Raw genomic sequence first — 144,179 nt, forward strand, 5'->3', positions numbered from 1 at the left:
ACAGGATTTTTACGTTATTCATGTCATGACCCGACAGTCATAATCGCCAAATCCTCTTACCTTCCCATGCCAATTTTGGTCTACACCAAGTTATGGAGGCGATCATGAGAGCACCCAGACGTAGGCGGCTAGATAGATAGATAGATAGATAGACAGACAGACAGACAGACAGACAGACAGACAGACAGACAGACAGACAGACAGACAGACAGACAGACAGACAGATAGACAGACAGACAGATAGATAGATAGATAGATAGATAGATAGATAGATAGATAGATAGATAGATAGATAGATAGATAGATAGATAGATAGATAGATAGATAGATAGATAGATAGACAGACAGACAGACAGACAGACAGACAGACAGACAGACAGACAGACAGATAGATAGATAGATAGATAGATAGATAGATAGATAGATAGATAGATAGATAGATAGATAGATAGATAGATAGATAGATAGATAGATAGATAGATAGATAGATAGATAGATAGATAGATAGATAGATAGATACGCTAAAAGAGGGAGAAGTTCGCAAAGAAATGCTTCGCATTTAATAACTTGTGGAAAAATCTTGGACAACAAATGGAGGACATGCTTCCACATCAGCGTCGGCTCCCGTCTGTTTGCCAGCGTCTCAGCAGCACTGCCATGGTGAGTCAGCGCGCCACGTGCGTGCGCTATTTGACAGAAGAAGAGATTCAGGAGCGCTTGATGAATTCGGACTCCGAATAAAATGGATGATTAGTGTCATAGCGACTCTGAATTAATGAGTAATTTAACTTTTCGTGTGTTAATCAATTGCTTGAAACGAGTGCTACTTTTAATTTCATGAGATTATCACCAATAAAAATGTTTACATGTCTTGAAGAACATCCTACTTCATTTCTTTAATATCTGGGGTTTAACGTCCCGAAACCACGATATGATTATGACAGACGCCGTAGTGGAGGGCTCCGGAAATTTCGACCGCCTGGGGTTCTTTAACGTGCACCTAAATCTAAGTACACGGGCGTCAAACATTTTCGCCTCCATCGAAAATGCAGCCGCCGCGGCCTGCATTCGATCCCGCGACCTTCGGGTCAGCAGTCGAGCGCCATAACCACTAGACCAACGTGGCGGGGCGATCCTGCTGCATTGCTAACAGAAAATTTTCACATAATGTTCGCGAAAAAAATTCGGTAGATCCCACGCCTTGTGGGAATCGGTTTCATGTGAAGCAATCAGCGAGTAGTTGTCTATGCTGCATTTTTTGTTTTGAACCAAGCGTTGCGAGGTGGATCGACGTGTTTTTGTAAGCGTAGTAGTTGTGTGCACATCGTGGCCTTACCAGGCACGTCGACTACGCTGGCGTTTAAAGGGTAACTTGTGGTCTGACATGACGTCCGCAGTCTCGTTAGAACACAGACGCAAGTATTATAGAAACGAAGTGCAATATAAAGTGCGATGATGTGAATATCGTATGTAACTGTCGTTAGCGTATTCCTCCGGGTTCGAGCAACGCTTGAATATAGCTCGCGGAACCATAGGAATACAAATGTAATGTTTGTTAGACTGCTACAAAAGCGGAGCCAACACTGCAACCACAATTGACGTTAACCCGACAAGACGCCTGAATCATAAGAGTACCATATTGCTTTCTCGTAAAATTATATACCCAGCACTGCAACCACAATTGATGTTGAACCGTCATTCCGCCTGCATAGGGTCTTTTTCCAAAGCAGTTTTCAGGCGTGGTGTAGCTCAGCGGTAGAATACCTGACTGCCACGCAGAGTGCTTGGATTCGATTCCTGGTGGGATCCTGATTTTTTATTCTTTGCCGTGCCAACGCTGTCCATGTCGGTATTTCTTTACGCTGTCGCCTTTAAATTAACGTCTGTTCTCGCCGTTCCTGGGAAGATACGAACTGTAGCGCATACCCGCTTACCGTGGCCCGTTGTATACGGGTATGCGCCACACGTTTCTGGAAGAACAGGTTTGATGACGTACGCGATAGTATTTCCATGTTATTCATGTCACGACCGGAAAGTCACATTCGTCAAACCCTCTTATCCTTCGATGCCAATTTTCGTCTACACCAAGCTACGGAGGCGGTCACGAGATCATTCAGACGTAGGCGCTCGATAGATAGATAGATAGATAGATAGATAGATAGATAGATAGATAGATAGATAGATAGATAGATAGATAGATAGATAGATAGATAGATAGATAGATAGATAGATAGATAGATAGATAGATAGATAGATAGATAGATAGATAGATAGATAGATAGATAGATAGATACTCAAAGTGCCTTAGTTCGCTAAGAAATGCTTCGCGTTTAAAAAATACCGACAGGGATTGTGCAGTGGAGCCAAGAAAAAAGGTAATGTGAAGGCGAAAGCCTTGTCTCGTTGCGCGGCACCTTGCGCAATAGAAGGCAAGCAAATGAAATGGCAAAACAAATTGTGGTGTCCTGACTTCTTTCTTATGTCCGTGTTTGCACGCCCTGTCTTTTTAAAATGAATGCGTGCCAACTAGCTCAGCTCTGTTATTCTAAGGCAAAAGAAACCCGCGTGGTCTACGTCACTAATGACAAGTTGTGATGTCGCCCTGTGACGCCATTCTTAGCATTTCAGCGTCACCACATGACGTCACATGATGACATTGTCATTTGACGTCATCAGTTGACAACGCCGCTTGGTCAAAAGTTGGCCGAGGAAGTGAAACATCAAATCAGACGCAGAAAGCTCCGGGCGACTTGGCATTTTTCTGAGAACGTCAAGTTAATTTATGCGTCTCGTTATACCTTGCAAGAACTATGGTACCCGATTGTATAGCTTAATGAATGCCAAGTGTTACTAGGGTTTAACATGCTACAAAGCTGTTGGGCACAAACGCCAAGAAATATTTTCTTACTCCACACCTTTCGTACAGGTGGCGCCGACATCTAGGAGCGATCTGGGAGCGATGCAGTCAAGTGCTCATCGTGCAGCGATATTGTAAATCGAATCACTTCGCAAAATGGTGCTTTCATATGCTGGACACAGCAATTATTAGTGATCTCTAACAACTGAGAGAAAGAGTCACGAACGTTGTACTTACAGAGTGCGGTACAAGCACGCCGGCTTTGCGGGTAATCACATCGCCGACGTCTAGAAGGTCATGCACACCAAGAGTCACGACGACCTCAGAGGCCCTGCGTCTGGAGATAAATTTTAGAAAACGTATTTGAGGTGGCACGAGGATATTCAAAGTATGTAAAAATAATTCCTAAGTGTCATCCTAATCCGAACAATATCCTAAATAACACGGGTGTCACACGACCACTACTGATCGTGATTAGGGCTGATTCGGATTATCTTCGGAAACAGCGCGAGCACACGGGACAAGAAAGACAGACAGGACTTTGCGCTGGCTAACAACATGAGCGTTTATTTCGTGCGAGCACATATATACGCTTCCTTGGAAATAGATAAACAAGAGAGGATGAGGGAAAGGGAAAGGGGAAGCCCTACGCCTGCGCCGTGACTAATGCATGAAAAAGCAAAGATCAATCACGGAGGTAATTAATCTCCTTGTTGGTTAGTGCGATGGACGGTGCGCTTACACATGATGGCCCGATGGAATGAATCGCGAACGCTTCATATATTTCCCGGGTGTGGCAGTCACGATATCTGCGTAAGATACGCGTCTGATCGAAACTCTGAGTGCAACCGCACTCGGCACAGTGGATTGCCAGATTGCTTCCAGTCTTGTCCTTGAGATTGTTCTTGTGCTCTCGCAGCCGATCATTAACGCAACGCCCTGTTTGCCCAACGTAGCGGCCACCGCAGGACGTTGGTATCTCATAGACGACCTCAGTCCTGCAGGGCACAAACCGCGTCGCATGTTGCTTCTTGCAGATGGAAGGATTTGGGAGAGGGGCGTTCACTTTTCTGCACAATGATCCTAGTTTGATTGGCGCGGAGAACACCACCCTCACGCTGGCACGTGCGGCAGCCTTCTTGATTTTGTGCGAAACACCGTGCAGATAGGGTATGACCGCCACTCTTGCCCTGTCATCTACAGCCCGAGGTTTCGCCGGCTTACGGTGCTCCTTGAGGATGACTTCGGCCAACCCCGACAGGAATTGGTCAGAGAAGCCAGCCTTCTTCAACCTGCACACTTGATTGGTGAAGCTTGAGGCGATTTGATGCTGACATGACCTAACAAGAGCATTCTTCATAGCGGAGAGCGCGATGGCCCTTTTGACAAGCTTAGAATGATGAGATGAAAATGGAAGCAAGTCTTTCTTTGAACGAGGTGAATACTCCCAACACGTGTGCTCTGCACTAAACTTCATCTTGAGGTCCAGGAAGCGTAGTTGACCGTCCTGCGGAAGCTCCCTCGTAAACGAAAGTCCAGGAAAGTTAGCACCAAAGCACTCGAAGATCTCTTCAACCTTGCTACGGCTTTCTGCCGAGTTCTCACGATAAAAAATCAAGAAGTCGTCGACATACCGAAAGACTTTCACCCAACTGGTCGCGCCGACTGAATTTTGTAGTTGTCTGTCATAACGGGCCAGAAGCAGGTCGCTCAGAATCGGGGCGATACACGACCCGATGCAGACGCCTTCTTTCTGCACATACCTCTCATCCTCTCTTGTTTATCTATTTCCAAGGAAGCGTATATATGTGCTCGCACGAAATAAACGCTCATGTTGTTAGCCAGCGCAAAGTCCTGTCTGTCTTTCTTGTCCCGTGTGCTCGCGCTGTTTCCGAAGATGAAGCCATGCCAACAAGCTCAAGTTGACACCCTCCTAAAGTAGATTCGGATTAGGCTCGATCAGAATCAGGTGCTGCGACAGGGCACAATTTAATCGCGATCTGTATCAAGACGATTGCGATCGATTTGGCTGACGCCTGCGCAAGACTCGATACGGATTAGTTTGGACCGGGTAGCAGCGACCATTGTTGACCGCGACGAGGAAATCTGATCCGGATAAGCCCTGATCGCGATCACAAGTGCATCGACACAATTGTCGGGATCGAATCAACCTTCTCTGCAAACGCTGTTACAACTGCACAATGCTCGACCCCACGAATGGTTGCAGCACCCGCTACGGGTTCAGTTAATTATAGATTATAGAGCTATGGTTATTGTAAGCCACTACACATTTATTCCACGTGCATGGTTAAGACTTGAATCGGTGAGTTCCATATCTACTTGAGTGCGGATGAGAGCGAGTGTCGGCGGGATTGTGGCACTCGCGCACCTTAGCTAGCAAGGGGTGGAGTGAACGCACTTTGAGCCAGGGAAACCGTCTGTGAAGCGGAGTTTTCGTGTGCAGTAAAGCCAGCTTATTCATTTTTGTAAAGTGTCCACTGCCCCCGTTCGCGGCAGTAGCGGTACCGGCCGTGAAGGGGGAAGATGTAGCACTCTGAAGCACGGTTCAGGAAAATAGAGCGGTTGGTTCATACTACTACGCCATTCTTCGAACTACTTTTCCTCCCTTAGGCAGACTCCTCACTATCAGTTTATGTCCCAAGTGGCTAAGCGCCCGAAGAAGAAAAACAGTCTGCCCCCCCCCGCAGACAAGTGGCCGTGGGCACTTGAAGAGGTGGTCGAACGGAGCGGATGGTAGTGGGTGCCAGCTTGATCCTTTCGATTGTGACTGTCTTCACGTGTGTTGCGCGGGATTTTAAAATGATGTTCTGAGCATTTGAAGACTGGGAAGGGGCCGTCATAGCGGGGCTGAAGACCACGGCGAGGCGCGTCAACACGAACAAAAAGTCAGTTTCGCCGCAACGGCGAAGCAATGAATGCGATAGCAAAATTGGAATCTAACGCGAAGAACGGAAAGCAGCTCGAAATTGCCAGCGCGTTGCTCGAGCCCAAAGGACGCACGAAAAGAACTCACACAGGACGAGCGCGAACTATCATGCGTCACAGCTCGATACTTGAAACGTAGTGCTAAAACATAAAGCAGGACGCACGAAACGAACGAACAAGCACACACGGGACGAGCGCGAACTAAATGTCGCAGTTGTTACTTATTTCTGTTTGAACAGCGCGCTCCTTTCGCAAACGCGGCCGCTGCAGCGAGCGAAAGACCTTCGTTACTTCGTTTAGAGTCACTGGAAAATATCAGAGTACCGCAAAGGTAGGCTGCACGCGGGCAACATTGGGCGGCGGCAGCCATTTCCGTTCTGGACCGTCCGGCTCGTTGGTAGCGTATGTTGAGAAGTGACCGATCTTTTCGCCTCGATGCCGCATTACGCTCGGCGTAACTGCAATATGTGTGTGTGTGTTTCTTCAAAAGGATATCAGAAGTGATTTCGACTCATGTTGCCATGTGCTCGCGAACACTCTTCGTGCTTTATCGGTCTCTTTTTAGATGCGAAGTATCTTAAAGGGACCCTCTAACACTTTTCCTGACCTCATTGTTTTACAGTTTTTACTTTCGGGTTGCGTAGACTGGGGGCTGAAGAGATTAGTGCAGCAAGAACGGCAGCGGTAGGGGCACGCAGTCCGAAGTTATTCAGCCTAGAACACTCAAAATACAATAAAATGGAGGCCTACCCTCAACTCGATTTTCGCGGGGTCACCTGACCCCGTTTCACTCACCCTGTGACGTCTGATGGCGCCCCAATGAAATGAACTGAAAGATCCTACGTACGGGAAGCTTGCATAAAATGTTGGCCGTTCTTTCCAACGTATTGATGACGCCGTTGCGATAGTAACAAACAATGTGGTGCATTAAGAGTGAACTGCGCGTGCAAAACGAGGCAGATCGTGAACGCCTCTACATTTTTTCTAGTTTTAGTCGTGTTTCTTGTTGCGACGGCGTCTATATCGACGCTCTTACAATTTTTTCCCTTCAGTTTCTACAAACAACGGCGCCTGGAGCGTCCCGAGCGCGTTTCCCTCCAGCGCCGTGGCATTCGGCGCATTCTTTGCCGGGCGCTGCAGTTTTAATTAAAGGGGTACTGACACCTTTTTTCGAATGTGCGTTTACTCCGCTATACAAATCCCCTGTATTCAGAGACGGCTCTGAGCAAGTGTGAAGCTCAGCAAATGCTTCTGAGATATTTTAATTTGATATTGAAGTCAATTTTTCCATGGCGCATCTACTGACATCGACACTAGCTTGACGTCAGGCTACAGTACAAATTCTGATGACTTCACGCAGCAGTCTGGCTAGTTATGATGACGTTAGGTACCAAAAATTCCAAGATGGCCGCTTGTGCGTCATCAAAACTTTCAAAATGGCCGCTTGTACGTCACCAACGGAGCCACGGTGCGGAGCGGCCGTGGAAACGTCACTTTATATTGTGCGAGCACGTGACGAGAAGCTCATACCGTGTTGTGACGTCAGGGTACAGTAGGAACCGAAACTAGCTTCTAAAAACATACTGTAATTACTTTTCTAGGGCGCACTCGCGCTTCGCACTACCTTTTCTAGGCTCTTGAGGGCTTGACCTTTCATTTGACGCAAAAAAAACAACTGAAAATATTCGTGTCAGTATCTCTTTAAAGCTGAAATGTCTAAGATCGTCTGTCTAGTTGGTGTTCAGTGAAAAAAGCATGCTCAAGAAAAACTAAACCCAATAATAACCCCTTTTGTGATGCAACGCCGCTATTACTTCTAACGTTACATTTATTCAATCATAGGCCAGCGCTCATCTTTGTCATTTCCGCCCGCAATAGTTCTGGCGAGCGCCACTACGCGTTGATGCGGTCAGCAGCGATGTAGGCGCTTCAAAAAAAGTGTTGGAGGGCCCCTTTAAGGCCGAGCTCAATCCGGTGGTGTGCGGCGTGACCATCCTTACTGCGCATGCGCATACCCTCTCCACACGCCTCCTCTCCACTCACCCTCTTTCCTTCCCCTCTCCCCTTTCCCTCTTTCCACCTTCCCTCTTTCCACTTTCCCTCTCCCCTCCCCCTCCTCCATACCCCTCTCCCCTCCCCCTTTCCACTCTTCCTCTGAAACGCGGGCTAGACATGCCGAAATTCTCTCCTGCGCAACGCCGCGATGAGCTCGAGCGCATGCGCGTCCCCTCCCCTTCTCTCTCCTCTCCTACGCTGCCCCCCTCTCGCCCGCCTGTCGACCGCGTTCCCCGCTCGCCCTTTGAGAATTAACGGCCAGGCTAGATGGAAGATACGACGCGCGTAGCGTCCCTCTTCGCGTTCCACGACGCGAGGTCGGTAGCATGCCCAACGAACGCCAACGGAACGCGATCGTGCAAGTGCTCCGGCTTCGCATCGCCTCATGGTCCCCTTTAGCGGGAGATGGTGTAATTTTTGTTTCACGGCCGGGTGTGTTCGCAAGGTCCGGAGCTGTAGACATAGTTGCATTAGCGTAATGACCGTGCGAAATGCCATTTACTTTGCAGTCGGTGTTCGGGTTCACTTCATAGCGCATTCGAGAACATTATCGAACATCGAGAACATTCAGCATTGCGTCCTTCGACTGATCGCTGACGCATACCTTACTTGCGCGCCATGCTTGCTGTTCAGCTGGGTGTTATCTGTAATAGAAGTGGTGTGTGTACGGTAAGTTGAAGTTGTGCGTGAAGTATTTGTCTCGGTTCGGAATGCCAGCAGCCGAACGCACGGGCGAATTGGCGTGCGGTAGGTAAGGTGCATCTTATTTTGCGAATGCGTTGTCATTTCCTAGCAGATACATAGAAAATAGGCCATCAAAAATGATTGACGTCACTACTCAGTTGTTTCATTTCCTATGTTTTGTCTCCTTAATATTCCCAACGTTGCAGTGAATTTGCAAATATTTTGCTGTGCTCCGACAAAAAAAATTTTTTTTGGCGTTGCCAGCGCGTAAACAGCTGGGGTTTGGTTTCTGCATTGCTTTTAATTTCAACTTCTTTTTTTCGTAATGCACTCTTGTTAAAACTTCCTCGGCGCAGTGCGTTATGTTATTTTGATCAAAAATAGCACATCCCGAAAATTTTTAACGCGCATGCTACTTCAACACAGTATGTATATAGATGTGGGGCTCGCATGAAATCGATTCCCTCAATGCGTGGGAGGATAAGCCGGTTTGTTTTTTTTTTTTTTTTCTGTGACCGTTTCTCACCCACTAAACAGTATTGTAAGGGTACGCTCGGTGCAATGCAGCATTAGCAACATTTTTTGAAATGCGAAGCATTTCTTAGCGAACCTCAGGCACTTTGGCCGTTTCTATCTACGAATCTATCTATCTAGCCGCCTACGTCTGGGCGCTCTCCTGGTCGTCTCCATAACTTGTAATGTACCAAAACTGGCACAGCAGGGGATCAGTGTATGACGAACCCCATTTACTGGTCATGACATGACTAACGCAAAATACATGTCGCGTACGTCATGAAACCCTTTCTCTCAGTCATGTGTGGCACATACCACCATACCAGAGTTCATGTTATGCGGGTATGTGCCACGAGTGATGCAAAGTGTCAACCAACGCAGTAACCGCGAACACAAATATTGATACGCAAGGAAAGTGATAATAATAATAATTGTTGGGTTTTGTGTCCCAAAACCACGATATGATTATGAGAGACGCCGTAGCAAAGGGCTCAGGAAATTTGGCCATCTGGTATTCTATAACGCGCACCGAGGTCGCACAGTACACGGGCATCTAGCATATTGCCTCTATCGAAATGTGACCGCCGCGGCTGGGATCGAACCCACGACCTTCGTGTCAGCAGCCGAGCACCGTAACCACTACACCACCGCGATGGACGCAAGCAAAGTGAGGAAGCTGAAGACATAACACACCTGGAAGACGCGCAACTACCATTCACTCGTTCACGTGGTCCGCAACGTGGACCACGTTCATTACGCAAAAACCGGGGTTAATGCTTGCTACAATACGTCAGCTGAGAGAACCAGGCCGCTCATCATTACAGTGACTTCAACATTGATATATCAAGACCCAACAACGCCTGGTCTTTATAGTGCGTGAAAGACGGCTTGAATGTGGACAGGGCATCAAGAAACCTCGCTGCCACGTCCAGGACAGGAGACATAGATCATTTCGTCGTAAGAGGCATCCAGGATTTCCACCACTTGTGCTATACCTCGCACTTCACTACACTTAGATCCATCGTAGCCGCGATCACAAACGGATCCGATTAACATCACGGTGATGATGAGCATGTTGAAGAACTGACCAGAACCCCTTCTACACATGCACATGGGTTCGTGAAACGTACGTGCGTGTCCTTCATAACGGACAAGTATAAGCATAACAACTGAAACTGTGACTGTAACGTACCCGCAGTGCGCCTGCGCGTGCCACTCGGCTGTGTGCATATCTAGGGAAACTTTCCTGAATGAATCTTAGTTGCGAGTAACGGATGTCCTGTGAATCTCTGGTCCTTCTTTCTCAGCTTACCGCGTCTGGTGTTGGTAATACCCATGTTGGCATCGTTACGCAACAGTAAACGTCTGCTTATATAATGCATATACTCTTCAACATATGAGTGTGCGTATACCACTTCCACATTTGTCAAGCGTCATTCCGTAACGTTTTGTTCAATGTGAAATATTACGCCAGTCACCATCACGCGCATGCTTCGCATAGCATCGATTCCCGCGGTACGTGGGATCTGCCAAATTTTTTAAGAAATAAAATGCGCATAATAACATTGCCTTATACCAAGTTTATCAACAGAGTTCCACGCTTCAGTTTTGCGCAGTGGCAAATGATCATGCGACAATTGCCTTCAAGGTATACAGTAAACAGTTATTATTTTAATAAGTCTTCGATTTCGCCCTCATGCCTGACCCGCTTATAACTCGAAATGCATGCACAGTCTGTTCAACAGATCGAGATATAAACAGCCGAGCAAATAGAAAGGTGTGTAGTATGTAGTTTACAATATCGTTGAACATAGCAGACCGAAAAGGTGAAGTATCCTGTTGCATGAGAGCTTTTCCAGCAAAGTTTGTGTAGTTCACTGCAGAAAGGAGTGTTCTTCGAGGGGGGCCAATTCATTCCGCGGCCAACTATGCAGCCACGTACAACGACGCTCTTTGACGTTAATGTTTCCCCCACGGAATGCAACAATATACGAAATTCCCGGAGTACCTCACGAGCAACGTTCGGTTACTGGTGAGCTATTCTCTGGCATCTGCATGACTCGTTTAAAAGAGCGACGAAGTACTTCTAGGGACCGTGGTACTGCTTAATGTCCGGCCGCGCTCTGCATTCAACGCGCCTGCACCCAAAGCGCTTGGAAGGGATATGGCGGCGAGAGGTCACGTGATGCGAGTAAGCCAATGGCGGCGGCGGCGGCGCGCGGAAAACAAATGCGGTACTCTGAATTGTTTTTAGTGACCCTAGGCTGGATCGATGGATGGATGCTATGAGCGTCCCCTTTATAACGGGGCGATCACATGTCTGCCACCAGGCTAGAAGAAGAAGTAAAAAAAAAGACAAAAAAAACCCCTTCCTTGTTTCATGTTGGCCTAATACCTTACCTCCATTGATTAAATCGATGTTATTATACCAAAAAATTATAAATTCACGGTCCATCTCTCTGCTTCTTAAGGCATAATGACCTTATTTTTCCCCATTATTTATTTTTGTACTTTATCTCTACTTTTCTGCCACCAATACTCTAACCGTCTCTTACTTATTTCTATCGCGGACGTGTTCAGCTTTTCATTGTTGTCCCTAAAACCCAAGGCTTCCTGTAGACTCGTGCCCACAAGTATACCTGGGTGAATATCGCCACATTCAATCAGTACATGTTCCATCGTTTCCTCAGTTCCCCCGCAGCATGTACATTGTTCTTCTTCGTTACTGGATCTCGCTTTATAACTACGCGTTCTAAGGCAGCCCGACCAAGCTTCAAACCGTAAAGCCCTTCCCCTTGAAGTGTCATATAACCTTTCCCTCCTTATTTCGTTTTTTCCCTTTCGGTAGTTACTCAGAGCCGGCTTCTTTTCCATCGATGTCATCCAATAAGTCCTCTCCGCCTCTCTGACCTTCCGCTTAATGCTCCTTGTTGCCATATCGCCCGCACTGCTAGCCGTATATTTACTGGTGAGCCTCCTAGTTCTTTTTCTCCACTGCGTATCAACGCTTTTTCTATACAAATACCTGAAAACCTTCTCTGCCCATCTACTGTTCTTCATTTTCCTCAGCCTCTCTTCAAATCTATTTGTGCTCTGAGCTTCCCTCACTTCAAAGCCTGTCCATCCCATATCACCCTGTACAGCCTCATTTGTCGTCTTCCCGTGAGCGCCCAACGCGAGGCGGCCCACCGTCCTTTGATTTAAATCCATTCCTGATTGTACCTCTGACTTCATGCACACCACTGAGTTCCCAAATGTAAGCCCCGGGACCATCACACCCTTCCACAGCCCTCGAAGCACCTCGCACCTATTGTATCCCCATAAAGCTATGTGCTTCATAATTGCAGCATTCCTCTTTCCCTTTGCTACCGATGTTTTCTCTTGTACCTCCATATATCTATCGCCCTCATTTACCCATACTCCGAGGTACTTATACTCGCTTACCCTCGGTATTTTTTGGCCCTGTATTAAGACCGCATGGCCTTCGTGATCATTGAATACCATCAATCCACATTTTGTTGAACTAAATCCTAGTCCTAGAGCCTCACATTGGCTTCCGCATATATCTGCCAGTCGCTGTATATCACCTTGACTGTCCGCAAATAAGACAATATCATCAGCATAAAATAGACCTGGAAGCTTCTGCTCAACCATCGTGCGACCTGTTTGTGTGACAAATTAAATCCAATGTTGCTACCTTCTAGCGCTTTTTCCATCCTCCCCATGTACAGCATGAATAACCAGCGGGGACAAAGAACTTCCCATCTCAGCCCCTTGCTAATTTCAACGCTGTCCTTGCTACTTATTCCTTCCCATTCTATACAAACTGTATTTTCTCGATATATTTCCCTCAAAAGCTGTATACAGTCGTCACCTATGCCCACTTCTTTCAATATGTCCCAGAATATCTCCTGATTAACGTTGTCATACGCCCCGGTGACATCTAGATAAGCTACGTATAAAGGCCTGTTTTCTATTTTCGATAATTCTATACACTGGGTAAGAACAAACAGATTGTCGTCTAACCGCCTGTCGATTCGAAATCCATTCTGAAGTACTCCCAAAATATCATTTTGTTCTACCCACGCTTCTATTTTTAATTTTACTGCCTGCATCGCCAACCTGCATAGCCCGATGCAATGGTTAGCGGTCTATATGAGCGAATGTTATCCTTTTCTCCCCTGCCTTTATAGATTAAGTTCATTCTACTTTTTCGCCAACTGTCTGGTATTTCCCTCTCCTGTAAGCACTTTTCTACAGCTTTCAGCAGTGCTTCTTTAGTGTTGTGTCCGAGTTCGTTAATGAGGCTGACGGGAACCCCATCTAAGCCCGGAGTAGTGCGCTTAGGAATTTTTCCTTCGGCCTTCTTCCAATTGAAATTCTCTAGTACTACATCTGCGTCGGTTGCACTCCTATGCGTACTTTTACTCACCGGGGGAATCCCCTGGGCGACCTTTTGAAACGAATCGGCTGTTATCTTTCGGATGTAACCTAGCGCTTCATACCCTTCCAATTGATTTCCTCCTTCATCTGCCATATGTTGTTGCATTGTGACAGACTTCCTACCCAGCGCTTTTAGGTGGCTCCAAAATATCCTAGGCGCGGCCTTCTTCTTTTCGCGAACCTCTGTCATCCAGCGTTCACTTTCACCTTTAATTTTTGGCCTCGACTAATTTCTGCACAATGGATTTTTGCTCTAAATATATTTCCCATATTTGCTTGACTTCGTCCTGTGGCCGCTTCTCCTGTTTTGCCTGTCTGTGCCCCCGTGATGCCTCACGTCGCTTCTCGATCGCCTCCCGGATTTCTTTGTTCCACCAACTTTTTGGCTTTCTCTTTCCTTTCCAACCAATAGTTGTCTTCTCTTTTTGCATTTCTTTCGTGATTACATGTAGCAGCTCACTATACTTCCAGTCTTTGCCTGGTAGTTCTTCTACTTTTTCCTCGACTCTTGCGGCTATATTTGTTATTTGTTTGTCATTTAGATACAAGCTGCAAACTTTGATTCTATGTTCTTATTTTCAGTTTTATATCCCATTTGTAATATTATGCGTTTATGATCACTAGCCAAGCTGTTAATGCCTTCCTTGTCTATTCTCATCTCTCTAAGTTTGTCATATATACCTTCTCTCATGAAACAATAATCAATGCTCGATTGCCTGTTTCCTACTTCCTACGTGATCTGCCCCTTACACTTAGGCCCCACGTTAACTATCTCAAGACTATGTTGCTCGCAGAGATCTAACAATAACTTGCCATTGGTGTCTGTATGTCCGTCAAGGTCATGAATGTGAGCGTTCATGTTCCCTAGGAGGAATATTTCGGCATCATGACCAAATTCTTTAATATCGGTGCTTATGCATTTCACTATCTCCAGATTCTTTTCTCTGCCCCGTCCACAAGTAAGCTACACCTAGCCACGTTTTCTTTCCACCTACTGTGCCCGAAACCCATATGTGCTATGAACACGTTTCACTCTATCCCATTTTGTTCTGCTAGGAATTAGCATTCCAACACCCCCACCTCTCCTTTCTGATGTGATCCTGTTACAACGTTCCCAAATATAATTGTCAATATGTGGTGGCTCTTCCAAGTCTCTAAGGTGTGTTTCTGTAACCGCATAAACACCTATCTGTTCCTTGTTTAACTGTCCCTCAATCTCTAACCATTTTGCCTTTTTTTCTGCCACCCTGCATGTTTATGTAAATAATTGCAACACGCGCTTTCTCCCTTCTTTTACCTTTTCTCTGGTTTTTCACTATACTGCCTGTCAAAGAGTCCCCCTGGTTGTTTTCCTCATTACAAGCTACCCTGGGCACCAAAGGGCCCGCATGGCCCCCAAAACAGCTACTGCGCGTCCTGCTAGTCGCCAACCCACCTCATGACCAAGCCTCCTATCGAAGTGTATTCCGTCTCTTCGAAAACCACCCCACCTGTGCACCTCTCTGTTTATTTCCACTACCTCGATGCCTTTCTCTCGACTCATCTGCCATATCTTTTTGTTAGCGTCGACAACCGCTCTTTGCAGGTTTCAGTCACGCACCGGTACCTCCGGTATTGTGCATACCACTATCTGCACCTGAGGGGAAATTGCGCGCATTTCATTGACCCCTTTCCCCAATGTGGTCGCTAGTTCGGCTCATTCTTTATTCAAGACGTCGTTTAGGCCTCCCGCGATTATCACGAGGTTACGTCCATTAGCCTTAGTTGCGAGTTTTGCGCTAGCTTGTCTCATCACTGATCCCAGCCTATGTCCCGGGAACTTCCCTATTAAAACTCGTTTGTCGCCTCTCACCCTTTCCTTGACTGCTTCTGCGCATCTAACTAAATTCGAGTCCCCGGCGATTATCACGTGCTGCGACTTTTCTGCTGGACTGTCCCGCACCTGGCCACTTCCTCGGTTACTAGCGCGTGCCACTGCTGCTGTTTTGTCCCCTCCCCTTCCCAAAACTACTTCGCGGAAGCTGGGCCCTGTGACCCTTGCATCTGTCTTTCCCAAACCTGTTTCCCCCTTCGCGTCTACCACTGTGGGGGTCGATGCCCCGCTGTTCCCCCTGTCGCTTGCTTCCTTGTTCACCATGACTACCTTTGCTAACCCCTCCTCCGCTGACTTAAGCCTTTCTCCCATAGCCATCGTTTTTTCCCGCTCTGTCGCCAACGCATTCTCCAGCTCGGCGGTTCTTACCACGAGCTCATTCTAGGCAGCCATCATTATTTCCATTTTCGCCTCTAACTCGCATTGCTTACACTTGGCATCAGCTCCCTTTGTCTTCTCATCCGTACAAACTTCTATTTCCCATCCCATTCCGCACCCTGAACACTTTACGGTCTTTTTGACCACGGCTAGATCGTTCACACGGCGGATTAGATACACTTAAAGTCAAATGGTATCACAAAACTTCGCAAGTATGTTACACTTCAAAGCACATGTGTACCTTACAGCCACGTGGTGGCCGAACAAACAAATAATAAAAAAACACAGGCGGCTGTAACACAGGAAACAGTACAAAGTTGGAAGCCCTATTAAGCTTCAATCTAGTGGCTTATGTACTCATATAACTAAAAAAAACAAGCTCGAATCATGCAAAAAAAAACTTATCTGACGCTGTTATTCCGTAGCCCACGAAAAACACGTCCGTCCTAGCAAGCGCTACGAGGCAACTCCTGCGTGGGGTAGCGCCACCTCACGAGAGGAGACGGCAGAGAGTCACATTAACGCGCCGCTCCCAGGCGCAGTTTGACAACTGACAGGATCTAGTAACGTTGCCTGTTCCTGCGCTTGCTGCAGCTTGAATGGAAAGATGGAGAATTACGCTGTCAGCTTACAAATATAAACTAAAATAATGAAAAGGAAGAAATGTTTAAGTGGCTGACGCTTTGTCTCCGCTTCCACGGCCTATTGTAGCGGCCGACGAAGCTTCCGAGTGTCTGTTGTTATGTGACAGTATGCCCCTAAAATTGTATGACGCGGCTAGAACCTCAAGACGTGATCCCACCTTGTCTCGCGTGACGCACTTCATTCTAAATGGATGGCCTTCAGAGTGCTCTGAAGCGTATAGACCATTTTATTCAAGGTGCGACGAGCTATTGGTAGAGCAAGAATGCATAACTTGGGAATGAAGGGTGATCATACCTGATAAGCTTCAGCTACAGATTTTGCAGCATTTGCACGAGGACCACCCGGGATTTAGGTGCATGAAAGCGTTAGCAAGAAGCTTTGTATGGGGGCCTGGCCTCGACCTTTCGGTTGAGAGCTACGTTCGGCAATGCCGGATGTGTCAGGCCATCCAAAAAGCTGCTTCACCGGTTCCCTTGCAACCATGAAATTATCCCGCAAATCCCTGGCAACGCGTGCACGTCGACTATGCTGTAAAGGGCTCTCAGGCGTTCTTAGTCGTCGTCGAGGCGTCCTCTAAATAGATCGAGGTCTGACCGGTGTCATTCACTACTGCTGACAAAACCATTGAACAGCTACGTAGGGTTATTGCCGCGTAAGGTCAGCCAGAGGTTCTAGTGAGTGATAATGGACCGCAATTTTTTTCCGAAGAGTTCGCGGCGTTCCTGAGTGTGAATGGTATAGGGCACGTCAACACGCCACGGTATCACGCGGCTTCTAACGGAGCGGCCGAGCGTTTGGTGCAGACTTCCAAACCAACCCTGTCGAAGCATGTCTTGCAGGACAAAGCTAGCTACCAGAAACACTCGTTTCTGGATTGTTTGGACAACTATCCAATGAGTTATCGGAATCCTCGACGCACTGCCACTGGCCAGACCACGGCAAAATTATTATCTGCTAAAACCAGATTTTTGCTAAAATCAGATTTCGAGGTCTCCATGGGGGAGCAGCAGCAACGTACCAAAGTGCAAAAGGACGTGTCGCGCGGGGTTTCTCGATGTTTTGCTGTGGGGGACGCTGTGTGGTGGAAGACTATCCAAGGTGAAACATTGTCCTGGGACGATTGTGTCGTGACACAGGTTGTCAGTCCCGTGACTTTTGGGGGAAAGTGTCGCAGGTGGTGGGGTTCACGCATGTGGACCACATCAGAGCCCGTACGCAAGCCCGGCTTCCGCAAGTACAACCTGCTCCTCCGACGGTTACGATGTCGTGCGGGCCAATCGCCGGGTTGCCTCTCGCAGTTCCACGCGCGACCGATTCTGCGACGTCTGGCCTTTCGGCAGCGGCATCGCCCATGGCCAAAACCGCTGCCTCCGGCTCGCCGGACCAGCCTGGCGCCGAAGATGCCGCACCGCAGCCGAACTTCCAATTATGCGTCGTAGTGTACGACATTCCCCGGACAGATACCTGCCCAGTGACTTTAGGAAGTAATCTTACGGGAAGAAGTGTTGTAGCGTGGCGTCATATATCAGTGCGCATCAAATGCCCGCATTTCAGTCTGACTAATCACATGGTTCTGTGCTTACATTAACACGCCTCCTAATAAACTTATTAGTTGCTTCTTGTAATACCGTGCGTTCCTCACGTTATTACAGGTCGGACGAGTCCGTTTATTGCGACGCGGTCGTTCAGCTGCTTACACGTATAGACGCGGACTACTTGAGTTCAGCCGTACCGCACACGGCTCACCTTGCCGGAACGTTGTCTGCTGTCCACGCCGTAGTAGCCACCGCAGTCCACATTTACACACCGCACCGCATACTTTTCTCTTCATCCCGCTGTCCTCTCCTGTTCCACCACATCTACCCCGCTACTATAGTTACCCACTCTCTCCTACCCGCAACTCTCCACCATCTGGTGTCAGTCCGCTATCCTCACAATACAGATACGGTCCTGAATCAAAATTTATTTGAATTGCATGCCTAGCAAGGCACACCGGGCCTGCCTTCCCCACCCCCCGAAATATTTTTGTTTGCTACGGCATGCAGAGCCCAAATGACACTCGACCACATCTGCCTACCGAGCCCCCCCCCCCCCCCCTCCCGAAAAAGATTTATGCCTACGCCCCTGCCGGGTGAGTAATATTTTGGTGAGCTTGAGTCCGAATGAGTCCTTTTGAGCAAAATTTTAGTGAGTCTGAGCCCGTGTGAGTTCAGTTGAGGAAAATAATGGTGAGTCTGAGTCCACGTGAGCCTTAAGGGCGAAACAAATTTCTTGAGTGAGTCCAAGTGAGATCCACCTTGTATTGCTGAGTTATGGTCTTATGTGCTCCTCTTCAGCATTACTATCAGCGAAAAAGTTGACTGAGTCGGAGTTCGAGTGAGCCCGGTTGAGTTAACATTGTTGAGTCTGAGTACGAGTGAGTCCTCAGAGCAAAATATATTTCTTGAGTGAGTCTGAGTGAGCTCAAATCTTTTTCCCGACCTTGATCACCTGTGGCGCATGCCCGCATACCGTGGCTCGTGGTATACGCTTATGTGCCACATGTGCGCGACAGGATTTTCACGTTATTCATTCCATGACCAGACAGTCGTATTTGTCAAGCCTCTTACCCTCCCATACCACTTTTGGTCTACACCAAGTTAAGGAGGCGATGACGAGAGCACCAAGACAAAGGCGGCTAGATAGATAGATACGTAGATAGAAATGCTCAAAGTGCCTTTGGTTCACTAAGAAATGCTTCGCATTTTAAATCGTCCTAGAAATCCCGACTGTGCACTCACTCCTTGAGACAATGCGCGGCGGTGAGCACCCACTGGCTAGAGATTAAAGCTCCTCCGCAGAAGTGACCGATTCCTTCGTATTCTGGGTCACCGAGGCTGACTTGCCAGGGCCACGAGTGGGGCGTGGTCTCTGTGCCTCCCACAACTCGATCCTCAGTGTCCTTGTTCGGCAAATGCGCTGGCGCGCCGCAGGGAACATCCGCGATGTCCTTCAGCCCTCCGCTGCCTGCGTGTGTGAGCGAGGACAGCTTTAAGCACTGTAGACAGGATAGGGCGCATGCATGTACCTGATAGTAAATCAAAGGAATACCGTCTGGTAGTGGGAGATAAGACGGTAACCCTTCGAATCAGGCAAAGAAGCAGCTAATACACAATAGTAAAACAACCAACATGACGTTTCGATGTCCTCAAGGATCTCTTCCTGCAGGAAGCGCCTGGTTAGCCTTTTGCACACGACGGCACTACACCTCAGAGCATGCTGCAAAGATCTCTTTCTCACAGCAAACAAGCGATCCTCCAAACTATATTTATCATAACTTCAGTCTTTTGTAAGGAGCGATACAGACACAACACCCGTTCATCGGGCAAGCTGTTCTATTCTGCCTTTCGTCTTTCTCCACTTCCCGCATGCTGCCCGCACGCCCGAAGCCGAGCGTCGTTCTTGGTCATCACACTTTACAAAGTGATGCTATACCTCATCGTCCGAAACAGCGCGAGCACACGGGACTAGAAAAACAGACAGGACTTTGCGCTGGCTACCAATATGAGCGTTTATTTCGTGCGAACACATATATACGCTTCCTTGGAAATAGATAAACAAGAAAGGATGAGGGAAAGGGGAAGCCCTACACCTGCGCCGTGACTAGTGCATGAAAAAGCAAAGATCAATCACGGAGGTAATTAATCTCCTTGTTGGTTAGTGCGATGGACGGTGCGCTTACATATGATGGCCCAATGGAATGAATCGTGAACGCTTCATATATTTCCCGGGCATAACTGTTTTTCATGCACTAGTCACGGCGCAGGCGTGACTAGTGCATGAAATAAACGCTCATGTTGTTAGCCAGCGCAAAGTCCTGTCTGTCTTTCTAGTCACGTGTGCTCGCGCTGTTTCCGACGATGAAGCCATGCCAACAAGCTCAAGTTGACACTCTCCTGATGCTATAAGTTGTGTTCGGGGTGCATGTCAACCAGCCTTTACTGCAGGCTCAATCCAACTTCCTTATTGAAAGTTATATGGGGCTACAGTTGGATTATAACTTTCTGTTTGAAAGTTGTTCTACAATACAGTTAAAAAAAACAAATATTTTTCCTATGCTTTCCTTCGCATAACTGTTATTAGGTGGTGTCTCACGAAGAAACAAGTTCATCAAACAATTCAATATGTTTCGTTGGTGTTGAAAGAGACATAGACAATATGTTTAGTGCCGAATGACATTTCAGAGTAACTGTTGGATTGGCTACTCTGCAGTGGCAAGCAAAGGGTATGGGTATGAATGATAAGAAAGAAAGAAAACGCAAACAAAATCTGTCCGGCACAAGGATTTGGAAAGTAGCTGACAAATGCTTATAAATATGTCAAATGACCTAATTTTTCTCGCATCTCGCATAATCATATAATAGTTTTGGGACGTTAAACCCAAACAATTATTGGTCCTAACGCTTTACAAACACAATAGTGTTATTAGAGCAATGTTGCGAGCTCTCTATCACTGCGGCCAGAGCTCAAGAATTACATTCGAAACACAATTTTTGTTGTGCGACGACAAAGGAAGATCCTCAAAGAGTTGGTGCACTTTATAACAGCAGCACATATTTTCGAAGTTCCACAAACTTCATCACACGGGTCTCTCACGTATAAGAACAACGCCTGACAAGTGTACCAGTTATGTCGATTTGACTATAAATGCGATCAATGTGTCGGAGACTTGGCATCATAGGTATTTTCGCATGGTCGTGACAAAAGACAAAATACGCCGGTTTCATGCGGCAGAAATGATAGGCATGCGGATTGACGCTTACGTTTACTCTCAATGAAATCGTGTAATAATATTTCAATAGACCATGTTGAGAGGGCTGCTAAAAGTGCACGCAAGGAGAATCCGTTAACGGGCGAATATCTTAACCTTCCATTTGTTGTGTGGAGCGATGAGGGATCCCTACTTTTTTGGGAGGGTAATTTGTGTGAAAAAATATGTGTGCTTCCTTTGCACTGTGTCCAATGGTGTCTGCACCAACTAGAGGCAATCACTTACTGGATATTTAACAAATTAGCCTGATTTAGTTTGCGTACGTTTGAACAGCGGAACTATTCAAGCTTTTCATTGCGCAGGGTAGTGAGCGCAGAAATTATCCTCATGAACCGGCCCGCGCTCGCATCGTCCTTTTCATCTGCTTCGCTCGCTCGCATAACACGTACACCGATTTGTCCGGCGTGGAATGCGATAACTATACTGGGCGAGTCTGCTGCGTTACCAAAAATCACATAACATCTCGTAACATCTAGTAACGGGGGTAAAATCACGCAACATCACTTAACAATTAGTCGCGCAACCAAAGTCACGTAGCATCTAGTAACAACTAGTCAAGTGACTAAAATCACGTAGCAATACGTAACAACTAGTCACCTGACTAAAGTCACGTGACTAAAATCACGTAACATTTACTCACTTCACAAAAAACAAGCGACATCACGTAACAGCTAGTCACGTGAATGAACCACGTGGTATCACGAAACAACTAGTCACGTGACTAAAACCACGTAACTAGTCACGTGACGTTAATTCTCACGTAACATCTTGTCACTTGACTAAAACGATGTAACAACCAGTCACGCGTCTGAAATCACGTAACATTACGTAGCATCTAGTCTTCTGACTAAAAATCCTATAACAAGTTACGAGATTGAAATCACGTGACAGCTAATTACCTGACTAAAATCATGTAACGTCACGTAAGAGCTAGTCACGTGACTAAATATAGAGTAAGAGCACGTAACTAGTAACGTGATCAAATTACGTACCATGACGTAACTACTCACGTGACTAAAAATCACGTAACATCACGTATTATCTAGTCGGATGCCTAAAATCATGCCACAGTTCGCCACGGAGGATCAGTGGTTACGGTGCTCGCCTGCTGACTCGAAGGTCGCGTGTTCAATGCCGGCTGCGGCGGTCGCATTTTGACGAAGGCGAAATGGTAGATGCCCGTGTGCTGTGCGATGTCAGTGCACGTTAACGAACACCAGATAGTCAAAATTTCCGGAACCCTTCACTACGGCTAGCCACTATACTGAGGTGTCCCTCATAATTACATCGTGGTTATCGGACGTAAAACCCCGCATATTAAATTATTAAAATCACGCGACGTCTTGTCACGTGACTGAAATCACGTAAAATCACATCACGCCTAGTCAAGTGACTAAAAATTACGTAACATCACCTCACATCTAGTCACGCGACTAAAGGTGACGTAACATCACGTCACTAGTCACGTAACTAACACTCACGTAAAAACTAGTCAAGCAATTAAAATCACGTAACATCCCGCAATATTTCGTCACGTGACTAAACTCATGTAACAACTACTAGCGCTACATGTTTCGCCAAAAACCACGTAATAGCTCGACACGTGACACGTTGCCGCCAAAACCACGTAACACTTGCGTATGTGCGGAACCAACCGAAACCGGTGAATAGCCAAGCCTAGGCACACTTACAACTGCGAGCATAAAGCCTCTCTGCCGAAAGCTTGGCATTATTAGCAAAAAATTAGAAACTAGGTCGAGCTCCTCTGTTGGTTTCAGCCTTGCGCCACAGTGCAAGCTGCGCACATTTTTTATGCTGTGCTATAAAAACGCCTTAAAGCTGAATTGAATTGATTTGATTTTTATTCAAGTGTACAATATTACACTTGGGAAAAAGAGGACGAAAGGTATTAACGCCTGACGAGGTCCTCCTGCCTGTAACAACACCAGTTTGCGCACAAGCACTGGCAACATATACGGAAGTGATCGAAAACTTACCTAAGGGAACGCACAGAAAAGTGCACGTACAACAATGAATACTTATGCAAAAATAATTTCGCAGAAAATTATAGATGGGCAAGCGTATTATTGCTGCAAATGCAAATCAATAAGCACCAATAAAAAGCAATATACACTGAACTTAACACAAAAAAAGCCTATGAAAAAAGTAGTTGACTTATTTCGCGCCTTATTAATTTTCCGCATTGGCGGTTTCTTAATATTTCTTCTATGCACTTGTTGTCGAGAGTGTCGTAATCTGGTAGTGCAGCGTTTGTGAACCATAAATTCTCCTGATCCTGCTATTCCTACAGTTAACATGTCGAAATGTATAAGGAATAAGTATTCCAAGGTCTTTTAAGGTGTGTGAAAAGGCAGACTCATGGTTAAGTCAGTGATGAGTGTAAAGAGCCAACCACAGGATCTTTAAGTTATGTATGTTAAGTATGCCCAGTTTGTTCCAGTGTTCTTTTGTGCTGTCCTGATATTTAATATTAGTAATGGCTATAATGGCTTTTTTTTTGTGAAAGAAACAGTGATTGCAAGTTAGCTTGTGTAGTGCGTATCATGCGTGTGACATGCGTATTATGGTTTTCATGTTAACACTTGCCGTTCATCTTTGTGATGCACTCGTGTCACGCCAATCAATTTTGGTATATATATCGAATTAAAAAACGGTGAAAAGATAGATAGATAGATAGATAGATAGATAGATAGATAGATAGATAGATAGATAGATAGATAGATAGATAGATAGATAGATAGATAGATAGATAGATAGATAGATAGATAGATAGATAGATAGATAGATAGATAGATAGATAGATAGATAGATAGATAGATAGATAGATAGATAGATAGATAGATAGATAGATAGATAGATAGATAGATAGATAGATAGATAGATAGATAGATAGATAGATACGCTCAAAGTGGCAGAAGTTTGCTCAGAACTGCTTCAGATTTAATAGCCCAGTGATTATGATACTTGTCTGATACCAGCAATGCTTACATGGGGGCGAGTTGGTTCAATGTGGAGCAAGGAAGTGCCATGCGGACAGTCTGTCTGTTCGCGCTGCGCCTTCCTTGCCTCTCAAAGGCACGTCCAGGAATTAGGATGGATGGATGGATGGATGGATGGATGGATGGATGGATGGATGGATGGATGGATGGATGGATGCTATGAGCGTCCCCTTTATAACGGGGCGGTGACAAGTGTGCCACCTTGCTGACCAAAAGATCTCTTTCCTTTTTTTTTATGTTGGCCTAATGCCTCTACTTCGATAAAATCTATCTTACTACAGGAAAAAAAAAAAACGTAAATTCCCAGCCAAGTTCTCTGCCCTTTACGGCAGACTGTCCTTATTTTTTTCCCAATATTTATTTTTGTCCTTTCTCTCTACTTTTCTGCTACCAATACTCTAACCGTCTCTTACTTATTTCAATCGCGGGTGTGTTCATCTTTCCATTGCTGTCCCTAAAACTCAAGACTTCATGTAGGCTCGTGTCCAAACGTAGACCTGGTTGGATATCTTCACATTCAATCAGAACATGCTCCACCGTTTTCTTATCTTTCCGGCAGCATTTGCATTGTTCTTCTTTACTGAATCTCGCCCTATAACTACGCGTTCTAAGGCAACCCGATCTCGCTTGAAACAGTAAAGCGCTTCCCCTTGAATTATCGTAAAATTCCTCCTTCCTTATTTCATTGTTGCCCTTTCGGTAGTTATTCAAAGCCGGTTTTTTCTCCATAGCTGCCGTCCAGTAAATCCTCTCCGCCTCTCTGACTTTTCGCTTAACGCTCTTTTCGCTTTACACTACCCGCCTTATAAATTTACTAGTGAGCCTCCTAGTTCTTTTAAAGACGATAGTCTTTTTTGGGGAACTTAAACGCAGAAATTTTGGTCTGTCTTTCTGTCTTTCTGTTTGTCGGCACGTCACTCGATTCAGCCACCCGGCCAAAGTTGAACTACTTGCCCAAGGGCCAGCCATCTTGAATGGCTGACTAGGTTCATACTTGTGTACATTGTTCAGTTCAATTCAGTTTTATTTCCTTCAAAGCCCCCATTCAGGAGGTGTTACATAAGGGGTGGGATTACAATTAAAGACAAACAGTGAACATTCAATTAACATTGCAAATAAGACAAACGGCGAAGTTTCAAATTAACATAGCAGGTAATCAGTGACGCGTTCCTGGAAGGTAGATGATGAGGCAATAGTGACAATGTCATAGGGCAGGCCGTTCCAGTCTGAAGCCGCTCGGGGGAATTGACGTTAACCACAATTGACGTTAACCCGACAAGACGCCTGTATCATAGGAGTACATATTGCTTTCTCGTAAAATTAGATAACCATCACTGCAACCACAATTGATGTTGCACCGTCATTACGCCTGCACAGGGTCTTTTTCCAAAGCAGTTTCGAGACGTGGCGTGGCTCAGTGGTAGAATACCTGACTGCTACGCAGAACGCTTGAGTTCAATTCCTGCTAGGATCCTGATTTTTATTCCTTGCATTCGTCGGGTCAGTGCGGCCGATGTCGGTTTTTCTTAACGCCTTCGCATTTAAATCACCAATGTCTGTTCTTGCGGTTCCTGGTTAGACATAAACTGCCAATCACCTGCGGCGCATACCAGCATACCGCAACCCGTAGTATAGGGCATATGCCACACGTGTCTGAGGGAAAGGGTTTGACGATGTACGTGATAGGTTTTTCACTTCATTCATATCATAACCACACAGTCACATTCGTCAAACCCTCTCACCCTCCCATGCAAATTTTGGTATACACCACGTTAAGGAGGCGATTGCGAGAGAAAGCAGACGCAGGCGGCTAGATAGATAGATACATATGTAGATAGTAATGCTCGAAGTGCCTTTGGTTCGCTAAGAAATGCTTCGCATTTAAAAACGAATAATATAGCAACTTGAGCGAGTTGGCACATATTCATCATGCGTAAAGTGCAGCGCACAAGAGTACTACGGAGGAAAGACAAGAAGCCAACAGGATCATCGCTGACTCTCGACTGATATTTTTATTGGATAGGAAACAATATAAAAATCTACATTATCACAACCATGTCGGCCAGAAAAGACACCGAAAAAATAGAAATAGAAGTAGAGAAATGAACTGGACAACTTGCGTTTCGATACAATCATCTCTCACAAGTGTTAGTCAGATAATGAAATTCAATGTCAGTCAAGGTGAACGATGGCCGGCTGACACACAACTCTCCTTTCTGATATGGAAAGCTTCGACAATTTGCTGTCTGTGATGTGTTATAATAATTGTCTCGTCTAAATGAGGGGAGCAGCCACGCTCATGACAATGGTCAGCGAGGGTAGATTGTCGATCTTCAGTGAATGAACATTTGTGCTCTTTTAGTCTGATGTTTACGCACATTCCGCTCTGCCCAATGCAAGTTTTACCACAAGACAGTGGTATATGATAAACAATGTATACGTCACATTCAACATATTTAGACACATGCTTCACCCTCCCCCCCCCCCCCCGCCCCGCTCTGGCAGCTTGTGTGTCAGTGCTTATGCGTTGATTTACTTTTGTGCATAGACCAGATAGCTTTCGGAATGAGGAGAACGCGTCATCTACACCATATCGCGTGGCAACATTCTTGATGCCATGCGCTAACTTGTAAGCGTAAGGTATCACTGCTATTCTTTTTGGTTTTTCCGATCGCGGCTCTTTTTCTCTTAGTTTTTGCTAGTTGTTCTTCAGATATTTCCGCATTTTATGGCGAGACAGAACGATGATATGATCGGGGTAGGATGTTTGTTGCAACCTCTTGATTTGCTGCCGAAAGCTTTGGGTCATGCCACATTCCCATGAATTATCCAAGCCTGCGCGTATGTACGAAAAGGCAATGCTTTGCTTAATGAGCTTTGAATGGTTGGAAGCGAAATTCAGTAAGAGTTTAAACGAGTGGGGGTAGTACCTCCAGCATACGTGAGAGGGAATTCCATCCTGAGGTCAAGGAACTGAAGCGACGTTTCTTTCATCATCTCTACTGTAATATTCAGATATCGACCACAGTCGCGGAAAGCTTTCAAGATGTACGCAGTATCATTGCAGTAATCATCAGAATCAAAGCGTATCAGAAAATCTTCTACATATCTGAACACATGCAAACCCTTTGGTTGTTCAGCCAGTTTTAAATGCGAAGCATTTCATTGGGAACCTTTGGCACTTTGTGTGTTTCTATCTACGTATCTACCTATCTATCTAGCCCCCTACGTCTGGGCGGTCTCATGATCTCCTCCTTAACTTGGTGTAGACCAAAATTGGCATGGGAGGGTAAGAGAATTTGATGAATATGACTGTCGGGTCATGACATGAATAACATTAGAATCCTGACGAGTAAGTCGTCAAACCCTTCCCTCCAGACACGTGCGGCACATACCCTTTTACCACGGGCCGCGGTGTACGGGTATGCGCCACAGGTGATTGACAGTTTATATCTGCCCAGGAACGGCGAGAACACACATTTCTAACTTAAATGCGAGAGCGTTAAGAAAAACCGACATCGGCAGCGTTTACCCGACGAATGCAAAGATTTAAAATGAGGATCCCAGCAGGAATCGAACCCAGGCATTCTGCGTGGCAATCAGGTATTCTACCACAGAGCCACGCCAGGTCTGTAAAGTGGTTTGGAAAAACAGCCTATACAGGCGTACTGTCTCTGCAACGACAGTTTTGGCTATGGTACTGGCTATCTAATTTTGCAAGAAAGCAATACACACCAGATGATACTCCTACGATGTGTACTCCTACGATACAGGCGTCATATCGGATTAACGTCTGTGGTTCCAGTGTTGGCTCCGCTTTTACAGCAGTGTAATCAACATTACATTTGTATTCCTATGATTGAGCAAGCTATATCGAGGCATTGCTCGACCCCGGAGGAATACATTAACGAAGGTTACGTATGATATTCACGTCATCGCACCGTAAAGTGCAACTAGTCCACCATAACGACGCAGTGTCCTCTTCATTTCTTACGAGGCTGGGCGATGGCCTTGTGCTGACCGAGGATGATGCTAGATTGATTGACAGCCGCTTTATAGAATAGGCTACGTAGGCCACATACGCCCAGGTAGTCTACGAATACGACAAGCGCCATCTAGTGATGTCGGTCTACGTAGCACTATCCAGGCCTACCAGCCTCGGCGGCCTATAACTCACCAACGAGAAGGATGACTTAAGGTACCGACATGTCGCCGCATCTATCGACAGACAATTTGTCGAAGAAATGACCGAGGCATCCCCGTTTCGAACAGCTGTTTCTAACAACTTCACTACACATGGGCGACCGGATCCAATAACTAGTCATGACCAGCTGCTTGTGCCCACTGACCACGGTGATGACGACCTTGTGCAAGAACTATCAAGAACCTCTTCCACGCACGCACACGTGTTCGTGAAACGTGCGTGCGTTCTCTATCATAAGGGACAAGTATAAGCACTACGTATCGATTTACCGCTTCTGGTGTTCGTGATACCCATGTTGCCGTTGGCAGCGTTACCCAACTGTAAACAACTGGTTATATAAGACATATGCGGCGCTTCAACATATATGTGTGCTTGTAAAATTCGTACATATCTTTAGCGTCGTTTAAAAAAAATTACGCCACTCAGTAAAAAAAATTACGCCACAGTCACCTTCCCGCCGCATGCTTCGCATAGCATCGACTCCCACGGTACGTGGGATCTGCCGAATTTTACAGCGATAGCTGTTATGAGATCATTTCACCGGCCGTTTTTGGCGCCGTAGTTGTCCGCCGCCGCCGCCGGTGTCCGTAACCACTATCGCTCGAAATAAGAAAAAAAAGCTAAATAAGAAAAAAATTCCAGGATGGAACGAGGTTTGAACCTGGGCCCTCTGCGTGGGAGCCCAGTATTCAACCTCTGAGCCATGCCGGTGCTTGAAACTGCCTTGCAAAAAGACCCTATACAGTCTTCATGTCGGGAAGGAACCACATTAACATATGTAATGTAGTGTAGTAGAAGAGTAAAATAACAACCAAGTGTCGCACAATGCGAATTCTGTAACCAGGCGTCACACAATGCGAATTGCGCAACGAGTGAGTTGTTGAATGCTCCCAACCCATTACAAAGGGGTCTGCCATAATTCTTCATCGTCATTAGCCACAGCATCAACAAAGTGCACATAATGCCTTTCAGGTGTTTAGCAGATACCACGGTTCTGTGCAGACTGACGAAAAATTGCATAGTGGCTGCTTCCTTCGTTCACAAAAATTATGATTTATAGCGTAGTGGGTTCCGCGCAAGTGCAATAGTTAAATCACGTAGAACGACAGCTAGTTCATTAGTGACGGAATTGTGAATTTCTATTGGTTGCCAAGGAAGCCCATAAGGCTCCCATGATCCATTTCCTCAGGGTCTCCATAAAGTAATTCTCTTTCTCTATCTCTTTCTCACGTTAGCTTATGTTATAAAGTGTGGTGGGAGAATGAAATAACGACCTGGCGTCACACAATGCGAAGTACGTAACTAGTGGGTCATTTAAAGCTTCCAACCGATTACAAAAGGCTCAGTCATAATTCTTCATTGTCATCAGTCGTCGCATCAAGAAACTGCACATAATGGCTTAAAGATGGTACCTCGCTTCTCCACAGAATGACGAGTAATGTCGTGGTGGGTGCTTCCAACTTCACAAAAATTATCGTTTGTGGCGTAGTGGGTACGTTGCTAGTGTAGTTGTATTAGTAGCCACAAGAGAGTTTATAACGGGCTCTAGAAATGCCGCTCTTCGAGCTTTCGCTGTGACTGTGCTGTGCTTTGCGCTGTGACTGTGCTGTGCTGTGACTGTGCTGTGCTTTGACTGTGCTGTGCAGGCCTGGCGTTTTTTCTCTGTCTAGGAAACTGAGGAAAATTTCACTTAGTATCGGGGCAACTCTGGATCCAATACAGACGCCTCTTTTTTCTATGAAACATTTCTATGAAACAAGTCCTTGAGACACTCTATCATCGTCTTCGCCTCAACGCCGCATTCACCAATAGCTACATGTGCCGCCTTGGTTTGACCACTGACCCATACTGTGATAACTGTGGTGCTCTAGAAACAATAAAACATATTTTATTAGATTGCCAGGCATACAGAGATGAAAGAACTTGTCTCGAAAGTAGATTATGCTCAACTTCCCAAGCACCGCTAGATCTCAGGAATATACTCGGACCTACGTCTTCTCCTTCTCAGCAACGTAAAATTTGAAAATTTCTGTTCCGATTCCTCGAGGGAATTGATAAACTGTAAATTAGCTTACATCAGCATCATTACGTTGTGACATGTACATACCACGATCATATTATCATCTTTTTTTTCTCCTTCTCCTTTTCTGCCCTCCTCCTCCTAGGGCCTTTCTATCCTCACTACCCTCCCCTATACAGAGTAGCATGTAGGCGCCTTTAGGTACGCCGGCAGAATTCTCTGTTTTTCATTAAAGTGCTTTCTCTCTCTATATATATAGACATTTTTCCTTGTGACCACTTATTCGTGTTTACGTCTGTGTTATTTGTTTTTTTTTCTTACCTATTTTCTTTCCTTTTTCTTTCCCCCCTATCCTCCTTTCCCCAATGTTTCCCCTTTCCCAAATGAGCAGGCAGGCATTGTGCCCCTTTAGGTGGCAGTTGTCAGCCTGTTCCCTCCCTATTTCCTCTGTGTCTTCGTGTTTTCTATGTATTCAAACCAAATAAATAAAATAATAAATAATAAATATGAAACATTGTTGTTCGTGTTCAATAATGGCGGATTTTAAGTAGAATGATAGCAGTCTATGAAGGATTCTAGGGGCGCTTGACAATACGTGGAGAAGCTATATTCGTCGTTACGTTCGGTGATGGGCTGTCGAACGCATGTCATTAGATCGCCGTGCGGAAGCGAATAATACAGGTCTTCAATGCCTACGTTCACGGCGTGACAGGTCCCTATCAGAGTGCGAAATTCTTCTAGCCTGGTTGAGCATTTCAGGCAAAAAAAAAGCCGGGAATCTGTCACGCTATGAGCCCCTGCTGGACACCTTGCCATCCACAATCGCCACTGTCAGCGCACTGTGAAACTGCGCGACATCAAGGTTTTAACAAGAAGTAATGACAAGCTGACGCACGAACTTTTAGAAGCGATAGCCATCGACCAAAGTGGACAATCATGCACCATCCATATTACTAACGGAAAAGAAAAAAGGATTCATGCGCACAAAATAAAAATGCTGGTAACCAGTGAGCAATGCATTCGCTAACAACTGCTATCAACATGAAAGGAAACTTTCAATAAACGTTCAGTTGCTGGACCAGCGCTGTGTCTAATGTCTTTCTGTCCTCGTCCAAGTAGTTAGCTGGAACCCTCTTTGCTCTGTGTTAATCAAAACCATTTAAAATTGCAATATTGAAACTGAGGCAGTATTGCTTCCACCATGAATAAAGACTGCCGAGATGGTGCGAATTCAGCTAAATCACGTAGAACTACAGCTAGTTCATTATTGACGGAATTGTGAATTTCTCTTGGAGAACACGTCTTGGGCAGAACGCGTTAGCCACATCAGTTGAATAAAAGCTTCGTATACAACGTAAGTTCCTTAATATTGGCGTACATCTATCAACGAGCTTCTTTATAACGCGCGTTTTTTACCAATTAAATAACTCGAAGGACGCTTGAGTTTCACCTTGAAGAGGAGAACGCGATAGCGCAGTCGGGCCCCGTTCGCATCGCCTTCTCAATCCTGGCTTCGTTTCTTCGTGGGCACCTCGACCGTGCCGCAAAAAAATTACAGCATATCCACGGGGTGAATGATGATGAGTGGGGCGAAGCACCGGAGGGCATCATCGGTAAACCGTGAATACGAGTGATTCGCCCCGCTAATGCAAACACGTGAGAAATGTTAAACATCAAACTTTCATTGTTGGTTTCCGTGGTCCCTTCATTATCACCGCTTTTCGATCGGTGAAATGCAGGGAAAGCGGTTCTTGTATGGGCGTTACCTTGAAGTTGGCAAACACTACATCGATGCAAGTCCCCCTGATGGTGGTTGGTTTCGGGTGGTCAAACGATATGCATCTGAGTCCATATCTGATTGCCATGTGTTGCATCAACCAGTGCGGCGGTGGCCATTTCTCCTGATGTAGGGCTTGACTGGAGAAGTTCCAGAGGGATGTCCTCGGGACTAAGGCCTCGCAGTCGGCGACTGTAGCGGTGGACAGGAGTATCCACTGCAGGAACGGGTTGCGGGACCGGACTGGCACAACCGCTTCGTGAAGGGGTGGTGAGCATCAGACGTTGAAGTCCGAAGAACCGAAGACCCGAGCGTCGTCTTCCTCAGAGAAATCGTGGTTGCTGCTCGAGCTTCCCACTTCGTCGTACTAGCCGGCCTTGAGCCGTGTTTTCATCATATACAAGTACCGCCATCTAGCGGACACTCCACGAACTAAACGAGAGGTGGCTACTACATACATCAGGGACGCACGACCCACGGCTTAAGGAGCTTCGCCCCTAAAAAGGAGTGTCTATGCGCGTAACATTGGCTGCTTCAAACTATTCTAGAATGCCTACTGCAAGTACGGTTGCGAACTGCCCACTGCGCCATAATTCTTTCTTCTGCGATCCGCAAGGCCACAAGCGCAAATGCGCAGCTGCACACTTTGTTGATGCTGTTGCTGATAATGATGATTATTATGCCTGTGCACTTATGAATTAGTTGGCCTGTAAACCAACCACCCATTGGTAAACAAGGGGGAGGGTGCTCGAGCCGACGTTTCGATAAGTGGACTTGTCTTCTTCACAGCTAGAACTGATTTCCTTAGCTCTCGTGTGTACTATCGTGTACCCTCGTGTGTACACACGAGAGCTAAGGAAATCAGTTCTAGCCTTGAAGGAGAAAAGTCCACCTGTCGAAACGTCGGCTCGAGCACCTACCCCCTACTTGAAATACGTGGCGTAAGGTTGCAAGCGAGACGAAACAAGAAGAGAAAGAAAGAACGCCAACTCACAACTAAGTTTATTTTCATGAAGGCTTCACAATATAAAGGCTCTTGGAGGACATGCGCAGAACATACCACTCACCGCACGCTCAGGCATGAACAGATGTGATTTCTAAAAGGAAGATCACAATCATGGTACCTGGCAACCAGCAACAAACAAATATATCCTAATGTAAAGACGTCCAACAAAAAACCGAAACACAAACCTGCGCAAAGGTCGAGGAAAAAATCCAAGAAGATAGACAGACATTCCGTAGCAAAACCATCTAAAGTACATCTAGATCCAACAGTTGGAATTCACAATTATGCAGCAAAACTGACGGCACGCTGACGCAAGAATCACCTTTCTTTGTGTGAATGGCTTCCAGTGACTCCCGGCTAATTCCAAGCAGTCGTGTGCTATCGAACTGCGGTGTGCAGCCACACGAACTACAGTGGAAGGGTAAATGAGACCATGTTCTATTCCTAATTGATAAAGAATGTTCCCTTAAACGGTCATTTGTACAGCGCTCTGTCTGGCCTATATAGACCTTGCCACAGCTCAGGGGAATTTCATAAACAGTGCCCACGGCACAACGCAGCGCCTCTCGAAGAAATGCGGGCACAGAGCCTTGAAAGCTTATTCATCGAGTGCGCGACATGCGTCGTGTATGAAATTCCGTGCTCGTGCGGCAGTGCGTACGTGGAACGGACTGGGCGGTGCGTCAATGAGAGGCTTCGCGAACATGCCTATTCATTAAGGACTGGTATCGTTAAAAATTTAGACACTCGTTGTGCCAAGCATGGCTGCACCTCCATTCTGTCTTACGTCACCATCCTTAAACTCTATTGTCAAAGGCGCGTGCGAGAGATTTTTGAGGCTTTCGTGATCCACCAAAGGGGTGATCGATGTATAGCTTGCCGTCACTTGATCTGTTAGAAAAAGAAATCAGCTATTTGACGTCACGCACGCGACAAATTTTTGTGTAACCTTATTGTGTCTTTCACTATTTCGTCTATCTACATATTCTTGGTTTCGTCAATAAAAAAATTCAGTTGGCAGTCAGCGCCCGTCCTCGTGTCACTTTCCTTCGTCCTGTCTTTGCGCTTTTTCAAGTTTTAAGTTATGTACCAACTAGCCCGCCTTTCGCCACTTCTCCACCTTTTAACACTACCAGGTAAAAATCTAAGCACGTTTTTCTTGAGCAAGTAGCGCAATGAAAGGACACAAGCAGGACCAAGGAAACCAGAGGAGCGCAACTTCAAACTCGCTTGTATACGCGTTTCTTGTTCTGAATAGAACTGGCTGAAATAGCCGATCTCAAGCGAGGACCTGACGCTGTTGTGCAGACCAGCATAGCCAGTGAAACAAAGAGGTGGGTTTCACGGTCATGAACATCACTCTAATTAGTTTCTATACGCTTTCACCAACACTTAGCAAGGAGGCAAAGACAAGCTGTGTAGCATGTCATGTGCATAAAGAAATACGTTATTTCGGAAGTATTTTATCATGTGCTTGAGAAACGTATTGAGCGTTCTCTAAATTAAAGCGCCTTACATAAAATCCTTAAATTCGGAAAGCCATTGAACAATCGCTCTTTTCAAATCAATTTCTCCCTTTATTTCTGTTCCTTCTAGAGCTCTAAAGAGATTGCCTCTGGCAGCCAATATGACAGGGCCGGACGTCTTAACGCAATAGCGCAGAATAATTCATTAGTAAACTGACACCAACAAATATCAGGGACGTTGAGTCTGTCTCTGCATATTTCGAAACCGTCATCATCACGTCGCAAGCTGGTATTATTTTTTAGGAATTAACTTTTTTAGATTGCGAAGACTGCAGTGACGAAAGGACGTCCTTACTTTCTACAAGAAACCCACGGAGGCCGATGACAATACAACCGAACGAAATATACTGAAACTGGCGAGAGGAAGGGCAGCACGCAATTTCGAGATTTAGTTTTTTTCAAGCGCCACCAAGCGACTTGTATACGTAGAAATTTGGTAGGCGTACCACACGTCCAGAGCGTGTCGTGACCGGAGCGGGCTGCGACGTCGGCGACTGTGGATGGATGCCTGTGGATGGAGTGACGCTGCCCAATTTTTTGTGCTCCTTTAAGGGCCCCTAAACCACATCCGAAAATCTTTTAGGGGCGAAGCTCCTTATAGCATCACCTGGTCGGTCGTCGCTCCGCCCGGCGCGCCCCCGCTGTCGCGTCTCCCTTATCATTCAATAGATGGCGCTGTCCCATAGAGATGCATAGAGTTACTGTATATGCTACCTTTAGGTATCAGAGTTGCGCCAAGGTACGCCATCTTGGGCTCCGAAGTCTTGCGGGAAAGCCACTCACCACCCGCGTAGGAGCCGCGCTCGCGCGACAGAGTAACAGTGTTGATTTAAACAGATTTTCATGGGGCTTTTATTGCACTCGTCACATTCTAAAACAATGAACGCAAACAAATATGCAAAAAAAAGTAGTAATATTGCATCGTGCGGGTATGCAGGCGAGAATTCTCAGTCTTTTCTGTTCACTTTTTTTTTAACGCATTCACCCTCCTCTAGGTGGCGCCACCGTCCCAGCTTGGGCCAACGTTTTTGACTAAAACACGCTGTGCACAACGAACGTTTGCGGCATGGCAAGGATATTCCCTTAACCCCCGCTATCACGCTAATGCTAAACTAATAACTGTCTAATAACAACAGTGCCGATGTCAACCGCCCTTGAGCCGCCGGAATCTACGGAATGTCGGCGTCGCCTGCGAAGTGTTGGCAGTGTTGGCTTCTCCGCAGTGCAAAGGAGCCGCCTATGACCACGTGACGGCGCTCGGCGAATAGCGTTGCTGGAATCATCGAAGGCAGAGCGAGCGGCGTCCGGAAAACAGTGGCGCAACTCTGCTACCTAAAGGTAGCATATACAGAAACTCTAGAGATGCATGCAAACTGCAGTTGGGTGACGATATACTAGATGGCGCTGTCCCATAGAGAAGGCAGAGGGCTACCCGGGTGGCTGTCAGGCAGGATGGACGTGTTTTTCGAGAGCTCCGGAACGACAGCGACAGATAAGTGTATTTGCATGATTTGAGCTTGCCTCTGTCTGTAGCTTTCTATAAGGCGTTAGCGTAAAGCCTGATTGGGTTTATTAGTTTGTATATATTCTTTTTTATTACTTTGTATATTTTTTGTGTATTACTTTCTACTGTGGTTTTTTTTTCTGCCATCACGTGGCTGAGGTCCGCGCGTAGACTGAGCACGTGCACGCACAAGTGCCTTGAAGTGTAGCGTGTTCATTGATTTTGTGGTTCCTTTTGACTTAGGGTAGTGTATTTAGTACGCCGTGATTATTTGTGACAGTTTTCTAATACGTGGGTATCAGTGAACAGATCTAGCGATGGTCAAAAAGACCGTAAAATGTTCAGGGTGCGGGGTAGGTTGGAAGATGGAAGTTTGTGCGGACGAGAAGGCAGAAGAAGCTGACGCCAAGTGCAGACAATGCGAGTTCGAGGAGAAAATGGAGAACATGATGGCTGTCCAGAGTGGGCTCATGACGAGAATCTCGGAGCTGGAGAATGCGTTGGCGACAGAGCGAGAAAAGACGAAGGCCATGGGAGAAAGGCTCCGGTCAGCCGAGGAGGGCCTATCGAAGGTCGTCAAAGGGAACAAAGAAGACGCAGGTGACGGTGGAAGGATTAGGGCGACGACCCCCCGTGCGGGAGAGGCGAAGGGAACAGCAGGCATGGCAAATGCAGGTGCAGTGGTCACAGGGCCCACCTTCCGAGAAGTAGTTTTGAGGGAGGGAGGGAACAAAGCCGCAGCCGTGACTCACGCTAGTCACCCAGACAGCAGCCAGATGCAGGATACAGAAGGAATGTCTGAGCGGGTCATTATTGCCGGTGACTCAAACTTAGCCCGATGCGCAGAGGCAATCAAAGGAAGGGTGAAAGGAGATAAAAGAGTCTCGATAGGGACATTCCCAGGACATACGCTGGGGACAGTCATGAGGCAAGCGAGTGAAAAACTCGCAGCTAAAGCTCACAGACGTAACCTCGTGGTAATTGCGGTAGGGCTAAATGACGTGTTGAATGAAGAATCGTCAGGACTAGCGACGACCTTGGTGAAAGGGGTCGATAACATGCGCACCGTGTCCCCCCAGGTGCAAATTGTAGTATACACAATACCGGAAGTACCAGTGCGCAATATCAACTTGCAAAGAGCGGTTGTCGACGCAAACAAAGAAGTATGGCGAATTAGTCGAGAGAAGGGTTTCGAGGTAGTGGATATAAACAGGGAGGTGCACAGATGGGGCGGTTTCCAAAGAGACAGAATTCACTACGATAAGAGGCTTGGTCATGAGGTGGGCTGGCGGCTGGCAGGACGCACAGTAGCTTTTTTGGGGGGCACGCGGGCCCTTCAGAGTCCGGGGTAGCTAGTAACAGGGAAAACAACCAGGACTCTTTGACAGGTAGTATTGGGAAAAACCAGAAAAAAGGTAAAAGAAAAAGGGATAAGGCGCGTGTTGCAATCAGTTACATAAACATGCAGGGTGGCAGAAAAAAGGCAAAATGGTTAGAGATTGAGGAGCAGTTAAACAAAGAACAGATAGGCGTTTATGCGGTTACAGAAACACACCTTAGAGACTTGGAAGAGCCACCACATATTCAAAATTATGTTTGGAAAGGGTGCAACAGGATCATATCAGAAAGGAAAGGTGGGGGTGTAGGAATGCTAATTCACCGCGGCGCCAAATGGGTTAGAGTGAAACAGACGTGTTCATATTGTCTGGGTTTTGGGCACAGAAAAGAATCAAGAGATAGTGGATTGCATGAGTGAGGATATTAAGGAATTTGGTAATGGGACCGAAATCATCCTTCTAGGGGACATGAATGCCCACATACACGACCTTGATGGTATTCAGACACCAATGGGAAGTTATTACTAGATCTTTGCGAGCAACGTTGCTTGTTGGGCGAGTTGGAACGAGTCAGTCATAGCGTAGTTCAGCGCAAAAAACAGGCAACAGACGAGTGAGAGGACAAGGACACAGCGCATTCTTCCAGCTAAAGTTTATTGGATTGGGACGCATGTATATATACACGCAGGGAAAGCAAGAAAAGAAAAAAACCAGGAAGTAAAAACCGAAAGGTGAAAAGAAGAAAAGTGCCGATAAGTCACACACGTTCAGGCAACGTCCCGTCTGACCCACGTACTTTCTACCACACGTCAGAGGGATGGTGTACACAACGCCTTGAACGCGTGGAACGAACTTTCGCATATGGTCTGTGGTGCAGCCTCTTTTTTCTTTCATCCGAGAGGTCGAACTGCACAAGCCCGAAAGCTTTTCAGGGGCCGAAAAAACCACGCGAACACCAGCGCTTTCCCCGATTTTCTTAAGCCTGTGCGAGACATCATGCACATAAGGCACCACAGCTGTCTTCTTCTTATCTTGCGCCCTCCATCTCGCTCTGCGCTCCTCCTTCCTCCTGGGGTCCCTGACATACAATACAATACAATACATCTTTATTTCCAGAAATACATACATTCTGGGGGATACCATTGGCTAAAAGCTGTTTAATAACAGCTTGACTGGGCCGATGGTCCGTTACAAGGCATACGTGGCGGTTGCACGAAAAAATAGTAACATTGTTAGAAACTCAAAGTAAATAAATATTTACACAAATGCACAAAACAAGATATAACTAATATACAGAAATAATGAAAGCATAATACATAAGAAGAAAGAGAATATATGCTACGGTTACAAAAAACCATACGTAGGTGGCTCTGATTAAAGAACAATAAGATAATCAATCGTCACATGTTAACAAAAAGTATTCGAAGTTCCTTCAGTGAGCTACACTTTACACCTTGATATTTATTTAAAATGTGTGGCAGATTATACTGTAATGATTGTAGGCTATATTTATTACGAAACCATGGAACATACCACATGTCACTATTTCTGGTATTGACGGATATGACTCTAGGTGTCAAAGATGCAGTAGACACAAGGAAATTTTTGAAGGCAGTATTTGAGAAGTAAAAATAATTAAGCAGGCGAAAAGTGTAGAAATGTTCTATTTTGATTATTTGATGCTTTAGAAAAGCTGGCCGTGTTGTTTCCAGAAAACCCATATTGTCAATGTGCCGAATCATCTTCTTTTGCAAAGAAAATATTCTCATAATATTCGTTTTTCCAGTAGTCGCCCACACTAAGCTACAATAATTTAAATGGGAAGAAAATAAGGCGTAATAAATGCTAAGCTTTGCTTTCGGTGGTAGAAGATATCGACATCTAGACAAAACACCTGTGATAGCGGACAGTTTTCGGCAGATGTTTTCAATGTGTTTATCCCAAGTCAGCTGCGAAGAAAAAGTAACGCCTAGTAATTTATGTTCATCAACAATTTGCAGTTCTTCACCAGCAAACATTACACTTTGACTGCTAGTAAGAGATTTGTTTTTCGCCCGAAATAACATTACCTTAGTTTTCGTAGGATTGATTTTTAAGCAGTTGGCGGCTGACCATTCAGATAGCTTAACAAGTAGATCGCTGCATTCTTCCAATAATTTCTTTGAATCTGGACCAGAAATAAGAAGAGTAGTATCGTCGGCGTATATAATAAATTCAACAGCTGTATCAATGTTAGTAATGTCGTTAACATACAGGTTAAAAAGCAGAGGACCTAATACACTACCTTGCGGTACGCCATTTAGTATTGGAAGAAAACATGATTTCTCCTCTTTTATACAAACTGATTGTTTGCGATCACTTAGGTAAGACTCGAATAATTGCAATGGAATACCTCTAAGGCCATTCTGCGATAATTTACATAGCAAAATTTTGTGATTTATGCAGTCGAATGCCTTGCTAAAATCAATGAAAAGTGCCAAAGTGAATATATTTTTTTCGATATTTTTTAGTACATGTTCCTTGAGGGTGAGCAAAGCGGTTTCCGTCGACCTGCCTTTTCGAAAGCCGAACTGAGCATCAGATAGAATGTTTCGTCTGTCGAAAAAATTTGACACGCGAGAAAAAATAATTTTTTCTAATCCTTTAGAAAATACCGGAATTATTGAAATGGGTCGGTAATTTGACACGTCATTTCTGTCGCCTCCTTTAAAAAGTACAGTAACCCTACTCATTTTCATTTTTTCTGGGAATATCCCATGCTGTAAAGCTAAATTAAAGATGTGTGTTAAAGCTGGAGTAATGTATTCTAAGACATACTTTATAGGCTTTATTTGTATATCGTCAATATCAAGAGCTTTACTATTCTTAAGGTTCATAAAAGTGCTAAATACCTCATGTTCGCTAGTGGGATTTAAAAACAAACTGTTCGAAATGGAAGGAAACGATGCCGTATCTGGCGGAGCTTGCTGTGTTTGTTGTGACACGGTTATGCTTGCAAAGTACTCGTTGAAATGATTAGCGAGTGCTAAACCAGAGACGTCGGTGTTATTGTGAATTATCTTGTCCGGTAGGGCAGAATGCTTTTCGCGACCAAGAACTTTATTGATAATGCTCCACAAGGTATCAGGATGTTTACCCGTGGCATCTGCAAACAGACGCTCATGATAATCATTCTTGGCACGTCTAAGTTCCGCGTTTAGTTTGTTCCTATACTGTTTAAACATTGTCAGAGCCTCAGGCAAGCGTGTAGCAAGAAATCTGTGGTACAGTTTATCCTTGTGTTTTATCATTTTAAATAGTGCCTGCGTAATCCAGGGTTTTCTTATCTTTCTTGTCTGCCTAACCTTTTTGACAGGGAAATGTACTTTGTAAATTTGTAGAAATGCAGAAAGAAACCTGGAGTACGCGACATTCACTTCACTTATTTCATATAAAAAAGACCAGTCATAATTAGAAACGTCACGTTTGAATAGGTGCATGTTTCTATCATTTAAGTCTTGTATAGCAAACACATTTGACTTAGAACGATTTTTTTCAACATTCGTACGATATGTCATAAACACAGGACAATGATCACTGATGTCTGACGTAACTGTTCCAGTATGCTCTACTAAAGTTTCAATATTCGTAATAAGAATGTCAAGACATGTTGACGAAGAGATCGTAACACGAGTTGGTGTATTAATTAGGTTGACAAAACCAGCAGAACTAAGCCTATTAGTAAAATCTATTGTGACAGCACTATTTTCAAGAAAATTTATGTTAGTGTCTCCCCCGCATGCAAGCCTAAATTCGTTAGCAGAAACATATTCCAGTAAATTATCAAAGAAATTCATAAAAGCAAAAATATTTCCATTTGGTGGGCGATACACGACCACAATTATCTCGGACAAATGTTTAAGTGTTAATATTTCATAGTCACATGTTGTTTTACAAAATTGTGCTACTCGTTCGCATTTTCGTCCTGATGCGACATAGATTGCGACGCCCCCTCCTCGCCTATCAGTTCGATTTAAAACGTAATCAGCATAACCATCAAGGTGTAGCCGAGTACTGCTGTCGTGGTACCATGTTTCTGTTAACATAACTATATCGAACTTGAAGGAGAACAGATTTAAAAAATTGCTAATAGATTCTTGTTTATTAGTTGCCGATCGAGCATTCAAGTGCAGAACGGAGGTACTGGAGTTTTGCTGCAACTGTAAACGATGCGGTAAGATGAAATCGTGATATTCCATGACGGTTTTTAGCGAGCGTTTCCAGTGGCATCAGAAACAACAGACGTAATCCTAGCAAGATCACGTTCTTCCGATATTTGCAAAGCATCAGAGCTGTCGTTTTTCCTTGCATAAATTTTCCCGTTGCTGGTCCACACAGATTTCCATTTGTGTTCATATTTCCTTTTCACTGCCATGCCAAGCAGCCTCTTTAGCGCTGGGCACAGATGTTCATTCACGTAAACTGGACCCGTGGATTCTAGCCCCAAGTCTCTGTTCGTGATTCTTGTTTTCTTTGCTTTTTTCAGAGCAGCGTCGCGTTTAGCTCTGGATTTAAATTGAACAACAATGTTAGTTTTATCTGGGTTGCGAGTTGGAACACGATGGCAACACTCAACGTCAGATGAACTGATAGGCTCATGGATTGCATTGCCTATTTCTGACAAAATAGTGGCAAGGTCCTCATTTTCTTTCTTCACAACACCCTGGATTTCCAGATTAGCATTTCGCGAGTACTGCTCCGAATTTGTGAGCCGCCTTTCAAGTTCTCCTGCTTTCTTTTCTAGCGCAGCACATTTCGCGCGTAGTTCATCATTTTCCTTTGCCAGACTAGCATTTTTCGAAGATTCAGAAACCAGCTTCTGCTTAATCTCTTCAACGGACTCATGCGAAAAGTCAATGCTCTTGCCCATCTGGCGTTGCTCATTGCGCACTTCCCGTATCTCATTTCTGAGATCACGTTCCAATGAGTCTTTGAAAGATTTGAATTCCTGTCTAATTTCCTTAATCAATTCAGCCCTCATCTCTTCTTTCAGCTTCGCTAGTTCCTTAGCCATATCAGTAATTCTACCGTGCAGCAACAGATGCGCAAATAAGGCATGCAATCACAAACTCAAAACTTGGCAGTGGTGACAATAACATATAAATACAAAATGTAGGTGTACAATCTGCACTAACCTGTTGCAAAAACAAGCAGCGATCTTTAGTTGAGCTCCGAGAAGCGTAGTCACCACTGCCAAGTGAAAGAAACAGGCGGCTGGTAGTCTGCTTTTATAGCAAGGCGGTATCGCAAGATGCCTAGAGATTGCCGAGTGCTGATGATGGGCACCACGCCTCCTGGTGGAAGCAGGTCCAAGAAAACGCCTTCCGTGCTCTCGCTGACGACGGCGATGGCACGTGTTGAAGATCGCTTCTTCCGTCGGTATGCAGCTCCGGTTGTAACGGCAATCTGTTGCAAAAACAAGCAGCGATCTTTAGTTGAGCTCCGAGAAGCGTAGTCACCACTGCCAAGTGAAAGAAACAGGCGGCTGGTAGTCTGCTTTTATAGCAAGGCGGTATCGCAAGATGCCTAGAGATTGCCGAGTGCTGATGATGGGCACCACGCCTCCTGGTGGAAGCAGGTCCAAGAAAACGCCTTCCGTGCTCTCGCTGACGACGGCGATGGCACGTGTTGAAGATCGCTTCTTCCGTCGGTATGCAGCTCCGGTTGTAACGGCAATCTGTTGCAAAAACAAGCAGCGATCTTTAGTTGAGCTCCGAGAAGCGTAGTCACCACTGCCAAGTTCCTAAGCAAGCCTTCACTTACACGCCGGACGTGGTGTCGTCTGTGACTGAAGGCTTGCTTAGGGATGTCAGGGACCCCAGGAGGAAGGAGGAGCGCAGAGCGAGATGGAGGGCGCAAGATAAGAAGAAGACAGCTGTGGTGCCCTATGTGCATGATGTCTCGCACAGGCTTAAGAAAATCGGGGAAAGCGCTGGGGTTCGCGTGGTTTTTTCGGCCCTGAAAAGCTTTCGGGCTTGTGCAGTTCGACCTCTCGGATGAAAGAAAAAAGAGGCTGCACCACAGACCATAAGCGAAAGTTCGTTCCATACGTTCAAGGCGTTGTGTACGCCATCCCTCTGACGTGTGGTAGAAAGTACGTGGGTCAGACGGGACGTTGCCTGAACGAGAGGCTCCGTGAGCACTACTACAGCGTCCAAACGACAGTATCGGGGCACCTCGGCATCCACGTGCGGGATTGTGAGTGTAGGCCCCTCTTTGATAACACTGCGGTCCTTGCACGCAGTCGGGACCAAAGGGTGAGGGAAATCATCGAGGCTGAGGAAATTAAACGGTCTGGGGACGCATGCGTAAGCACGCCTTCCTTGCATCTTTCTGACAAAGAGCTTTTGTTTTTGGCGAGACATGGGATGGGGGGCGGTGTTGGCACACGTGTGTGACTTATCGGCACTTTTCTTCTTTTCACCTTTCGGTTTTTACTTCCTGTTTTTTTCTTTTTTTTCTTGCTTTCCCTGTGTGTATATATACATGCGTCCCAATCCAATAAACTTTAGTTGGAAAAATGCGCTGTGTCCTTGTCCTCTCACTCGTCTGTTGCCTGTTTTTTGCGCTGAACTACGTTATGACTTTGCGAGCAACATAGTCTGGAGATAGTTAACACGGGGCCTAAGTGTGACGGCCAGATCACGTGGGAAGTCGGAAACAAACAGTCAAGTATTGATTATTGTCTCATGTCTGAAGGAATTTATCACAAACTGAGAGAAATGAAAATAGACGAGGAAGGGATTAAAAGCTTGGGTAGTGATCATAAACGGATAACATTACAAATGGGATATAAAACTGGAAATGAGGGCATAGAATCAAAGTCTGGCACCTCGTATTTAAATGACAAACAAATAATAAATATAGCCACAAAAGTCGAGGAAGAAGTAGGCAAAATACCAGGCAAGGACTGGGAGTACAGTGAGCTATTAGATCTAATGACGAAAGAGATAGGGAGAGAGAAGAAAACTATTTGCTGGAAAGGAAAGAGGAAGCCCAAAAGTTGGTGGAACAAGAAAATCCGGGAAGCGATCGAGAAACGGCGTGAAGCATCACGGAATCATAGAAGGGCAAAAAAGGACAAGCGACCGCAGGACGAAGTCAACGAAATATGGGAAATATATCTAGAGAAAAAATCCATTGTACAGAAATTGGTCGAGGCAAAAATTAAAGGCGAAAGTGAACGCTGGGTGACAGAGATTCACGAAAAGGAGACCGCACCTAGGATATTTTGGAGCCACATAAAGGCGCTAGGTAGGAAGTCTGCCACAACGCAACAACATATTCTCGATGAAGGAGGAAATCAATTGGAAGGGTACGAAGCGCTAGGTTACATTCGAAAGGTAACAGCCGATTCGTTTAAAAAGAGCGTCCAGGGGATTTCCCCGGTGAGTAAAAGTGTGGCGGAGAGATCAACCGAGGAAGAACTAGTGCTGGAGAATTTCAATTGGAAAAAGGCTGAAGGAAAAATTCCAAAGCGCACTGCCGCGGGTTTAGATGGGATTCCCGTTAGCCTCATTAACGAGCTAGGAAATAGCACTAAAGAAGCACTGCTGAAAGGTGTAGAAAAATGCTTAAAGGACAGGCAAATACCGGATAGTTGGCGAAAAGGTAGAATGAACTTAATCTATAAAGGCAAGGGAGAAAAGGATAACATTCGCTCGTATAGACCACTAACCATTACATCGGTACTATACAGGTTGGCGATGCAAGCAGTAAACATGAAAATAGAAAAGTGGGCAGAACACCACGATATTTTGGGACAACTCCAGAATGGATTTCGAGTCGACAGGCGGTTAGACGATAACCTGTTTGTTCTCACTCAGTGTATAGAAATATCTAAAATAGAAAATAGGCTCTTGTACATGGCTTTTCTAGACATCACTGGGGCGTACGACAACGTTAATCAGGAAGTTTTGTGGGGTATATTGAAAGGAATGGGCATAGGCGACGACTGTACACAGCTTTTGAGGGAGATATACCGAGAAAATACAGTTTGCATAGAATGGGAAGGAATGAGTAGCAAAGAGAACGTTGAGATTAGCAAGGGGCTGAGACAGGGATGTCCTTTGTCCCCGCTGTTATTCATGCTGTACATGGTGAATATGGAAAAAGCGCTAGAAGGTAGCAACTTTGGTTTTAATCTGTCACACAAACAGGGCGGCGTGATGATTGAGCAGAAGCTTCCAGGATTATTTTATGCTGACGATATTGTCTTATTTCCTGACAGTCGAGAGGATATACAGCAGTTGGCGGATATATGCGGAAGAGAAGGGGAAGCTCTAGGACTAGGATTTAGTGTAACGAAATGTGGATTGATGGTATTCAATGACCCTTGTGATCAGGTGGTGTCAATACAGGGGCAAGAAATACCGAGGGTGAGCGAATACAAGTACCTAGGAGTATGGATAAATGAGGGTGACAGGTACATGGAGGTACAGGAAAAAGCCTCAGCAGCAAAAGGAAAGAGGAATGCTGCAATAATGAAGCACAGAGTATTGTGGGGATACAATAGGTACGAGGTGCTTCGAGGTCTGTGGAAAGGTGTAATAGTTCCGGGGCTTACTTTTGGGAACTCAGTGGTGTGCATGAGGGCAGAGGTGCAATCGGGAATGGATATAAATCAAAGGACTGTGGGACGCCTCGCGTTGGGTGCTCACGGGAAGACGACAAATGAGGCTGTAAAGGGCGATATGGGATGGGCAGGTTTTGAGGCGAGGGAGGCTCAGAGCAAAATAAGGTTCGAAGAAAGGCTAAGGAATATGAAGGAGAGTAGATGGGCAGAGAAGGTGTTCCGTTACTTGTATAGGAAGAGCGTGGACACACAGTGGAGAAAAAGAACTAGGAGGCTCACTAGTAAATATACGGCTGGTAGTGTAAGCAGTATGTCAACAAAGAGCGTTAAGCGAAAAGTCAGAGAGGCGGAGAGGATTTACTGGATGGCAGCTATGGAGAAAAAACCGGCTTTGAGTAACTACCGAAAGGGCAAAAATGAAATAAGGAGGGAAGCATTTTACGACAATTCAATGGGAAGCGCTTTACTGTTTGAAGCGAGATCGGGTTGCCTTAGAACGGGTAGTTATAAAGCGAGATTCAGTAAAGAAGAAGAACAATGCACGTGCTGCGGGGAAGATCAGGAAACGGCGGAGCATGTTCTGATTGAATGTGGAGACATCCACCCAGGTGTACGTTTGGGCACCTGGCACGAGCCTACATGACGCCTTGGGTTTTAGAGACAATGGAAAGCTGAACACACCCGCGATTGAAATAAGTAAGAGACGGTTAGAGTATTGGTGGCAGAAAACTAGAGAGAAAGGACAAAAATAAATAATGGGAAAAAAATAAGGACATTCTGCCGTAAAGGGCACAGAACGGAGCTGAAAACTTCAGTTTTTTTTTTTTTCTGGAGTAAAATAGTTGTAATTGAAGTAAAGACACTAGGCCAACGCTGAAAAAAAGAGTAAAGGTTTTTTTTCGAGCCTGGTGGTACACTTGTCACCGCCCCGTTATAAAGGGGACGCTCATAGCATCCATCCATCCATCCATCGTGTGCAATATGGCGGTTGGGTGAATGCACGCTGGATGGCGTTATAGGTGCCGCTGCTCTCAGACTGGCTGCTGCGCCTGTTATCTCTTTCTCCTTGATCGTCGCCGTACGTGGAGGAGTGCGCTTGCCGGATCGTGCTGCTTGGCGGACCATGGACGACGAGGAGCGCCGGGTGCGGAAGGCCGCTGCGTCTCGTGCTCGTCGGCAGGATCCCGAGGTGCGAGCTCGAGAGGCTGCCGCCTGGCGCCGCGCTCGCTTGGCGGCAGCCTCTCGATCCCGAGAGGCTCGCTTGCTTGGCGCTCGCTTGGCGGCAGCCAGGCGGATCCCTGGACGGTGCGCGCCAAGGACGCCGCTGCGAAACGGGCTCAACGAGAAGCGGATCCCGAGAATATGATTGCTTCAGGAGCTTCGCCCAAGCTCTTCATCATTCACCTGTGGATATGCTGTAATTTTTTTTAACATTTCAAGTAAACGCGCGCGTAAAGTTCAGTATGGTCACGAGCCGTGGGTGCCCCGCAATTCCAGGAAACAATGCTTTCTCCTCTCCGGGCCTTTCGGTAATCCTGGGCCTTCGCCAGGTCGTCAACATTGTCATCTGCTCAAGTTATGCACAAAAAGAACCTGTTTGCCTGCTCGACGCCCTTCCTCCTCGCACGAAAAGAAGGAGCACTCGGCCAGGCGAAAGAAAGAGCAAAGCGAGTGAGGGCCAGTTTTGCATCACCAAACGCGTGTTACTCCGCTATTACGGCACCGTTATGAAAAATTTTCACGGCTGCGATTTCGTTCTACACTCGTGCAGAACTGCAGTACCACAACTGAATTTCGACGTCTGAGAAGTTTAGGGGCCCTTTTAAGCACCCTCCGCCTGCTTTTTTTATTTACTTTATTTTGTTTTTAGGATACTGCAGCCCATTGAGCGGCCCAAGCAGGAGTGGTTACATATACATTCAACTGATTATTATACATTGTACACAGTTAGATCCGTGCTACAAGAACAAAAAGGCAAAACAAATGGTCATGCATTGCAATACACACAACAAAGGTAGAATGTATATACACACATGCAGTAATCATAAAATACAGTAGGTAAGGTAACATACACTAAATACAGCAGGTATGGTTACATCAAAACAAAACGACATACTACTACGTCTATTTAATCATTTGCTCTATTAGTTCAGCACTATGCAACCATGTCAATGGAAGGGCATTCCACTCGTTTATCGTACGAGGAAACAATGAATATTTAAACGCATTGGTTCTGGTGCTGAAAGTTCTGGAGCTCTGATGTGAACGTAGTTTCACTTCACAGCCGCCTTTAGGGCTTGCGCGTGTATTAGACAAATAATCTTTCCCTTGTGGTTGGTGCAGTGTCACTGAACCTTCAATGTCCGCATGCCAAACGGTGAGGTTAATAATGTTTGTACTTACCCACACCATTGCAAAACTTCTCGTCTGATCCGTCGGCGCAGTCGATGACGCCGTTGCAAATGCCTCTGAGACGAATGCACTGGCGGTTCTTGCACTGGAACTGATCCTTGCCACAGAGGTCTGCAGGTTGTAACGGATTTCGAAAAGTCTCACATGAGAAGGAACGGAAATATGACGCAAGCAACAGCGCTAATTCAAGTTTCTTAGCCATGCCAACTGGCAAAATGGACCCTTTTTGGGCAAAATGGACTGGTTGAGGCAGCAACACGCTGCCTCAACCAGTTTCGTCCAGCAAGTGGAACGGCTGCGGTCGTCGGGATATCCGGAAACTGTTCTGGTGGCCACTGTGGAGTCGCTCCTCCAGAAAATTAAAGGAAAGGGGAGGAGCAAGGATAGACAGAAAAGCGCCATCAGGCCTGAGGTACTGCCGTACATACACAACGTGACGCACAACCCCAAGAGAGTGGCGGCTAGGCACAATGTGCCTATCGCCATATCAGCGCCGAACAAGCTGTCAAAGCTTTGTGCGCGCATAGCAGGAGAGGTAAAAAAGAAAGCGTCTTGTGGAAAAAACCACACCTGGCCTTACAGGGAATCTGCGGAGGCGGTCGTGTATGAGTTGCCACTGAGCTGCGGGAAGTCCTATATCGGACAAACGAGCCGGTGTGTCAACGACCGGGCACGTGAGCATGAGCTGTCGCTCACAAATGATCGGCGCGCGCACCTTCCGTCGCACTGCGCGGAGTGCGACTGTGAGCCTCTGTTTACTGAACTGAAGGTACTGGGCCGCAGCAGAGACACCGTGGCACGTGAGCTTCTGGAGGCATTCACATCCAAAAGAAAGGCACCGATTGTGTTAGCCAAACGTCGGTATGCTTCCTGGGGAGTGAGTTTCGGTTGATTCAGCGGAATATAAGATAACCTTTTTTTAAATAAACTTTTTCTTCTGGCTAGATGTGTGCGCAGTCGCGCTTGTGGTGTACTATGCTTTATATACTTATGTTTTTCTGAATAAAACCAGTTGGTAGTGAGCGCTCGTGTAGTCGTCTTGTCTTCTTGTGTCCCGTCCATTTGTGCTCAATCTATTACATGACTGGAATCGCTTGGCTTTGTGACCTTCTGTACTTTTCGTGCCCTTTAGGTTTGTTCACTACTTTCTTTTGCTTAGATTTATCCGCCCCGCATGGACGTCATGCCCATGCATTTATTAAATCTGTAAAATAAATATAAGCGATGACGGTACTTCCTATGATCAAAGTTCTTATACCTGTATTTTCTCACCTATTTTAGACCGAGCGCATTAAACGGCGTCTATATGGCCTACCGGGAATTACGGGTTGTCATAGAGGCAGATAGCATGAGCGCAAAGCGCAGCTATGGCAATCTTCTTACGCGATCTTTTCCGACACTTCCTCCAGTTAAACCGCACATGAGAATTGCGATAATTGACGCAGAGCAGACTGAATACGCTTGTCTAGTATATTGTTATCAGGAGGCTGAATAATCTCTCCAGGTACCCTTCCTTATTTAGAGGAGGAGGAATAAACTTTTATTGAGACCAGCAATTTGTTTGGCTGGGCCTAGGCCTCCCACGTGGGGACGTCGAGGTCTTGCCTCTCCGCCGCCGCGCGGGCTTGCTGGGTCGCCCAATCCTTATTTAGACTAATAAAAATTAATGCAGTTGCACTCAACGTGAAAGCTGTAGGAAGTGCGGAGCAGTGATTCACCGGTCCTTCAGCGACTAACTCAAGCAGCGTCTGTTGAGGGGCTAGTTGGAAAGACATTATTAGGTGAACCTGAACTGCGCTTGGGACCAGACACCAGAGTAGAAGCAGACAAGACAAACGCAGCCTGTGAGCGTCGCTCAAGGATCTGCGTTTATTCAGCGACGCTCGCGCTGGCGTTCCAACCGTGCAGCCTGCTAGGCCTCCATGGCAGGAAAGAAAACCTTCATTTGTGATGCAGTGGTGCCCCCTCCTTTCCGTCCTGCTACATCACTCCTCCTCACCTTCATTTCACTTTTCCGTCTCATTGATATGCCATACTATACACGGCTATACTTTGCTCTCCCCTCCTCACCCTCAGTTTACTTTCCCTCCCACCACACTATACATGGCTATGCTATTCTCTGCCCTTTCCCTTCCTCCTCACATACGTTTCCGTCCCCCTTTAGGAATATTATACTTGGTTTTGCCTGCGTAACGCCAAGCGACGACATGAGATGACAGCATATGATGACGGTGTACTCCCTACCTCATTTCCTTCCTCCTCACCTTCACTTCCCTTCCCCGCCCCTTGCAGTAAGTGGCTGTGCTATACATTGTTCTGCCTGCCTAATGCCGTGTATAATATGCTTTATCCTCTCCTCTTTTCCTCACCCCCACTTCCCTTTCCCATTTCCTTGCCATACGCGGCTATGCTGTGCGTGGTTCTGCCTGCGTAATGCCTTACTTGGTTACGCTATGCTCTATCCTGTCCATCCTCCTCACCCTCACGTGGCTTTACCGCCCCCTTGCTATATATATACACGGCTATGCTATACAAGGTTCTGCTTGCCTAATGACTATGTTATGCTTTACCCTTTCACTTCCTCTTTTCTGTCCTTCTCACCGTTACGTAACTCCTTCGCTTCCTTACCCGCTTGCTATACACGGCTATGCTATAGACTTTATGCAAAATTGCTGCTATCTGTCGGAGGTTTCACGAAGCTACCTTTCCGGCGCCTTGTTGGAGGCGTGTGTCCGAATCGTATTGCTGTCGCTGCTATAACTTGCTTGTATCTGCTTTCAGAGTAATAAATCAGGGTATGAAAATGTCAGACGAGTGTACAAGGTCCTGTACACGTTACCGAGATTTCCTGGTCACTGCACTGATAGATATTACGTGTGAATAACTGCCTCACAACGAGAACGAAGGTACAGTACGGTCCACTGTTAAAGGGAACACTCCATTGAGCATCTTTCATTTTGCTGGCTCTCTAACAGCAAGTGGACGGAGAAACATTGCTCATGCGCTGCACGAGTCTGTCAGAAAGAGGCAGAACTGTCAACCATCAGCAGGTTTATACAAATATGAGCCACTATGTTTTTGTAGGAGAGCGAAATCCAAAGATGCCCTGCACGCAAGTGTTCCCTTTAACAGTGGACCATTCGGTGCAAGTTTCTCATCGAGTCACACGTAAGCCTACCATCGTTGAGAATGAAGCTATGAGCTAGGTTTAAATTTTGTCTCTTTATAATACTCGCGTTCCCATGGTCGCTTTCAGGGTCGTTGAGAATGAAGCTATGAGCTAGGTTTAAATTTTGTCTCTTTATAATACTCGCGTTCCCATGGTCGCTTTCAGGGCCTACTGGCGCCTTACAATTTCAACCCGTTGTAGCAAGACAGTTTTGCGTCGCTGACTGAACGCTTGCGAAACCACGTCAGCGCGTAACCAATGATGACGTACGCACAGTCGAATGTAACACAGTTACCGGAACAGCATTTTTGTTTCATACGAAAAGTGCCACACACTTGCCCGATCTGTTAACGCAGAGAAGTGGATACAGGATTCTTCCGAAAGGGGATCAGCTTTTGAGAGAGCCTGATATGTCCTCTTCTTGGGGTATAAATCTAAACACATAAGGGGAGGGGTCAGGACATCCGGGCCACCCCAGTGAATTTGGCAGTGATTGCACATGAAATGCTTCAAAAATACGCATAGTGAAGCAATACGCACGCAAAGCATCCAACAAAACGCTACCTTGTTAAACTCCACTATCGAAAACTGACTTAAAACAACGCGTTCCAGGACAGTCGGTCCTCTTGCTGAGAATCGATGACGCGCACGAGCTACCCGTCTAGCATGCGCAATGTAATAAGTAAAGCAATGACGTCAACAGTCATGCAAGCATGCCTGAGAAGCCGCGATGCAGCTTTGAAGCTCGTACACCAAGCCGGTTTGTCTGTGCCTGGAAGCACACGGCGCGAAAACTGTCTCGTTCCGGCATGACACGAAAGGGTGTTCCCTGCTGTTCGCCGATGCTGTTAAGAACGCGAACGCAAACACGGCGTTATTCGTAAGCAGTAGCCGGAGAAACGAAACGATCTGCTGCTTCTCGTTGGCTGAAAGGAAATATTATTACACGCACGCTAGTTTCCTGCAAAGCGTTTTTTTCAGTATCCCGATTTCGTCTATCTGAGCAACAAGGTACAAGAAAATATGTCGGCATTACCGTTCCTATCAGCCGCCACACGTTGATACGTACGCTCCGTGTGTGCACATGCATAGGCGTGCGCAGAATTTCCCTTTGGGGGGGGGGGGGGGGCTGGGGCGGGGCGAAGGTTCATTGCGCCACCCCCTTCCCTATTAAGTCAATGTATGGGGCAGACTCTGCGCCCCCCTCTTCTTAGGTGACCAGGGCGGGGGGGGGGGGGGGGGCGTCCGCCCCCCTGCCTCCCCTCTGCGCACGCCTATGTGCACATGGCGTAGCTTGCTGGGCCTTCAGCATGGCGGGAATGCACACGGCGGCCGCTAGATGGCAGCAGATTTTGCATGAGGTCTATACATAGAAGGATTCGTTCTTGGGTTAGTTGGTGCTTGCTAATAATCATCATGTAGCGCGAAAAGACAAAACGGAGACACAGAACCACAGGCGCTATACATAGTTCTGCCTGCTAACGCCATACATCACTATGCCGTGCTTTACCCTCTCCCCTCATCCTTTGCCCACCCTCACTACCTTTTCCCACCCCTTGGCATGTACGGCCATGATATACTTGTTTCCGCCTGCCCATACATGACTACTGCGCTTTACCCCCTCAATTCCTCCTTTCCATCCGCCTCATCCTCACTTTCCTTTCCCACCCCCTTGCGATGCACGGCTGTGCTATACATGGTTCTGCCTGCGTGACGCCATACATGATTATGTTATGCTCTACCCTCTCCCTTCCTCCTTTCCGTCATCCTCGCTTCTTTCTCTTTCCTGCCCCTTTGCTATACATGGCTAGGCTATGCATGATACCGCCTGCCTAATGCCATACATGACTATGCTGCGATTTAGCCTCTTTCTTTCTCCTTTCCATCCTCCTCGCCCTCATAACACTCCTTACGCTCACTTCCCTTCTGCTCCCTTGCAATACATGGCTATGCTACGCATCCTTTTGCGGGCGTGTGCTAAGCGGCGACACAAGATGGCAGCCTGGAATGACAGCATATTAGCTTCCTCCTTCCCCTCCATTACTCATTTTCCTCACCCTCACATCGCTTGTCCTCAGCCTCACTTTCCTTTCTCGCCCCCTTGCTGTACATGGGTATGTTATAGATAGCTATGTTATGCGTGGTTTTGCCTGCGTTACGTTAGCGACGACGACAGCCCGTGCCCCTAAAGTGCTCTGCATTAAATAAAGACGACGAAATAAAGATTCATTTCGCTATGTTACAGTGGCATGAATAAATATCTCTCGTCTAAAAATATTCAGAGGCGCGCATGGCGTTTCGCGCACGAAAAGCAGGAACTGACCGTTGTCATCGGTGACCTGGAATCGAATCCTGAATCCTCTTCCTGCTAACATTTCATCTGTCTTGAAGAAAATCTCGACGCTCTTGCCACCACGGGAGACCCACGTTCGCGGCCGTTGCGAACCGCAAAAAGAAAGCTTCCGGCTGGACGTTGTGATCAGAGTTTCCCATACCTCGATCCTGTCGCCGCTGCAGTAGTTGAGCGCGTCCAGGTCGACATCTTCGAAGTACAGCTTGACGTACTAGAGTCACAGTTTGAGAAGACAAGAAGCACAGATCAAAAGAACGCTGATGGTGACAATCGGAAACACAGTGCAGGCTAACTTTAGTCCTTGTGTAGAATTAACTGGGTCACATAGAGGAGCGAGACTTAAGGAGCGCTAACGTTGGAAGTTGGCTCGTCTACGCCATCAGCAGGGCTGGGCAGCATCGAAGACACACGCACCTTAGATTCTATATTAGATACTCTTGGGGTATCATGTATTTGTATCGCGATACGCCTCGCGAGATGTGTATCAGTATCTGTATATCCGATACATTAAATAAGTAATCATGTATCTTATGATACAAGATATCGCAACATCACCGTGCGAAACAACAAATCTTTGCTAAACTGTGCTTGCCAAGCTGATACTGGTTCCACTAAGCCACCTGAACAAAACTAATTGCAGCGACATTGTTTTCATGTTTCCGCCAGAGCGAGGGGGCATGATCAGGTATGCGCGTCCCTCTCAGAGTCACGTGGCCATCTCGATGAAAAGAAGCGCTCGAACGTCGAAGCCCAGCAGACCTTTTGTTTTCTCATTTCTTATATCTTTAGTTGTGTCGGTGCCTTGACGTTTCTCTGTACTGTGCTGCGTACTCAAATGCGCGCAGTATCTTTCGCGAAAATTGTGATGTGATATGGTTATTGAAGTTGATCTTGTGGTGCTTCGCTACGACACCTGAAGAATACAACAATGGGATTGTTTTGCCTGTCGTGGCTTTCAAACATCAGTGATTTGAAAGATGTCGTGGATGTAAGTTTGACTTACATGCGATGAAATTGTCTTGTATACAAATTTGATTCTATTACACCACCGGTACCGATGCAGAATGCAATATAACAAGCATTTACCTAACAGAAGACATCTTGGCGTACTGTATATATGTGCGTCCTGCTATCATTATTGAAAGACTATTCTGAACCATAATTTGGTTGTTAGCAGGCCTGCTTTCTCAGCAATCCTATATTTGCATGCCACACATTACCTAGGTCTGTGCATAGTTCTTTCTGGTCTGTTTTTCGTCTTTTGTAACATGCTGCCAAAATGAGTTATCTGATTTATTCTTACTTTTTTACACGAAAGTGTTCTATGCCGGGGTCCACCAAGTACATCCGTCACGGATATGACGTTGATAAAATGGAAACCAACGGGTGAGAAAGAAAAAAACCAAGAAAAAGATACCCCACTGGGAATCGAACCCACGACGTTGCGGCCGCGACGGCAAGTGCCCGACGCCCTACCCACTAAGCCATCTCGGGAGATGCTAGGCATGGCGCGAACGCGCCTTATATCTTTCACACATTCTCTTTCGCGGCGGGTGGAGCGGTGCAGTGCCGCCGTGTGTGAGAGGTGAAAAGAAGTAACGCTTCACGATCGACACTTACTAGCGCTTACTCCGAGATTGCACGCGATATCTGAGGTCATGGTTAAAGTGTCTCGATACCAGAGAGGTAGAGTGGCCGCGCTGGCGTCGCCGAGGCACCCTTGATGCAGTTACGTTCTTTGCCTTTGGCTTCGTGTTAGCTTGCGTCGGCGCATCGGAGTAGTGGAGCTTCCACATGCACCAACGGGATTTCTCCGCCGCCGACTGCTTCAATTGCGAGAGCACCGACTAACAAAACTGCTGCAATATGCGTTGCAGAAAGGACGCGATTTCGACGGGTGAATGTCGTGCCTTGGTGGAGCGAGAGCAGCGCCTGCGAGACAGAGGCCAGCGGGACGCACGCGTTTGCGGCTCAGGCTACGAACCTCTACCTCCCGTGTTGCTGAAGCGCAGTGTGTGTTATGTATGCATGAGCACAGGCGTCGGCTACCCATTACTAGAAAGCGCACACCGTGCCGTTTCTCTCCTTAATTGACGACGCTTTGAAGAAGCGCATACCGGGTACCAGTGTGGATTATGAGCTTGTTGATATCATCCTTACGCGGGATTCACGATTCGCTGTGTCCAAATATATGTTCACAACATCAGCTACCACAACGGTTTAATCATGATCATGGGCGTTAGTCGTCGCGATAGAGACATGCTGTCAACATGGGTGCATCCACGTCAAACGGTGCTACAGCTGCCAAACACGAATAGACGTTGTACAAGCTCTCATATATCATTACACAATAAGCAGTACTTCTGTGAAGACACGTTTCACTTTCGTGTTATACCGATTCCTATGACGGAGGGATCAGCCATGTTTTAACACGAAAGTGTTTTATGCCGGGGTCCACTAAGACTTCAATGACGTATTTCCGTCACGGAAATGACGTAGAAAAAAGGTACACGATCAGATGGCAAAGAAAAAAAGGTTTAGTCACCGTGCATCGAACCCACGACCGCTCGGTCTGCAACAACAGATGCCGAGCACGCTATCCACTGCGCCACGGTCACAGACTCGAGAGGATTTATAAACGCGCCTTTTATATCTACCGTTCTCCCGTTCAGCGGGGTGGTGTAGCCCTCTGGGAGCGGCAAGGTAAAATAATTCGTCATTACCATGGCCTCCGCGATTAGCATCTGCGACGCGTTACACGTCCGTCCCATTCGGCGCGTTTTCAATAGAAATTCAATTTTGTCAGTGCCTTAACACGCCGCAAGGTGGCGACAATGGCCCAAGCGTCGTAAAAGCGTCGGCCGCGTTCATAGCATCACGCTAATCCAAACCAAAAATAGCTCTGCGACGCGCGCCTGAATCACCTGGCTGTAACACCGCGTTCCCCGCTCACGCGTTCGCCCCGAGAAAAATCGCGGCCGGGCTACCGGGGCGGCACGACGCGCTTTGCGTTTCCTTCTACTCCGGCCGTGGTGTTCAATCACATTTTAACATGCCGCGGGATAGCGACCAAGTTCTGCGTCCAAACTGCGACGCTCTTCTGGCTATCACACCTTGTTCTCTGATTACGCTTTCACCGTTAACTACTACATCTACCACAAGGGTTTGTTTAATCATTTAACATGGACGTTAGTCGTCGGTATGGAAATGTGTCACCAATCATCAAAGTGGGTGCATACACGTTAAACGGTGCCGTTAGCTGCCAGACATCAACATACATTGTGCAAACTATTTTATATCAATGTACAGTAAACATTCAGTTACTTCTGTAAGGGCACGCTTTACTTTCGTGTTATTCTGATTCCTATGACGGAGGGATCAACCATGTTTTTTTAACTGTCTGCGTCATTCTTACTGTTTACATATTTGCGTTCCATTTCAGCGTGTTTTATGTCCAAGCAATGTTCAGGACAAGCATAGAAAAATCGGGGCTTACCTGGTCTGTACAACAATATAAAATGTGTTTCCAGCTTAGTAAAAAAGCAAAACTTAGTTGGCATTAAAATAACAGAGATTATAAGGAAACAACTTTGTAGGGTCCCGCCCAGAGTGATCCCCTCGCCTTCCTCCGAGGTGCTGAAAAATGCCCGAGTTCTGCAGTTGTGTCACTCCTCCCGCTCCTTCCATGGAACTGTCTGTCCGGTTTCGGCCGGTGCCGATGACCGCAGGGAACGAGGAGGCATTCGGAGCAGAAGGTTTCCCAGAAAGCTCTCGTCGTCTTGTGCTGATGACGAGAGCTTGCCGGCTAGACACCCACACTGCTGCTTTATGCCCCATTGCGGGTCATTCTTCTTCGAATAAGTGCAACTGGGCTAATTAGAATAGTGCCGAAACAGGTTGGTCACACTTTTTGCGTATTTCTAGAATTGACAGATGAATGGGGAAGATGCATTCGGAGATTATGTTAAAGTATTCACGGACGCATCTCTACGCAGCGACGGCCTAGGGGCTTCTTCAGCTTTCTTTTGTCCTTCGACAGACATCAGACGAGTGTTTAAAATACCTCACCCATAATCATCGGTGACTGCGGAACTAGCAGCGATTGATGTCGCCCTTAAAGGGACTGTCTACCACTCGGAAAAAGAAATTCTGATTGTGGTGAAAATGAGATCGTTCGTCACATCGGCGGCAACGAGCATGCTTTTGTCCCATAAGAAAGGAATTATATTTTTAGTTTGATGTTGAAAATCGTGAAATAATGACCGCTACCGTCACCCAACAACGATGTGGTTAATCTACTGCCAAAGACAAGAAATCATCGCAGGTAGACCCAATTGAATAAACAACCAACATGTATAACTCGAACTTGTATTTTACGCAGTTGTGGCAGCTTTAGGTAGCGTCAGAGAGTAATTTTATGCTTTTTTTACGCATCCAAATAGGCGTCCGGTAGCGCTGCTTGCGGCGCCGTCTTCGATCTCGTCTGCTTCAACTCATGCGCTATGCCATGCGGCCCTCCGCGCTGGTCGCACTGTGCCGCTGTATTATTGGTAGGATGTATCAGATGTGCTGTGCTGTGAATGCGTGCATTTATAGTCTCTTTTTGATTAATCAACTTGGCTTGGATTGCGGCAGAAGTGCTAAAATAAACGCATAGACTGCGATTACATCAAAACAAGTGTTCTGTAATCGTATAACAAGGCTTCATCTAACCACTAGCGCGCTGAAAGCGACTGTTACATTCGTTACAATAGTGTTGAGCGAAAATAAGGTAATCTTACAGAAATCACAAGTACTTTCGGTTTTAATTTTTACCGGCACTGCAATCGTCATCTCGTCCAGCAACCAGTGTTGTGGGCATGTTTCACGCCAATGGCGTGAACCGGGCATTGCGACCGAAGGCAGAAAAAAAATTCTGTTTTAAAAATTTCTACTCACTTTCCAGAGAAACCGCTGCAAGGTTAGACACTTCAGGCGATACGATTTCTATTGCGGTACAAAACAGAAAAGCGATGAAGGACGGTAGACAGTCCCTTTAAGTACGTGCAAGAAGGATTACCTACGTCGAAGGTCGTCATCCTTACAGACTCTCACGATTTCCTTAGCAGACTCTCTGGAAAAGAGGCCGACAGCCCGATTCCATGCATACTAAAATTAATAAACTCTCCAGCCACCCGTCCAAAGTTGCTAAAGTTAAAATTTAAAAAACTATAAACTGACCCGACGTTTCGGGACCAATTCTGTCCCTTCCTCAGGGATGACTGTTCGGCCGGCTTCGAAGCTATAGCGACTTTTTTTCGTGGCGTCCCCCCTCTCCATCGTCCTTCTTCTCGCCGTTCTTGTTGCTGCGGTGTTTTTTCCCACTGGTTCCGTAGACCGTGAACGTTACATTCATTACAATAGTGTTCAGCGAAAATAAAGTAATCTTCCAGAAATCACATGTACTTTCTGTTTCAATTTTGTTGTTTAACTCGGTAAGGTTCCATTTGAGCGGTTAACATTTCCAGGTGTTGTTTGGATATGCCAGGACTCTAAGAACTGTCTTTTTTGGTGGCTACCTTCCATGTCGATGACCCGGGCGTCGTCAAAATTGACGCGATGGACCATCTTTTCGCTGTGTTCTGCGAGAGCGTTTCGCGCAGCGTTGAAGCTACGCACGTCGTTTCGATGTTGCCGTATCCTTTCGGGGAAGTTTTTTGTCTCGCCGATGTAAGTGGTGTCACAGTCCGTGCATGGAACCTCGTAGACTAACCCGGGGAATCTTTCCTTTGGCAACCGGTCTTTGGCCATATCAAGAGTAGCCCGATTGTTGAAATGGGTGTATAAGTTTATAATTTTTTTAAATTTTAACGTTAGCAACTTTGGACTATAAGTGGCTGGAGAGTTTATTAATTTTCGTACGAATTTTCACCCTGCCAGAAAGATATCTGTCGAATATGTTCACATTTAAATCGATTCTATGCAGTATCATAGAATCCACCGACAAAATTCTCTCACGTGCGGTGTCCCTAGCTGCCCAGTGGATACCTTCGCACGTGAGCATTGCTGGAAATGAAGAGGCGGACCGCCTCGCTTCATCTTGTAATCATGATGACTGTGACTGCCGGGAAATTGCGACTATGATGGACAACGCTGGTGTGCCGCCACCTCCTAAAGCAGCACCCAGACCAGCGTGTCGCGAACGGATCGTTCCCTCCCCGTGTTCGTGGCTTGCCTCGACGCTCCACAGCACTGTTATATAAAGAGTCGGTTCAGTACCGTCGAGGGCGCTTGAACAGTCCGTTGCGTGCAGCTTGTGGCTCCTGCGAAACACTTGAGCATCTCATACTACACTGTCCCGCGTTTGTTACGCAGCGGGCTTTGCTGATTAATGAATATAAATTCCTCGGATTTAAGTTCGCGACCATTCACGATTCCCTCTTTCCGAGAGGTTGTGTATTTCGACACGACCAGGCCCATCGAGCTTTGCTGACCTCTGTGAACCAAGTGGATCTCGCCACCCGTTTATAAGCGCTTCTTTTTGGGTGTGTGTGTGTGTCAATGTTTTACCTATTCTTGTCCAAGTGTTCGTCAATTTTTTTCTTTACCATCCTAACTTCTTTCCTCTCCTCCTATCTTCCTTTCCTCCTCCCTAAAGAGACGTCCGGCGTTGTGCCCCTCTAGGTGGCAGTTGCCAGCTTGCTCTCTCCCTCCTTTCTCTGTGTTCTTGTGTATCTCTGTATACAAATCAAATAAATAAATAAATTCTTTTGTTGCCATTTTCTATGTAAACATTTCTGTATATAAAGTTGGTGTCATAAAACGTCCAGCGGTGAAGGAGTCTTCTTCCGGAGCAACGTTACGAAGACTGCGGCGACCTCCATCGCGAAGCAACGGGTCCGGCGTTGCTTTGCCACGACGAACCTGCTCAGGATATCCCAAGTTCGGATGAAAATTTACCATCTTGAAGATGTTAGCAGGGGGATTCGAGAAACATATTACCAAATACTCCGTTTTATTCCTGCTCGTCACCCAAGCCGTCTTATGCTATTTTCTATAGGCAATAACTTTTGTGTTGTCTGACGTTCACAACGTAAGTTGACGATACTTGATGCTTCATTGCCCCAGCTACATGGCTAGTAAGTGGGGACATTGACGTAGTTGAGAAAGCTGCCTCCAGATGTCACTACGAAACCTGAATTGTGCGTGCACTGCCTGCATCATTGGCGAGGCGGACTCATTGAGGCATTGAAGCACTCTTCGTCTCGCTCTCCCGCACACGCTCCCGAGCACTGTATTCAATATCTTTGTGAGCACCGTGAGCTCTTCCAACACACCCCGTTACAATGTCGGAGCAGATGTCGGCTTTGAAACAACAAGAATAAGGCCGACAAAAACGACCGAAGAAGTTACATGGCTTTAGCTACACAGTAAAGTAGCATATCAATTGAAAGAGGGCTTCTCAGCCAATCTATCACCCCTAGGCGTTTTTGAAACCTCTTCTCTGAGCTTTGCGATCCAAATGATATTATATTTACATTTAAAATTTATGTATATATATTTATATTTATATCTGTATAACTACTGCTCTCTTTTATTTACATGTGCTTTGTAATGATATAAGTGCATTCTGTTATCCATTTTCGTTGTCTTGTTATATTATGTTTCCATAAGCTCTTTTTTCCAGTTATTCATAATGTTATTGTACTCATGCATTTATTTTTTTCCAGTGCTGTTGTGTTGTGTGACGAATGTACAGGGTATTAATAAGAACTAACAGGCACTAATGCCGAGGAAAGGATAGAGGGTGTTATTTGTTGTAATTAGGACATAAATGTGAAGAAAGTAAAGCGGACGAAAAGACTCCTATTATTGTCTGTTAGTTCTTATTAACATTGTGTCTAACAAAGAAAAAGCAGCCCTTAAAAGTAATCTTTCCTTCACTGTACAGGGTGGTGCTTGAGGCCCAGTCAGGCGACTCATAATGTCGCCTTTAATCTCCTGCACCACGACAATAATGTATTGTCAAACAAATAAATAAATCAATAATAAATAAAAATTGAAACCGGGCAAAATGGGTCTAAATTGAGGCAGCTCCCATAGGCTGTCTGGTAAAATCTTTTAATGGCCTGGGAAAGTAGACGCTTTGTAGTACGTTATTAGCATTATGCCCAAAATATTCTAGCGGTTCCCTAGTATCTGAAATCGAGAGTCTTTTTCAACACCATCTTTCGTTCGTGAAATACAATTCTTTGGTGTGTGCTTCCCACTGAGTTACGACGGGGGCCGCCGCCAAGAGATGGCGCGAGATGTACATGTTCCGAAATCCGGGCAATGTTGGTGATGCTGCCTGTATCGTATTTCCATACGGTCTACTGTGATTGCTTGATATGGAAGCGTATTTCTATTTCACTTAGACATATTTGTTTTCCTTATTTAGGTCGCACTAATTTTTAGGGGCGAAGCTCCTTAAGGCGGCACCCGTTCGTCCCTCGTCGTGGTCGTAGTAGTGAGTAACAAGTCTTACGCTTTGCCCTCCAAGGTGGTGCCGGTGGGAGATTTCTCCTGTGCGTTGTTGAACAATAAAAAGTTCGCAGCGTGCGCGTTAACTAAAAGCCGAATTCTTCTGTCTCTCATTCCCCATTAGCAGCCATTGGCATGTTCCAGTAGGAAACGTTAGTAGAAGTAGAAGTGTAAGTGTTAGCTAAAAGCCGACTTCTTCTGTCTCTCATTGCCATTAGCAGCCATTGTTTACCTCCAAGGTAGTGCCTGGTGAGATTTCTCCTGTGCGTGATTAAACAATAAAAATTTTGTTCAAAACGCCGTTGATTGATGAAATAAACCAACGAAAGACGCCAGATGTTTTGTAAAAGCACAACGAAAGAACGCCAGATGTTTTTCTTAAAGTGTAGTAGTTGTTTTTAGCCACCTCGCCCGATCGTCAACGGGCGAGGTGGACCGGCAACGGCGCGAGGACCCTGCCGTACGAGAGTTAAATCACACTAAAAGACATACTTTGCGGGCGATACACTCTAGTGAGCTTTCAACTTTTCGTCTTAATGTACATGATAAAGAAATTATTTCTACGAAAAACGCAAGGCACACCTTGAGCAATATGTTTGGTTTTGGGACGCTAAATGGAACCATGAGGCGATGCGAAGCCGGAGCACTTGCACGATCGCGTTCCGTTGGCTTTCGTTGGGCATGCTACCGACCTCGCGTCGTGGAACGCGCGTCCTGTCTTCCCTCTAGCCTTGCCTTTAATTCGCACAGGGCGAGCGGGGAATGCGGTCGCTCTTGGCGCTCTTTCGCTCGGGAGCGGACTTCTTCCTTGCATTTCACCGATCACAAGTGATAATGAAGGGACCACGTAAACCAACAGTACAATAAATGTTTGATGTTTAATATATACACGATGTTTCACACTCTTTATATTATGTACTGGGCGCATTTCACGGAAGAGTTTCACTGTTTACAGATGATTCCCTCCGTAGCTTCGCCCCACTCATCATCATTCACCCCGTGGATATGCTGTGATTTTTTTTTTCACTGTTACAAATCACCAGGTAATCGCAGTTATAAGTGGCAATAGTGTGAATAGCGGCGGTGTCCTGCTACGCTTTGTGCCACTATACATTAGGTCCGAAACGCTTATGGGCTGCACAAGTCCCCTCGTTTAAGGTAGATTGTTAAAAAATTGCACTTTAGCTAATATGTCGCTAACGAATGATTTACCCCAGCAGATAAGTAGAATACGAAAAGTCATTGCAGTTTTATGCCCTCTGCTTATACTTGGTGATTCACAAAAATTGTCGCTACCAGCCTTGTTGCTGCTGTACACGTGTCCGGCGATTCGGTATTGCATCAACGGTAACGGCGTGAACCATAATGTTCGGGTACGAACAAAATATTTTTGTGGCATTTGTTAGCAGAGTTCTTTGGAAAAACCACTAAGGTGTTTGCATGTTGCGTTACCTCAAAGCAAAACTAAATATATTAGAGAAGGCTTGGAATGTCTGTTGCTAATACCGACTTGCTAATACCCATGCTGCAGGGTGCACTATCGGCAAGCGCTTTTTCATTCCCGGTATTTAGTACTTTTCGGACAACTAGGAACATTGTAGCCACTTGCATGACAACCGTCGCATTTCATGGCACAAAGAGCACGATATGGGCGCCATGCGAACCTTGAAATCTCAAGACAACTGAGGCATCTTTATGGGACGAACACTTATTGGCGGACCTCTGTGGCGTGATCATTAATGTTCGAAATGTATCATGAACTATCATTGCACCTTTGTAATCGTATTTTGTAATGAGACGTAAATATTTTTTTAGTTTACAATCTGTCTTTCTACGCGCAAAGCCCGTAGACTGGAGTAGAGAAGCTTTAATACCTTTGCGAACTGACTTTAATACCTTTGGAAACTGATAAGGGAACCTGACTTAGCTTCTCTTATAAAGTATTGGACACGAAGGCCGCCGCGGTCGTATTTCGACCGAGGCAAAAGCCTAGAGACACGCGTGCTTACATTCAGGTGCACGTTAAAGAACTGCAGGTAGTCGAAATTGCCGGAGCCCTCCACTACGGCATCTTTCATAATCATAGCGTGCTTTTGCGACGTAAAACCCTAACAATTATTATTATTATTATTATTATTATTATTATTATTATTATTATTATTATTATTATTATTATTATTATGACCCTTCGATGTGGCCCCTCGGATGCCTCTTCAAGCCATTTCGTGGCGAGCTGCGCGATGACATGCTTCATCCCTCTGAGCTAGTGACTGGAATCGAAAGTGCCGTGTAACGTAGACATATTCTACCAAAATGCTCGTGGTCTACGTACCAAGACACGCGAGTTTTTCTCTAATGTTCTTTCGTCTTCTTTTCCTATTATTGCTATTTCTGAAACATGGCTAGGCACTGAAATTCCCTCTTTTCCCCCGACCTACACCACCTTCCGCAGTGACCGAGATTTCAGTGAAACCAAACATAAAGGCGGTGGCGTGCTGATTGCCATTGACAAATCTGTTAGACGGAAAGACCTAGAAACTATCGAAGAATCCATTTGGCTAGAAACCAACCTTGAGCGCAGTGAAAAATTGTTGATTGGATGTTTCTATTTACCGCCCAGCATGTCCCCTGCCTCGTTTCATGATGTCATGTCTTCCATTGAACTTGTGGTATCTTCTCATAGTGGGCACAGAATTATTGTTCTTGGGGATTTCAATGCACCTGGAATTGACTGGAGCACGCTTACCTTTTCTCATTACAATCATTTCATAGAGAAAAAGTGCAGCCTGCTTTTGGACTTTCTGGCGTTTAATTCCCTACTGCAACATAACTCAGTCGTCAATTCCAGTGGCAACGTCTTAGACCTGTGTGTGTCAAACGATCAACCCCTTGAAGTTTCCCGCTCCGACACCTCTCTTGTAAGTCCTGACAAATTCCACCCACCACTTAACGTAAGATTATCCGCATCAGCCGAAACAACGAGCTTCAGCATTTACGTAAACAAATCTCCAAGATTTGCCTTCAAGCGAGGTGATTACACGGGCCTCTATCATCACTTGTCCACCGTTGAGTGGTCACAGGTTACTGGCAAACCAAATGTTGATGACCAGGTTGGTCGGTTTACGGAGCTTGTACTGAGCAGCATGCGTAATTTTATTCCCCAATATACACCTAAACAACGTAAATATCCCCACTGGTTCTCATCTGAACTTATCAGTGCACTGAAGCACAAAGATCACGCACACAGGAAATCTAAATGTTCTCCATCCAGCGAGTGGAAGGAAGAGTTCAGCTTCTTTCGAACTCTCTCTAAACGCCTATATAAACGGGATCATAGTTCGTATATTGAATTCTTAGAAAAAAGCGCTTTTGACAGGCCGGCTGAGTTTTGGAAGTATGTACGTAAACGGTCTAGCAAAAGCGGAGAGTCCTTCAGACTACTGGACTCAAATGGGGCAGAAGTGCATGCCGTCGCTGACTGTTTTGCCACGCATTTCTCATCCGTTTATAAGGCCTCAGACTCTAGCACTGATATCAGACAACAGCCCAAGGCAGTCAGCTCATCCAGTGCTTTGTCGCTGGATGAAAATCTTATCAGCGAATGCATTAAGCGCTTAAAACCATCCTTATCATGTGGCCCAGATGGCATCCCCTCCGCCATACTAAAAGCTTATGGTAGTATATTTGTCCCAGTACTGACTACGATATTTAATAACTGCCTGGACACTTCCACATTTCCTAGCATGTGGAAAACTGCTCGTGTTTTCCCAGTATTTAAGTCGGGCTCTAAAACAGATGTTTCTAATTATCGCCCGATTTCTCTACTATGTGCCACATCAAAGATCTTCGAACTGGCTCTTCACAAAATATTGTCTTTTAGTGTGAAAAACTCATTGATTCCAAATCAACTTGGTTTTCTTGCTGGCCGCTCAACTACCACAAACCTTGCTAGTTTCATGACGCAGACCTCCCCACCTATTTCTCAGAGAGGACAGGTTGATGTAACCTACTGTGACCTGAGCAAGGCTTTTGACGTAGTCAGCCACACACTGATTATGGTTAAACTTGCGAACTTTGACGTTGACTTGTCGATTGTGAATCTCTTGCACAGCTATCGGCTCAATAGATCTTGTTATGTTGCCGTAAATGGCCAAACCTCTTCTTTGTATAAAGTGACTAGTGGGGTCCCTCAAGGGTCGGTATTAGGCCCACTCCTATTTTTAATTTACGTTAATGATGTTTCTTTTGCCATTCGTAATTCTTCTTTCCTCTTGTATGCCGATGACATCAAGATATTTAAGGAAATTCATTCAGTTAACGACTGTCGCTTGCTGCAGTCAGATGTGTGTTCTTTTTCCGAATGGTGCAACGGCAATAACCTTTCTCTGAATACATCAAAGACAAAATTCATGTCTATCACTCGCAAAACATCTAGCGTGTCATTTCAATACTCTGTCAATTCTGTGCCGTTATGCAATGTTTATGAAATCAGTGATCTTGGTGTTGTTGTTGACAGCGCGTTAAACTTTTCTTCTCACGTTAAGCGTGCTGCTATGCGGGGCCTTCGTTCTCTCGGATGTGTTTGTAGAATATCTCGAGAATTCACGTCTCCCATGGCCCTACACAAATTGTACACGGCAATATGTCTTCCACAACTTGAGTATGCGTCCGTGATATGGAATGGCATTGCTCAATCCAGCGGTAACACCATTGAACGAGTCCAGAAAAAATTCCTCAGCATATATAACCATCGCTTTGCTAAAAATGACTCTGGATCTCGTTCAAATACTGCTGAATCATTATCACTGCCATCACTTCACTGCCGACGAAATCGTTCTGATCTCTTATATTTTTACAAGCTAGTCCACGGTATCATATCCTGCCCTGTACTTCTCAATTGTGTTAATTTTCGAATTCCGCGTAAGTTAACCAGAGAGAACAGACAGTTTCATGTACCCGCCTCCTTCTTCCAACACTCTACCGTTCACAGAACACAAAGTCTTTATAATATTAATTTTCTTGATTTTGACGTTTTTCATAGTCCACAATAATTGTTTTTATCCGAGCTTTGCACTGTTTTGACATACTATGGCACAATGTACAAAGTCTTCCCTTCTCCGTCTTTCCGCATAGTTGTATATATTCAATCAAATTTTTTATTCCCCTTCAATATTTCTCATATTGTCTTATTTTACTCCTCCCCTTTTGTGTTCATTTCTCTTTGTCTACGTGTTTTTTCTCTTTTTATTTCTGCAGACTGTCTGTTTTGTATTGTTTATTTTTATTGTTTTTTTTGCGTGCGCCTGCACAAAGACCTCACGGTTGTTCCTGGGCACGCTAAATAAATGATTGATTGATTGCTTATTATTATTATTATTATTATTATTATTATTATTATTATTATTATTATTATTATTATTATTATTATTATTATTATTATTCAAAAGGAAGAAACCAGCAGGTATTGATGGTATCTCTGTATCTTTGCTGCAGCTGAATCTGGACGCATTATCAGACATTCTGCTTTTCATGCTTAACGGATTCCTGGAGACAGCTTCTCTGCCATCAGAATTAAAAACAGCAATTGTAAAGCCGCTGTTTAAGGGTGGAACAAAAGATAGCGTTGACAACTATCGACCCATTTCAGTTTTACCTATGTTATCCCAAATCATTGAGAAATTCTTATTGCAATGCATGACTTCATTTCTAGATAAATTTTCGCTTATTTCAAGTCGCCAGTTTGGTTTTATCGCAGGTCGGGGCACTACTGATCTACTTAAAGAATTTTCCGATGAACTGCATGACGCTTTGGAACATAACACGTTTGCCTGTGCTTTATTTCTTGATATCTCTAAAGCATTTGTCACCGTAAACCACTCTATATTGCTTGAAAAAATATACCTTCTTGGTTTCAGGGGTCCGTTCTATGACGTTGTTAAAAATTATCTTTCTGATCGTTCCCAGGTAGTGCGGTCACACAATCAGTTACCTTTCAGTAATAGGCTTCCCTTGAAAGCTGGTGTACCACAGGGATCCATTTTATCTCCGCTTTTATTTAATTTATTCATAAATGATTTTACTGCTGCTGTTCCAAAATGTATTGTATTTCAATATGCAGACGACACTGTTCTGTTATAGAAAACATGTATGTTAGGATAAAGCGTTGTCACTACTACAAGACAGTGTTTCTGAGGCTGCGTCATGGTTAATGAATAATTGCTTGCCGATTAATCAGACAAAAACGAAATTTGCTTTAAAAATCCGTTGAAAGCAATAGTGACAAATGCATCCCTACTTTTTCATGCCCGTGATTGCGCCTTTTCTATGTGTACTCCCATTGAACATGTTAGTTCTATAAAATCTTGGTGTGTTCTTCGATGTGAACTTTCCTGAAATGTTCATTTGGCTTACATTTGTTACAGACTACGAAAAACCTGATGTTTTCAATATTACATAAATCGCACCCACCAATATTAAAGTGACCATCCTGCTTGCTCTTGCGTACAGTATCCTGCGATATGGCATCACATTATTTGCTTTCTGTTCTTCGCGGTGGCAGTGTCGGGTTGAGAATATTTTAAAAAGCATGCTGAAACCCATTGTGTACAATCGTTCCTCAACAGACAATGCAAATTTATTTTTCCTACTTCGCCTGCCGTCTTTCAAAGCGTCCTTTAATCAAACTGTTGTATTACGGCATTTCTGGGGCTCTCAGTTCAAAAAAGAATGCATTGCCCATCAATATTAAGAAAAACTTCCCGCTTTTCTGTACCATTCGTCAAAACACGATATGGCAAAGCTATTAGAAAGGTCTATGTCCCTACTGTTTTTAACGACCTCCCCGACAATGTTTTTCTTGCAACGACGAAACGCAGTCGACGAAACAACCTAAAGTCTCTTTAACAATGCATCATTTATCGCATTACTATATTTTCTAGTTTCTTGCATGCAGGGTATAATCTGTTTAAAGTTGTTCAATTCTTATCTTCACATCTCTGCTGTTTAGGTAGCATTGCTTCCGCTAATTTGATTATTTTTGTTTCTTTGTTATTGTAGTTAAATGTAGCGTAAATGAGTTACATGTCTTCTTTCTCTGATTGTTTTGCATGACAAGCTTTTCAATATGTATGTCATCTCTCGTTTGCCGATGTGCCGGGCCTAGTCCTCTAAGCCACCGTCTGGCTTTGATCGGCCTGTAATTTGTTTTGTACAACTCCAGATGACACTAAAGATTTTTATTATTATTATTATTATTATTATTATTATTATTATTAATATTATTGTTGTTGTTGTTGTTGTTGTTGTTGTTGTTGTTGTTGTTGTTGTTGTTGTTGTTGTTGTTGTTGTTGTTGTTATGTTACTGAGTATTCACTGCACACCAGCGATCGTATCTTAGTAACTATTAGTGTTATTATTTCAATCTTCAGGCCTGCCAAGAATGCTGGAATTATTTAGGACAGCTAAAACTTAATTTTCGACGTATAAAGAGGGATCTACGCAGTTATTCCCATTTTGTTCGATGATTTCGATGACAACTTTGTTTAATCCAAATGAGACGTATTCGTTTAGCTACGTGGAAAGTTGACCGAGTTGGCGATGCATGTTTCATCATGGCGCAACCACTGAGACAAGGACGAAAATATGCAGAAACGTGGCATTGAATGCACTCATGAAGAAAAAATGATAATACTAACAGAGCATGTGTCACAGCGAATGGTGGAAGAGCGGCCTTTCTAGAGCCCGTAGTAGACTCTCTTGGGGCAACTAGTACATGCAAGGTACCCACTACGCCATTAACCACAGTAACCTTCCTGGATTACGAAAGCACCCACTATGCTATTATTCGTCATTCTGCGGATAAGTTACGTATCCGCCACACATCTGTAAGTCGTTATGTGCACTTTGTTTGTGCTGCGGCTGATGACGATGAAGAATTATGGCTCAGCCTTTCATAATGGAATGGAAGCATTCAACCAACGACTCGCTGCGCAAATCGCATTGTCTGACGCCTGGTTGTTTTTATTGCGATAATTATATGTACACTCTCGACTGATTTTTGCGGTCGCCGCCGCCGTCTGTCGACGCCGTCATGTACCGGATATGTATATGTATGTATATATGTAAAACAGGCACAAAGAAAAATAAAGCAGCAGAAAAAAACTGAGAAGCACCCGACCGCGGATTCGAATCAGCAACCCCTCCCTAGCGCGCTGCGTTAGACAACTCTGCCACACGCCATGTATGCGCCGGCGAAATAACGGCGAGCTATTTATATACACCATGCACCGCTGGTGGTAAGCAAATCTCGGAAGAGCGCGTGTTTGCTATCACGCAACGCTCCTAATTTTCTTTCAATTTCAAAACTGCCGTTGAGTCGCGCAAAACAAAGTGGCCCTTTTCTGCACACACTCGTGATGTGGAACGAAAAAAAGAAAGAACGCCGGGAATAGTGTGCCTCGATGTGTACAACAAAACGCGCATCAAGGCACCCTAGCCGGGAACACCTTGCATCAGACGCCCCCGTGGGGCTGGAGACGCAAGGGGTAACTCCACGCGCCACAGTTTAATAGAAAAAGAAATATATTGTCACGTGGTCGTGACGACGAAGACAGCAGTCAGCACGTTCGAGATGAAACTGTTTATTTGGCCGAACTTGTGGCCGGGAAACTGTAAGTCAATCTACAGCAACACACTGATAGCGGCGGACAGAGCGTCGACCGTCGATCAACTGACAAGCGGTCAAGCGCGTCGGCTTTTATACAGGCGCTATGGAACTTTCCAGCAATATCGCTGGTGGCGGCGTTATCTCTCGACAAAGCTGGAACATTCGCGTGCGGCACGCAATCTTAACAAAACGATCTACTAAAATCGTGAAGCTTCTCGAACACTGCTTCACGGCCAGCGTCGAGCGTTGATAACCGTCCTTGCTGGTCAAACTCGAACACATCAAAATAAAAGAAGAAGCGGGCGTGGCATTGCCCCCCTCTGAAAAAGCATCGTCCCGATGCTTGCAACAGAACATGCAAAGGAAAAAACAAGTGCATGCACAAATAAATTACAATAACAAAGGAAAAAGTAGAGTTCTCAGGTTCGCTAACGCGCAAAAAACGGCTTAAGGCGCACGACATGGACGACTTCAGGTCGTGCGCGGCGTCGCTGGGAGTTCGTAATGCCGTCCGGGACGACCTCGTAGTCAAGAGCGCCGTGACGTCGAAGCACCTTGTATGGGCCGAAGTATCGCCGAAGAAGTTTTTCACTGAGCCCACGTCGGCGTATCGGCGTCCAGACCCACACACGGTCACCGGGTTGGTACTCCATGTGGCGTCGTCGAAGATTATAGTGACGGTTGTCGACCCTCTGCTGGTTCTTGATGCGCAGGCGGGCGAGCTGTCGAGCTTCTTCGGCGCGTTGCAAATAGGCGGCAACGTCGAGATCGTCTTCGTCGGTGGCGGTTGGTAGCATTGCGTCGAGCGTTGTTGCCGGGCTCCTTCCGTAGACCAGCTTGTACGGCGTCATTTGCGTCGTTTCTTGCATGGCCGTGTTGTATGCGAAGGTCACATACGGAAGGATGGCATCCCACGTCTTGTGTTCGACGTCGACATACATGGCCAGCATGTCGGCGATGGTCTTGTTTAGCCGCTCGGTGAGGCCATTGGTCTGTGGGTGGTACGCTGTGGTCCGGCGGTGGCTTGTTTGGCTGTATCTCAGTATTGCCTGAGTTAGGTCAGCAGTAAACGCCGTACCTCTGTCGGTGATGAGGACCTCTGGGGCGCCATGACGCAGGAGGATGTTCTCAACGAAGAACTTTGCTACCTCGGCGGCACTGCCTTTGGGCAAGGCCTTCGTCTCCGCGTAGCGGGTGAGGTAGTCAGTCGCTACGACGATCCACTTGTTGCCGGAAGTCGACGTCGGGAACGGCCCCAGTAGGTCCATCCCGATTTGCTGGAACGGCCGGTGAGGTGGTTCGATTGGCTACATAAGTCCCGCTGGCCTAGTCGGTGGTGTCTTCCGTCGCTGGCAATCTCGGCAAGTCTTGACGTAGTGGGCGACGTCGGCAGCAAGGCGTGGCCAGTAGTACTTTTCCTGTATTCTGGCGAGGGTGCGGGAAACACCGAGGTGTCCAGCCGTCGGGTCGTCGTGTAGGGCCTGGAGGACTTCTGGTCGCAATGATGAGGGCACGACAAGAAGGTAGTCCGTTCGAAGTGGCGAGAAGTTCTTTTTCAGGAGAACGCCGTTCCGTAAGAAAAACGACGACAGTCCTCGCTTGAATACCTTCGGAACAACGGCGGTCTTGCACTCGAGGTACTCCATAAGGCCCCCCAGTTCCGCGTCGGCTCGTTGCCTTTCGGCGAAGTCGTCGGCACTTATAGTTCCGAGGAAGCAGTCATCGTCGTCGTCTTGCGGCGGCGCGTCGACGGGGGCACGAGAGAGGCAGTCGGCGTCAGAGTGTTTTCGTCCGGACTTGTACACGACGGTAATGTCGAATTCTTGAAGCCTCAAACTCCATCGTGCGAGACGACCTGAAGGGTCCTTCAAGTTAGCTAGCCAGCATAAGGCGTGATGGTCACTGACAACTTTGAAGGGCCTGCCATAGAGGTAGGGGCGAAACTTTGACGTAGCCCAGATGATGGCAAGGCATTCCCTTTCTGTTGTGGAATAGTTGGCTTCTGCCTTGGATAGTGACCGGCTAGCATAACTGATAACCCTTTCAAGCCCGTCAGTCTTTTGCACAAGGACGGCACCGAGTCCTACGCTGCTAGCGTCGGTGTGTATTTCAGTGTCGGCGCAATCGTCGAAATGCGCAAGTATGGGTGGCGTCTGCAGGCGTCGTTTAAGTTCCTCAAATGCTTGCACTTGCTCCGTTTCCCACCTGAATTCCACGTTAGTCTTCGTGAGAAGCGTCAGTGGTTCGGCGATGCGTGAAAAGTTTTTGACGAAGCGTCTGTAATAGGCGCATAAGCCGAGAAATCGGCGCACGGCCTTCTTGTCGGTGGGAGGCGCGAAGTCGGCGATGGCTGCTGTTTTCCGCGGGTCTGGGCGCACTCCAGACTTGCTGATCACATGGCCCAGAAACAAGAGCTCGTTGTACGCGAATCGGCACTTTTCTGGCTTCAGGGTCAGTCCAGAGGCCTTTATTGCTTGAAGTACTGCCTCGAGCCGCCGGAGATGCTCGTCGAAGGTCGAGGAAAACACGACGACGTCGTCCAAATACACAAGGCACGTCTGCCACTTCAATCCGGCCAGTACAGTGTCCATGATGCGCTGGAACGTCGCAGGTGCCGAGCAAAGACCGAAAGGCATGACCTTGAACTCAAAGAGGCCGTCGGGTGTTATAAAAGCCGTCTTTTCTCGGTCTCTCTCGTCTACTTCGATCTGCCAATAGCCGGTCTTGAGGTCCATCGATGAAAAGTACGTCGCGTTGTGAAGTCGATCCAGGGTGTCGTCTATCCGTGGGAGGGGGTACACGTCCTTCTTCGTGATTTTGTTCAGGCGCCGATAATCAACGCAGAAGCGCAGTGTCCCGTCCTTCTTCCTCACTAACACCACGGGTGACGCCCACGGACTCTTGGACGGCTGGATGATGTTGTCGCGTAGCATCTCGTCGACTTGTTTCTTTATCGCGTCGCGCTCTCGAGTCGAAACTCTGTAGGGGCTCTGACGGAGTGGTCGAGAATCTTCTTCTGTTATAATGCGGTGCTTAACAAGGTGCGTTTGTCGTACCCGCGATGACGACGAGAAACAGTCCTTGTATTGCAGGAGCAGGGTTTTGAGCTGGTCTTGTTTGACCTTCGCAAGGCTCGGGTTGACGTCAAAATCCGGTTCGGGACCTCTATTCGTCGAAGCAGGTTCGGCAGCATCGAAGAGGGCGAAAGCATCGCTGGCGGCTACACATTCGTCAATGTAGGCAATCGTCGTACCAATGTTGAGGTGCCTATATTCGTGGCTGAAGTTTGTCAGCACTACCTTTGCTTTACCGTCACGCAGTTCGGCTATACCTCTTGCGACGCAAATTTGACGGTTCAGGAGTAGTTGCTGATCGCCCTCGATGACGCCTTCAAGGTTCGCAGGTTTTTCGGTGCCGACGGAAATAATGACGCTGGAGCGGGGCGGAACGGTCACCTGCTCTTCTATCACATTCAATGCATGGTTCCCTGGCGTCGCGTGGGGCGGGAGCGCTTTGTCTGAGGTTAGCGTTATCGACTCAGATCTCAGGTCGATGACGGCGCCGTGGTCACTTAGGAAGTCCATTCCAAGTATCACATCCCTAGAGCAATTTTGTAGGATTACAAAGCTCGCAGGATAAGTCCGGTTATTGATGGTGACTCTCGCCGTGCAGACACCAATCGGCGTTATCAGGTGGCCTCCAGCTGTCCGGATTTCGGGTCCACTCCAAGCGGTCTTTACTTTCTTCAGCTTGGTGGCGAACGGTCCACTGAAGACAGAATAGTCGGCTCCGGTGTCGACGAGAGCTGTGATGCTGTGGCCGTCGATAAGAACGTCGAGGTCGCTAGTTCGTCGTCTCGCGTTGCAGTTAGGTCGTGGCGTGGGGTCACGGCTACGTCGGTTTGTTCCGCTGCTTCCCCGTTGCGTCGTCAGGCCTACTTCGGTCCGCGAGGTTTCATCGGCAGGACTTCGTCTGCTTCGCGTCGTGTTCTGCAGGTCTCCTCGCGTTGTCGTCGTCGGCGGCCGCGGAGGATCTTCGGCATTTCGTCGTGCAGCAACCGCACCTCCATCGGTTGCTGCCCTTAGTTTTCCGGATACGGGCTAGGCGACCGGCCCCGGTTTGGGCCAGTGTACTGCCGGCGGTGCGGTGACATGTAGCGGCCGGGCGACGGCGAGCGGGAAGGTCGTCGTTCTTGCCACTGTGTTCCGGTGAGGAAGTCGTCGATGTCGCGAGGCCGTTCGCCTGGCTGGGGGCGCGGCGCGTTGACGGCGAATCCGCGTAGCCCCATCTGACGGTACTGGCAGCGGCGGTAGGTATGGCCGGCCTCCCCGCAGTGGTAGCAGAGCGGGCGGTTGTCAGGGGCGCGCCAAACGTCGGTCTTCCGTGGGGCATAGCGCGGGGCATAGCGCCGGGCGACAGGAGGACGGTAGGGCGTTGGTGGTGGTGGCGGCGGCGGCGTCTGGCGGCCGAACTGCTGCGGCGGCGCGGCGTCATGACGTGGACGAGGAGCGGGGGCGTTGCGTCGGGCTGCTGCAGCATAGTTCATTGCTTGCAGCTGCGGCTGCGCTGCATCGGGGGTGCCCAGCGACTGCTGGATTTCCTTGCGGACCATGTCGGCGATCGAATCCACTTGAGGCTGCGCTGAAGGCAACAGCTTGCGCAGCTCCTCCCGCACTATCGCTCTGATGGTTTCCCGTAGGTCGTCGGTGCCTAGCGAGTGCGCTTCTGTGTAGCCTGTCGACAGGGTTGAGCGGTTGTATTGCTTCGTCCTAATCTCGAGGGATTTTTCAATTGTTGTAGCCTCCTTTAGGAATTCGATGACAGTTTTCGGTGGGTTCCGCACCAATCCTGCAAAGAGGTCTTGTTTCACTCCCCGCATAAGGAAGCGGACCTTTTTTTCCTCAGGCATCGCAGCATCAGCCAGGCGGAAAAGTCGCGTCATCTCTTCCGTGTAGATGGTGACCGTCTCATTCGGTAGCTGTGCTCTTGTCTCCAGCAAAGCAGCGGCCTTTTCCTTGCGGACGATGCTCGCGAAGGTATTAAGGAACGTCGTCCGAAAGAGGTCCCAGGATTGAAGGCTCGATTCATGGTTTTCGAACCACGTCTTCGCGGCGTCTTCTAAGTAGAAGTAGACGTGGCGCAGCTTCTCTTCAGTGTCCCAGTGGTTGAAGGCGGCGACTCGCTCGTACGTCTCCAGCCAGCTCTCCGGGTCTTCAAACGACGATCCACGGAAAGTCGGTGGTTCCCTTGGCTGTTGCATCACTACCGTTGTAGGTGGCAGGGGGTCTGTCATCGTCTCGGCGGTCGATGTGACGGTCTTCGGCTGCCTGGTGTTTTCGGGAAGGAGCCCGTACTCTGGTTGTAGTCCCTTCTGCCGGCGGCTGGTTCGAGGATCCGGGTTGTCCTTAGCGTCGTCTTCCTCTCGGCTTGGGCTTGGGTCAGCGCCCCGCGGTGGCGTCCGGATCATGAAGCAGCACCTCCACCAGATGTCACGTGGTCGTGACGACGAAGACAGCAGTCAGCACGTTCGAGATGAAACTGTTTATTTGGCCGAACTTGTGGCCGGGAAACTGTAAGTCAATCTACAGCAACACACTGATAGCGGCGGACAGAGCGTCGACCGTCGATCAACTGACAAGCGGTCAAGCGCGTCGGCTTTTATACAGGCGCTATGGAACTTTCCAGCAATATCGCTGGTGGCGGCGTTATCTCTCGACAAAGCTGGAACATTCGCGTGCGGCACGCAATCTTAACAAAACGATCTACTAAAATCGTGAAGCTTCTCGAACACTGCTTCACGGCCAGCGTCGAGCGTTGATAACCGTCCTTGCTGGTCAAACTCGAACACATCAAAATAAAAGAAGAAGCGGGCGTGGCAATATAAGAGCGTCTGATTCTCCATTGTCGATACTTGCAGATGCAGCGCTCCTAATTTTCTTTCATTTCGAATACTGCCCTTGAGATGCGCACGACAATGTGGGCATTTTCTGTACCCACTCGGGATGTGGAAGGAAAAAAAAGACAAGGAACACCGGGCACACCTTGCATCAGACGCCCCCTGTGATAGGAGACGCAGAGGGTCCATCCACGCGCCGTAGTTTAACAGAAAGAAATATCTAAGAGCGTCTAAATTCTAAATTTCCCCACTTATATTAGCCGCCGGTTCCATGGCCATTCCCCCGTAGTGGGTAAGGGCCAAGGATTAAGGGATTTCTCTTAGAAACTACCGAAACGATAGTCTGTCCGCTTGCTCCTTCAACAATTACATTTTTTAACCTAAATTAAAGATTTGTTTAGTATAATTGGTGATTACCTTAAGCATCCTGCCGCCCTGTTCTTGGCCCATCCCCCTTTGTTGGTAAGCGCCATCAAGACGAGGACATCATCATCATCATCAGCAGCAGCACGCAAACAAGCGTCTCATTCTCCATTTTCGACACTTGCAGCATGTTGCTCAAGCACATAGGCGTAACAACTGTGACAGTTGTTAGTTCACGCTTGCCCTGTGCATGCCTGTGCGTTCGTTTAGGGCGTCCTTCCTTGTGCTTCAGCGGCACGCTGCAAGTATCGAGCTGCTTCTGGTTCTTCGTGTGACATTTCGATTTCTTGCTATCGCATTCATTGCTTCGCCCTTGCGGCGAAACTGTGACTTTTTACTCTTCTACGACGCTATATTACATATGTTAACTAGTGATGCATAACTATCGGTAAATTGACTATCGATAGTATCGATAGTTTTTATGAAACTATCGATAGTGTAAACAAACTATCGATAGCGCTACTGTCGACAAACTATCGATAGCGTAATCGGTAGTGCCATCGTTAATATTACTATAACCAGGCACGTAGGCAAGGGGGGGGGGGAGGCGGGGGGCCCGCCCCCCCCCCCCGAAATTCGTCCAGCCTTTTATATTCCCGGGCAACTTTTTTTCTTTTTACCATGAAAAGACTTTCTTTCGAATAATTAGGCCTTGCCCCCCCCCCCCCCCCGAAAAAAAATCCTGGCTACGTGCCTGACTATAACGATGTTACTATATTACTGAAACGCGTGTTTACTGCTTTGTTTTGACGTATTCGGGTTTCACCCACAAGGACTCTAAGCAACGTTTGACACAGACCGCGCCGTAGTGTGTGAGAAGCTTCACAATTGTTTGAGATCATTCTGTTAAGATTAAGCGCCGGACGCGAATAGTCAAGTTTATTCGAGAGCTTACGCGAGCACCAGCGATAACGCTGGAAGGTTTGATTACTGATGTATAAAGGAAGACGTTCCACCGATGATCAGATTCAACGGCTGACGACTGTTCTCGCCGCTACCAGTGCGCAGCATGTATCGCTTGTATTTTGAGTTTTGATATTCTGGACACAAGTTCGCCCAAATAAAGAGCCCCGTATTTCCTAGTCTTGCTGCAGCATTCTCCACCGTCACAACCACGTGACAATACTATCGATAGTGGTGTGAATAATGATCACGGTGTAAGAATAAGTTAGGTGATGACTCTGCCGCCGGCGCCGCGTCCAGATTGTGTTCGCCGCCTTGGCTGTTTCCGTTTGGCTGCGACAGGTGGCGCTAACATACGGGGGCTCATCGGGGAAAGGCGCCGACCGCGCGTAGTAGGTTATTGCTGCGGAGCCTCGCTTGTTTATTACGCTCGATATACTTATGTACACAGATGTGAATAGATTAGTACACTGGGATTCCGCAGTAACGAAATTGATTTTCTAATTGTATGTGAAGATTATTTCCCAACAGCTTTCTTATATAAATGTTCCGACAGCAGCAAGCGTTGGTCTGGAGAGCGGTCGCATTTTGACGCGACCGCATTAAAGAGCTCGTTTCGCTGAAATTCCGGTGTCGGCGGCGTTGGCGTCAGCGTGTTTGGTTCTGAGCAAAAAATCAGCGTTGGCCGTGAGTGAAAATTCGAGGTAGTTGCAATAAGGATAGCAGCTCGAGCGCGCTTGCGGTCTGGCCTACCTTGCGGCAGTCTCCATCGAAGAGCGAAAGCACGCTAACGATAAGGAAGGCGATAGTGTGCGTGCGAGCTCGTGTGTGTGCGCGCGTGTGTGTATTGCGAGTGTGTGCTCGCGCGCGTGTGTGTGAGCGTGTGTATGTGTGTGTGCCTGCGTGTGTGAGTGCATGTGTGTGTGCACGTGTGTGCGCGTGTGTGCATTTGTGTGCGTACGTGTGTATGCATTTGTGTGCGTGTGCATTGCGTGCTTGCTCGTGTGTGTGCGCCCGTGTGTGTAATGTGAGTGTGTATGTCTGCCTGCGTGTGTGTGAGTGCATGTGTGCGTGCGCGTGTGTAAGGGCATGTGCATGCGCGCGTGTGCATTTGCGTGCGTGCGTATGTATGCATGTGTGTGCGTGCGGGTGTGTGTGAGCGCACGTGCGTGCGTATGTGTATGCATTTGTGTGCGTGCGTGTTTGTGTGTGCGCGCGCACGTGTGTGTGTGTGTGTGTGCGTGTGTGTGTGTGTGTGTGTGTGTGTGTGTGTGTGTGTGTGTGTGTGTGTGTGTGTGTGTGTGTGTGTGTGTGTGTGTGTGTGTGTGTGTGTGTGTGTGTGTGTGTGTGTGTGTGTGTGTGTGTGCGGATATCGCTGTTGCGCTCTAGTTGCTTAGCAAACTGAACGAAAAAAAAAACTTCGTCATACAAGTTTCAACCAATGTATCACGAGACTATTTGTTCACTGATTATTCTACAGCATTTAATATTTCTTGGTCCTAATAGGCATAGACGAGGCAGCTCAGAAAGTGCATCTAAATTTAAAACAAGAAATTAGCTTTGCGCCTTGATGACGACGTGAAGCGCACAGGTCACTCACACTATTGGTGTTGTGTTCAGAAGCCTCCCGTTCTTCACGTGGAGGAGGCTCGTCGCAGCAGTAGTCGAAGCGCAGCCTCTTGCATTGTGTGCCCGTTGATTCAGCATCGCCATGCCATGGAGTCGCTGTCTCTACGTGCAATAGATGTGGCGTACATTCAGCGGTCAGGTAAGGCACTTCCGAAGCAGTTGAACCTTCTGGCCGCCGTCGCTTCCGAAAAGTCGGCAGTAGAGCCTGCCGTTTTCGCGGAGCTTTCCTGGTTCTTTGCTGCACGGTCAGGTATTTTGAGCAGCAGTGGAAAATGCTAGGCACAACATCCGAAGAGAGCGTAGGTTTCTTTCGGGCGTGCAACAGGACGTTTCCCTTGTACTCTGCATTATATGTTGGAGAGATCGCTTCTTCCGGGAAATGCTTCGCGCGCACATGGTAGTAGGCTCAAAAACGCGGTCTACTCTCGGAATCGCCCGTCGCCACTTATCTAAGTGATCTGGTTCACGCGGAGCCTTGAAAAGCGACACACGCTTTTTTGCCCATTTCGAGGCGCAGCCTGCGACAAGGCCGCTAAAGGGTACTCGGCATCATACACAGCGTCGAGGTATACGTGCATGCACTCAATCACAATACACGAATAAGCAAAACAAATGCACAGAGAGGGCTCACAGGCACAGGGCAACGCGTTTATAAATCACAGAATGCCATGCACACAAAGCTTTCCGGAAGATCTTTCTTTGCGCGCGAATTTCACAATGAGCGCCGCGCGAGCCCCTGAGACCCCTGACCGTAGCGCCATCTCAACGCGCGCCGCGAAAACTCCTCGTGGCTCAAGGCCATCGGCGAACACAATCTGCCCGCGCCCTCTCCTCAAGCGGAGCGGCGAGTGTCAGCACCTAACTTATTCTTACACCGTGATAATGATGCAGTTGCTGGCCGGCCATATTGCCAAAATATTTTTGATAGCCTACTACCAGCTTCGCTTAATTTATGAGCAATTTCTGGCAGAGAAATAATTATTTCCGCAGTCAAAATGGCGGAATATGTCCATCAATAAATTCGTATCCAAAAGCAACCAGTTACACCTTACAATTAACCTCTTGGTATTCTTTTTTATTTTGAAATCATAAAATGCAATATCACTTTGAAGCCGATCAGTCCTACCACATGCAAAGGCTTCCTTTCCGCTACAGCTGAACAGTTTGACTTTATGATCATGTGAAAGCAAAGCACTCTGGTGAAGAACGCAATGATGTCAACTTTCTTGCCCTTCAGCTTGCTCCTCCGGCTCCACTATGTACCACGCGCGCGGAAAACCAAGTTCATTCTGCAGAGAGTCCGCGCTGTTGATTTTATACTATCGATAGTACCATCAAATTTTTTACTATCGATAGCGCTATCGATAGTATTTTTCACCATCGATAGTTCAATAGTGACTCAGCTATCGATAGTATCGATAGTACCATCGATAGTTCTGCATCACTAAACAATTCCTTGACCTACATGACACCTGTATTGGGTATATTTGCGAAAGAGTTTCAAGCACCCGCGCAGCTCTGTGGTAGAATAGTGGAGTGCCACGCAGAGGGCCCGGGTTGAAATCCCATTCTTTAATTCCGGCAATGCGAAGCCGGAGCACTTGCACGATCGCGTTCCGTTGGCGTTCGTTGGGCATGCTACCGACCTCGCGTCGTGAAACGCGAAGAGGGACGCTACGCGCGTCGTATCTTCCATCTAGCCTGGCCGTTAATTCTCACAGGGCGAGCGGGGAACGCGGTCGACAGGCGGGCGAGACGGGGGCAGCGTAGGAGAGGAGAGAGTATGCGCATGCGCAGTTAGGGTGGTCATGCCGCAAACCACTACCACCACCACCGGACAGATACTGCCGTTTACTGCCGGCTGCCGCGAGATACGCCGGACAACGGAGACGTGACAAGGTTAGACTAAGAGGAGCTACGCCCCTAAAAAATGGCGGGCAGTTTGCACAAAGTCGCGCCAAGATGGGCACAGCGAAGCACGGACCCGTCGCCGCTCGTACTCCCCGTTGACCGACACGTTTAGCTTCGAGATGCGGGGCTTGCTCCTCCGGATTACGCAGCCAGGCTACGCACTAGAGTGGAGGTTGCGCGCGATGTCTCAGTCAGTGGGCGTGGCTTAGCTACTGCGCATGCGCGGCTTGTACAGGTGGTTGCGGTATCTGGTCGCTAGATGACGCGATGCTTGCTTCCTCCTTTTTTCATCTCTCTATTACTTTCGTTCTCTTTCTCATTCTTTCAGTGCTACGCTCTATTTTCTCCCCTTCTCCTTTCTGTCCTCCTCACGCCCACTTCCCTTTCCCACCCCTTGCTGCAATATACTACATAATGCTATGCTATGCTCCGGTAGCGTGTCTGGATGGCTGAGTGGTTAGGACGTTCGCCTTCGGATCGAAGATACGCGGCTTCGAATCCCGCCTCGTGGAAACTATTTTTCCACAAGAATCCTTGTCTTTCTTTATATTGTTGCAACGTGACGGCGTCCGACGTAGACGTGCCGTCAATACCCGGAAACACTGCCGCTCCGGCGTCCCAAAGAATTACGTCATGATTACGTCACCGACACCATCTTGAATAATTTGCTAGTTCAGCGGCCTTTTAAAAGGGGTCGTAACTGAAGGCGAAATTGGCGCTAGGGTTCATGGAGATTCAAAATTAAAGCAGCCAATGGCAGCCTGCCGGGCCCGCCTCCGTGCCGACAAAGCTGTGCGCGCCGGCCGCGGAGGCCGCGCGCGCGCCGCGACGCTAGTTTTGAATTCCTCGGAAGTTCTGTAGCGACGCATCCTCCGTCGCACACCCCCGCGGTCGTAAAAACTCTGCGGGGCGCCTCGGTTCGGTGCCGGACGCGAGCTCCCTTTTCTTTCCTCTTTTTACGAGAATTCCTCTCTCTTTCACTCTCGCCACTTCCGGTGCAGTGTGCGCACTTGCTCTACTTTCCTCTCTCTTGTTCGGCAGAATAAACTAGACGTTGTTACTGAAAAGACGTGTCCGTCTCGTACAACCCGGCTCTACAGTTCCGTTGTAGCACGGAGCGAGTGCTCAGAGCGGGCACCAGGCTGGCCGTGCAGGCAGGCTATGCTTGGCGGACACCTGCAAGTCTCCCGTTGTGGTTGGTGGGTCATTGTTCGCTCTTGAGACTTATCGGAGTGGTATCGTTATGTCAGCCGTGCTCCGTCGCCGCTATGCAGGAGCCCGTCCTAGTCGCCGGCCTTGATATGAAGTTTCGTGATGTTCCGTTACATGAAGCGAGCTGTGGCCGGCGTGTGGAGTTTTTGCGGTGTTTGCGTGTTGTGCGCTCTTGCCGCCGTGGTGGCTAACGGCACGCACCATTCGTACATCATGCCGCGGTGCCGTCGTCACTTGTTTATTGAGAAGACGAAGGCGTACGGCCGACGAAGGAAGCGAGAGCCGAGCAGCGGCCATGGCGTCCAGCAAGCCAAAAGCACCCGAACGTCCCAACTGCCCTGTCTTTCTATCCTACTGTTTGTCGGCGCGTCCTCGATTCAGCAAACCGGCCAAAGTTTAAGCCCATGCCTAAAGACCACCTAACTTGAACTGGTGTATGCGATCATATATCAGCGTGGTCGATTAAAAAACAAATATTACGCATATCTGAGGCGCAACATCATTACCTAGGTATTATGCAGTGTGTTCCTTTATTACAACATCTATAGATACGTAGTTGCAAAGATCCTAGTGCTCAAAGAAGCGAGACGCAATGCACAAAAAAAGCCTCTTCCCAGTGATTTCACTACGACGCTATGGTGCGGCCACCTGGCAGCATATGCCGGGAGTTCCGAAGCCGATGTTTCCCGGTAGCTCGACAGATGGCGTCCATATCTCCATATCTCTACATATCTCTATCTCACGTACGCAGCGCCTCCTCTGTTTAATCAATGCGATGCGGCCGATTCAACGTAGAGGAGGGGAGGCGCTGTCTAAGGCAAGGCAAAAAGTAAATCGCCGCTTGGTGAAGCACAACCCACTCTGCTAGACATGCCGAGACAACGCACGGAAAAGACCGACGACCAAATCGCAGCGGAGAAGCGCCGTCGTGCCGACGCCCGTCGTCTGAAGCGTACCCAGGAAACGTTCGAGCAACGAGCCCAGTGGCTAGCGAAAGATCGTGAGTCGAAGCGCGCCCGGAAGCAACAGGCTACAGACCAGTTGCGCGACGCGCGAATCGTCAGCGACCGAGAGGCTAAGCGAGCGTACCGGGCGGCAGAAGAGACGCCCGAAGCTCGTGCGGAACGGGTAACCAAGGAACGCCTGGCACAGCGGAAACGCCGGGAAGCAGAAACTCCAGAAGATGGCTCCAAAGGCGTGCAAAAGACCGTGAAGCCAAGCGAGCCCGCCTTGAGACAGAGGAAACGCCAGAAGCGCATGCGGCGAGAACCGCCAAATACCGGGAGGCCAAGCAAGCCTCACAAATAGTTCTTCTTTGGAAACTATCATGCTATACAGTACTGCGCGCGACCCAAACATCGCTGACATGTCGTGGAAGTACGAACACGTGGCATACCAGCAGTGATAATACGGTAAAATTAAATCTGTTCAAGCAAACCCCCACTGCATGTATCATGCGAGGACGGAAATGGTTTGACAACAGCATCATGGGTGGCCGCGGATGAGACCAGGACTCATGTAGTACGGCCGGCCAAAGACTATCGTCTTTCGACGACATTTGCAGCGAAGCACGCAGATACGCGGCCAATTTTTTCTCCGGCCGGCTGGCTGCCACTGGCGCGGCGTTACAATATCTTTCTTTCGATCTCTATGTTTGTTTCTCTCTTTCCTTCTTTCTCGGGTAGACACGCATACCCGTTAAGATCATAGTTTTCTACAATCGACTCACAAGGAACTATTTGATAAACAGCTTCACTGTTAAAATACCAGGCTCGAATGAAGCTGGGCCCTCTGCGTGGCAGTCCAATATTCTACCCCAGAGCAACGTTGGTGCTTGAAGCTCATTTGCGAAAATACCCTATAGAGGCGTCATGTCGGGTAAGGAATCGCGTTAACCTATGTATGCAATATAGCGTTGCCGAAGAGTAAAATAACAACCAGTCATCACACAATCCTGATTGCGCATCCGGTGTGTGATTTAATGCTTCCCACACACTACAAAGTGCTCAGCCATAATTTTTTATCGTCATCAGCCACGTGCACATCAAGAAAGTGCACATTATACCTTACAGATGTGTAGCGGGTGCCTCGCTTATCCGCAGAAAGATGAATCATGGCGTAGCGAGTGCTGGCCTACTTCACAAAAATTATGATTTATGGCGTTGTGGATGCCTTGCATGAGTACTTGTATCAGTTGCCCCAAGAGAGTTTAGAACGGGTTCTAGAAAGGACGCTCTTCCAGCTCTCGACGGGACTATGCTGTGCGTTCCGCGCAGGCCTGGCGTTTTAAAGCGCAGCTCTTAGGCGCCCGTTTCTGCATTGAGCGGCGTCGCCGTTGGCGTTGGTGTAACCGATAGAGCAAATGAGAATGAGAGAGCGGACGCATAGCACTCATATGGTAGGGCTGCGCGAATAAACACGTACGAAGGGAAGTACACACACAGAAGGGGGGGGGGGGGTACTTCCCTTCGTCTGTGTTTTTTCGCGCAGCCCTACCATATGTGTGCAAGAATGCACCAACTAGCCCAAACAAGAGCTTGGGCATAGCAGTCGAGCGCTGGCAGTTTCTGTGGCAATATGTAACGAATTATACATTGCTAGATTGCGGAGAGCCAAGACTTCAAATGCCCCTATTGTAAAAACCAGCGCCGTTCCAGTACCCCCAGCGTGATACCAGTAGGTTTCTTGGCACTGGATCGCACTGGGAACACTGGTATACGCTCGGATTCACTGGGACGCTGGTGAACGCACTGGGAAAGAGCTGGGTCGCAGTGGTAGGGGCACTGGCTTTGCCGCTGTGACGCTGGCGCTCACTGGGCAGCGCTGGAGACGCTGGAATTTTCACTGGCGTGCGCTGGCACATACTGGAGCCTGCACTGTTTCTTCCAGTGCCGTGCGCCGCTTTCAGTATTGTGCGTGGCGGAATGCTACGGTATCGTTGAATATCGAATGTTTGATTCGACGATGCCGATAGATGCTATCCTAACAGGTCCCAAACGCGTGTCACAAATTCTATATATCTTGCAGAGAAAGACGTTGAGAAATGCGCACTATTTTCATGATGTACGTGATATATGTGAAATCACGGTCACTTTTATTGTTTCCCTGTCGAATGCGGAGAAAAATGTTAATATCACAAAGCAGCCAACACTGATCGTTTTGCTTTCTAGCACGCCTTTTTTTTTTTTGAAGTGCCAATGACGTCGTTAATTCTTGCGGAGCACGTAGCAGCAATGAAAACACATTTTGTACATGTCGCGCATATATATCAGTTTTGCATGCGTGATGTGTTCCGGTAATGGCTTCATATTGTAATGTTTATAAGTCTGGAGGCGTCGGTCTGAACATAAATAAGAGCAAATCGTTACATCGCCGTGCGGTTGGCAAGAAGTAAACGAGATCTGGCTTCGCGACCGCTCCCAACGGAGGCCAGCAAAACAGCCGTCGTTCGTTATCGCCACTCCGGAAACGCATCTCGGGCCATTCTTGCACTTCCACTTACTTCAGCTATTCGTAAGGTAACAGTTAAAAACTTTCCGAGGCCAAAATGCAGAAACTTCAACCATCGCAACTCATCTGCGCTGAGATCGGTCCTACCCAGTGCGACTCCCAGCGAGCGTTAGGCCTAGCGTACCGGCGGAGTCCGTCTACATGCCACCGGCTCTTGTTAGTTTAAGTACACGCAATTCCAACGCGTAAGGATTACTCTAAAGCACAGTCTGGACATATGTTAACCTAAATTCACCATTTTTTCTTGTCTACGGTGTCCGCACAAGGAGCGATGACCATCGATGCGACGCGCTTTCAGCAACGGACGCACGCTCACCGAAAGCAGCCGGCCGCACTCGCCGGTACCTTCCCTTTCTCATACGTCAAAACACATACCTGTAAACTGGTACGCGTCAGTGAACTAACACACCGGCATCTTTTTTCAGCGAATTGTATTTGTTTTTGCTGAGTGGTTTTATTGTTGTAGGTATCGATAGAACTGCAATTCAGATTACAGGCACGCCCGCCCCGCAGTAATATCGCCGCTCGCGCTAGAAAACTACTCAGTATGAATTCTTGTAGGCGCCTGTTTATCGAACGAGTCATCATAAATTCTGTACATGTTGATCATTAGCAAGGGCGAGAAACGGCTATTAAAAATCGGCAGTAACAGCCGTCAAGCTGTACCGTGCTTCTCGAGCCATTTGATATTTTTCGCAGTTAAGACGGGAATTCTTAAAGAAACTTAGCGCTCTTCTCTTTTTGGGGATTTCATTCGTTGCCGGCAAGCCTGTTTGTGTGTCTAATAAAGAAGCAAGCTGGATTTCGGAAGGAAGCTCGCGTCTTCCTTGAGTGCGCGATATGAAAATATGAAACGAAACGCTGTCTTATTGTATTGACTAGCCCTTTTACAGCACTCCGAGGCTTTATGTACAAAAACAGGGGATTTGTATAGGATCTAGCGTGGCGCCGATTTTAACTGAGATCTATCTTGCTGATTTAGATTGTTCACTATCGCGGGCACTTGTTGACGAATGCATTGTACGCGTCTTCAGATATGTCGACGATTTTTTAATCTTGGTAAGTGTGAATTCAGACAACAACCTAGCGGAGGTAGCACATAACACTCGTCATGTCTTTAAATCCGTTGCCAAGAAACTGAATTTTACTTTTGAGCTGCCAGTGAATGCAAGTTTGCAGTTTTTAGATATAAGACTATTTTTCAGGGACGGTTGTCGCATGTGCTGGGCTTACCAGCCACGGTAAGAAGCCCCTTTTTACCGTACGATTCTTGCCATTCAAAGCTTGTTAATAATATCTGGGGTTTAACGTCCCAAAACCACCATATGATTATGAGAGACGCCGTAGTGGAGGGCTCCGGAAATTTCGACCACCTGGGGTTCTTTAACGTGCACCTAAATCTAAGTACACGGGCCTCAAACATTTTCGCCTCCATCGAAAATGAAGCCGCCGCAGCCGGGATTCGATCCCGCGACCTTCGGGTCAGCAGTCGAGCGCCATAACCACTAGACCACCGTGGCAGGGGATTCAAAGCTTGTTAAGAGGGGAATCGCGAAGTCATGTTTGAAGTCTTCTTTAAGTAAGTCATGCCACCACACGGTCCAGGGTAGTTTCACCTCCCTAGTGGCCAGACTACAAGAAGCGGGCTTTCCGGACGCTCTGCTAAAGGCCGTAGCAGAGAAACTGTTGGAAACCTTTGGTAGATGTACTGCTTCTCTATGGGCGGACACTGCATTAGGAACAGAAAGACGAGGTTTTGTGGTTTTGCCCTATGTCCATAAACTCTCCCATGGTATCAAGAAGGTGGCCACCACGAAATTTGGCGTAGATGTTTTTTGTTCAGCACCATGTAAACTGTCACGGGTTTGCGCCCTTACGAGTGTGCAGAGGAGTGGAAGCTGCGGCACGAATCACAAACGCAAGTTTGTAGGATGCAGATCGGAAGTTGTCTATGAGGTCCCGTTAAGCTGCGGCAAGGTCTATGTCGGCCAAACTGGAAGATGTTTAAATAAACGCCTTTAGGAGCACTCGTATGCTGTAGCTTCAGCCAGTGGGCAACATTTGGGGGTTCATTGCAGATACTGCGCTAACTGCATCCCACTTTTTGAAGAAACGAAAGTGCTGGGGCGTGCCTGAGAAAAAAGAGCACGTGAAATTTTGGAAGCGTCAGTGATCTCGAGGCTTGGTCCTGATAAATGCATTAGTGAACCCTCCGTTTATCTGCATAAGAAAGAGTTGGCATTTTTAGCGTAGATAAAGGGCTTTTATTATGGTGTGTGATATTGTCGAGAGAGCTTGTGCGCATGTACGTTTTCTGAAGTGGAATATTTATGCTTCAATAAATTTCAGTTGTTAGTCTGCGCTTGTCCTGTGTACTGCTTCTTCTTGTGTCCCGTCAATCGCGCAGTTCCTTACCGTTCTAATGTCATACCAACTAGCCCCACAACGCACTTTACTCCCACCATGTTTCAGCGTGGCGCAGTGGTAGAGTACTCAGAAATCGAGAGGTGGCGAGTTCAAATCCTCGTGGTGAAGAATTGTTTTTTCACACGTCTTTTTTTTATTGCACTAACGCTTTCTATTGCACTTTCTTTACTAATATTGTTATGTAGGTCGGGTAGGCACCGCCGTTTTAACGCTGTAGAGCCGTTTTGCGCTTCAGTCCCAGCGCCTCCCAGTAAAACGCCGCTCCAGCGGCCCAGTATCCAGCGCGACACTGGGCCCATAATCAGGCATGGCACCGGACGCTGGTACCTAGTGGCGCTGGGTTTTGCAATGGGGGCAGTTGCCCCAATTGCAAATTCTGAGCTGCACTCAGAATTCGCATTAGGCAGTGTCGTAATCATCGGTGAATTTTGTAGCTTTAGCTTCACTAGCCGAGTTAGAGCAGTTTCGCGTGGCAGTCCGAGAGCAGTGCTGCGGATGCGCGAGGAACACTGACGTCACACGGCGCACAGCTGGCGCACCGGAGTCGCCGTCGCTGCCGCTGCGTTCCTCGCCGATCTGCGCATTCCAGAAGAGTGACGTCATAGCCGAGGGAGACATACTGGCGCCGGCACGCGCCAGTATGTCTCTTTCACTCCCCCTTCCCCTTTCCCCAGCACAGGGTAGCCAGCCGGTCTGAGAACTGGCTAACCTCCCTGTCTTTCCGTTTTTCTCCTCCTCCTCCTCCAGCTGTGCGCCTCCGTTGCGCAGTGGCCGTCTGACGCTGCGCCGGGCGTTGGGCCCATAGAGACGGCAGCGTGTTACTACACTGACCCTCGAGCCGTCTTTGTGACAATAGAGAAATGACGTTGAGCAAAAAATATATATGCATGTGTCACATAATGCGCATGCCGTGTGTGTGTCATTGAAGCAGCAGTAAGCATGATAATCAAGCTAATCCTAGACAACCAGGAGAGCTAAGAATAATCAGCCAGAACCTTAGCTCACGTTACGTATATCCCGGCATAGCCGAGCTAAGCCACGACAATCTCTTTTTTTTCTTATTTTTCGCAATAGTGGTTAGGGACACCGGCGGCGGCGGACAACTACCCCACTGCCGTTGTGATCTGATAAGAGCTTTTGCTGTAATAATAATTTCTGAGGTTTTACGTGCTAGATTTACGACCTAGTTACGAGGCACGCCGTAGTGGAGAGCTTCAGAAATTTCGACCGACGAAGGTTCTTGTTGGACCTAAATATAGTTACACCCGGCTCTAGCGTTTCGCCTCCATCAAAAATGCGACCACCGCGGCTGATATCGAATCCACGACTTTCGGGTTAGCAGCCGAGCACCGTAACCACTGTGCCACGGGCAGCTGATAACGAGAAGTGGCTTGGCTCTTGTTGTTGTTGATGATTATCATGATGATCCTCTGGTAATTGACACCTACCCACTGAGGGAGATTGGCGAAGAGTCGGGTGGATCACATGAGCTTAAAAATCTCAATTCCACGTGGCAGAGCAGGTGGCGGTTGCGCTGGCGATGCAGGATTCTAAATGGCCGTATATCTACACTGACTGCCGAGCAGCCGTCAGGGCTTTTGCCTTCGGAATGGTTGCTAGAGAGGCGGCGGCGCTTCTTAAAAGGAAGTTAGCAGTGCTACGGCAATGTCTGGCTCCGAGGTTGTGATTAAGGCGAGCAAACAGGGAGGATTCGAATGGACGCCCACGGTCTGTTGTCACGGGGCCAGGGCCGCCAAAACGAGATACCCACAGAGAAATGAAAGCGTGGGCAAACGTCTCAGCGGTGATATCATGAATAGGAAGTGCCTCCAGGCAGCGTCCATGGTGTGTACATAACGGTAACTTGAAACACGGGTACAGAGTCCATAATGTCAAGAGGCTTGGTGGAGGGAATACTCGGGAGGCGTCTGGGTATGACGGGAGACACTGGTCATTTGGCAGGGCAGGCACATGCACGTCCAAGCACGCGACATAGCGCTGGGTGAGAAGGCACTGAGTAGCCCGACTACCTGGGTGACAGATGTCGTGTAGAGTGGAAAATGGCGCGACGTAATGAAGCCGGATCAAAAAGGCGGGGAAGGTCGCCTGAGACCACAGGGGATAACTGATGGCGCACAAGGCGCAGCAGGAGATAGATCTCCCGAAAAGCGGCGAGCTCTCTATCATTCTTCTCTGCAGAGCAGAATAAGGCCCAGTCGATGGCCGGAGATGGAGAGTCAATCGCGGCTAACCAGAAAGGGTATCCGCGGCAGTGTTGCTAGCACCTTTCACATGACATAGCTAGGTTGTGAATAAGCGCACCTAAGCGCGCGCAAACATGCACAGAGGGAGGTAAAGACAATACAAGCACTTACTTCCAACCAATCATTTATTCACAAAACTGCATAATATGAACACTTTTTTTAATGACGTCCCAAGATTAATGCCCAAGATTAATGAACATGCTCAGAAACTGTGTTTCTTTAGATAATGAAATAATGGAAGGTGCGCTCACACACATTTGACCCGTATTTGTAATTAAATCAGCTTCTATTATGTCCCTGACATCTTGGCTCTTATTTCTCGCTACTACCTTGCACAAATCATACAACGGTTTACAAGGCTTTCCTTTCTTTAACCCGCACTAATGGCAATGCACAAATAGCTCCCCACCTTCCTCTTGTGTTCCATAGGTCTTTAGCTGAGACACCTACCAGTCTGGCCGATGTAGCTGAAACCACATGATAATGGGACCTCATATACTACCTCTGATACACACGGTACAAATGGGTCCCGATGCCTTATACTTCATGGCTCTTTCGATTTCTTGAGTGGATCGGTCATTTTACAGTTTTGCCAACTTATCGGGCGCAGAAAGCACCGTTGATTTTGTTCCGGTTTCCAATCTTCTTTAGGTGGTGCGACGTGTTATGCATGTACAGCGGTGCGGACTCTATTTCCATCTTCAGAACGGTTTCCATTCCTTGGTTCTTTCTTCAGCTTCCCATCTGCTACAGATACTAGAACACCGTCTGGATAGCCTGCTGTTTTTAGTCGCTCAACTTTCTTTCCGAAACTAGTTGCTATTAAATGAACACTCCATCTTTTAAGGGTGCTGTCTAAGCACTGCCCAGCCATTGCTCTATTAACAAGTTTTGAGTGGTATGAATGATAAAGTAACAGCGGTTTAGATGTGCGTTGATGATCTTACCAGCACACATGTTTCTCAGTGAGCGTAAGTTTTAAATCGAGAAACTGTAAAACACCATATTCTGGAACTTCATGCGTCAATATTAAAGGATTGCTACGTTCCCTAAAAAGGCACAGAAGCCGGTTCACAGTGGCTGGAAAAGCACAAAAAAAACAAGTTTGTATAGGCGGTTTCGCTGTTTATAAACACAGACCCTGCATGGCTTCCGGTTTCGTGCATTGACGTCATTGGCGGGGAACAAAAGCCTTGGCGGGTAGCCCGCAAATTTTCAACACTTCTCACTCTGTGCCTAGCCAAATATTTCAAATAAAGGTGCTTCTAATCTGTACCCAACATTATAAGAGTTAGCCTTTAACTTGTGCGCCTTCCTTTAATGTGAAGGCGGAAAAAGGGTCTTTCCTTACTCTGACATGACTTAAAAACACGCTTTCTTCTTCGGTGTTGGAGAGTGATAAACGAAGAACCGGAAGTTTCTTGGGGTACAACACGTGCTGCTACTATCGCGCTAGTACTCAATGCCGTCTTTTTAGCTCATTGTGACAGAGGGATTTTTCAGCGCCTCAAAGATTTTAAACATCTTCAGCGACGTGGATGATTTTTCGATTTCATTAAATATTTTTATTTGATATTTTTTTTCTTTAAATTTCTACTTCCTTTTGCAGGAGTGACCACAGAAATTTTGTAGGGAAAGCTCACCGGTTTGCTTTTCATGGACTCAATCATCACACTACCGTAAAAGTTTCCTGGGTAGCTGGTTCCATTTGCGAATCCGGGACTGAGCACATATCCCTCCGTTTGTCCACTTATAATCACCTTCTTGCCGTGCTTTATAGTCACATCGTCGAATTTAGACGTCGATGCACCTGAAACAGCAAAATAACAATATCAAATGCATGTCTCCTGCGGTCGAAAGTGGCTTAAAGCATTCTTGGACAACACTAAATTGATAAAATGTCTGGCTCTCCCGCAAACGAGAGTAGATGTAAGCATAAAATCGCTACCGACAAAGCAAAGTGGTTGGAAATTATATTAGCCGCAACCATAAGGTGGGTATAGTAGTACAGGTCCGCAGCGGCATACACCACCCCACCGCAGCACACGCCAACCACACTGTGATATGCACTAGTCCATATGGAAGACATTGTTTCCTGTCACTGCGTCGGGTAAATCTTCAACTTTGCCAAACGTATCCGGCCCCGACGCGACGCAGGCCAGAAGTAATGTCCTTGTTTGGACTAGTTGGTGCATTCTTGAACACACAAGTCAGGGCTCCGCGAAAAAACACTGCAGAAGAAAGGCAAGTAGACAGGACGGGCGCAAACTTCAACTGTAATTCAGAAAGCCAATGCAAGCCAATACGAATACACGTCATTTTGACACGTGCCTCTTAAAAAAAATACAAAATCAAATGGTTTGCATGAATTGTCAAAGACACAGCCATGAGATGATAACACAGAGCTGAGCTAGTCGGTAAGTATCCTTTCTAAGACATGGCGCGCAAACAATGACACAAGGCGCCACAAACGCCTACTAACAACTGCAAGGGCGCACAAAGGCGTAAAAGAAAGAAGGCAGGAAAACTTATCTGCGCATTCCCAGGCAATAGCTGGATCTTTCTTCTTTACGCAAGTTATCGACGATTGGCTCACGCATGCGCTACCACTATTGTCGATATGCCATTCCTCAATCATTAGACGCGTTTCTTCATAACTGTGCGTGTAGAAAACTGCGCATTCATCGAATTTTGGCGTGCACTTACACTCTCGATGAGGTAAAGATAGATTAGAAGCTGCGCCTCCGGTTTGGGATCGCTTATGTTCCAATTATCTATGGTTAATACGGCGGCCCGCCTATCCTACATAGACTAGGCCGCAGCTAAAAAGAACCACATACACCACACCTGTACGGCTGTCAGTGAATTTGTTGGTGGGTTTTAAAAAACAAATGTCAGTCCGCTTCTTGTCTATTGCTGCTCACTCATTCTTCCTCTGCACAACGGCACATATCTTACCTAGCTTAATGGCAGCCGTAAAAACACCGTATCTACTTCCCACTTTCTTTAGCCTGTGAGATACGCAATGAATGTAAGGAATACGTACGACCCGTTTTTTAGGGGCTTAGCTCCTCTTAGTCTAACCTTGTCACGTCTCCGTTGTCCGGCGTAAACGGATCTCCCGTATGATGCAATAGATGGCACTGTCTCATAGAAGTACATACAAACTGCAGTTGAAGCCGAGAGTTTGGCGGAAACCCGCCTGGCCGGGGAAAGACATAGACGAAGGAAACACAGCGCCGACCAAAAGTAAAAATATATTCTTAAAAAGACGTTTCGGCTCCCACACGGGAGCCTTGTTCACAATGAAGCATGTGCAGCAAGTTCGCTTATTTATAAGGTTGTCTAATCACATGTTTGAGGCAACGGGCATACACAGGCGGAAGATTACCACAGTTCTTGTTCAGCGTGTTCGCAGTGGTTTGAATGAACAATGATTCGAGATGAAGCCGTGGAAAGAGTTTCTTTTCCGTGGCGATGACGGAAGCATCTTCCCAGTTGATCGCATGGCCCGTGGACACAACATGTTCGGCGAGTGCATTTGACGTCACCATTCTGTTTTTCACGTCATTGCAGTGCTCGCGTAACCTTCTCTTGAAATTGCCGGTCTCACCGATATAAACATGTGTACAATCTGTGCAAGGGATTTTGTAGACGACACCTGGAAACCTCTCTCGCTCTAACTTGTCCTTGACGCTCGTGAGGCTGTTTCCAAGTTTGCGTGCAGGTATATGGGAAACCTGTACGTCGTAGGAGCGCAAAATTTTGGCGAGAGCCTCACTGAAGCCCGGAGCATACGGCACCGACGCTCTTTTCTTTGCTGAAGGATTGCTTGGTTGGACCGGCCGCGATTGTTGACGTTGAACTGAGTTGATGAATGAGGACGGGTAACCGCATGCGGCCAGCTCCCGACGGACGGTCTCCACGTCACTACGTGCGTCTTCTTCGCCTGAGCAAGTCCGTTGAGCCCGTTTCAAGAGAGTCGAGACGACAGAGCGTTTGTGGCAAGAAGGATTCAGCGATCTGAAATTCAGGTAGCGGCCAGTGTGTGTGCTTTTCCTGTAGACGGAGAACTTCAAGTGTCCGTCTTCTCGTTTTACGAGGACGTCGAGGAAAGGAAGGCAGCCCTCCGATTCTTCTTCCACTGTGAATTGTATCGAGTGTTCAATTGAATTTAGCTGAGATGTAAAGGCCGGCAAGGCCTCACGTTGTAAAACGCAAAAGCAATCGTCGACATACCGTAAGAATACTTTCGGTGGGACGGCAAATGAGGACAAAGCACGACTCTCGACCGCTTCCATGGTGAGGTTCGCGACGGTGACAGACACGGAAGCACCCATGGCAGTGCCATGTACCTGTTTATAGAACTTGTTCCGGAACGTAAAATAAGTGTTCTGCAAGCAGAACCGGAGAAGCCTCGCGAGGTCTGCAACCTCTATTGGTGTTCGGCTTGGCAGTGTCGCGTCAGCCTCAAGGGCCGAAGTGCACACTTCAACGGCAAGCTCGACAGGTACGCTCGTAAACAGAGACTTGACATCAAAGGACACTAGCACCTCGTCTTCTTCTAGTGGCAAGTCGCGCACTTTGTCAATAAAATCGGCAGAATTCCTAATGTGCGTCTGAGTTCGTCCGACAAGAGGGGAGAGGATTCTGTGCAGATAGCCAGACAGCTTAAATAACGGCAAGCGAGTGAAATCGACTATGGGGCGTAAGGGCACATCAGTTTATGTATCTTCGGAAGGCCATATATGGCCAAGTTCGCCGTGGAACCCAGGACCTCCAGACCGGAGCTTTTGGCCATGGTGAGACACGTTTCTCGGAATGCGGAGGGCACTGAAGTAGATCGTTGCATCTCTGACGGTGTGGACGTTTTAAGTAGGTACAGACAATCAGGGAGGAAGCTCCCTTTGTTCAAGACTGTAACTTGGCTAAGAGAGCATTCACTTTCCCTCCTCTCCGCCGATAAAGACGGAGGGTTCGTTGTTTTGAATAGAGAAATGTATATGTCTAAGGCATCTGAGAGTGTAAATGCTGTATTTTATAAGCGCCCTGACATTCATGTCGCAGGAATTAAGAATAAGGCGAAAAGGCTAGCGAAAAAGTTGAACCTCAACAAGCTGGGGAGTATCATTGAGAGTAGTAACAAGGGTAGCCTGGAAATGTTTTTCACTGTGAAAACCCATAAGCCCAATTGGCCCTTCCGTGCAATAGTTTCTGAGACTGGGACTTGGCAGAACCATGTTGCTAAGTATATCCAACAGAAGCTAAGGGTTTTGTCAATTGATGATCCATTTAGAATAAAAAATTCGGAAGAGGTGATCACGTTTCTAAATCAGAACCACGATAAGGGGCTGTACGGGTTTTCAATCGACGTCAAAGATTTGTATTACACGATTCCGCAAGCTGAAATAATGTCGGCTGTCAGCGATCACATAGATAAGCATGGCATCGTTGCTTTTCAAAATGAATGTGGAATCTCTGCAAGTGCCTTCCTCGAACTGTTAGAATTTTATCTTTCTTCCACGTGTGCAGAATGGGAGGGGGAAGTTTACACCCAAAAAGATGGGATATTCATCGGCTCGTGCTTAGCGCCGATTCTCAGCGATATGTTTCTGGCCATACGTGATAAAAGGTTGCAAGGCCATTTAGAAAAGCTAGATGTGTGGCGTACTTTCAGGTTTGTTGACGATTATTTTGTATTTTTACACTGTGACAACCTCAAGTTTGAGGGGCTGTTTTCAAATGTTCACCCCATCTTTCTTGAGCAACTTCAACCATTGGTTCTAACGCATGAAACACCAGTTCATGACACCATTAGATTTTTAGACCTTTCACTTCACTTCACACCCTCTCATGTTTGCTGGTCTTACGAGCCCCGAGCTCAAAAACCCGTCCTTCCTTACGCTTCAGCCCATTCGAAACTTGTTAAGAGAGCCATTATTCATTCTGTTTTAATAATGTTTTAAAGAAGTGTTGTGAACACACCATGCAACAAAGCCTTAAGGAACAAGTCAGTCGCCTCACAAAGGCTGGCTACCCTTCCGAGCTTGTGGTCGCTGTTGCACAGAAACTGAAGCATAGCCTTAGAACTCGAGATGGCAGCGAGCCATTCCAACTGAGAGAAAAAAGAAAAAAATTTGTTGCCATGCCCTACCTCCATCAGGTATCACACAACCTCAAGAGAATTGGAAAACGCGCGGGAGTGGAAGTCGTCTTCTCGGCTCCCAAAAAATTGGCTGGCATGTGCAAAAAGGTTAACCGTAGGAATGAAGAATCACGTGGATGTACTGTCAGGCATGTCAAGCAGTTTGTCGAGTGCAAGAAAGGTGTAATTTATTCCCTGCCGTTTTCTTGTGGGAAAGAGTACGTGGGACAAACTGGACGATGCATAAACCAAAGACTAAAAGAGCACCATGACAATGTCGCACGCGTGGCCACTTGTGGTCACGTTGCCAAACACTGCAGAGATTGTCGATCTGACGAGAATGACGGCGAACCATGTGAACCGATGTACAGAGACAGCAAAGTAATAGGCAAGCATCGTGATGCTCTAACAAGAGAAATACAGGAGGCACATGTGATACCGAAGTTGCAAGATAAGTGTATAAGCGCACCCTCAGTAGCATTGTCCCAAAAAGAAATCAAATATCTTGACTGTGAAATTTGACGCAGGTCTGTTTTCTCCCGGCACTAATGACCCTTCCGCGCATGTACCTTGCCCGTTTCTCCTCGCCACCAGTGGTATAAAAGACTGGCTGGTTTCCATAAAATATCAGTTGTCAGTCAGCGCTCCGTGTGCCTTGTGTTCCTTACTGTGTTGTCGTCTTGCGCTGTGAAATATATAAGCTAGAAACCAACTCGCCCAACATATAACCTTGTGGCAGGAGCGGAGCCATTAGTGCACAGGAGTGAGTAATACAGAGGCTTGTGTTGGGGTGGCACCATGCGGAAGACATCAGCAAGCAATTTCTGCAAATCCCTCTGAACTGCAGTTCAGGGACGATATTCTAGATGGCGCTGTACACAATCTGTGTCGTCATCACCATTTCTCGTCTCATTTCCTAGATGGCGTTGGTCCAATAGAATTGTGTGCAATATGGCGCTTGTGTGAATCGACACTAGATGGCGCTGGAAGTGCCGTGGCGACTGGCAGGACGCGCAGTAGCTTTTTTGGGGGGCACGCGGGCCCTTCGGTGCCCACGGTAGCTTGTAATGAGGAAAAACAACCAGGGGGACTCTTTGACAGGCAGTATAGCGAAAAACCAGAGAAAAGGTAAAAGAAGGGAGAAGGCGCGTGTTGCAATTAGTTACATAAACATGCAGGGTGGCAGAAAAAAGGCAAAATGGTTAGAGATGCGAGCTAAAGTTTCCTCCCCACTCCCAGGGCCATCAGCTCTTCAGCAAAGCGAGGGGTCTTCAAATTCTCCCATCTTTTTCTCAGAGACAGGAGTCTGTTCTGTGTCATTCAAACTGGCATCTTTCGTCCCACCACGGCCGGGCTAGACTGCACGTGCGCGCTTGAACACACCTTAGAGACTTGGAAGAGCCACCACATATTGACAATTATATTTGGGAAGGATGTAACAGGATCACCTCAGAAAGGAGAGGTGGGGGTGTTGGAATGCTAATTCATAGCAGAACGAAATTGGATAGAGTGAAACAAACGTGTTCAGAGCACATGTGGGTTTCGGGCACAGTAGGTGGAAAGAAAACGTGGCTAGGTGTAGCTTACTTGTGGACAGGCAATAACTGCAGAGAAAACAATCTGGAGATAGTGAAATGCATAAGCACCGATATTAAACAATTTGGTCATGATGCCGAAATAATCCTTCTAGGGGACATGAACGCTCACATTCATGACCTTGACGGATATTCAGACACCAATGGCAAGTTATTGCTAGACCTCTGCGAGCAACGTAGTCTTGAGATAGTCAACGTGGGGCCTAAGTGTGAGGAGCAGATCACGTGGGAAGTCGGAAACCGGCAATCGAGCATTGATTATTGTCTCATGACAGAAGGAATATATGATAAACTTAGAGAGATGAGAATAGACGAGGAAGGCATTAACAGCTTGGGTAGTGATCATAAACGCATAATATTACAAACGGGATATAAAACTGAAAATAAGAACATAGAATCAAAGTTTGGCAGCTTGTATCTAAATGACAAACAAATAACAAATATAGCCGCAAGAGTCGAGAAAAAAGTAGACGAACTACCAGGCAAAGACTGGAAGTATAGTGAGCTGCTACATGTAATCACGAAAGAAATGTAAAAAGAGAAGAAAACTATTTGTTGGAAAGGAAAGAGAAAGCCAAAAAGTTGGTGGAACAAAGAAATCCGGGAGGCGATCGAGAAGCGACGTGAGGCATCACGGGAACACAGACAAGCAAAAAAGGAGAAGCGGCCACAGGACGAAGTCAACCAAATATGGGAAATATATTTAGAGCAAAAATCCATTTTGCAGAAATTAGTCGAGGCAAAAATTAAAGGTGAAAGTGAACGCTGGATGACAGAGATTCGCGAAAAGAAGAAGGCCGCGCCTAGGATATTTTGGAGCCACCTAAAAGCGCTGGGTAGGAAGTCTGTCACAATGCAACAACATATGGTAGATGAAGGAGGAAATCAATTGGAAGGGTATGAAGCACTAGGTTACATCCGAAAGATAACAGCTGATTCGTTTAAAAAGGTCGCCCCGGGGATTCCCCCAGTGAGTAAAAGTACGCAAAGGAGTGCAACCGACGAAGATGTAGTACTAGAGAATTTCAATTGGAAGAAGGCCGAAGGAAAAATTCCTAAGCGCACTACTCCGGGCTTAGATGGGGTTCCCGTCAGCCTCATTAACGAACTCGGACATAAAACTAAAGAAACACTGCTGAAAGCCGTAGAAAAGTGCTTACAGGAGAGGGAAATACAAGACAATTGGCGAAAAAGTAGAATGAACTTAATCTATAAAGGCAAGGGAGAAAAGGATAACATTCGCTCGTATAGACCGCTAACCATTACATCGGTGCTATACAGGTTGGCGATGCAGGCAGTAAAATTAAAAATAGAAGCGTGGGTAGAACAAAATGATATTTTGGGAGAACTTCAGAATGGATTTCGAATTGACAGGCGGTTAGACGATAATGTGTTTGTTCTTACCGAGTGTATAGAAATATCGAAAATAGAAAACAGGCCCTTATACGTAGCTTATCTAGATATTACCGGGGCGTATGACAACGTTAATCAGGAAATTTTGTGGGATATACTGAAAGAAGTGGGCATAGGTGACGACTGTATACAGCTTTTGAGGGAAATATACCGAGAAAATACAGTTTGTGTAGAATGGGAAGGAATAAGTAGCAAGGACAGCGTTGAAATTAGCAAGGGGCTGAGACAGGGATGTCCTTTGTCCCCGCTGTTATTCATGCTGTACATGGTGAGGATGGAAAAAGCGCTAGAAGGTAGCAACATTGGATTTAATTTGTCACACAAGCAGGTCGGCACGATGGTTGAGCAGAACCTTCCAGGTCTATTTTATGCTGATGATATTGTCTTATTTGCGGACAGTCAAGATGATATACAGCGACTTGCAGATATATGCGGAAGGGAATGTGAGGCTTAGGACTAGGATTTAGTGCAACAAAATGTGGATTGATGGTATTCAATGATCACGAAGACCATGCGGTCTTTATACAGGGCCAAAAAATACCGAGGGTAAGCGAGTACAAGTACCTCGTGGTATGGGTAAATGAGGGGGATAGATATATGGAGGTACAAGAGAAAGCATCGGTAGCAAAGGGAAAGAGGAATGCTGCAATTATGAAGCACAGAGCTTCATGGGGATACAATAGGTACGAGGTGCTTCGAGGGCTATGGAAGGGTGTGATGGTCCCGGGGCTTACATTTGGGAACTCAGTAGTGTGCATGAAGTCAGAGGTACAATCAGGAATGGATGTAAATCAAAGGACGGTGGGCCGCCTCGCGTTGGGCGCTCACGGGAAGACGACAAATGAGGCTGTAAAGGGTGATATGGGATGGACAGGCTTTGAAGTGAGGGAAGCTCAGAGCAAAATGAGATTCGAAGAGAGGCTGAGGAAAATGAAGAACAGTAGATGGGCAGAGAAGGTTTTCAGGTATTTGTATAGAAAAAGCGTTGACACGCAGTGGAGAAAAAGAACTAGGAGGCTCACCAGTAAATATACGGCTAGCAGTGCGGGCGATATGGCAACAAGGAGCATTAAGCGGAAGGTCAGAGAGGCGGAGAGGACTTATTGGATGGCAGCGATGGAAAAGAAGCCGGCTCTGAGTAACTACCGAAAGGGAAAAAACGAAATAAGGAGGGAAAGGTTTTATGATAATTCAAGGGGAAGCGCTTTACTGTTTGAAGCAAGGTCGGGCTGCCTTAGAACGCGTAGTTATACAGCGAGATTCAGTAACGAAGAAGAACAATGTACATGCTGCGGGGTAACTAAGGAAATGATGGAACATGTACTGATTGAATGTGGCGATATTCACCCAGGTATACGTGTGGGCCCGAGTCTACATGAAGCCTTGGGTTTTAGGGACAACAATGGAAAGCTGCACACGTCCGCGATAGAAATAAGTAAGAGACGGTTAGAGTATTGGTGGCAGAAAAGTAGAGATAAAGAACAAAAATAAATAATGGGGGAAAAATAAGTTCATTCTGCCTTGAGAGGCAGAGAGATGGACCGTGAATTTATATTTTTTGGTATAATAACATAGATTTAATCAATGTAGATAAGGTATTATGCCAACGTGAAACAAGGAAGCTTTTTTTTTTCTTCGAGCCTGGTGGCAGACATGTCACCGCCCCGTTTTAAAGGGGACGCTCATAGCATCCATCCATCCATCCTCTCCGATTGGCTGCTGCGCGGGGATGCGCGGGGAGCGAGCGCCTCTCTCATTCTCCTGGATCGTCGCCGTACGTGTCGGATTGTTGGCGGAGCATGGACGATGCGCAGCGGCGGGCGCTCGCTTGGCGGCAGCCAGGCGGATCCCGTGACGGTGTGCGCCAAGGACGCCGCTGCGAAACGGGCTCAACGAGAAGCGAATCCCGAGACCATGATTGCTTCAGGAGTTTCGCCCAAGCTCTTCATCATTCACCCGTGGATATGCTGTAATTTTTTTTCGTTAAGACGAAAGCATTAAATGCCTCATCAACCACGAAATTTGACCATCGGCGTCTCGCGTCCTGCGGCGTCGCGGGGACGAGTGATGCAAAAGCTCATCACGTGATGACGTCACCATTGACGTTATCATGACGTCACAGATCGCAGAAATTTGTGACGTCATTTGTCGCGTGACATCATGTGACGTAACGCCACATCATGCTAGTGTAGCGCCCTTCTTTGGGCGGCGAACAAAACTGGAGAGAGCGCGACCTCAACAGAAGAAAATGAAGGCGGCGCTTCGCAGTGACACGTGAAGCCGTGGCTCGTGTTCCCTGCTGGCATCAATTCTGGTTCAGCTGTATCGTTCCTTCGCTCCTGTGGCTTAAGCCTACACCGTCATCACATCACATCGTATCTTGGTCAAAGGTGGGCTGATCACGGAGGCAGTACAAAAACAGGTGAGGTGCCTCCGATCCTGGAGGCAGTGCGAAACCACGCTTAGTACACAAAGCTTTCGGAGGGTGGCGTGGCAGGATAAATACATCTAAAGTCCCTGAAACTTCGTAAAGTAGCGACATACGTGCATAAAAGCGCGCCTCCTCTCTTTTCTCCCTCCTCTGCCCTCTCCGAGGCTGACGCCGCGTCGGCATTGGCCAACCGCCGTCACGTGGGACAGCGCGCCGCGTTCGTTTGTTTACAGTCGCTCGCGACTGCCATCTTTGCTCTCGAAGTGCGGGCAGTGCGGGCTCGCTGGTTCTCAGCGCACGTGTTCTATGGATGCGCACTTTCCATACCGCGTGCGTTCTGCTCTGTGATACCTTGCACACAAGACCGACGTCGTTGCCATGGGCTTCTGCTGCGCTTTCGGATGCCGAAACAAATAAAGCCAAGGCAAAAACCGTCCGGGAAGCGCAACGAGTTGCGAAGGAAGGCTCGGTTTCACCGAATCGGAAGATAGAACTTTCGGCCGACGCTTTCGACGCGACTGTGCGAGGTAAGTTGCTATCCTCTCACTATAACTACTCGTCGAGATTCGCGCAAATAGCTGCGTGCTATAACGCCGTAGACAGGTCTCAGTTAATTGTGCAGTACGTCGCTATTCCTCACACGTTTTATTGCTGCTTCTGCGGGGTCTGTACTGAGTGTATTTTTTTGTTTTTTTTCAAGAATATATCGTTAGGTTTTCTGCTTGACATGATGCGCCTACTGGTTTGAGTTTGCGGTATTGGTTTGTGCGCCTAGCATGGCACGCCGACTGACGATCGAAAATGTGATTGCGAAACTTCAGAGATTCGGCGCAGTTCTTTTGAAGAAACAAAGCTGCAGTGTGAAAACTCACATTAGGAGTGGTACTCTCTGTTTGTTTTTGTTGCGTTCTCGGTTGTTTTTTTTTTTTTTTCCTGGAGCAAAGAGCTTTCTCTGGCTCTTGTACGTCGACAGATCCGCCGGTGGACTTGCGATAGAAGGTAGGTAGGCAAAGCGTGCGTGCCCAACCGAGTCTCAGGGTGCGTTCATCGTTTAGGAACCTCACGTACACGTGTTATTTAGCGCGAAGGTTTACGTGCCATTTCGTGTGGAGGTTTATATCCGCGAGTGGCTTTCCGCCGCGGTGGAGCAGAGGTTATGGTGCTCGGCTGCTGACCCGAAGGTCGCGACCGACCGCGGCGGTCACATTTCGATGGAGGCGAATAGCTTGAGGCCTGTGTGCCGTGAGATGTCAATGCTCGTTAAAGAACATCAGATGGTCAAAATTTCCCGAGCCCTCCACTACGGCGTATCTCATAATCATATCGTGGTATTGGGACGTAAAACCCCAGATGATATTATTATCCGCGAGTGGAGCTCTCGCGAAGGAAACGTTTACGGTGGCAGCTGGCTATTTTATTCTTTCGCTAGCTCGCTTATTGAGCAGCAAGTATGGTTCGTATGTCAAGTACGTCTACGAGGCGCACTTGCGCACTATGGTTGGTGCGTCTAATCTCTTAACGAATCAACCAACGCTGTCTTGACTGGAAATGATGAACGCCTTCTGGCGCATTCTTCTTTCAATGAAGCTCCGAGCTGCTGCTTGAACTGACAGTCATTTTCTAAATAAATATTAGTATAATACCGCCAACATAATACCGCCAACACTAGCATAATACCGCCAACAAATGCTAGCATAATACCGCCAACACCCATTGCCCATGTGTTTTCTTGCACTCTAAAAACTGTCCGTACCCTTTGTGGAGTCTTCTTGCCCCTCACCAACAACCGTCGTCTGCCTAGTTTGCGCTTCCTTTCGTGAAAACTCGGCGCTCGCCGCTTTCCTATCATCATCATCATCATCATCATCATCATCATCAGCCTGTCTACGCCCACTGCAGGGCAAAGGCCTCTCCCATGTTCCGCCAATCAACCCGGTCCTGTGCTTTCTGTTGCCACGTTATACCTGCAAACTTCTTAATCTCATCTACCCACCTAATTTTCTGCCTTCCCCTCAGGCGTTTGCCCTCTCTTGGAATCCAGTCAGTTACCCTTAATGACCACCGGTTATCCTGCCGACGTGCTACGTGGCCGGCCCACATCCATTTCTTCTTCTTAATTTCAACTATGATATCCTTAACCCCCGTTTGTTCCCTGACCCACTCTGCTCTCTTCCTGTCTCTTAAGATTACACCTATCATTTTCCTTTCCATCGCTCGCTGCGTCGTCCTCAATTTAAGTTGAACCCTCTTTGTAAGTCTCCAGGTTTCTGCTCCGTAGGTAAGTACCGGTAAGATGCAGCTGTTATATACCTTCCTCTTGAGAGATAGTGGTAGACTACTATTCATGATTTGATAATGCTTGCCAAATGAACCCCATCCCATCCTTATTCTTCTAGTTATTTCACTCTCATGGTTCGGCTCCGCGGTTACTACCTGTCCTAAGTAGACGTACTCCTTTACAACTTCCAGCGTCTCGCCACCTATCGCGAAGCGCTGTTCTCTGCCAAGATTGTTCCACATTACTTTAGTTTTATGCATATTAATTTTCAGACCTATTCTTCTACTTTCCGTATCCAGTTCAGTAATCATGAGCTGTAATTCGTCTCCCGCGTTACTCATCAATGCAATGTCATCAGCGAATAGCAGGTTACTGAGATATTCTCCATTAACTCTTATCCCTAATTCTTCCCAATCTAGGGCCCTGAAAACCTCCTGTAAACACGCGGTGAATAGCATTGGAGAGATCGTGTCTCCCTGTCGTACGCCCTTCTTTATTGGGATTCTGTCGCTTTCTTTATGAAGGACTATAGTGGCTGTGGATGCGCTGTAGATTTCTTCCATTATGTTTATATAGGCTTCGTCGATGCCCTGATTCCGCAGTGCTTGCATGACTGCTGATGTCTCCACCGAATCAAATGCCTTCTCGTAATCTATGAAGGCTATGTATAGGGGTTGGTTGTATTCCGCGCATTTCTCTATCATCTGATTGATAGTATGAATATGGTCTATTGTTGAGAAGCCTGTACGAAATCCTGCCTGGTCCCTTGGTTGATTAAACTCTAATGTCGTATTAATTCTGTTAGCAATTACTTTTGTGAATAGCTTGTAGACAACGGACAGTAAGCTGATGGGCCTGTAATTTTTTCAGGTCCTTGACGTCCCCTTTCTTATGGATCAAGATGATGTTGGCATTCTTCCAAGATTCTGGTATCCTCCCTGTCGAGAGACACTTCGTATACAGGGTGGCCAGTTTCTCTAACATAATCTCTCCACCGTCTTTCAACAGGTCTGATGTTACCTGATCCTCACCAGCGGCTTTGCCTCTTTGCATTCCATTTAGGGCTTTTTTTTTTTTTTTTACTTCTCCTGTTAATACTGGTGGGATGTCAGATTCCTCTGGGATATTACTGCTTCTTACGTTATCATCCTGACTGTCTCGGCTGCTGTACAGATCTCTGTAGAACTCTTCCGCTACCTCAACTATTCTATCCATATTGGTTGTGACCTTGCCATCCTTGTCCCTTAATGCATACATCTGATTTTTGCCTATGCACAGTTTTGTCTTCGTAGCTTTGAGGCTTCTTCCGTTCTTTAGAGCATGCTCAATTCTCTCCATATTATACTTTCTTATGTCGGCTACTTTACGCCTATTGATCAACTTCGAAAGCTCCGCCAGCTCTATTTTGTCTGTTGCATTTGAGGCTTTCATGGCTTGACGTTTCTTAATGAGGTTTTTCGTCTCTTGGGATAGCTTACCAGTGTCCTGTCTAACGACTGTACCCCCGACTTCCACTGCACACTCCTTAATGATACTAGTCAGATTATCATTCATTGCGTCAACGCTCAGGTCGGTTTCCTCGGTTAAAGCCGCGTACCTATTCTGAAGTGAAACTCTGAATTCCTGTACTTTCCCTCGCAGAGCTAGTTCATTAATCGGCTTCTTGCGTATCAGTTTCTGCCGTTCCTTCCTCACGTCTAGTTGAATTCTAGATCTTACCATTCTATGGTCACTGCATCGGATCTTGTTAACTACTTCCACATCCTGTATAATGCCCGGGTGGTCGCACATTATGAAGTCTATTTCATTTTTAGTTTCGCCATTTAGTTTCGTGCTGTTTAATAACACGCACGCCATTCGTGCCTGGAAGTACGGTGCGCCCGGCGATAATGCAAGAAAAGACAGGACAGGACGGGACAGGAATACGCCTCTTAGCACGCAGAGATTTGGCGAAGAAGAAAAAAAAACAAGCGAGCCAAATGCTGGATATCGTTTTGTGGGAAAGAGATGCTTCAAATACGCCCTTTTTATTGCAGTGTACAGTGCTACATAATACAGGCACGTATAGCGGCGTTAACTATATTTGCCCAACCGATACTTCGGACCGGCTACCTCTAGTGCGTACTGGCAGCCTCAGTGCGTGGTATGCGAGGCGAATTCGCCTCGCGAGGACAACGTGTACAATGTATAAGTTTCAGAAGGCTTCATGTAGAGCGGGACATTAACGTTCAACATTACGCATGTCCTTTACAAAGGCGTCCTAACATCTCCTAAACAACATATAATTAAAAAAAAAGGATACCAAGAGCTAGACGGCTAGTGCGAATGCTTAAAGCGCGCCGCCTGGCAAGCAAGCGCTCTCTTTGCGAAGGCACGGCCGGGCTAGACCGCAAGCGCGCGCGCGCGTGCGGTATAGCCTGGCCGTGGCTAAGCGTCGTCTGCTACGCGGGAGCAAGGTAGGTGGCGCCATGCTCGAAAAGAGAGTGCGAAGGAGAGGAGAACGAGGAGGAACGCGAGCGGAGGAGGAAAGTGTCGCTACTTTACGAAGTTTCAGGGGTTTTAGGTGGAGCGGGGCGGTGCCGCCGTCTGTGAGATGTGAAAAGAAGTAATGCTTCACGATCGACACTTACTCGCGCTTACTCCGAGATTGCACGCGATATCGGAGGTCATGGTTAAAGCGTCTCGATACCAGAGAGGTGGACTGGCCGCGCTGGCGTCGCCGAGGCACCCTTGACGCAGTTACGTTCTTTGCCTTTGGTCTCGTGTTAGCGTGCGTCGGCTCATCGGACTAGTGCAGCTTCCACGTGCACCAACGGTATTTCTCCGCCGCCGACTGCTTCAATTGCGAGAGCACCGACTAACAAAACTGCTGCAATATGCGTTGCAGAAAGTACGCGATTTCGACGGGCGAATGTCGTACCTTGGTGGAGCGAGAGCAGCGCCTGCGAGACAGAGGCCAGCGGGACGCACGCGTTTGCGGCTCAGGCTACGAACCTCTACCTCCCGTGTTGCTGAAGCGCAGTGTGTGTTAGTGTATGCATGAGCACAGGCGTCGGCTACCCATTACTAGAAAGCGCACACCGTGCCGTTTCTCTCCTTAATTGACGACGCTTTGAAGAAGCGCATACCGGGTACCAGTGTTTATTATGAGCTTGTTGATATCATCCTTACGCGGGACTCACGATTCTCTGTGTCCAAATATATGTTCACGCCGTCAGCTACCCCAACGGTTTAATAATGATCATGGGCGTTAGTGGTCGCGATAGAGACATGCTGTCAACATGGGTGCATCCACGTCAAACGGTGCTATAGCTGCCAAACACGAATAGACATTGTACGAGCTCTCATATATCACTACACAATTAGCACTACTTCTGTGAAGACACGTTTCACTTTCGTCAATTAACAATATTTGGGGTTTAACGTCCCAAAACCACGATATGATTATGAGAGACGCCGTAGTGGAGGGCTCCGGTAATTTCGACCACCTGGGGTTCTTTAACGTGCACCTAAATCTAAGTACACGGGCCTCAAACATTTTCGCCTCCATCGAAAATGCAGCCGCCGCGGCCGGGATTCGATCACGTTTCACTTTCGTGTTATACCGATTCCTATGACGGAGGTATCAGCCATGTTTTTTCTATCACAATGACTGCACGCGCAATGAGCATGCTTTTAGGTGATGATTCTGTTTATTTTAGACGTGTCATGTTTTGTTTCTTCTTTTCGTTTTCAACTGCGCAGGTATATAATGCGTGGTTTGACGAATTAATTTTGTTGTAAGTCAGCGCTGTTGTATGTGTCCTTCTCTGCCTCGTCTTTCGTCTTTCGCGCTGTTTCCCTCCAATATGTCGTACCAACTCGCCCAAGCAACCACTTTGGCTGCGAAGACCTGCAGCCATAGCGATGCAGTAGGAAAGAAAATTTGGCAGATCCCACGCAATGGGGGTATCGGTTTCATGCGAAGCAGTCAGCGAGTACTTCTATGCTGTACTTTATGGCTCTGAGCCAATCGTTACGAGGTGGATCGACGTGTTTTTGTAAGTGTAGTAGCTATGTGCACATAGTGAGCTTACCAGGCACGTCGACAACACTGGCGTTTAAAGGGTAACTTATGGTGCGACGTAACGTCAGCCCTCACGTTACAGTACGCACGTCAGTATTATCAAAACTAAGTGCACTTTATAGTGCAATCATGTGAACATCACACGTAACTTTCGTTAATCTATTACACCGGCGTCGAGCAATGCTTCAATATAGCTTGCTGAATCATAAAAACAGAAGTGTGTTTATTAGACTGCTCGAAAAGCGGAGCCAACACTGGAGCCACAGACGTTAATCTGATATCACGCGTGTATCGTAGCAGTATATATATATATATATATATATATATATATATCTATATATATATATATATATATATATATATATATATATATATATATATAGTGTTTCTTGCTTTCTTGTAAAATTAGATAGCCAGCGCCACAAACACAATTGACGTTGCACTGACATTACTCCTGCATAGGCTGTTTTTCCAAACCAATTTATAGACCTCGCGTGACTGTGGTAGAATACCTGATTGCCACGCAGATTGCTTTGGTTCGATTCCTGCTGGGATCCTAATACTTATTCTTTCCACTCGTCAGGTCTACGCTGCCGGTATCGGTTTGAAAACGAGGAACCCAGCCTTCAACAGACACGTACACAAGAGAAGAAAGACGACCACACACGCTGGGACTAACAACAGTTTAAGGAAAAACATCTACTCGAACAGGAAACCCAGAAACGCGCATGCGCCCTACAAGATATCTTAGGTGGCGGGGGGGGGGGGGGGGGGGGGGGGGGGAAGCGGTGAGCATATGACAATCGACGAAACACACCCAAAACGCTGATGTGCTTTAAAAACCTTGCAGATAAAAGCATATGACAATCGACGAAACACACCCAAAACGCTGATGTGCTTTAAAAACCTTGCAGATAACACGTCGCTTGCGGCACCTTCTATTTACGTTTGTCTAAAAACGTCACCTCATTTCGTGATAGCGAAGGTAAGGTGTGCTTACGCAACGAGCCAGATCGCGTTTTTGCATTCGATATGCCTCAATTATTTCCCTCTGACATTTCGCGGATTCCTTAACAATAATTCCAGTGTCGTTAAAAATGGCTGAACACCCGCACGCTCTGCAATGCGCAGGCAAGTTCGCGCCTCCTGCTGAAGTGACTGATGTCTCATGTTCTTCCAGGCCCGTGTTCACACATCGCCCCGTCTGTCCTATGTACAATCAACCACATGAAAGTGGTATGCGATACACTACATTAGTGACGCACTCAACGAATTTTGATTATTGTCTAGTTGTACAAGTGACCTTAGAGTTTCTTTCTTCAATGTTCGCACAAAGGCGTGACAACTTGCATGGCGCCGAGAACACTACTCGTACGCTATGCCTCGATGGAACTTTCTTGGCACTGTGTGAAATCTTATGGATATAAGGGGGGACTTCCACTCGCCTATGGTCCTCATTTTGCCCGGTGCGTGGCATGCCACCTATTTCTTTCTTTAACTTCTCCATTTTTGTTTCAGCTACCGCCTTTAGGACGGTGTCTGGAAAGCCAGCCGCCTTTAGACGCGTCACTTGCTCATTGGAGCTTTGGTCCATTGAATGGTGGCAACTTTTCTTGAGAGCATTGCTAAAACACAGGCTCGCTATGCCACGCTTGACAAGCTTAGAATGTGATGAATCGAACGGCAAAAGCTGTTTCTTAGTGCGCGGCGCATACATCCAACAAACGTGGCCTGTGTTCGAAAAGATTAAAGGGGTGGTGCCATCAAATTTCGAGGCTATAACACGCCTTTTGTGGGTTTCCTCTGTGTGCAAGGACACTCCACACGAAGGGTCCGACAGAGCAAACGTTTAGAATATATTTTAATTCAATTCCAAAGTGTAGCTAAATGCCCATTCTCCCGATCGAGACCCATCAATAGCGCGCCAACACTGACTAGCTCTAAAGGATGGGCAGCGAAAGTTGTAGTGACGTCACACCAGATCTGCTGTACGTGAGTGACCTCCGGACCTCCGCCACCTCTGCAACGTACCTACCGGTACGGACCCTAGAATATACTATATTCTGGGGACCGCAGTACCGGCAAAGCATCGGTTGCTGCATCACTCGCCGAGTTTCGATTGCGCCCTGGCTAAGTGGGTCACAATCTTGTGTGGCCACGTGACCATGCCCCCTACACTTTTACGTCACTGCCCAACCACGGCGCCGAAACCGAAAGTTGTCCACATAAAACGGCGATATTAACTTACTTAGCGAGAATACATGAATCTTGGTGTGTGTATCAGGCTTTCTGGAGCTATCCGCGATGCGCAGCGCCTATAGGGGCGCCACTGACAGCCGCGTAGCGGCGGCCGTTGGAACCGCTGGCGGGTCGCGTAGCAGATGCCTCATTTGCGCGCGTGCCATTTGCCGTTTGTGCGCGCGTGCGATTTGCCGCTTGTGCGCGTCCCAGATAATTACTTTTGCGGCAATAGTGTGCGCAAAGCAGCCGCACTTTATAATAGTGGACATGTGTCCGATGTCACAGCTGTGTGGGACGACAATGTCACCATATGCGCCAAGTGTTTGCCACAGACAAGCGTCAACAAGCTTCCCTACGAAGTGGAGCTCATCGTAAGTACACCGCTTTCTTTGTAACGTCCCGATCACTAATGCCCGCATGCGCTGACGCGTGAACCAACGTTTTTTTCTCAACACAGTAGCTTCGTTTACGTGCCATGTGTTTATATAGTAGATCTTGAGGCAGCGCTGTCGCACCGGCGTATAGATTTCACAGGTGCGGCCACGCGAAGGGTCAGCGTTGGTAAAACTTTGAAACCAGCACGATAAGCTTGTGAAAAAATGAACGATAAGCTTGTCATCATCGGTGCAGAAGCGCACAGCGAACATTCTGCACCGATGATCGCATTCCAGTGCCATCAATAGGTAGAATGCCTGGTAGAATGGTAGAATTCGTGCAGCACACGTGTGATCTCACGGCGCTTTTGTAAAGGAGCCGTCACCTGCCACACATTCTCTGGCATTGCGCTTCGCGCCGCTCGTTTTTCAAGAGAGCCTAGACATCGCGTCTTATCAGTAATAAGAACCTCATGTGCATTGTAGCGTCTACAATGCAGGCGAGGCGACCAAGTGTAAACGTAGTAGCGTTCGCTGAAGGCGTAGCGACATAAATGGAGAAATAAAATCACGGTAATCGTTCTAACACATCCGTAAACACAGCGCGATTGCTTACCTTCTACATCGTACAGCCGCAATATACCGCCGCCGTCGCTCTCGCTCATGAAATAGCACCGGAAACCTGTAGAAGTGCGTTCCTGGCAATTTTTGTGTGTGTTTGAGCAGCCGACAACGCAGCAGTTCTTTTTCGACATCGGTGAAGGCCGACAGAGTCGTTAAATTACGATGAAAACACATCCATCCGTGCACTCGCGTACACTGCCCGCCAAGACCCGTCAACGCTTTCGAGCCGTGGCGGCAGATGGCGTCGTCGGCGCTTTGCGCATCGCCTATAGGAAACGCGTACAGCAAAGAACGCGCAGGCCACAAATTTGGTGGCACCACCCCTTTAACTTCAAATCTAAAACCTAATCTCGTTGTCTGATGCCAGTTTCTTGGTGAAATTTAAAAGATTACTACATGATTGGAATCAGTTTAAAATGTCACATGATACATCATCTAGGTCCAGTGGGCTTCTTCAAGTTTAACAACATCACGGAATCATCAACATACCTAAAGATTTTAACCACCCATTCGTCAGTCATTGAGCTGCTCATGGCAGTGTCAAATTTTGAAACGAAAAATTACACCATCTCCCGCTAAAGGTGACCATGAGGCGATGCGAAGCCGGAGCACTTGCACGATCGCGTTCCGTTGGCGTTCGTTGGGCATGCTACCGACCTCGCGTCGTGGAACGCGAAGAGAGACGCTACGCGCGTCGTATCTTCCATCTAGCCTGGCCGTTAATTCTCACAGGGCGAGCGCGGAACGCGGTCGACAGGCGGGCGAGAGGGGGGCAGCGTAGGAGAAGAGAGAGAAGGGGAGGGGACGCGCATGTGCTCGAGCTCATCGCGGCGTTGCGCAGGAGAGAATTTCGGCATGTCTAGCCCGCGTTTCAGAGGAAGAGTGGAAAGGGTGAGGGGAGAGGGGAGGGGAAGGGTATGTGGAGAGGAAAGTGGAGAGGGAAAGTGGGACTGAACGTGGAGAGTGAAAGTGGAGAGGGGAAGGGGAGAGGGAAAGTGGAGAGGGGAATGGGAGAGGAGGTGTGTGGAGAGGGTATGCGCATGCGCAGTAAGGGTGGTCACGCCGCACACCACCACCACCACCACCGCCGGATTGAGCTCGACCTTAAGATACTTCGCATCTAATATCTGGCACACAACCGGCGCCACGCTCGACCCTATACGAATTCCGTTCTTTTGAACGAACAAAGCATCGCCATATTCAGTAAAGGTAGACGACAAGTACAGGGTTAAAAGCTGCATGAACGAGTCAACAGGAACAACACAAGAATTCTGGAACGAAACCGCCCCGTTTTCTTCGATGAGCTCCCGAACAGCTACGAACAAGTCCGCGTGAGGCACTGAATAAAAGATGATGTATCATGTGACATATAAAACTCATTCAAATCATGTAGTAATCTTTTAAATTTCACCAAGGAACTGGCATCAGACAACGAGATTAGGTTTTTAGATTTGAAGTTAATTTTTTCGAACACGTTTGTCGAATATTCAGGACTTTAACTGTTCTTGAATAGTTTGTAATGCATGACATTGCATTTGTAGCGCGCGATCTGTTTGTCTTGTTCCGCGTGTTAACCCCATCTGATTTATATCGTGAGTTGTAATTGATACCTGCCTTTGTGCTGTTTGTGTGATGCTTGTACTGCCTTAACTGAGAATATATTTTTGTTTCTGTTATCAACTCTTGACTCTGACTCGGTCTTTGGACCACAACCGGCGTTTGCTGGTGCACTAAAGGACCTATTCTCAATTGTTCGCGCTTTCCGCGGTGCGTTTCGGGGGGCCGATACGTCAGCCCTTGGAATCTGCCCGGCGACTGCTATCCCCGTTAATGGGATCAGTGACAGGAATTGACAGTTTATATCTGTCCAGGAAAGGCGAGAACAGACATTGGTAATTTAAATGCGAGAGCGTTAAGAAAAAAATCATAGCATATCCACGGAGTGAATGATGATGAGTGGGCGAAGCTGCGGATGTTCATCGGTAAACCGTGAATCTTCCGTGAATTCTGCCCAGTACATCATCAGCGACGTGAGATCGGGCGCGTTTATACTAAAGGTTCGATGAGTTATGACGACTTGCAGCTCACTTTAATTTTACATGTACGCTGTGAATTTTCATTGTTTAGAAAACCATTGCTTTAGAAAACATCTGGCGTCTTCGTTAAGAGCAGCTGGCGTCTTTTCGTTTTGCTTTAGAAACATCTGGCGTTCTTTCGTTTTGCTTTTAGAAAACATCTGGCGTTTTTTTCGTTGGTTTATTTCATCAATCAACGGCGTTTTGAACAAAATTTTTATTGTTTTAATCACGCACAGGAGAAATCTCACCAGGCACTACCTTGGAGGTAAACAATGGCTGCTAATGGGAATAAGAGACAGAAGAAGCCGGCTTTTAGCTAACACTTACACTTCTACTTCTACTAACGTTTCCTACTGGAACATGCCAATGGCTGCTAATGGGAATGAGAGACAGAAGAATTCGGCTTTTAGTTAACGCGCACGCTGCGAATTTTTTTATTGTTCAACAAACGCACAGGAAAAAATCTCCCCACCGGCAACCACCTTGGAGGTCAAGATCTAGGTACTAGCGTTACGACTGGTTACGCACTACTACGCCTACGAGGGACGAGCGGGTGCCGCCTTAAGGAGCTTCGCCCCTAAAACCAACATCGGCAGCGTTGACCCGACGAACTGGACAAAATAAAAAGTAGGATCCCAGCAGGAATCGAGCTCAAGTAGTCTGCGTGGCAATCAGTATTGTACCACAGAGCCACGCCAGGTCTGTGAACCGGTTTGGAAGGAAACAGCCTATGCAGGCGTGATGGCGGTGCGACGTCACTTGTGGTTGTGGTGCTGGCTATCTAATTTTACAAGAAAGCAATTAACACTAAATATGCACTCCCTACGATAGAGGCGTAATATCAGATTAACGTATGTGCAGTGAGACTTTGACCTGGGCGAGTTGGTTCATAGCTATGGAAAGGCACAGCGCAACTGAGACAATAGACAAGCTCGTGTGTTGCGTGCTTTTGTCCATTGTCTCAGTTGCGCTGTGCCTTTTCATTTCAACATATTTGGTTCCAGTATTGGCTCCGCTTTTAATGAAGACTAATAACATTACATTTGTATTCCTATGATTCAGGAAGCTATATTGAAGCATTGCTACCCCGGAAGAATACATTAACGAAAGTTACATATGTTATTCACATGACTGCAACATAAAGTGCACTTAGTTTCGATTATACTGGCGTATGTACTATAACGTGAGGCTGACGTTACGTCGCACCATAAGTTACCCTTCACGCTCCAGTGTCGTCGACGTACCTGGTAAGCCCACGATGTGATATAAATAACTGGGGTTTAACATCCATGAACGACGATACGATTACGAGAGACGCCGTAGTGGAGGGCTGCGGAAACTGCGACTACCTGGGGTTCTTTAACGTGCACATAAATCTAAGTACACGGGCCGCAAACATTTTCGCCTCCATCGAAAAAGCAGCCGCCCGCGGCCGGGAGTCGATCCCGTGATCTTCGGGTCAGCATCCGAGCGCCATAACCACTAGACCATCGTGGCTGGGCGCCCACAATGTTCACAACAACTATACTCGCGGACAACTTTTCTTGGCAATGAAGGGAAGGCTAGAGAGCCGAACTACGCGTGTGCTGCCGCTGAAGAATATAGTCCCACAATTGCTACCGTGTTTTCTACGCGAGAATAAAAAAAAAAACAACATTACTTATTTTCTATGGGGAGCTCTTTGAAAGGAGGGTCAGCGCGCACCAAGGAGATATTATATTTGTTTTACATATGCAGTGTCGCGAAAACGTCGCACCTTTTACGTGCACCTCACGGTCAAAATGGCGTCTTCGTCTTCAGGTGAGCGCTCGTCACCCTCCAGGTTTTCCGACTACTCGCCGAGGGAGCTTGTGACGAATTTCACTACAAATGGCTGCCGAAGCCTGTGACGGGCCGCGCGATATCAAAGGGCCGTCACAGGGAGATACAGAAGGTTCACAAACAGCAAAACTCCTTTCTTCTCGTATCAAAACATCTCGAAAAATTGAAAAAATTCAGCGTCTAGCAGCCCGGTTCATATTCAATAAATATCCGTTGGAGGGATGTCACCATCTCAAATGTGTGCACTAGCGGGAGCTACCCACGATTCAGGGCTCGACCTAAATACGAAAGCCGCAAATATTCTTTACCCTCAGTATAATCACCATGTTCATATAAGGTATGCCGGACTATTTTGATCTACTTCGTAGTGAAACTTCTAGATAGTCTTTAACAGGGAATCAGACTGGTGGGCCTAGTTGGTGTATGTGCGATAACTGTGAAATCAGTAGCGCAAAAAAATTCACACAGACGACGACAGAGCAAGGACGGGTACACAGCGCATAGCGCTGTGGTCCCGTCTGCTGCTGCGTCAAAAAATTCACACAGACGGACGACAGAGCCAAGACGGTAACACAGCGCATAGCGTCTGTGTCCCGTCTTGCTCTGTCGTCGTCTGTGTGAATTTTTTGCGCTACTGTTCACAGTTCTGGATATCGCCATTCAATGTTCATTCGGGCTCCTGCTGTTTACACTCATTGCTATAAGTGTAGCTCCTTCCCACGAGCTATCAACTACTGGAATTCTTTGACCGAAGAAGCAGTTTCATGCTCATCCGTAGACTTATTCTTAAAACACCTAGCTCATATCCTCATTTGTACCTAAGAAGGCTTATTTGTCTGTACGTGATCTAGTGCACTTAATTTTATTATCTGGTTGCGTTTCTTGGTGTACTTCATTTTGACCCTTTATCTAAAGTTGTTATGTACATGTTAAGTATGTTCTGATTCTAGAATGGTTGTTATGTTATTATGTATTTTTTTCCACTCCTGTAATAGCCCTGTGTGAGGGCTGACGGTATCTGTAAATAAATAAATTAATAAATTTATTTCACAACTCACAGAAAAGTTGCATGCATCGAAAGAGGTTCCGAGTGTTGCGCACCGTAACTTTGACTTGCGCGCAAAACAGCAACGCGCGTCCTGCAACCCGCCGGAAAGTTTCAGGTGACGCTGCGAGCCGGGGCGCCTGTCGGCGGCGACATGAATTGCGTCACGCTCCGCCACTCAGTCAGCGCACTACAAGCTTCTAGAACAGTGTAACTTTAGGTGTGATTAGAGTCACTGGAAACTATTCAGCGTATCGCATCTGTTTTCCGTGCGCCGACGCGATTGGCTTACTCGCATCACGTCACCTCTCACCGCCATATCCCTTCCAAGCGCTTTGGGTGCAGGCGCTGTTGAACGCAGAGCGCGGCCGGACATTTAGCAGTACCACGGTCCCTAGAAGTACTTCGTCGCTTTTTTAAACGCGTCCATGCAGATGCCAGAAGTAGCTCACCAGCAGCCGAACGTAATCTGGGAATCTCGTTTATTTTTGCATTCCGTGTGGGAAAAATTAACGTCAAAGAGAGCTGTTCTGCGTGGCTGCATAGTTGGCCGGAATGAATTCGCGTCCTCGAAGAATACTCCTTTCTGCAGTGAACTACATTAACTTTGCTGGAAAAGCTCTCATGCGACAGGATACTTCACCTTATCGGTTCGCTATGTTCAGCGATATTGAAAATTACATATTACATACCTTTCTATTTGCTCAGCTCTTTATATCTCGATCTGTTGAACAGCTTGTGCTGGCATTTCGAGTTGTAAGCGTGTCACGCACGATAGCGAATCGAAGATTTATTAAAATAATAACTGTTTACTGGTATACCTAGAAGGCAATTATGGCGTGATCATTTGATATTGCGCAAATCAGAAGCGTGGAATTATGTTCATGAACTTTATATGTATTAAGCAGTGTTATTAACGTATTTTTTTATTTCTTGCAAAAAAAATGTTGCTGGTGCTGCATTGCGCCGAGCGTACCCTTACAATACTGTTTAGTGGATGAGAAATGGTCACAGCAAAAAAAAAAAAATGTCGGAAGATCCGGCGCATTGAGGGAATCGATTTGATGCGAGCCTTAGGTCTATACACATACTATGTTGAAATTTAAAAGCATACTGTATGCACTTTAAAAATTTCCGGGATGTGCTATTTCTGATCAAAAGAACATAAAGCACTGTGCCGAGGAAGTGTTATGGGTAGCCAGCGCTGCCCAGGTGGCGCGCCTAAAATGTACAAGCTGCGCCGCCCTGGCGAGCTAGCTGAGAAACATCCAGTAATACAGAGCCGCCGCGAGGCGTACGACGGCACGTTTCAACGTGCCCTCACATACCTCATGGCACGTTCAAACGCATGCTGAACGTCATTCGACACTACCGCGGCTTTTGCTCGATGTGCGTCGTTTTGTAGGTACTTTAGAACGCGCAAGACTAGCGAAGATCGGGACACTTCGCTGCACTGTGGCGCAGCGGGCGAGCAGCGATGCCACCGGTTATTCTCCGCTGCGGTTTCAGTGATGTGATGTGTGCGGACGGGTACCTTCGCGAGAGTGTGCTGTCGAAAGGACGGAAGCTGTCCAATGCGAAGTATGTCTATGACGTGGAAGAAGCTGGTTTTCGAAGAGACAGCGCTTGTGACCTTTCGGCGAAGTGTCAAGCACCGCACGACGTTAACTTACAGGTAATTGTGTCCAAATTGCGCTAGCAAGCTCGACGGTGTATGCAGTGTGCTCGTTGTGCGCCCGCTTTGAAATAAAGTTAGTGTCTCAGGCAGCACTGAGAACATTCAGCCCAGTGAGTGACAGCTGTTTTGAGCGAGCATATCACATTTACGTAATCTGTATTTACAGCTCTCGTACTATATTACAGAAGCTGTTTCGCTACACGCTTTGCTTTACGCTGTTTTTAACGGCTTGCATGTGCCCACTAAACGCTCGTATCGCAGTCTTTAAAAAACATTTTTGAAGCTGACGATGAAGCGTGAAATAAATATAAAAAGGCCTGTGTAAATGGAGATCAGTGGTGTTAGCGGAAATACAAACATGTCACAGGTCTCGTGCTTTAACGACTTCGACTCGCCATCGTCTGCAGACCGTTTGCAAAATTGCGATCGGCCGTCTACTAAGCCTGATACTTTAAAAAATGCCTTTGAAGAACCTAGTGGTAATTGACTTCGTGGTGGTTCCGAGTTTGACATGCAGTGTGTGATCAGCAATGGAACATGCGTAGACAATACAGTTTTTCTAGCGGTCATGGATTTGTAACCGTTCTAGAGCTGTGCACGTGACAGTGGACGTATAATACCGTTTTACACGAATGTACCGCGAGTTTTTTTTTCTAGATTTTTGCAACCGAAATTCGACCCTCGCGTTACAATCGAATACCGAAATTCTATTTTTTCTTCTGGACATAATGAAATGTCACACTTGGCGTTACAATCGTGGTCATGTTACAATCGAGTAAATACGGTATGTGTAAAGTACGGCGCGATGCTTACGCAACCTAAGCTGTCATGTGCTTTCTTTAACTTTTTCAAGGCCAGTTTCAAATAGAAGATTTGTGATGTTTTCCAGAGCGCCAACCCATGTGCATCGGTGGAAAGCAAGGCCAAAGGGAGTCAACAATGCTCTGGACTATTTTTTTTGTCAGTTATTAAGACATTTTTGATTGTGGCATTGTGGATACAACAATACCGCCGGTCTCGGCGCTTCTTTTTCCTCGTTTGATGATCGCGCACGGCGGCATGGTGCACGTTAGCAGCCACTCGTATTTGTTTGTATGCCCGAGTGTTTCCGGCCGTGCCCGGCAGGGCGGCGCAGCCTGTCCGCGGAAACTCCAGCGCAGGTTCCCCATTAAAAGTGCATTATGAAAAAAAAAAGAAGTTGAAGTTAAAAGCAGTGCAGAAAACCGAACACCAGCTGTTTACGTGCTGGCAACAGAAAAAAAAAAAACTGTCGGAACACAACAAAACATTTGCAAATGCACTGCAACGTTGGGAATATTACGGAGCCAAAGAATAGGAACTGAAACAATTAATTAGTGATTCCAGTCATTTTTGATGGCCTGTTTTCTATCTCTTAGAAAAGGAAACGTATTCTCAAAATAAGATGCACCTTACCTACCGCATGCCGATTTGTCCGGGCGTTCGGCGGCTGGCGTACTGAACGAGACACAAATACGTCACGCATAACTTCCAATTACCGTACACAACCCACTTCTATTACACATTACAACCCAGTTGAACAGCAGCAAGTTGTGCAAGCAAGGTATACGTCAGCGATCAGTCGAAGACGCAACGTTGATGCTCTCAATGTTGTTCGATAATGTTCTTGAACGCGCTATGAAGTGAACTTAAACACCGACGGCAAAACTAGCGCAAACAGTCAAATTCACCAAGTGTCGATGTAAATAGCATCTCGCACGAAGTATCTGCGCTAATGCAACTATCGGTGAATTCCATTGGCGGATTCGGAGTGGCCGACGAACTCTACGCCTGAGCACTCCACTCCGTGGACAGCATGCGAAGGAAATCTGCCAATGGAAACACAAGCGCCCTTCGCCAGAGCAAACGGCAGGGGCGCTAGCGCACAGCTGCTTCGCAAGCGCCCCCGCATTCCTGGCGGTTCGGGCAGTTTTCGCCTTCACGGGCGCGGAGAGCAGAAAAAGGGCGCGGTCGGACAGCGTATTTCATCGCACACGCGGTACGCCACGCTCTGCGCACACACGGGGAGCTTGCGACTTCCGGTCGAATCCGTCGCTTTTCGCGCAGTAGAGAGACCTGCTCCGTGGAGTGATTCTGGCGCCGGAGTTGCTCCAGATCTGCCAATGAAACATACAGGGAGCACTCTAAATCTGCAATGGAACAGACTTGCTCCGATTGGAGCAGAAAAGCTGCTACCGGAAGTGCTCCGAATCTACTAATGGAATTCACCATATGTTTACAGCTCCGGACCTAACGAACACACCCGGCCGTGGAGGGAGGGAGAGGAGAGAGACCTGCTGCCAGCACGAGACGAGCCCTGCATGCGCAGTAGGGGTGTGGACGGCGGCCGCCGACGCCGCAGGTGCGACCCCGACTAAGAAATGCTCCGCATTTAAAATAGCTCTGCGACGCGCGCCTGCCTCACCTGGCTGTAACACCGCGTTCCCCGCTACCGCGCTGGCCCCGATAAAACTCGCGGCCGGGCTAACCGGGGCAGCACGACGCGCTTTGCGCCTCCCTCTAGTCCGGCTGTGGTGTTCAATCACATAATAACATGACGCGGGATCACGACCGTTCTGCGTCCAATATGCGATGCTCTTCTGGCTATCGCACCTCGTTCCCTGATTACGCTTTCACCGTTAACTACTACAGCTACCACAACGGTTTGTTTTATTCATTTAACGTGGACGTTAGTCGTCGGGATGGAGATGTACCACCAATCATCAAAGTGGGTGCATACACGTTAAACGGTGCCATAGCTGCCAGACATCAATATACACTGTGCAAACTTTGTTATATCAATGTATAGCAAACATTCAGTTACTTCTTTAAGGGCACGCTTTACTTTTGTGTTATTCCGATACCTATGACGGAGGGATCAACCATGTTTTTACTAACAGGCTTTACTTTGGTAAAACCATGCACCAGACCGGAGGGAGTAGGCTAACTCTGGCATGGGAATCAATCAATCAGTCAATCAGGTTTTATTCATAACAAATTGAGTACACTGGGTAATATTTATAGAGTTGGGACCCCAGAACTCGGACGTGAGTTGTGGAAGGGGCCCCTATGACAGGTGGTGCTATTTGTATCCGTGTGAAAAGATGTTATACATAGGTTGTATACAAAACAAACAAAACGTTTTACTGCGCGTAAAGGAAACGAAAGTATGCAAAACGTAAAAGAAAGGATTAGAAAAGAAACAGAAAAAAAGGCTGAACCGTACACAATACACGAAAGGAAACTAAGCTTTTGTAAATTTAGGCATTGCACAGGAAGTACTGGCGCAGTGAGTTAGAAAAATGCTGAATGGATGTGATGAAGTTATTTCTTTAGGAAGTGCATTGCTAAGATTGGCTGCGGTATTTATAAAGGAAAATGCTCCATAATTTGTGCGTGCACGTGAAACTGGTTAACAACGTTAACAAAGAGGAACGTGTTGGACAGGTGCGTAACATGTTGATGAAATTGAAACTGACGGACACTGTAACATTTCTTAGAAATTTGTACGTACGAACTGCAATGCGGAAACGAATGTGACAATGCAGCGTTAAAACCATGTAATAGAGGATAAGCAATGATATGGACTCAGCACGTTGGGTAAAACAGATTATTCGCAAAACTGTATTTTGTGCTGCCTGAATTGGCTGTATGTTCTGGGATACGTAAGTCCGTAAACGGAAATACAGTATGACACGTATGATTCAACAAAACTACGGTAAAGGATCAGAATGGTGCGTAGCGGAAACAGATACCATAGCTTATAAAATATTGGTATATTTTGTAACTCTTCCTAGTCACATCATGCACATGATTGTGCCACGTCAGATGTTCATCTATCACTCATCCCAAGAATTTGTTTGACTAACTTTTTCTAGAGCAACTCCATTAAAAAGCAACTTTCCGTCCTTACTAAGTGGCATGTTTTTGGCAGAGAAAATTTATAAATCGCTTTTTAGCAAGATTTGGAAGTTAGTTCATTTATGTGTAACCAGTAAGAGAGCCTGTTCAGAGCGTGATTACCTTTTTCGCATAAATCTTTCTCAGTCTTAGCTGCTATGAACACATTTGCGCCATCCGCGTATAAGACACATTCTTCCAGTATGCACGGATGGGAGATCATTTATGAATAAAATGAGCAAGAAAGCTCCTAATATTGACCCCTGTGGGACACCTGTAGCTGTGGGACACCTGTAGCTTTAAATTATACCAGTGAATTTAATTCAAGATGGCCGGCAAGCAATTCTCAGATGGTAGCAAATACATTTGCTGCCACTACACCTTTTGCGAAGCTGCGGTTACGAATCTTTCCGCTAAATGCCCTATTGGAAAAAGTCAAATGGTGGACATGGTGGAACCACCACATCCACCATTATAGTGGATTAATGTAGTGGTGGATGGTGGACGGTGGGTGGATGGTTGGGTGGATGGTGGGTGGATGGTGGACGGTGGTGGGTGGATCGTGGACGGTGGTGGATGGTGGACAAGGTGGGTGGATAGTGGACAGTATTTAGGTGGGCAGATGGTGGACGGTAGCCTTGGTGGCCTAAAATTATGCTGTGTACAAGGTACGCGGCAGGTAGGGAGATGCGGGCATATTTGTCAATGAACTATTTCTCTTTCATGCTATTTCAGTTATATTTCAAAACATATTTGTTACAGCAAGGCATACAGGTTAACCACAGATTGGTAACTCTCAGCTTTGGTTCCAAATGTGTTATCAGGCAAAACAGGCACAATAATACCATGTTTGCACTAAGCAAAAAACACACCTGGCTCAGTGAATAAGTTTATTCCCTTTTCTACATTTCTTGGCGTTATGCTTACTCCTTTGCCTCGACGAGCAGCTTCTGCAGAAAACCCTGTAAGAAAACCCTCACCACCACATCACTGTAGTTCCTCGTGGCTATAATTGAAGCGGCTACAAAGAGATACATTTCTCCAAGCAACCTGAAAATATTTAAAAAAGCATCATTAAAAAATATAATGATTTGTTTATAATCAATATATTGATGTGTCTTACACTGCTCCTTTCAGATCAAATAAATAGTACTATAGTGAGTGTTGTGCAAGTATGACATGTTGTTGGGCTAGTTGGTTCATAGATACAGCAGACCTTTTAAACTGGGGCGAAGACAACACGTTAGAAGACAGAAATAAACAGACACACACGAAGCGCACGGTGTGTGGTTCTCTGCGCTTCGCTCGTCTTCGCGCAGTTTATACGTGTCTGCTGAACTTACGACTAGTGACTTTTGAATTAATACAGTAAAATTGCACTACAATTACTACAGCTGGTGAGGTACTACCGGCTGTTATATTATTTTTTTTTCGCGAGTTGCCGTAAGCGAAATAGTGCCGGCATTCCGTGCGATGACAATTACTTGCCCTCGCAACAGTCGGCAGCGTTCACTGATTGTAGCTCTTGAAATAAATCTTATTATAACCACAGTGGGTCAGTTCTCGCGGCAATTAACCTAACCCTCGCAAATGAACGCGGGATTCGCTAGCCCGCGTTGAGCAAGAGAAAAAAAAACCACACCGAAACCACAGCCCAAACTTTCAAAACGTTGCAGCGGCAAAAGAAATCCACATTGGCCGATGCCGGCGGCCAGCCAACGGGGATACACAGCCGGCCAGTCGCACGCTAGCGCGGCAGTGCCGAACCCCCACCCATTCCGCCTAACGGGGATACACAGCCGGCCAGTTGACGCTAGCGCCGCAGTGCCGAACCCCCGCCCCATTCCGCCTTCCCCGGAAGCCCACCTACCACATTATATCGTCCTTCAGGGGCGGATTCTGAACAAATTCCCGTTATTTCCGACGTAAAACTTAGGAGTGCACAAGGGTGCTAGCATAATCAGTGTTGTTTATTGCATCGCCAAATGAAAACGTATCGCGCCTCACCGATTCCCAGTCACAGCACAACCCGGTGGCAGTAGCAATAATTTTTTTAGTTTGGTTATTACAAGTGCAGTGACGATTGTTAAATACCTGTGTAAGACGAGAGGCTGTCGAAAATTTGATCTATGTTTCAGTGTTACGGCGGGTAGTGCGCCGTCTCACATATTTCAAGCACTTTGTAACAGTAGCGATTAAGCTGTTCACAAACGTCGGGCGGGAGCAGCTTCAACAAAACTGCAAAGACATTCAGCACCACCGTATTCATATCCCTTGGCAATACGCATACAGCAATAATAATGCATACGTGCACAGAGTAGCACTCACAGCCACTTACTTCGCAAGAGAATCATGCTGGCAGCGTACACGTTGCGACTAGTCCGCCGGTCTTCAGTGATGTAACGAGTCGGCGTTGGCTGACCACCCCGTTTGCAGGCATCCGTCGGTCTAGAGGCAATATGGTGAGTTTCCATGTGCACGAACTGTCACGGTCGAGTCTCCATGCCACAGCGCGCGTTGCGAGAAACTCTTCATCGACGATGATCACCAACAAGGAATCGTACTTGGGAAGCTGGCGCCTGCCGCTCCCTTAGTGTGCCGTGTACCGCGCATCATACTGATTCAAGATGTTCCGCCTAAGTCCATGACCGCAACATAACCACAAAAGCAGGGCACGCACGAAAATCAACCGCATCAGCACAAACACAATCACCACGCCATGATCACGTTGCTAGCAGCGCGGCCGCCATGACAGGAAAGAAAAATCTGGGAGGACGACAGCGGCGACGCAGTGGCCACGGCCTAAAACGAATTTCACTTCCGACGATGGCGGACGTGACGTCACCGCCGCCATTGAGACTGCGCCTATGGCGAACACGGCCTCAGAGACCGGCAGTAGACATTAATCTCAGAGGCTAGGTTGTAAGCCGCTACCAGCGCAGCGAGGAGGAGGGAGCTGGGAAGCAGCTGCTCGGCTCAGATAATAACTGCTGGGGTTTGACGACGTCCCAAAAGCACGATATGATTTTGAGAGACGCCGTAGTGTGGGGGCTCCGGAATTTCGACCACTTGGGGCTCTTTACGTGCGCCAAAATCTAAGTATACGGCTGTGCTTTGCACCTTGCCCCCGTCTAAATGAGGTTCTCGGCTCAAGGCGCAAATTGTTTTTGCAATACAGTACATTGTCAATCTGTTTACGCGAGGTGATTCGGTTGCAGCATGCATTTCACGGACCTTTTTCTCAACATTTACATCCGTAGCGCACATGATGTTGATGTTTACTTCCAGCCTTATCATAAATGTGAGCGAGCAGCAAATTCAGCGCGAATGTTAAAGCGCAACAGGCGGGTCTCGGGTAGGTACATCCCACGGAAGTCCAAAAATTACTGCTATCCAGTGATCACTAATTTTGCTTTTTCTTCGTGCTCGAATCAATATTCTCAGCCAAGAAAATCGTATTAAAATTTACGAATAATCAGGCAATACACTCTTGAGCATTTTTTCGCGATCAATAAAATAGGCACTGCAAACAAATGTAACATTGAAAACGAAAGCTCAAGGGGCTCGACCACTCACCACAAAAATATAGATTTATTTCATGTCAGTCAATAAGAAATAAAAAAAATGCATGCTCACAAGGGGTGCATTACAAATACAAAACAAGTTCGATATCCTGTCTATTGAGTTTTACATGCTCCATTAGGCATTACCAACTCGCTCAAAATGCTGTTCATTTGCACTGCAATGATATTTCACATTATACTCATCGTAGTTGCCACTGCTTTCGAGTATAATGACGGTGTTTGGTGCAGCTTCTCCAGCATGGTGCAGCATGGTACACCATCATTTTCCTCACCCACCATTCCCTCGCTGCTTTCCACCATTCGCGCCATAGTGGGCGCTGTCTCCTGGCCCTACCCAGTATTTTGCTGCTACTCTCCACCATCGTCCACCATCCTTTCCACCTTACCCAGCTAACGTACACCTTGCCACCCACCACTGTCCACTATAACACCATGATTTACAGCATACCCAGCATTATTTCCACCATATCCACCACCTTTTCCAGTATCCACCATGGTAGTTTTTCCGATAGGGTGTTGTTTTCTGGACGAGTAATTGAGTTGCTCGTTGGTGGCTGAACTTGTAGTAAAACCCTTTAGTGATAAATCAAAAATGCGTACCATCTTTTCTCGGCACATATATAGGCAGGCATGTCGAAGGGTACCCATTTGTAGACAACCAAGAAATTACCAGTTTTTTATTGGCGAGTAAGTTAGTGTGAAAGCATTCACTGACTGACTGTGTCGGGATTGCTTTTTATTCTCAGCAGCATTTTTGTGTTCTCAAAACTAGTCGCTACGGGGTTCAAAGCGCAGCTCTTGGGCGTCCGTCCCAGCGTTGAGCGGCGTTGCAGTTGGCGTGGGCTGCGTAACCGATAGCTCAAATGGGGACGAAAGAGAGCCAACGCGGAGTCTGTCGATATCACGAGCCACTGGCCTCTAACCTCGCTTTCTTCCTTCGTCGCGCGCGCTGGCCCTTCGGTTGGAGCTCGTGCACATTCAGGGCTGGCACGTGCACTGCGGCCGGCTTCCCTTGTCGTAACGGGGCTGTCGGCGTTTCACTTGGTTAGCGACGCCTGTTAATGCACAGAGTAGTGTGCGTAGCACTCGAGCGCTGGCAGTTTCTGTGGCAATATTTAACGAATGTTGCATTGCTACAACTGCGGATAGTAAAAACTTCATAGACAGTTGGCGTTGCCCGAACACGAAGCTGCCCTCAGAATTCGCAGTAGACAGTATTGTAATCGTCGGTCAATGCTTTAACTTGTCATAGCTCAAGTCGTCGCTTCAGTTGTTCATCAACACAACATATTCTGCACGTACAAATCCGTTTGAGGGGCATTTTCCACTAAATGTTTGGCTTGTCGCTGGCCCATGAGCCTAACTTTAAACGCCTGAAATGAAAAAGAAGCGGGCATAAACAGCCCCTTGTGAAATAACTGCGAGACAGGACGTCCAACAGTATGTTGTTAATGAACGGGGACCTAAGCCAAGCTCTTAAAAAATATCCTGGGCCGTCACCAGCCAGGGGAGCTCTGCCCCCCATGAGGCAGTCCGGGGGGGTCCCAAGCCCCCCAGCTCCCCCGTAATCTCCACCTATGTAGTGAAGTACTGCGGCGTGACAATAACGAGTGCCGATAGAGAGCGGTTTCGCGACGACGCAGTTATAGCATGGCCTCCGAGATTCGCGCCGGCAGGGAAACGCTACCCCACTCGAAGCAGTAGGCGCAGAGTTGCCAGTTCCGCTTATAATAAGGAATTTGGGCTTCTTTGTTCGTCGAGTCGCTTGTAGAATTTTCCACTCGCTTGCGGCGTTTTTTGGCCTTATTTGTGTTTTGCCAAAAATATAGTTATTTTAGTGATCATAATAACTGATAATAATATCTGAGGCTTAAGGTCCCAAAACCACTATATGATTATGAGAGACGCATTATCATCACGTTCACCAATAGCGCGTTTGTCGATGACTTTGAGTTGTTGAGTGTTGAAGTATAACATACGTTGGGGGATTCAACAAGTAACGTTAATCATGCACTGGCAAACGTTCATTCAGCCGAATGGAGACTACCATGGAGACAATGTTACGAAGTAAATATGTGTTTTCGTTCATAGTTGCGAATATTTTCGCTGTGAAAAATAATTAAAGTGATCTTTTTCAACTCTCTTTCGTATTTGAGTGACATTCTCTGTTATGAGATCACAACGACGGCCTTTTCTGGCGCCGTAGTTGTCCGCCGCCACCGCCGCCGGTGTCCGTAACCGCTATCGCACGAAATAGGAAAATGGGGACCCTTTTAAAAGTCGAACGCGATAGCGAAATCCGGCCCCTAGTGCGCACTTCAACCACTAAGTGCATACTTATTATTGTGTGTTGCCATGGGCGTCCGCAAGGGAGGGCAAGGGGGGGCATCTGCCCCCCCCCCTGGAATTCGGTATATATATAGGGTCATTCCACGCCAACTGTCCCAGTCTGGGCGCTCGACAAAAATTGATTTCTCTGAAAAAATTAGACACACATAGACATTGCTTCTACAGTATTTTCCCAAAATATTTTTAGCGGCAAAAATTTTTCGGGCACGTGAGCGCCATTTGAACTTCTCGATATGGTGGAAAACCAGGTACGAAAGAAAAATTCGCGATAAATAGACCATTTCACGCATTCATCCGAAACTTGCTTTTTTTGTGTTTTCAGAGCATCGCGCTTTTATTATAGGACAGTTGCTTAGAGTAGCTTTATATTTTTCACTCCTTGGCGCGTAGGTAAAATTGAGTAAGTTGCTGCTTTTTCGGGAATTTTTTTACAAAATAAGATTGTAGACCAAATATATCAATTATTTTTATAGACCTCTCCATAAAACGTACTATCTCCTAAAGTTTTTGTTTTGCCTGTGTGCGGCGCACAGGTTCTAAAATAAAATCCCGAACTTGGAAAAAACGCTACATTGGCCTATGTTCAGACGTCTGTATCACCCTAAGGTGGTCCAAGAAAAAATAAGCAGAAAAGCGCATACGATTGAGAATCATAACATCTTCGTCCACAAAAAGTTTCATCGAAGTTGTTTTTGTTATAGTCAAGAAAAAGTTTTTTGAATTTAAGTCCCGTCATGGTATTATTTTGCTATGGGGGCAGTACAAACCGACTGAATTTACTGCATAGAAAAAAGAGGTAGTGTCTTCATAGCACGTGGTTTTCAGCTCCTTTTGTTAGTACTTTATAATGTATATTACATATCAAGGATATGATAAACAGAGGTAAAAATATAACAATACCATTGGCTTAGATGCCGAAATTCCCCAATAATGGATCGCGTTACTTATTGCATGCGGCTCCCTTCCTCGGGGGATGAGTTAAAACTGACGTCGAAGTTCGATCTTGCTTCCTGCCGCGTCCCTCTCGCCTTCAAGGACATTTCAGAGAGTGGGGGAGACAGATTGCGAGAAAAAGAAAAAAGGAAAAAAGAAAAAGGAGAGAGAAGAACACCGACGAAGTCAGAAAACGAGACGAGGAAACGAAAAAAAAAAGGAAACGTTAACTGTGTATGGCATGAAGTCGTTGAAGGTGTTTGTCGGTTCGCGTCGGGCGCAGGGCCACCCAAAATTGTTGTCGCGGAGGGCAGGATGACGCACCTGAGGGAAGAGTGTACCCTTAATGGGTCGGCATACCGCCTTTCATCTCCGCCCGCTCCTTGTGAATAGGCTCCAAGTGGTAGAGGAGCGTAAGCACTTTACATTGTACAAGTAGTGAAAAACGTGAACGAAAAATAAACAAAAAAGGAAAGAAAAGCAAGAAAAGCAAGCAAGTAAACGACACTGCACACGTACGAGCCAGTCAAGAAACAGGCATGGTCCCAATTATGATTCCGTGTTGCCAAATTCATTTTGGCTTATCTCTCGGAGGCAGGAAAGTCTTCCAGGTTCCTCATTGATGCCGGCTGTTAATCTTCTAAATTTAAAGATAAAATATGCCTCACGTTGTTCGCGCGCGCGCGTGTTTTGGAAACCGGACTGTAAAAGAGTTACGCTGATATTTTCAAAGCTGTGGTTTGGCAAGCGTAGATGTCTGGATAAGGGTAGCTTCGGCAGTGAAGTGGCGTGGTAGCGGTGATTATTAAACCGCAGCCGAAATGGCGTGTCCGTTTGGCCGATGTATTCTTGCCCGCAGACGTTACAATGTAACATGTATATCACATTGCTGGAGTCACAATTTAGGTTTTGGGTGATGTTGAATTTGAAATCTGAGAAGTTTGCTTTTGATTCACGCGTTGTGACCATGTGTGGGCATACCTATATATATAGAGATAATTTATTCGATCTCGCATATCTCTATGGAACAACTTTCAGGATTGCGAACCAGTTTTGCACATTACAGACTACGACAAATCTAGACGTGAAGTCATGGCAGTGAGACTGCCTGGGATGGCTATTGAAGATAGCGAATAATTCTGAGGTACAAGTTTCATGTTTTCTTTTCCTGAACTAAGATTTACGCAGAATGACACAAGAACTTCAGTTCTCACAAAATTGACGGGTAAATTTAGCAAGAAATCATTACCGCTACACTTCGTTAAAAGACTGTAGCAATATCCCATGGCGTCGCACCTCTCACCACCCAAGCTCCCAAACAATGCTTTTACATCGGTCACTCAGAAAGCTTGTGGGCTTGTACAAGTTGCATGCTGTGTTTTGTTGTAGAGCTCAAGTATTGCCCTTGTTGTTGGTCCTTATAAGGCGTCGATTATACCTTCACAACAGCGGGCCTTCATGCTCATGCAAATGAAATCGCCTTACCATTTTCGGGAGCCATGTATTTATGTTTCTTACATGTTTAGTTAATGTTACGGCAGTGTCATACGCATCGCTAACATTTCAAAATAAAATACTACTACATGTGGATGTTAGTTTTTTAGGAATGTGTCCAAACCCTGATAAAAGAATCGTGAAGTACAGCGTGTATGAAGGCGACATGATGAGTACTCGTAGGAAGTGACGACACTGACGACGGAGGATATATTTATGTAATCAGAAGCAGAAATTAATTTACAAAAAAGGACAAACTTTGCAGTACCTACTGTACTCATTGTTCATTCGGTTAGAGCGTAAGTATAGCCGTGGTACAGGGTTTGCATGGAGCTTCAGCTCAGACTCTACTGGCTATCGAGATTTCGCTCGCGTTAAAAAAAATGGTTAACAAGCCAGTGGCGACGGTTATTCAAAAATGCCATCAGAAGATCAGCCAATCAAATATCATTAAAGGTGACCACCACCTTAAAATTTAGGCCCAGTTTAAAAACGGGTGAAAGCAGCCCCGCTTTCACGCTTTCGGTAGCACCTCTGGACTGTCGCGTGTCGATAGGTTTTACGGGCACGTGTCGTTTTGCCGTCTTCGAAAGGTGTCATCGTTAAAGAGGGCTGAAGGGCGATCTGTTCTAATCATTTCGACACGTTCAGGCGCCGGGCGCCTCCAAGTCCGGTGGTAGCAGTGCCGGCACGCATGTGTTCCGACCTTTCTTCAGGGAAGGTTTCTGTTGTTCAGCTCTGTAGAGAGATAGCGGCACGAAAAGAGACACCGTACAGGGCATTGTGTTTTCGCCTTCGTTGCTCACTGTGTCCGGAATACGCTGGTACGCCCGAGCCGGCAACCCTTGTGAGCACGCATCTTGTTGAGTGCACCTCCAGTGTGGGAGACCTCAACAAGGTAGCAAATTCGGCGAGTCGGAATATATTTATGATGGCCAGCCCTGCGTCTTGTTTGCGCTATCCATCACGGGGAACCTCGCCAGAGCGGCGACAGCGCGTAAACGATTCCAGCCATCTTCCCCACTTTGTGCTGCGCCCAATTCCCTGTCTACAAGGGGAGCCGACACGGCCACATGGTTCCGTTTTTTGGACAGTAAGCCCCTGCACGCGTGCGCCTCTTTTTGTGTGGTTCAGTGTTTTTAAGTGCATAGCTGTACGGAGCTCAAACAACCAGGACACTGGACGAGAGAGAACGGCAAGCAGTGCATGGCCCGGTTGCTCGACTGTGCGGGTGCGCGAGCGAGATTGAGCTAGACGAATGAATTTGTGAGCGTGTGTATCAGCCTGTAAATAAGATTTCCTTGTAAATATAATCCCTTCGTGTTTTTAACGTGAGCATTTGAATAATTATCCTTCCAGTCAGTGTGCGTATATTTTCTAGTGGTATCAACCACCAGGAACTCTGACAGCTTTGCCTCGTCCGATTCCCAATTATGGATATCCGACGTTTCTTCAAGCGTCCACGGATGTCTGACAGAGTGTCACTGAGCTGTCCGGCGGACGATTCTAGTGTGGCGTGTGACAAATTTGCAGAAGTTGACCAGCCTAGTGATGCTGACTTTCACCAACGGACAGTGCCTGAGGTCGTCGCCACCATGGAAGAGGTTCCACCATCAGTGAGCTACCACGACACAGTAAGCCACGATGATACTTCTCCTTGCTTGGGATTAAGTAACAGTGACAACATCAAGCAAGCAACTAACATTTCTCAAGAATATGATTTGGGAGAGTTTCTAGACAAACCTAAACTCGCGGGCATCCCAGACAATTTGAAGTTACGCCTTCTGACTAATCCATGGTCGCCAAATGCTACATATGACTTTAAGAAAGATGTAACACCTGGCAAGAGGACTTTTCGCTACCAATGGCTCGCAGATTACGCCCCTTGGCTTGCGTACTCAGCAACACTGAAAGGCGCCCTTTGTCGTTTCTGCGTCACCTTTCCTCCAAATGTTCATCGGGGTACTCAAGGTAGCTTTATCGTGCGCACTTTCAGTAACTACAAAAAAATGCACGAGGCGTGCAGGGATCATTGGAAATCCCAATGGCACCAGGAAGCAATGGCCGCCTCACAGAACTTTATGGGTGTGATGTCAGGCAAGAAATTGCCCGTTGTACAGCAGCTAAACAAAGCCCTGCACGAGCAAGTTGAAAGGAACCGCCAGAAACTATATTTCCGATCATTTCCACCATTATTTTTTGTGCAACGCATGACTTGCCAGTACGCGGGAAGCAGTCTGACAGTGGAGTTTTCAATGATCTCCTTGACTTTCGGGTAGAAGCAGGAGATACTCGGCTTCAAGAACACTTTGCATCTTCTCCTGGTAATGCAAAGTACACTTCAGTCCGAGTCCAGAACGAGATTATCACAATCTGTGGCGACATCCTGAGGGAGGAAATAGTGGCTGAAGTTAACACAGCGTTTGCTTTTTCCGTTCTTGCGGACGAAACTGCAGATATTGCAGGAACAGAGCAGATGTCTATAGGCATTCGCTTCGTTGACAAGAGCGGAACGGATGCCTGCGTTCGAGAGTATTTTATAGGATTTGTAGAGTTGAATCAACTGAACTCAGCTTGCATCGCCGCCGCAATCTTGAAGTTTTTAAAGGATGCTGGGCTGATTCTTTCGAACCTCGTTGGACAGGGGTATGATGGATGCTCCACAATGGCTGGAAGAGAAGCTGGAGTTAACAGAATAATACAGAAAGAGCTTCCAAAGGCACTATTTTTCCACTGCGCAAGCCACAAACTGAATCTCGTGATCAACGATTTGAACGAAGTCTCTGAAATTCGCAACACAATAGGGATCTTCAAGCAAACCATAAACTTCTTCCATGAGAGCGTACTTCGAAGGAAATTGGTGCCCAACATTCCGATGCTGTGTGAAACAAGGTGGTCTGCAAAATACAAGTCAATTAGGATCTTCTCTCAACATTACGTGGCCATAGTTGAAGCCCTCGAGGAGCTCGCATCAATGGAATCAACCTCGAATGCTGCAACTAGGCAACGAGCTCACATCCTCTACTGTGCAACGACAAGCTCATCTTTCATTGTCTGCTTGCACATCGTAGCGAAGTACAGCGCACGACTGGAACCTGTTACGAACGTTCTGCAGAGTGTAACCATGGACTTTCATTCTGTACTCGACCACATCACTGAGCTGCAGAATATATTTCGCGACCACCGGACTAACGCTGAAGAGCAGTTCTCTGACATCATGAGAACAGCAAGTGAGGCAGCCAATCGCTTAAACATAGTGATATCTGTGCCAAGGCAAGCCTCTCGTCAGACCCACCGAGACAACTACGGGATACAGTCGCCGGAGGAATATTACCGCGTGGCAATATGTGCCCTACTTAGACTCTCTCACTGCTTCTTTGGCTCGCCGCTTTTCTGACACTAATGAGAAGAGCTTCAAGCTGCTCCAGCTTCATCCAACAAAAATGAAGTCTTTGAGCCTTGTTGAGTTTGCTGTCCCATCGAGAACTTCAAGGAAGAGAGCATATCTTGGTACGAGATGTGGCACAACAAAACTAGGGACACCTCAGAATTAACTTATTCTGAACTCTTGCTTCAGGCCAAGACATTCTTCCCCGCTGTCGCAAAAGCCATTGAGGTAGCTCTGGCATTGCCAGTTACCACCTGCACCGTCGAACGCTCCTTCAGTACAATGAGGAGAGTCAAAACATGGCTACGCTCAACAATGACAAATGACAGGTTGGACGGCCTTTGTATGATGAGTGTGCACCGAGAGCGTGTTATGAAACACAAGGATGATTTTATCACGCGTGTCATCACGCAATTTGCCCAGAAAAATCCCAGACGGTTGCCGCTACTATTCAAAGAAAACTGACGGACTACAGTTATATGTTGGTGACCATGTTGTACTGTGCGCTGGTGGTGATCAGTTCGCGCGAGTTGAAATCCCGCATGCAGCGAGACTGAACATGTACTCTTCTTACCCGAGTGGTGCTAAAGAAGAACTTGTTCTTGGGCGAATTGGTGCCTGAGTTTGCTAAACGTGTTAACTTTGGCGCAAAGCTAAAACATGAAAAAGAAAGCGTCTTCGGAGCAGCGTGAGCGGTGCTTACTGGACGGTGTTGACAGTGTCCAGAGATGTGCGCCCAAAACAGGAACTGGACGCCAGGTGCACGCGTTGAATCGTGTAATGTCTTTTTTCAGAGACAATGACTTATGCATAATGCAATCGGACAGAGAAGATGGTTTTGTGATATTGTCTCTATGTGCCTTTAATGAAAAAGCCTTGCAGGCTGTTAATAAGAATTTCAAGTGTGTGAAAGTGAGCTTGACAAAAGTCGAGAAGAATGTAGGCAAACTGTGTGAAGAAGTTGGGGGTAAGCGTTTGTCTAAGCAGATTTCTATGTCCAAAGCAGATACCTTGCTAGCATTTTTAGCGCTAAAACTCACAAGGTTGATATACCGTTCCGAACGATTATCAGTGAGCGGGGAACATACGTGTATGGTGTTGAATGTTTTCGTTGCAAAGGCAATACAGGATATCTCTTTTCAGTAGATGTGAATGATCTTTTTTTATGCTGTTCCACCCTGAGCTCTTTTCTGCAGTTAAGCAGTGCATTGAAGAAAGTGGCGAGGCTGATTTTGTAGATGTCTGTGTTTGAAATTTTTCTCAACAGCACCTTATTTTCTTTTAACGGTGGCATTTATCTACAAAAAAAGGCATTTGTATCGGGTCCAGTGTAGCACCAATTTCAGTACATCTTTTTATCTCGTATTGACCAGGCACTGCAATGTGTTTCTACGTCATTTCATCCATTTCCTATTTTTACGTGTGTTGACGATTTTTTTATTCTTTAATATAAGATGTGCCATGTGCCTTACCATGAAATGGTATATTTCCTTTTAGGTGCCTTTAAGACGAATTCTAAGGGACTAACTTTCACTCATGAGCTTCAGACCGACCATTGTTTGCACTTTTTAGATATTTGCCCGGCTGTGAAAAACGAGCATGTTTCTTGCGCTTACTTGCCTCTTAGCACAAAAGCGCTATTGTCTTATGATTGTTAAATGTGCATCGCTTTGTATTGCCTTCAATCTGCGTTGCGCAGGTCGTGTTCACCCATGATGTACTAGCCTTTGCATTCAAATTGGCAAACTCGAAAAGACTGGCTTCCTTCGGATGGTTTTGGTTGACGTCACCGAGTCTTTGCTACAGAAAGTGAAAATCAGTACTCTGGAGGAGCACTTGAGAGAACGGGAGCGTGCAAAACCACAAGTGCTGCCGTGCGTGAGCCATAACCTGATGAAGGTGGCCACTAGGCGTGGAATTCCTGTTGTGTTTCCCGCTCCAAATGAACTGGCACAGCTGTGCCAGCGAACCTCTAGTGCTAAGCAGCAAGGGTGCCAAAAGAGGCACATGAAACCCTTCAGGCGGCGTGCCGAAGGCGTTGTCTACCAAATTCCTGTGAGCTGTGGCAATGGCAAGTCCTATACATAGGACAAACGGGACGTAATGACCACCTGAGGGAGCACGCCAATAGTATTGGCAAAAGTGATGGTGCGCATCTTCCGGTGCATGTTAAGGCATGCTCATGTACGTCACGCTTCGAGCAAGCTAAGATTGTTGGCAAGAGCAGAGACCAAACGGCGAGATAACTTTTAGAAGCGTTTCATATTTCAGGGAATCGGTCCGCCTGTGTCAGTGGCACATCATTCGTATCGTATCAATCTCAGAGATCCTTTTTTAATGGACAGCTTACGTATTGACATGCTGACGTCACAGTTTCACGCCCCCTGCGCATGCGTATAAGTTTTCTTGATTTCCAATCTTTGCCGTCAATAAACAGTTCGTAGTTTGGTGCCCCTCTGACTCTTTCCTCTGTGCTTTTTCATGTTTCTAGCTTTGCGCCAAAATTAACACGTTGAGAGCGGTGCTATTTATTTATTTACAGATACTGCAATCACCAATTGGTGATTTTAGCAGGGTGGTACATCAAGTTAGTTATGAACAATTGGCAAGTACAATGACATATAGTATATACATGTTATACAATGAATACAGGGCAAAAATACTTCAACGGGCAAAAACATACAATAAAAAATACAAGAATACATTTAACAATCATGTACAGTAGTATGTACTACGTTTCAACTGATTAGTGCACTTTCTAATTTCGATGAAAACAATGCCAATGAGGGTGCTGAAACAATTGCATTAGTTAATTTATTCCACTCGACTATGGTGCGAGGAAAGAATGAATACTTAAAGCAATTATTGCGTGTGGGAAAGGGGGTTATGGTAAGGTCATGTCTCTGCCTGGTAGAGTAGCCAGAAGAAAAAGAAAAAATATCAGCTATGTCTACTTGATAATGGCCGTTAATCAGTTGATACAAAAACTTAAGCCTTGAGTTACGGTATCTTAATGATAAAGGTGAAAGTTGAGCTCTGGTTAATAGGTCCGTAACAGAAGTCCTTGAAAAATTATTGTAAATAAAACGCGCTGCTCGTTTTTGCACTTTTTCTAATTTGTTAATATTAGTCTTAGTAAACGGATCCCATATAATGACGGCGTAATCTAATATTGGTAAAACAATTGATTTGTACGCTAAAAGGCGGACAGAAGGAGTGGATAGCTTCAGTGAACGACGTAGAAAAAACAGTTTGTAAGTTGCATTCGTCGTTATGTGTGTAATGTGTTTGTTCCAGCAGAGATCATTCGATATGTAAAGCCCCAAATACTTATAATTAGTGACTTCAGACAAAAAAATGTTGTTAGCGTTGTATCTGAAATGCAAAGGACTTTTCTTGTGTGTAATTCGCATAAAAACAGTTTTATCAAAGTTAATGACCATCTGCCATTCCTCGCACCAGGAGGCTACTTTTTGAAATGCCTGATTTAACAGAAGTTGATCGGATGTGCTATGAACCTCTGAGTACAAAACACAGTCATCTGCGTAAAGTTTCACTTTAACAGGAATTTGTTCTACAATATCATTAATGAACAAAAGAAATAGTAGAGGTCCTAGGACTGAGCCCTGGGGAACGCCAGAATCAACCGTTACATATTTTGAGTTACAATCGCGGAAGGAAACAAGTTGTTGTCGTTTAGTCAGGTAAAAAGAAAGCCAGCCCATTAACTTTTTGTTTTTAAGTACTTTCTCTAATTTAAAAAGTAATTTTTTGTGGGAAACCTTATCGAAGGCTTTGGCAAAGTCCATAAAAATTGCATCTATTTGATTGCCGTGGTTAATAGCTTTCGCAAAATCATGTACGGTTTCAACTAGTTGAGTGCAGGTTGAAAAGCCTTTTCTAAATCCGTGCTGATGTCTAGTTAGGAAATTGTGTTTGTTGAGAAACTCTACGATATGATTGTGAATAATATGTTCTAATATTTTGCAAGATGTTGAAGTTAATGAAATTGGTCTATAGTTACCAACCTGGTTCTTGTTTCCTTTTTTATGTATTGGTTTAATTCGGGCAGTTACCCAATCATGCGGTAGTTCACCATCGAGTAATGATTTACAGAACAGTACGTGCAAATACTTTGATGCCCATTCAGCATACCTTTTCAAAAAGGCATTGGGAATGCAATCAGGGCCAGGTGATTTTTTCGTATCCAGTTTCAGTAACATGTTTAGGATACCCCTTTCCGAGATAGCAACATCAGGCATGGGAGCTAAGGAGACATCAAAAGTTGGCAAGGTACCATTGTCTTCAGTGTAAACAGATCTGAATTGTTCATTAAAAAGGTTCGCGATTGATTCTGGATCTCTTATCTCTGTGCCATGGTCATCAAATATTTCACATTCATTGGACTTAGGAGAAATTGTTCTCCAAAACTTCTCTGGCGATGTCGTAATGAAGCTAGGTAATGACTCACCAAAGTAACGTTGTTTGTCTGAAATGACCTTAAGTCTAATTTGAGATGTCAATTCTGCAATTCTCTCTTGACAACCCAAATCAGCACAACGAGTTTTACTTTTCTTTTTTAATCGTTTTACCTTCCTTCTCAATTTCAATGTCTCCCTAGTTATCCACGGGTTCTTGGTTCTAGCCTTTTTACATGTGGTTGGCACATAACGCTCAATGCTTTTCCTTACAATCCCCGTAAATTTAATCCAAAGATCAGATACACTATCATCACTATTGGCAAAATCATCAAAATGAAAAGAAAGAATATCCAGTATCGACTCATCATCGGCTTTATAAAAGTTATAAAAAGTAGTCACCTTGGGTTTTTCACAGACAGAAACATTTGACACGGTTAGCACTACAGCAAGGTGATCAGAAATACCGGGGACAACGTCACAAGCGCAATCATGGGCTATATTTCCAGAAACAAAGACAAGATCTAGAATTCATTTCGAGCTGCCTTGAATCCTTGTGTAACTTTCAACTACCTGTGATAAATCATGTTGAAAAGCAATGTCTATCATGGTATCTGCGGAAGCATCGCAGTGACTAATGTGAGTCATTGTTGGCCAATCAACATTTGGCAGATTGAAGTCACCTGCCAAGATTATTCGGTCACCCGGCTTTACATAAGTTGCCATATATTTTTTTAACTCATCAATATTATCGACTGAAGAACCAGGGGATCTGTATAAAGCACCCAATACATACCTAGTGTTACCATGATTGACCCTACAAAAGATACATTCAGCATTAGGCACATCTGGCATTTTAATTAATTCTATCCCCTTTTTAAACAGAATACATACGCCACCTCCTTTTGAGCTACGATCCCTTCTATATGCACTGAAACCCGGTGGAAACACTTCGCTGTCATAGATCGAATCTGTTAACCACGTTTCAGTTAGGAAAGCTATGTCAGGATTCTGTGAGAGCAGAACTCCTTCTAACTCAACAGCCTTATTTACTACACTTCGGCAATTAATATTGAGAATTTTAAGCGAGGTGTCATGTGGGCTGCTTTGTCAGTTTCTATTTTTGTTCTTAATTCGGTAACGGGATTTCTTAATGTCGTCCCACCCATACGTTACTCCATCAATAATTAGTTTGTCGTACGAGAGCTTGACTTTCGCGCCTTTGGCCCTTTCGACAGTTGATGTTTGCCATAATTGCCTCCTGATATCTCTAACTCGCCTTGAAAAGTCTTCAGATACGGATAGGTCACTGTTTTTTAATTTATAGGCTGCCTTCAGGATAGACACCTTTTCGCGATGATCCAAGAATTTTATTATAACCGGTCGTACTTTGTTCTCGGCCTTTTGACCTAGTCTGTGGATTCTTTCAATGCCATTGACTGATACCCCAAGCTTGTGTTGGAAAACTTCGTCGCTTACTATCTTTGCCAGTGTTTCCGTAGTCTCGGTGCGTATCTCAGTTAGGCCGTATATTATCAAGTTATTCCTGCGTCCTCTGTTTTCAAGCTCATCAATTTTTCCTTCAAGTGTTGCCAGCTGTTTTGACAATTTCACATTATTTGCCTCAAGTTCTTTTACTGTTCCTGACAATGCGTTCATTGTCGACAGCTGTTTTTCAATGCCATCAACTCGGTCTGCTAGAGTAGACATTTTTCGCTCAATGTCAGCTTGGGATACCGTGATAGCTTCAATAGCAGACTGCATTTTACCCTGGCCTGCTAACAAATCCCGCAGCATTTCTTTTTCCGTAGGGCCAGGATTTGATTCTATATCCCCGCAAACTAGAAGATCTTTCGTCAAATCACTCACGCAACCAAAAAAACATTTCAGGCACAGTGGGCAAGGCAGCAACAGCAAAAAGCGGTCATCACTACACTGTAAAAAGAGACCGTTATTTTTACGCCCAATATTGCGTAAAAAAGGCGGTGTCGCCATCGTAAACGTAAACTACGGTATTCTCACCGTATACCATGCCGCGCGCATGCGCATTGACTTTTAGGAGAGAAGAAAGGAAAGAGTAAAGAGGAGGAGCGGCGTCATGCGCTCGCCTTTCGTTCCCCGCCGCTCATGCACGCGCGTGGACGCTGCGACGACTGCTTGGCGCGCCGGCGCACCTTGTGTTACGGTACTCGCGAGAAACCGGGCATGCGCAGAGTGGCGCAGATACGGCAAGGAACAGCCGGCTCGGCGCCCGATGCGTCACCAGTCTCGCCATTTTCGAAGGCTCTGCTATCGGCGCTTGTTTGGAATCCGTTGGGCCACGTATTGTACTCCCGCTGCAGGTACGTCGCAATCTTTTCTCAAAACTTAATCGCGCAGTGATGCATGCGAATGATGTGTGTGCTCTGGAAGTATCAGAAAGCCATTTGACTTCACTGGCTGGATTTTGTGCACTTGCTCTCATGACTTTCTTGAATAGACGTCTTGCTTTGTGTTTGCACCGCATGCACTGCTGTATACTTCGCCTTGCATGGGTACGCGCCGACTTAGTGCGCGATTATTTTCCTTGTATGTGCCAGTGCAAGAAAGCATGAATATGAACCTTCGAGAGTTAAGGGGCTGATATACTCCAGCGTAACGTTGACGCGCGCTCACGCTCTGCACAGCGACGCTACGCTAACAAACGCGCGGCACTTAATAGTCCGACGCGCGGCGCTACCGACGCGTCCGGCGTCCGTCAGCGCGCCCCGGCTGCAGCCGGCGCGAGATGCGACATGCTGCATTCCGCGCCGGCGACGTTACCCAGACTGCACGACTGCACTCCGTCTGCGTCTCTTCGTGAAGAAGGGACGCCGAGTGCACTCAAATGCGCATGCGTCAAGGCGGCGTACTGCGTCGCGGAAGTGGGAGTATAGAGTGCTCTGTTTTCGCGTCAACGTAACGTGACGAACCTGACGTCGCCAACTCCCGCAGCCGCGGGCTGACGCGAACGCACGTCGGAGTATAACAGAGCCTTTACAGTTATAAGGTGGCCACACACAGCACGCCGTCAATATTCGCTACATTCAACAGGTATGTAGTTATTGTGAACGGCGTGTTGCGTGCCAGCAATGTAAGGTGTTTTGAAGTTCCCACATATGCGCACTTTTGGTAGGCTGCAGTTTCGTCGAATTCGCGCTCATTCCATCACGAAAAGCAGAATGAAACGGTGATAGTTGCGGAAGCATTTTTTTTTCTTCGTTGAAGTGCTGTAATATTTGTTGCCTCATGATGTATAGTTATGTTTAATAGCTTTTTCTGGAGCAGCAGCTGAAGGAGGTTTGAGTTTCCACGTGTGCGCGTTTTGCTGCGCTACGGCCACGGTGTTAGAAGTACAGGTGGAACGACGCAGCACCGGCGCCGTGCGCTCGCTGCGTCGAACTTCGGTTCCTCCGCGCCGTCACGCCGCGAGGTGGCAGGAGCAGTCAAGAGGCTCACAGCGGCGCGCGCCGGCCTCTCTTCCCTTCCGACCAAGCCACGGTGACGAAGCAGTTGTGGCCACATTGCTTCCTCGTTTAATTCTTGTTGTGCGATGGCAGGTCATGCTATTCGAGTGAGAAAGCCGTGAAATGGGCAAAAAGTGTTTTGTGCCGCGGTGCAACTCTGTGTACAAGACCTGCACCGAAAAGTCGATTTTTCTGCACCCTGAGATGCGGAACGCCTGAATGTTTGGCGCCATGCGATTCCGCGCAAGGACCGCGTGCTGCAGTCGACTGATTACGTGTGCGAGAAGCACTTCGAGCCGAGGTACATAACGAAGACGTGGGAAGCAGTGTACAAAGGGCACGTTCTTGTGAGCAAATCACGAAAGGCGGCTCTGGCTAATGACGCCGTGCCGACGAAGTATTGAGTTCGTTTTGAGTTCATCGTCTTGAGTTCATCCACGCCGTGAGTTGGCCCGTTTTTTTTAACACCTACGTGCGTTTGCAGTCTTTCTCTCTCTGTGCGAAAGCTACGCTTGTTAACAATGAGAATATATGGGGTTTTACGTGCTGAAACCACGTTATGATTATGAGGGACGCCGTAGCAGAGCTCCACAAATTTCGGCAATGTGGTGTTATTTAACATGCACTGACATCGTAGAGTACACGGGTCTCTAGCACGCCGCCTCCATCAAAATGCGACCGCCGCGGCTGGGATCGAACTAGGGAACTTCGGTCAGCAGCCGAGTACCGTAACCGGTGTACCATCGCGGTTGACAGGCTACGCTCGTAAAGACTCCGCACACCGCGATCGACGTGTTCCTTGAAAGACGAAGTAGTAACGCTGTCTTCGGGTGACTATGCGAGACATAAACAGTGAAATATATTCCTCAGTTGGCAACAGAGAATAATCGGAAACATATATCCACCATTCATAATTTCTCCCCTTCTCGCAGTGCCAAACCAGGATGCTTTTTCATATCCTTCGTCGGTGCCTCAAACTTAGCTGCTGGCATTCGCTAAAATTCAGTATTTTATGCACGACCAGCTAAACAGTCGTATTCGTGACACATTTTTTTATCCGCGATCAACGACCGCAAATTACTTCGAATGTTCGCGACAGCAAAGACACTGTGCATTTTCTGTTGTAATACTACGGCTAATGCGGTATTTTTTCTAACTATCTAAACTATACTTCTACAAATAGAACTAATTTTTGTCATATTTCAGCGTGACGTCACTGTCATATCTTTAATTGTCCGAATGAGGAAAGCATATGTTGAATTTGCCACCGCCAACCTTCGCGGTGGCAAATTCAACATATTCAACAGGTAGCGGCTGTATCGTCCAAATTTCG

At 46.7% G+C, this 144,179-nt stretch overlaps 1 protein-coding gene across 1 annotated transcript; it reads right to left on the reverse strand.

The window, feature by feature from the left end:
* Window positions 1-19,143: 19,143 nt before the first annotated feature.
* LOC119403637 (suppressor of tumorigenicity 14 protein homolog) lies at window positions 19,144-97,567 on the reverse strand. Its single transcript, XM_049418380.1, has 5 exons — window positions 97,513-97,567; window positions 93,132-93,298; window positions 54,117-54,357; window positions 48,616-48,735; window positions 19,144-19,400 (listed from the first exon to the last, which is right to left on the reverse strand). Exons 1-5 carry the CDS (start codon window positions 97,565-97,567, stop codon window positions 19,171-19,173), a joined length of 813 nt encoding a protein of 270 aa, XP_049274337.1. The 3' UTR covers window positions 19,144-19,170.
* Window positions 97,568-144,179: the final 46,612 nt, after the last annotated feature.

The sequence above is a fragment of the Rhipicephalus sanguineus genome, chromosome 8 (genome assembly GCF_013339695.2).
Source record: "Rhipicephalus sanguineus isolate Rsan-2018 chromosome 8, BIME_Rsan_1.4, whole genome shotgun sequence".
In the NCBI taxonomy this organism is placed as follows: domain Eukaryota; kingdom Metazoa; phylum Arthropoda; class Arachnida; order Ixodida; family Ixodidae; genus Rhipicephalus; species Rhipicephalus sanguineus.

Bases quoted from the DNA above. Each gene is read 5' to 3' on its own strand.
- LOC119403637 (XM_049418380.1), bottom strand. From the start codon at position 97,567: ATGCTTCAGTTTCTGTGCAACAGCGACCACAAGCTCGGAAGGGTAGCC. The intron at 54,358-93,131 runs GTGAGCTTTCCC...CTGTGACTCTAG, and splicing joins AGTCCATGAAAAGCAAACCG to TACGTCAAGCTGTACTTCGA. The intron at 19,401-48,615 runs GTAAGTACAAAC...TCACACACGCAG, and splicing joins GAAGTTTTGCAATGGTGTGG to GCAGCGGAGGGCTGAAGGAC.